This window comes from Hypomesus nipponensis, chromosome 19, assembly GCF_054491055.1.
Source record: "Hypomesus nipponensis isolate SF chromosome 19, ASM5449105v1, whole genome shotgun sequence".
NCBI lineage: Eukaryota > Metazoa > Chordata > Actinopteri > Osmeriformes > Osmeridae > Hypomesus > Hypomesus nipponensis.
The window spans coordinates 12,825,544-12,950,000 of record NC_140379.1 but is presented as its reverse complement, the minus strand read 5'-3'; the positions used below and the strand labels follow the sequence as shown (position 1 = coordinate 12,950,000).

Below are 124,457 nucleotides of genomic sequence, written 5' to 3'. Positions count from 1 at the left end.
AGGTCAGATGCAACAGCACCCTGCTGGCCCTCAGGTTCCACACTGTCACAGGGTGAAGCCAGTCCACAGCACTGGGCTGCCCTGCTCTCACTGTTTCCTACCCAACCACGAATAACATCTGGCGGATGCTAACTGATAGGCTGGCTTGTTTTTTAAGGTGCCTGTGCAGCCAACATCCTTGTTTTCAGTTAAACTGCCTGGTTCTACCTACCCAGAGCTGGTGGTGTAATTACTAGACGTTTTTTCTCCTGTGTTTACAAGGGAGTGATTTACAGCCCTGCAATAAAAGGCTTTGCCATGCACCTCTTCTCTCTCTTGCTCTCGCTCGCTCTCTCTTTCTCTCTGTGTCTGTCTCTCTTACTCTCTCCTTCCTCTTTACCGATCTCTCTTTCTCTGCTCTCCCTTTCTCCTTCCTCTTTCTGTGCCTCCTCTCTCCGCAGTTGTGTTTTGAATGTCGGCTTGGCAAGCGGCCAGCAGCCCCTCCTCCTCCTCCCTCCTCCTCCCTTGCACTGCAGCAGCTGAGCCACAGCCCAGAGCCTGCCGCTGGCCTCCATGTTGACTGTACAGTACTGACTTGTAAAGCTGAATGGGGTCCACGCCCTCATGTCACTGTTGACAGCAGAGAACAGGTTGGCTGCGGAGCCTCCTGACTGGGCGAACAGACTCTGCCGTGACCTTTTGTTCTCCGAACGGAGGCAGAGCGCTGGGTGGGCCATGTGCCATTCCCACTCCCAACACTTTGGGTCGGTGCAGTGGAGACCAGCCGACGTGGATCCTTTACGAAAGACAGCATGTGTTTAATCCTAACTTATGAGTCATTTCAAATCCATTACGCTTAAGACAAAAACCATGCCTAAACTGTGTGTCCGTTTCATATTTTTGGAAGTGAGAAATATTTGTGTGTGTAATTATCTCTGCTTTAACCCCTTTCAGTAGGGCTTAGGTGACAGGGTTCTAGTGCTAACAGGCAAATGCCAGTGACTCCACCTCTAACTTTACCAGAACTGGTAGAACATGTTGGCTTGGTAACCACCTGTGTTTCCATTGTAAAAAAAAAAAAAAGAAAATTACAGTACTTTGGCAAGCAGTGGTTCTTTGAGCCTTCAGAAGATGTTAAGCCTGCTTGAACGACATCACACCAACATGATGTCATGAGTGTAACAGTTCTCTGGATATGCATGGCCCTGAGAAAGGAAGGTCTCGCAGGCAGGCTGCTGCTTTCACAAGAGATCAATACCAGTTATTGGTTGGAATACTGTGTGTAATAGTCCTGCTGCTGCCTTTCAAACCGCACACTTTGAAGCCGTCTCCCCATCCCCTGGGAATGAGCTCTCCCTCTCTCTCCTGTCCCCATGAGACTGGCCCCAGCTCTCCCTCTCTCTCCTGCCCCCATGAGACTGGCCCCAGCTCTCCCTCTCTCTCCTGCCCCCATGAGACTGGCCCCAGCTCTCCCTCTCTCTCCTGTCCCCATGAGACTGGCCCCAGCTCTCCCTCTCTCTCCTGTCCCCATGAGACTGGCCCCAGCTCTCCCTCTCTCTCCTGCCCCCATGAGACTGGCCCCAGCTCTCCCTCTCTCTCCTGCCCCCATGAGACTGGCCCCAGCTCTCCCTCTCTCTCCTGCCCCCATGAGACTGGCCCCAGCTCTCCCTCTCTCTCCTGTCCCCATGAGACTGGCCCCAGCTCTCCCTCTCTCTCCTGCCCCCATGAGACTGGCCCCAGCTCTCCCTCTCTCTCCTGTCCCCATGAGACTGGCCCCAGCTCTCCCTCTCTCTCCTGCCCCCATGAGACTGGCCCCAGCTCTCCCTCTCTCTCCTGCCCCCATGAGACTGGCCCCAGCTCTCCCTCTCTCTCCTGCCCCCATGAGACTGGCCCCAGCTCTCCCTCTCTCTCCTGCCCCCATGAGACTGGCCCCAGCCACCTGGTTCTGCAGTCTGGCTATCATCAACTAGACACAGCAGCATGGAACTACCATCTGCCTTCACCTTCACAGTGCACCTGGATCCACATCGCTGAGTTACAGAGACACTCACCGTGGTTACATGGATTCGAATTACTGGCTTATTTGGACTGAAATAGAATTATCCCTTAGAATAACACCTTTGTTTGAATAATTGCGGTCCGACTGCGATCCGATCGACACCCCGAGATAACTTGATCTGAGTCGGTTGATAATTCGGACATCGCATGCTTGTAAACGGTGAATTGGACAATGAACTGGACTCTGCGTCTTTGCACATGCTTGAGATCCCGCAGCCCTCCCTCTCAGGTCTGACCTGGAAGTCGAAAAAGACGATAAGTTGTCGCTGCCGGGAGCCGGCCCGGCAGAAACAAACAACGCGAGCCAATAGCGCCAATAGCGCCGTTTGCATTCGCAGTACTCACAGTATTGTCATCATGCACGAAATGTAGAGGGACGTAGCTTCACCTTGCTCTCCGTTCGCCGTCTTTCTTGAAATGTTGTTGATGTTGTTGGTAGTGGTGAAGAGGTCAAGCGGAAAGGGCTGTATCACCACTAGTTGTAATGAAAACAGCGTCACGTCACATCTCGTCCTGGGATATGACATGCTTTTGGCCAATGATTTGGTTTATTCACTGCCATATATATTAGGATAATAGCAGTTGATTAGCATTATCCGACTAAAGCTAGATTCGAATTGATACCATCATGTAAACGTAGTCACACTGTCCCCCTGCTTCTGGGGCTTTCTCTGTGCACTTAAGAGGTCAGGAACCCTGGAAAGGTGTGCTGTCCTTCTGCTTGGGTTCTTCAGTGGTACGTGTTCATAGGTGGACTTCATTTGATGAGCCTAAGTGGCTGTATTCTAGACCAGGCAGGTGCCTGACAAGGGTTAGGGGTCTGCTCTGTTTCCTTTCTCCGTGTGGAGGATTGCTCGTAGTTTTGTCGTGGTCAGCTCTCATCCCAGCCGGTCTGTTCATCGCCTTTAGGAAAACTAAAGCTTTGCATTGTTAAAGTGATTTGGGTTGGTCTTGGTCCCTTAGCCTCAATCTTTGATGGTGTGTGTTGTTGCAGCTCTTGCTCAGAGAGCAGAGGAAGGCTGAATCCCTCTCCGCTCGGCAGTACCCCATCTGCCAGACCTGAGTCACTGAGCTGGATTTAGGTTATTTGTAGTGGTGGATTTATGGTATTTCATTTCATGCAGCAGTAAAGCAAATAGGAGGACACTGAGCTGACTACAAGGCCAGAACAGACCAGGGCTAGGGCAGACCAGGGCTAGGGCAGACCAGGGCTAGGGCAGACCAGGGCCAGGGCAGACCAAGACTAGGGCAGACCGGGGCCAGGACAGACCGGGGCCAGGACAGACCGGGGCCAGGACAGACCGGGGCCAGGACAGACCGGGGCCAGGACAGACCGGGGCCAGGACAGACCGGGGCCAGGACAGACCGGGGCCAGAGTAGAGTAAACAAATCATTGGAAGGAGATGAGGATTCTGGGAGCCTCTGAGGTCACATGGGTCATTCCAGCTATGCGTGATCTGACTCTGAGTTTATAGCTACCACCGTAAAACACCTCCAGAAATGTCTAGCATCCGCGTTTGACTGCAGGGATGTGCGCGTTGTGCAGGCTTATGAATGAGTTGCAACCTCTCATCTGAGACGACAGTAGCATAGCTCCGCATCACCCGACCAGCTGCTCCAAGCGCTCCCCCGGCTGCCCCCCTGTGTGTCCAGTTGACTTGACCCCTCACCCAGTTGAAGCAGACCCTTGTTCTGTATTTGACCTTGAGGGTCACACACCTAGGTGTGTCCCCAGTCCCCCCCCCCTGTGAGAGGACTGTGCTGGGCTGTGTTGTGAGCAAGGGGTTGCAGATAACTGGTGTTTGTGACGAGACTCGGGAGAGACGTGTCCTGCAGGGCCGTGCTAGGAGCCAGATGCTCTGCTGGTCTCTCTCCGGGGAGAGAGAGTGCAGGGGGAAGGGTTTACAGAGCCGGCCACATCTGCATCGCATTACCGCCGGGCGCCCAAATCCCTTTTAACCCCTTGAGCGCCGCCCTCGGCCGCGCACCACAGGCTTGTCAGGGCCAAGGTTTATGAGCGCGGGAGATGGATTGCAGATCCGGTGTATAGATAGCAGGAGCGCGTGTCAAGAGCGATGTGATGCATGCGTGTTTGCTTTGCAGGGGTGTTCGAGGGTACGTGATGAAAGCGCTCGGCCGGTGCGACACACTACCCCGGGCTTCTCCTGTGAGCGGATGGGGTCAGTGCTGTGGGACCCACAGGCATGGCAGAAATGCAAGGGAACGTTTCACAAAGCCTCTCACTGTTCTGGCCAACAGCTTATAAAACCAGATTGGTGATAAAGATTGATGCCCTTTTATTTTTAGCCTGTCATTTTTTTCTTTCTCATTTGGTCAAAATACAAAAATGAATAAATAGAATTCCTGTTCGCTGCTGTAGAGCTATATAAGGCTGTTTGACCCTGTCATTTCAATGTTAAGGAGTTCACGGTTGGGTTGTGTGTGTTTGGAGCAGACCTCCAGAACACGTCTCTCCTGGGACCTGTAGTTTCACTGGTGCCTGGCCGGAGGCTGTTGTCTGGTCCTGAGACCTGAGCACAGCCATGGATGAGTCCCCACAGAACACAGCTGGCCTGGGTCATGAGCTGGGGTCACTGCCTCTGTTCCAGTCCCACGCCCTCCTCCACCCCCACCCACCCATCACTGGCCAGCTCTTCCTCCACTGGCTTCTCTGGGGACGGCGGTCCAGAGGATGGGATCACACAGCCAGGCGCTCCTTTAGATGCAGCTGGGGGGGTTCTGATTCTTCAGTGTGTCTGGGGGGATTCTCCCTGTAGAATGGAGCTGGAATGGGATTGTGATTACAGAATGGAGCTTGGTGGGATTGTGGTTCTAGAATGGAGCTTGGTGGGATTGTGGTTTTAGAATGGAGCTTGGTGGGATTGTGGTTCTAGAATGGAGCTTGGTGGGATTGTGGTTCTAGAATGGAACTTGGTGGGATTGTGGTTCTAGAATGGAGCTTGGTGGGATTGTGGTTTTAGAATGGAGCTTGGTGGGATTGTGGTTCTAGAATGGAGCTTGGTGGGATTGTGGTTCTAGAATGGAGCTTGGTGGGATTGTGGTTCTAGAATGGAGCTTGGTGGGATTGTGATTACAGAATGGAGCTTGGTGGGATTGTGGTTCTAGAATGGAGCTTGGTGGGATTGTGGTTTTAGAATGGAGCTTGGTGGGATTGTGGTTCTAGAATGGAGCTTGGTGGGATTGTGGTTCTAGAATGGAACTTGGTGGGATTGTGGTTCTAGAATGGAGCTTGGTGGGATTGTGGTTTTAGAATGGAGCTTGGTGGGATTGTGGTTCTAGAATGGAGCTTGGTGGGATTGTGGTTCTAGAATGGAGCTTGGTGGGATTGTGGTTCTAGAATGGAGCTTGGTGGGATTGTGATTACAGAATGGAGCTTGGTGGGATTGTGGTTCTAGAATGGAGCTTGGTGGGATTGTGGTTTTAGAATGGAGCTTGGTGGGATTGTGGTTCTAGAATGGAGCTTGGTGGGATTGTGGTTCTAGAATGGAACTTGGTGGGATTGTGGTTCTAGAATGGAGCTTGGTGGGATTGTGGTTTTAGAATGGAGCTTGGTGGGATTGTGGTTCTAGAATGGAGCTTGGTGGGATTGTGGTTCTAGAATGGAGCTTGGTGGGATTGTGGTTCTAGAATGGAGCTTGGTGGGATTGTGGTTTTAGAATGGAGCTTGGTGGGATTGTGGTTCTAGAATGGAGCTTGGTGGGATTGTAGTTCTACTCTCGAGAATGGAGTTAGGTAGGATTGTGATTGTCTCAGATCAGATCCCAGGATGAGTGCCACAGCAGCAGCCTGCCCCACCATGCTAGAGCTAAATAAAGACGACAACAGCAGCTATCAGATGGATGGAACCACGCACTTCTGAGTGATATTCGGCTGCTTGAGTGGAGTGTAAATCTGTGTGTGTGTGTGCGTGCGTGTTGATTCTGTGTTTATCCTCCATGCTGCACCATTTGACCTCTAATCGTCTGGAGGCTATGTTTATAAAGCTGCCTTTACCATTTGCAGATATATTTTTTTATTCCTGTAATAAGTCCCTTTAATAGTGGGAATACGCAGAAAGTGGGATGAGAGGGAGGACTGTGTAGGGTAGAGGCACAGAGTGGGGAGGGTAGTGGGCTCTGGGATGACCCGAGAGTGAAGGGGAGGGTAGTGGGCTCTGGGATGACCCGAGAGTGAAGGGGAGGGTAGTGGGCTCTGGGATGACCCGAGAGTGAAGGGGAGGGTAGTGGGCTCTGGGATGACCCGAGAGTGAAGGGGAGGGTAGTGGGCTCTGGGATGACCCGAGAGTGAAGGGGAGGGTAGTGGGCTCTGGGATGACCCGAGAGTGAAGGGGAGGGTAGTGGGCTCTGGGATGACCCGAGACTGAAGGGGAGGGTAGTGGGCTCTGGGATGACCCGAGAGTGAAGGGGAGGGTAGTGGGCTCTGGGATGACCCGAGAGTAAAGGGGAGGGTAGTGGGCTCTGGGATGACCCGAGAGTAAAGGGGAGGGTAGTGGGCTCTGGGATGACCCGAGAGTGAAGGGGAGGGTAGTGGGCTCTGGGATGACCCGAGAGTGAAGGGGAGGGTAGTGGGCTCTGGGATGACCCGAGAGTGAAGGGGAGGGTAGTGGGCTCTGGGATGACCCGAGAGTGAAGGGGAGGGGCTGGCTGGCTGGTCCCCATATGGCCTGTGCTGCTAAGCCCTGGTACAGTACAGCGCAGGGGGAGAGACAAACGGCTTAACTTGGAAATGTGCAACGAAGCTGCTGTTATCTGGTGGTGGGGCGGGGGGGGGGGGGGGCCAGACCAGCCACACAGCTCTGTCTGTCTGGTGCCCTGCTGGACTCCTGCCCTGCTGTTTCCCACTGCGCGTGCGTGTGATTGCCGTAGTGATGACATCCAATCTGCGTCCGGCCATTAAGCGTGCATGCCACGGAACAAGAGGCTCAAACCGTCAGTAGCCGTCTCATAGGCCTGAGCTGCCCAGTCTGAGCAGGTCCCCGGTCCTGATGAGCCTTCTCTGCAGCCTTCTCCGCTCATCACCACGGCTGCCCTTCACCTGACACACGCACACCCAAGGAAGAGCTTTGGGGCTGACGTTTCGCTTTTTCGGACCAGTTGGGTGCGTTTTGGGTGTGTTTCACACTCCCACGGTGACCCCCGAGGTATCACCAGAGGTAGGTGTTGCAGTGGATGTAACGCCCGCCCTGCAGGCAGGTCGATAAGTGAGCCCAGCCTGGTGACATGACAGGTGTGGAGGTGTGGCCCTCCTTTTATTACCCCTGCTTCTCTCCCCCGACCGATGAGGAAGAGTCAAAGTGCAGGGCGTCCCCTGCAGGGGGAGGAGGGCGTCCCCTGCAGGGGGAGGAGGGCGTCCCCTGCAGGGGGAGGAGGGCGTCCCCTGCAGGGGGAGGAGGGCGTCCCTGCAGGGGGAGGAGGGCGTCCCTGCAGGGGGAGGAGGGCGTCCCCTGCAGGGGGAGGAGGGCGTCCCCTGCAGGGGGAGGAGGGCGTCCCCTGCAGGGGGAGGAGGGCGTCCCCTGCAGGGGGAGGAGGGCGTCCCTGCAGGGGGAGGAGGGCTCGGGTACTGGGGGTACTGTGGGATCACCACAGTGGACAGCTTTCTAACTGGGAAAGAATCTGGGTTTCATGGTTCACCGAGTCCAGCTGTCTTTGTGTGTGTGTGTGTGTGTGTGTGTGCGTGCGTGTGCGCGTGTGTGTGTGTGTTCAAGGTTAGAACCATCTGTACCTCAAGACTAAGTGACTGTTGTAGAGCTGTGTTGTCTTGGTTTGAAGGAAAATAATTTCCGCATTACAAAGAGAAAACATGCCACCAACAACATTTGGAGTTTTCAAGGTTCCTTCATGTGGAATCAAGATGGTGTTTGTGGGTTTCATTTGTATTTCAGTACTTGGACACATTCTGGCAGAATTATACTGTAGATCATTTTTTCCCTTGTCATTGTTGTGGGCTGAAGAAAGACTGCACTTGATCACAAGTTTTTTCATGTTTTGTATTGTGCCTGTTGCCAGACAAACCTATCTCTTCAGGGGGCTGTGATCAGATGGGAGTGGCTTCTGATTTCTTGTGCAATCTACTGCAGTGGTACCCCCCCCCCCCTTATAATTCAATCTTCTTTTTAGCAGTGTGCATCATCTCTCATCTCCTGTGGCCCCCAGTTAGAGAAGCACTGCTGTACAGTGCCTCATGTACTGTCTGTTTTCTCTTCACTCTCTCAGGGGGCAAGTTTGTCTGGATCATTTGTGTGTAGCAATTATGTATGATTTCTTCTGTCTCTTACTCTCCTGTACTGAACCCAGTACAGGGGGAGTAACCAACAAGCGTCTTGGGATGTCCTCCTCTAAATGTCTGTCTTGTCTCTCTCTGTATCTCTCTCTCTCTCTGTATCTCTCTCTCTCTCTGGTCTTTCTCTGTGTTTATCTCTGGTTTCTCTGTATCTCTCTCTCTCTCTCTCTCTCTCTCTGGTCTCTCTTTGTCTCTGAAGGGAGCAGCAGCCGTGGACTGAGGAGAAACGCCCTGGGTTTAGATTAATATCACAGCTCAACAGGTGACCTTTGACCTCTACAGTCGTTCTTCTCCTCTCTCTGTCACGTAGACCGACCTCTCCGGACCACTTTGTCACTCTGCTCTCTTCTGACTGTGATGCTCTGCCAGGACCCTCCTCATCCCGGCCATCTCTTGATCCCACCCCCCCCCCCACTCCCCCGCTTATTTCTTCTGTCAGAGGAGGCTCTCCCATAAACACGGGTTCACAGTCAGAACTCTACTGTGGTCTGAGTAGTTCTCTCCCCGTATATCTCTCTCTCTGCATCTCTCCGTTTCTCTCAGTCACTCCAAGAGTCGCTCACTCTTTTGTTCATGCAACACACTAATCAATAGTTTTTCCTCACTAACCCTTTAAGCTTTAGGACACCACAGTGCCCCGTGCTGCCACTAACACCGCCGGTGTGAATCCACAGCTTATTCACGCCTTCCTTTAACCAGTTCTCTCTTCCTCCTGACGCCACCGAACGCAGACACACGGGCCTCTGCCAATCAGCAGGGTTTGTGACACGAGTCGTCAAATGAGAAAACAGCGTCAGCTCCTGTCTCCAGGTCAGGGATGTCTGAGGGCAACAGGGAGGGGTGACTGAGCCACCGCTAGGAGAGGGACGTGTCCAGAGAGGCAGAGAGGCAGAACCACAGCCACTGGAGCCTCATGGAGAGCACTCGAGAAAGCCCTCAGGTGTAGCTAGTGAAAGGGAGGCACGGGAGTGCCAAGGTGTACGCACGCCCGCCTGTCCCAGCCGCTTCATCAATGAACAAATGAGTGCACGCGTGCACAAGGTTCTAATCGAGCGAGTGTGTGCCAGCGAAGGTGCGTTTCGCGATTGCATGAATGAGTCAACGAGTTTGTGTGTGTGTGTGTGTGTGTGTGTGTGTTCTTATCACCACGGCCTGAAGGAGAGTGAGGGTTCACAGGAGTGTGTAGGCAGAGCAGAACTCTGACCCGGATGACTCAGTCCCTCACTCAGTGCGGCAGGCAGTCTTGTGTTGGTGTCCAGCGTGTCATAGCACTAACATCCTGCTCCTCTGCCCCGTCTCTCCTCCTACACAGAACCAATTCAGACTCTGCGCTGCACACGAGCGCCATGAACCCCAACCCCCAGGATCCTTTTGGAATGAACCAGCAGATGGCCAGAGGGCCACCCCAGCGCAACGGTGAGAGCACACACACACACACACACACACACACATACAGGGAACCATGAAGTGTACTATGGCTCATGCTCAGATGAGAATAAGCCCCACCCTAGCCAAACGGGAAGATTTTCAACTGGTGCTCATTCACCTGGCTCACTCCCCTCCCTTCCTCACTCACTGTCGGGCTCACACACACACACACACACGCGCGCGCGCGCGCTGCAGCACACGGTGGTGTGTGGTGTTTGTGTTCCTCTCTGTAAGTCACTTATTAACAGAGAACACAGTCCATCTCTCCGGCTCTGCTTACTTTGCAAACACAAAATGGATGCCCAAGAGATGCTTGTCCGTGGCTGGTGCTGGGCTTTGTCTCTGACGAGAGGAATGTCCGTGTGTGTGTGTGTGTGTGTCGTGCGTCAGTTGCAATTTGAGGTGATTTTTGACATTTTTATGGCATGGAAAGCTGACGTGGCGTGGGCTCTCTCTGTAGAGCCCTGTGGTGGATTACTACTGCCTTTTGTTTAGCCAACAAGTTTAAACAGGATATTGGCCAAAGATCCGGTCCAAGCGTGAGTTTGAAATACAAACAGAATCTCTACACGCCGACGAGGTTGAGGAGGTTTGGTTTCTGCCAACCTGCCTGCACCGCACACGCATCTGTGCGTTTCTGTCAGGTGTGTGCAATTGCTCACTTCTCACAGTGTTTTGAGGCTTTTCCACTTTATTCATCATTGTAAGACAGGAAAGGGGGGGGGGTGTAAGAGAGAGAAGATGACTTGCAGCAAAGGTCGCGGGCTGGGATGGAACCCGGGCTGCTGTGGTAGGCTGAATGTAGTGTGCCATTTGACACCCCCTGCAACCACTCCCTTCTGATGTGTGTGTTCGTGAGACACTTGCTGGAATGAATGTCAGTAGGATTATGACCTTGTTATTACTTGGCTGGTGGCATTCACACTTGTATGGTGTATGAACACACAGCCCTGAGCTGCCTCACATGAAGTGGAAACAACCACAAGTAGAGACATGCTCCTGCTCCTCATCAGACACCTTCCCTGCTCTAGACCAGACACCTTCCCTGCTCTAGACCAGACACCTTCCCTGCTCTAGACCAGACACCTTCCCTGCTCTAGACCAGACACCTTCCCTGCTCTAGACCAGACACCTTCCCTGCTCTAGACCAGACACCTTCCCTGCTCTAGACCAGACACCTTCCCTGCTCTAGACCAGACACCTTCCCTGCTCTAGACCAGACACCTTCCCTGCTCTAGACCAGATTTCAGCCAGTAACACCAAACATTTTCCGAGCCACTCTTCTGGTTTCCGTCAGTAGCATCTGTGAGCAGTGATGGAGGTGGGGGTGGAGTCACCTGGCGGTGTGGTACATCGCTGGGCTGTTGCTGTCTCTGTGCTCTAGCAAGCTGAGAGCTGACCGCTGCTAACAAACACTACGCTGAGGAAGAGAGGGAAAGGAAATGGGGTTTGAAAGGGAGGAGTGAAGAGGGTCCATACACAGGCACACAGAGAGAAAAAGGCTTGAAGAAAGGAGAAAGATGTGCAGAGAGATATTTCTGTGTGACGCTGGAGAGAAGAAAGGGAATGAGAGGGAGATGGAATGAGACAAGGCACAGAGGGAAGAAGGAGTGCTGGTCTGGCGCCCAGCCTGCTCTTGGTAGGAGAGGAGGGGGAGGAGGAGGAGGAGGAGAAAGAGCTTCTGTCCTATTTCGGATCATAGAGACCCAGGAAAACAATGGTCCTCTTTCTAGTCTCACTGGGCCTTTGGTCACTCAGCCTAGCCCTGTGCTCTGCCCTGCCCCCCACTCCGGTCCTCTCTCTCTCTCTCTCTGTCTCTCTCTCTCTCTCTCTCTCTCTCTCTCTCTCTCTCTCTCTCTCTCTCTCTCTCTCTCTCTCTCTCTCTCTCTCTCTCTCTCTCTCTCTCTCTCTCTCTCTCTCTCTCTCTCTCTCTCTGTCTCTGTCTCTGTCTCTGTCTCTGTCTCTCTCTGTCTCTCTCTGTCTCTCTCTTGTTCTCTCTCTTGTTCTCTCTCTTGTTCTCTCTCTCTCTCTCTCTGATCCCTCCATCACTTCCTCTTGCTTTTTCAGTGTCTAGCAGCCTGTATGGACTGGGTGTGATTTGAGCCTGTGAGTCACATCGCTGATATACTAACAACCCAGACCCGGCTCTCTAGTCAGTGGAATTGATGCCCTACATACATACAGTACTGTGCATAAGTCTTGGGCACCCAAGATCTTTTACACAAATAATGTCTTATACTGTATTTCTTCAATGAAATGCTACAGTTTTTCTTGAATTGCATGCTTCGATGAGGGCGGTGTGTACACGAAGGCAGCTTTTATTATTAATATTTCATTCGTAATTAAGAACAACACAGGAATTGCGCAAAGCAGTTTATTAATTAGTAGGCGACATCTCTGGTGTCTCGTCGGTGAGTAGGCAGATGAGGATACTTATAGTGATGCAGAAAGTTTTGTTCCGTATTAGTTACCTATATTACCTATTTGTAGTAAAAATACATTAGAATTATAGTAAATCAAAATGTAATGTTGCTAAAAAAAAAATGTTTAAGTGTATCAGATTTGAATGCAACATTTAATCAAAGAAATGTATGTAATATAATTTTTTTATTTGTGCAGCAGTATAAAAGTGCAATTTTGCTAAACCTTTCATAAAAAAATGTATTTCATAATTTCTTAAAGCATTTTTCTTTAACTTTTGTAAACGTTTTATTGTGCCTAAGACTTTTGCACAGTACACACATACATACACACATACATACATACATACATACATACATGCATGCATGCAGGGCATGACATTGCCACCCGCCAAATGCGGGTAGAATTCGGCTGTGGCGGGTAAAGCAGTCACTCTTACGAGCCACTTTGGCAGGTGGAATTCGACATATCTCTTGCTATAAGATTTTTTATTGTAGTCTTCTCAAAACAAAAGAATAAACTCTTGCAGGGTTTTCAAGCCTCACGCATTGACCGTGAGACACGCAATACAACCAGCACGTATCGTTTCCCCCTGTGCTAAACAGTCTCGGCCACCGTACGTTCATTGCTAAGCAACATAGACGCACGAACACACGCGAAAGCTCCTGTCGTGGGGCTTTTGATCAAACTTGAGGACCCTGCTCAGTGCAAGCCAAGGATGTGGCGGCAGGCTACATAACAGGTGTAGGGAAACCCGGAGGGTTTTTTGTGTGTCAAAAAAGAAAAGATAAACTGGTGATGAAAGTGATATTAGAGACTAAAATTGTTGTTGTTTATAAATATTTAACTGGACAAACACTTTTTTTTTTGTTCATATATTTTTGATACATCTTTACACCCCGTTATATGCAATGAGCTACTCTTTTTGTCTTTGTCTTAATCGGTTGCATATTTTCATACAAACAGAGCTTTACACACTTACAATAGCTAAAGATTTGGCAACACGTCCATTTGATGTTGTATTGATTTTGGGTTACATTTGAAAGGATTGTAAATCTAGTTCTTCAAGTAAATTGTAGCGAACCGTATAGTCAACTTTAATCAAATAAAACTTGATTTCCCTACAACAAAATTGTGGCTAGTGAAATTGCTGAGTGGCTAGTAACTTTGGAAAACCACTATCCACAGTAGCTGGTGAGCAAAAATGTTAATGTCAATGGGGCACCTGGAGGGTTACATTTTGATTTATGGTCTTGTTTTTTTTATCCTCTCTATCCATCCCTCTGTTTGTCTCTCCTTCTGTCTCTCTCTCCTTCTGTCTCTCTGTCCTTCTGACTGTCTCTCTGTCCTTCTGTCTCTCTGTCCTTCTGTCTCTCTCTCCTTCTGTCTCTCTCTCCTCCTTCTGTCTCTCCATGTGACGGTGCCTGGAGAGCAGCCAGTGTCAACGAGGCTGAGGTGGATGGCTCTGGTGATGGTGAGTTGGTCACACCCTGCTTCCTCTCTTCTAACACACACACACACACACACTCGCCTGTGTCCCAGCTTCCCCCCCCCCCCCACTCAGACGAGCTGTATATTGATCTGGCTGTGTTGCAGTGTGACCATCGCCAAGCCTGTGTGTTCCTGTGTCCACAGTGTTCTCCTTCCCCTCCCTTTCGAACGAGGAGGGGCTCCTAGGAGTCAGCAAGCCCCTGCCCAAGCAGCTGTGGGAGGCCAAGAAGGTAAGCCCCGGCATGCCTCTGGTCTGAGACTGTCACTCTAGCTGGCTGCCACACAGGCCAGCCCCAGGGCACTCTGGGTAATCATGCTGATCATTACCTGTTCCAGGTCCAGTCTCTCTCCTCACGACCCAAATCCTGTGAAGTGCCTGGAATCAAGTAAGTCATTAAGATCGTCATGAAACACCATGAACATATCTACCCTACATAACCCCCCCACACGTAGTGTAATAGAAGATTAAAACAAAACAAATACGTGAGCAATGAAGGTTAGGGTGGTTTGATGCACTTTCTCATCACTCAGCTGCAGTTAGTGCCCTCCTGTTCTGTTGTCTGACAGTCCACTCGGGGAGCAGTGAATCAGGATCTGCCCAGGCCTCGTTCTGCTGACTCACACAGGGCGAACGACTGGCGTGTGAGGCTGCTATTGTTGCTGTCTGTTTGGATGCAGGAATAGGCCTGGCAGAGGGGCAGCCATATGAGGCACAATATTGTTCCGGGGTGTTTGTGGTCGGTGCCGACAGCAGTCTAGTCAGTACAGTGAGTCAGGACGACTCCACACCATGCCATCTTGCAGGGCTTCCTCCAAGCAGCCTCGCAGTGCCACAGCCCAGTCCCCTGGCTGTCTCTAACTCCCCTCTCTCCTTCCTGTCCCAGTATTTTTCCGTCCCCGGAGCAGAACGCTGGCCTGTCCCACTACCAGGGCTCGCTGAACACGGGGGGCTCTCTCCCGGACCTCAGCAACCTGCACTTCCCCTCCCCGCTGCCCACCCCCCTGGACCCCGAGGACGGGGGCGCCTACCCCAACCTGAGCGGGGGCAGCAGCACCGGCAACCTGCCCGCCGCCATGATGCACCTGGGTATAGGAAGCACCCAGGGTGGGTTGGGGAGGGGGGGGGGAGTCTTGTGTTTAGGTGTTATGTGAAGGTGTTATGTGTGTGTGTCATGTTTAGGTGAAGGTATTGTGCGTGTCTTGTGTTTAGTTGAAGGTGTTATGGGTGTGTGTCTTTTGTGTTTAGTTGAAAGTGTTATGAGTGTGTGTGTGTGTCTGGTGTTTAATTGTAGGTTTTGAATGAGTGTGTTTAGATCAAGGTTTGAGTGAAGTGTGTGTGTGTGTGTGTGTGTGTGTGTGTGTGTGTGTGTGTGTGTGTGTGTAGTGATCCCATGGGGCTCCCCTTGATGGTTTGTTCTCTCAGGTTGGGAGCTGTTGAAGCTGGTACTGTAGAGGCCTGCGCTGAGGCTGTGTGTCGTGGAGCAGCTCTGTGAAGCATGTGAACGTAGAGACATGCTCTGTCTCTGTCATCTGTCTCCCCGCCTCCTCCCTCTCCTCTCTATCTGATCACAGCTATGTCCGCTCTTTCTCTGCTTTTCCTCCTGTGTGTGTGTATGTGTGTGTGTTATACACTGTTTTATGCATCCTTACAGCCTGGCGGGAGAACCAAGACTCAGTTGAACTTTGGCCCTATTCTGAATTCAAACAAACAGCTAATTTATTTGCTGTCTGTTTTCTTGCTCTGTTCCCCCGCCCTTATTTTCCTCTGTCCTCGTTTCTCCTCTCTATCTCTTCATCTCTCTCTCTTTCTCCCTGTCTCCCTTTGTCTCACTAAAGTTGGGGAGTGAATAATTTAGTCCTAGTGTTTTGGGTGTGGATTGGACAGAGGGCTGGAAAACGGAACACATATCACATCCTGTCTGCCTTCTCTGCTGTTTCCCAGGCCTGTGCCTTAACACAGCCACGCTCTCCCCCTCCTCCAATCCAAGACAGATTAAGGGGGAACGACCGATCCTTTACTGGCATCAGTACCGCTCCGAGCTGTCCGGCTCACACCGTGTCTGCTTCTCTCTCCTCCTCCAGGCCTGTCCTCGTCTCTGAGCAACCCTTCCATCCAGGCCTCGCTCAGCAACTCCCAGCTGCACTCGTCCCTCAGCAACCCCTCCATCCACTCGTCGCTGCGCCTGGCGTCTCTCTCCAGCCCTCCCCCGGGGGCCATGAGCAGCTCGCCGCGGCGGCGCCCCGCCCCCATTAGCCCCCTCACCCTCTCGCCCGGGGCAGAGCAGCGCAGGGGCCTGGCCAAGCAGCTGTCCCCCACCATGTCCCCCTCGCTGTCGCCCATCACACAGGTACACACAGGAACGCACACACACACAGCTACGCACACACACAGGTACGAACACACACACACGGGTACAAACACACACGGGTACGCACACAGGTACACACACTCACATACACACACTGGAATACACTAACGCACGCACGCACACACACACACACAGGTATACAGACTTGCACACATACAGAGGTAGAGCACACACACAGACGGTATACACATAGGCGCACACATGTTTTGACACATGCTCCCCCCCATCCATCAGTGCTACACAGTGAGCTTTGTGATGTCCTGTCTCCTCCCCAGGGGGTAGCTCTGGACACCAGCAGCATGCCCATGGAGCCCCCCCCTCCCTATCCTCTCTACCAGCAGACCCAGCATACAGTGGGGCAGGGGGGGCAGCAGTGTCAACAACAACAACAACAACATCACCAACAACAACACCATCACCAACAACAACACCATCACCAACAGCAGCAGCAGCAGCCAGTTTCCCCTCTCCAGAACCTTCCCCTGGACTTCAACTCCAGCCCTGTGAGTGAGAGAGCAGTCTGTCTGTGGCTCCGTCCTAATGTCCTCTCACCTCCTCCTATCCCACCACCCTTTCTCTGTTACTGTGGGTCTAATGTGTGTGTGTGTGTGTGTGTGTATACATGTGTGTGGTGTGTGTGTGGTGTGGTGTGAGAGAGAGAGAGTCTGGCAGTCTGGGTGGTCAGATAAGAGGCAGTGATATTAATAGTCTCTCCAGGCTTGCTGTCTGAGCACCCCACTGATCTCTGTCTCTCTGGTGAATTCTCCTCTCATGTTCACCTGATTGATCCCTTGCACCAAGTGCTCCATGCCCCTTTCCACAACACATCCACTAAACCGAATGCTCTGCTCTTTGCTCAATGAATACAAAATTATTGGTAACGGAGACCAAAATCCAATGTTCAAAAGGAGATGGGAATTATATCAGGCCTTTGGCCCAATCCTCAGTCAGTGAGCTTGATTGGAGCCTGTCTGTTGTGTTTGTAGAATGACACTCAGGTCACAGGAGGAATTAGTTGGGGGAGGGTTTGGTAGGATGATGATATCAGAGTTCAAATTCATCCTGCGTGGAGCTGCTTGTGCACACGACATGCTCCTTACTGCCTGTGTCTTCTCCTTGGTCTCTCCCAGCACAACAACATGGCAGCGTTCTTCAACGACCCCTTCATGGACACCCAGTTCTCCAGTCGCCAGGCCAAGACCCTGTCCTACCAGGTAAGGCAGAGGGCTGGGGGCCGGGGCCGGGGGCCAAGGGCCGGGGGCCAAGGGCAGGGGGCCGGGGGCTGGGGCAGGGGGGGGGGGGGGAACCTGACGCTGCAGGCTCTCCCCTCTCCATGGTTTCTCAAAGAGCCCTCACTGTTGTGCTCGCACCTCAGCAAAGATCAGGCAGGTCACGTGGCTGTGGGACTTCACTGGTCCACAGGCACTTGTGTGGTCTTTGGATCAACGCCTCAGTCGACTAGTATGAATGCTGTTTGTGATACACAGAGAAGTGTAGATGTTGTTGCTGTGCAGAGGGTCATGGTGCCTTTGCCCTCCCCAGTTGGATCAGTATAACATGCTGGAGAACGCCATGAGCTCCATGGCAGGGGGCTCCTGTTTCGACCCCTCCTCCCTCTACTCACAGGCCGCTCTCATGGGCCTGGGCGGTTCCCACGGCAACCTGCAGGACCTGCAGATGAGGCCCAACATGTTGTATTCCAACTGTAGTGGAGGGGTGCCCAATATCATCCTCACAGGTAGGTTGGGGGGGGGGGGGGGGTAGTGGAAGGGGTACTGTTTAAATGTCTACTGTCGTATGTGCGTCAATGCAATTTTTAAATGGCTCATTTCTGCTGAATTCAATAGAGGTTGAATCCAATCAAAATGGATAAAAGGGTTTAGGTATAGTAGAAAAGAGCGCCATGCGCTGACCACGATCTGTCTCCCTCCAGACGACTCCAACCCCAGTCTGTCTAAGGACATCAGCAGCCTCCTCTCGGCCGTCCCAGAGTGCTTCGACTCCGAAGGCTTCCCATTGGAGGACGAGCTGCGTATCGAGCCCCTCAGCCTGGACGGACTGAGCATGCTCAGCGACCCTGACATGGTCCTGCCTGACCCATCTGTGGAGGACAGCTTCCGCAGTGATAGACTGTGAAAACAATCACACTCTCACACACACACACACACACACAAACATCAACAGCTAAGACCACACACACACACACACACATGTACAATTGTATACGTGTGTATACAATGCATGCATGCAGACAATCTGATCTTGGAGCCATTGCTGCGCTCGTCACCACTGCCACTGAGATGAGACTAATGTGAATACGTAGACACGCGCGTGCACACTTGCTTGCACGCTCGCGCCATGACAGAGGAACAGACATGTGAACAGACCCTGTTTACAAATAACATTGTGAACCTTTTCACACACCCCGTGTAATCCTTCACTGTAAGAGATGTCTGCAGCACACATCCTGTACATCTGCTTACTCCATACATACACACACACACACACACAGGCATACATCCCTTTCCTCCATGTGCAGCCTCTCCTCTGAGGCAGGCTTAGGAGCCTGGATCCTGCAGCAGTGCTGGTGTTGGAGCACGACAGCCCAGAGGGAGAGAGGTACACGTTCACACTTTGTCCATCTTCCTCTGCCACAGTCAAGCAGCTCTCCCTCTGATGACTGGGAGGGGCTGTCCCGCACAGAGAGGGGGGCTGTCCCACTCCGAGAGGGGGGCTGTCCCACTCAGAGAGGGGGGCTGTCCCGCACAGAGAGGGGGGCTGTCCCGCACAGAGAGGGGGGCTGTCCCGCTCAGAGAGGGGGGCTGTCCCGCACAGAGAGGGGGGCTGTCCCGCACAGAGAGGGGGGCTGTCCCGCACAGAGAGGGGGGCTGTCCCGCACAGAGAGGGGGGCTGTCCCGCACAGAGAGGGCTGCTCGGCCCAGGAGCTCTCTGGGTGGTTGTCTCTCTGTCAGAGGTGTTGCTCCCGGTGGGGGAGTGATGGGTGCTGTGAACCCCATAGAGGCTCCTTGTCCTCCAGCCAGTCTCCAGCGCTCTCTCGAGATATCTCTATCTCTCACGCGCGCGCGCGCCACACACACACACACACACGAAAACACACACCATGCTGTGTGTTCACAGCCACGTGCAGGCATGGCGAGCCCGGTCACCACGGCAACCGGCGACATGGCAACACCGTTGCCGTGGTTACGGCCCACGGCAACCCCTTTGCCATGCAGAGCGGCGTCTCGGGGAGAGTGTGTGTTGGCAGCACCAATGTTCCTCACCTTCTGAACCCCCAGCACCCCTCCTCCCCCGAGGACACAGAACCGTCACCAGCGTGAGGCCAGCACTGCTCTGATGCCATACTGTACTAGCAGGGCTGTGCCAGGCCAGCCAGCCTGCCTTGTCCCCAGTACTGATCCACGGTCAGGCCCCGGCCAGCCAGCCTGCCATGGCCACTGATGACCCACCAGGCATGGTAGACACGAAGACTGGGGTGGATCCGTCAGTCTGGACGAAGCATTGTCTTTTAACCTCTTTCCTTGCATACACAGGCCTAGTATATTTTTTTTACAAAGTTGTTTGCCACAGATAAATATATATATACACAGTATATAAAAATGCCTCATTAATTGCAGTCTGACTAGAATGTATTTTTCCAACGAGACTAAAAGGGCAAACTGTTTACAAAGAAAAGTTTTAATATGACAACGATACTTAATATTAGAGTACAAGTTTAAAAGCTTTTTGTTACAATACTAAAAGATATTGTAGCGACCAGATCTATTTTCTTGTCACAACATGAATAGATCCAGTTGCCCCTGTCTGCAGACAGCCGTAGACTGACCTCCAGAGACAGTCTGGGGGCACCTCTGGCTGTTAGCGGTGGCTATGAGGACCTCTTCCCTTTTGATACAGGGGAGTGGGGATGTGGAAGTGATGTGACAGCCTAAACCATTGGAAAGGAAAGGTTTGTTTTTAACTTGTTTATCTTTACGTGTATATCCATTATATAAGAAACTGTTTATTTGACCTTTTTTGTACTGACTTGTAATGCGCTCTTTCTACGTGTATAGTCTTGTTGGTTTTTAATGAGGGAACACTCTTGGCAATTGTGGATAGATTATTTTCGCACTTGACTGACTCACTACCCCCTCTTCCTCTCTCCATGCTGTCGTGAAGATCCCAGAAATGGTTGAATTGAGACCTCAAAGAATTGCTTTTATTTTGAACACTTCAAAGCAGTTACTGTGGACATCCGGTATAATATTGGCTTGTATGATATTTTTGCACTGAGCCCACCCCATTCTGTGGATTTAATATTGATTTGATAATATATATAGGTATATATTACAGTATAAATAAATAAATAAATATATTTTATGGAATATATTTTACCCTAAAACCCAAAGATCACTTTTTGAGAATGAATCAAGCCATAGTCAGGACAGACAGACTGATGTGAGGCTTTACATTGTCATCTTAGTCTGTGTACATCATGATAATATAGCTAAACATACACATACTTTAGGGAATATGGTTCATTGTTTCATAACCCAAAGGCCTCGATGTTTGTTTTTCCCTTATAACATCCTTCAGTCAGGGCTCTGCTGTTTAGTGCCCCCTAAGGGTCAGCTGATGCATTTTTACTTTAGGATGATGATGAGATGCCATAAGATTTTAAATAGATTGAAACTTTAAGTGCATTCTGGAGTAAACATAAATGAGATGGGGAGATCTCCTACCAGGGAAAGTAACAAACTTGCTCGTTTGGCTATGCACTTTTGTAATCTGTGAACAAGTGAATCATAGAGGCAGCCTGTTGAGCAGGCAACCAGCTAACATTATGCAATGATCATTTGTATTATCTAGATTGTTATTCCCTTTATTGAGATTTTTGTACAATATATTTCTAGAACTGAATTGATAAAACAAGACCAATATGTGTGCGATGTCCACAGTGAAGAGGCTGGAGATGAGCGGAGAAGATCAGTCATGTCTGAGTCCACTCATTTGTTTTCTCACTCACACACTGGTTCAGTCTTACTGCAGTGGAGACGTCCTCTACGTTGCATAGTTGTACTGCTGCATTGGGGGTTATCTTTGTTCCGTCTCACCCTTGTCAGGTGTCGTAGCAGCTACGTCATCAGAGTTGTGAACCTGGCGTGCTTGATGTGTTAAGTGTGCGTGACACTTATTTTTCTCTGGTGCTTGGGACACGTAACAGTTGCTCTGGATTCCAGCACTTTCTGTTCACACAAAAACACGTCTGAAGCCTTGGACCAGCTCTGCTACAGGTTCACTTTGAGTTTTTTAAATTTTATTTAAAAACATTTTTTTATTAATTTCAACTACAGTACTTATCAGTACATATCAGCTTTTTTACCTTGTACAAAGGTAGGTAGCTTATGTACTCTGTGTGCAGTGAGGAGAGACTGGGTAAAGCATGTCTAGGTCTGCTCATTCCAGTCCTGTTCTGGCCAGATAGTTTTCCAGACCCATAAACCTTGATTACTGCCTGAATGCATTTGATAATGTATCTGTTCTTCTGAACCCTGCCACCCTGCTTGTCTCCCAGCCTCTGGATGGGCTGACCTCTGCTGCCTTACTTCTGAGAATGTCCCTATGTGACCTCTGACCCCTTGTGACACACTAGTTATACTGTGAGTTTTTTCCCCCATTTGATCTTTCTCTGCTTTCGTTTTTACTTTTACTCTCTTGCTTGTTTTCAAGCTTGTAGGTTGGCTTTTTCCCCCCCGGATTTTAATACCAATGTTAGAGCTAATGTTATTGTTGTTGATGTTTATTGTTGTTGAAGGATTCTTTCTCTCTTTTTTTGGCTTTGTTCTGTGTTTTTTGTTTTGTTACCTTTTAAAGAAAATGTACAGTTCTATTATTTAAATAATGTTTCTTGTCCACTAGTGTTACTACTTTTTTTGTAATATGTCATTTTAAATCTTTTCGTTTTTTTCAAATATAAAATTTACTACACCACAAGGCTTTTTGGTTTGTGACGTATATATGTTATAGTGCTTACCTTTTGATTTAATATAAACAATAAAACCCTATACTGTGTATTAAGCTCCAGTTTACTGTTTTACTTCTCACTCATTGTGCTGTTGTCGGATCAGTTACTTGTTAAAGACTGGGAGTTTTTAAATCAGCAGATATCTGGGTTCATATGAACTGGAAAGACAAATGGTTGTGCTCCCTAAAATCACCAATAGGTGGAAGTAGTGGAGAATAAACAGGTCAAGATTCTGTACAGGATGGATTGGAGAACTGCAGGTACTGTTAATCATGATGGCGTTGCAATTTTAACAAGTCCTCAAAAAGATACAAATACACTATTGCTCTACTTCAGATGGCTGTAAAGTCTGGACTCTGATTGGGTAACAGGCAAGGCCAAGTAGATTCCACATGAAGAGGGGGATGGTTCTCTCAACAGCTTTCGGTACACCTTGATTTCAGGTAGAACCAGAACACATTTGGCCTGTTGTTACCTGTTGGAGATCTAGCACTCAAAAGTGTTCTTGTTTTCCAGTCCTAACTCTTATCACATCATGTAGCTTTTTTTAGAAAAAAGCATGATCAAAAAATATATCTTGTTTATTGGTTAAGCCGCAAATTTGAGTCAGATGGTGCTGATCACAGCCTCTTCTATACAGCCTCAGACAGAGACTGGTGCACCTGGAGTGTGCTGAGGGCCCTTCGACACTGTCACGTGAGACAAAGGACCTCAAACAATCTCCTTCTTTGGTTATCGTGGCCTTATCTCCCTGATGTTCTCTGTTTCTGTTTCATGTTTCTGTTTCACTCCTCCTCCCTCTTTTTCTCTCCCCTCTCTCCCTCCCTCTCTCTCCCCTCTCTCCCTCCCTCTCTCTCTCGCTCTCTCAGGCCATAAAAGCTGTTATCGTTAGGAGGTTTGACAGCTCTGTCCTGTCGGAGCCCTGCAGGATTAAAGTCTCCAGTTTGGCCTCACTGTAAATCCTGCCTTCTGTGTGTGTGGATGGGGCCATGGCTACTCTCCATGGATGCCCTGGGTCGTCGGATGGTGGTCAGGACACACTGCTGGGTAATCAGCCTTCTATTCTCCACGTAGGTCCAACCACCCATGACTACACCTTGGGAGTGGGCTATGGGACAGACCTTCACAAGCAAATATATAGCAGACACTGGAGTGTGTGTAGTAGGGCTCAATCCACAGTTGTCACACCCACACAGGACAGGGAGTACAAACAGACAGATGGATTGTGAAGCCTACTGGGCTACAGCCAAGTCCTCAAATCAGAACTCACTCAGTGGTGGGCAGATTTCTGCTGCGTGCACAAATACACACACACACACACACACACACGCAGTGATGAGAGGATGAGCAGCATTACAGCCCATCAGAGTGAAGTCTGGTGTGGGCCTGGGGTAGGAAAGAAGCCAGCTCAGCATTACTCTGTGGATGACGTTACTCAGTAAACTGTCTCCAGGGGTCAGATGGTGGGAAACTTTGAACAGTGTTTAATTGTTTGGTTAAAGTAATTAATGATCCCTAGTAAGTCACTGTGAGGCCAGGGGCTACATGCCTGCCGGTAGCAGTAAACCACCTCCAGACCTCCAGCACCACAGCCAGACAGTTCACGAATGTGGCTGGGGCAGTCAACAACAGAAGACTGGGGAAAGCTCCTGGTTGTGTAATATCAGGTATGGAAGAAAACGCATCCATCTTTATTAACAGTGTGACTTCAGTCTAGGTTCTGGAATATATACACATTTATCATTCAGCTGAGTAGAGAGAGAGAGAGAGCAACATCAGACAAGAAACAGCACTCAGGAATGATGGAAAGATCAAAGACGTGGTAACGCTCTGCTGCAAAGTCTCTGAGGCATGGAGGTCCTTTTCATAGTGAACACAGAGAACAGACTGGTAAACAGAAAAGCAGACCTATGAATTGCACAGGAAATGTCGAACACACACACACACATTAAGATAACAATGGATATTACGAAATAAGGTACTGGTAGGTTACTACTTGATCTACTGATTAGGATATGTGAATGGGTAAATCCTTTGATTTCTCCCACACAGGATGATTTGAAATCATCTGTTTGAAAGCAGAACCTGGATGTCCTCCTTCACAGTTCTTTCACATCCTCCCTTTCTCGTGTCCTTTCTCATTTGATCTCATTGATCTATTTTTATTTCATTTATTTCTCTCTCTGTTCATCTCCAGTGGACCACCCAACACTGTAAATAAAGGTGAAATCAAAATGAACAGTCCTCCCTTCCTCCCTTTCGTCTTCTTTATCCCTCTCTCTTGCCCTCCCTTCCTTCTTACCTCTGTGTTTCCGCTCGTTGCTCTGACCGCTCTGGGCTCGTTAACTCCCCCTGGGCCTCTGGGCCGTGCTGGGGAGCCAGGGTGGGCGAATTAAATAACAGTCTCCTGGGAACTTCCCGGGCCTTGAACTGCTGTTGCCTCTGTTTCCCCATGTCACCGGATGGGGGCCCAAAAAACACTTTCAGATTCCTCACTGACGAAGTACCTACACATTTCTTGTATAATCTACCTTTTAATACTTGTGATGACACACTAAATGCATGTTTTTTGACATTCACATTTTTCGAAACTTGCTTTGAGGCGTTCTCCTCCTCGCTCTCTGGTCCTCTCATCAGTGAATGTGGTCGTTTGTTGTGCACAGCAATTTCTGTCTCTCTGAGATTCCTCTGACTGTTTTTTTCCACGTTTTGCTGGTGTTTATGTGCTACAGTATATCCTGGTCTTCCTGTGCTGTATGTCATCCTACTTTGGGATGACACTGAGCAACAAACACACACACAAATCAGCAGCAGCACCAAACACAGCCAGGAGCAAGGCTTATGTCTGGACCAAGCTTCTCTGTCTATTTCCAGTGCTGAAATGATTCAACTGTCATTGGTACTACAGAACTGCAGATGTACAGACCAGATTACTGTTCCATCTATCAATGTATTAAAAGGTTGACAGTGTCGTACTGTAGTAAATTTATTATCTGCAGAAGTATTTGACCTTTGGGCTTCCTACTGTATGCACCAGAGAGGGTGAGTGTGGCTCAGGATGTCCTGACCTGGAATGAAAGACTCAAAACCTTAACTCCCTAGTCCATGTGTGCTGCTTGGTATGCTGTATAGCACTAAAAACAAACTCTCAAAGCAAAATGTTTTCTTTCAGAATGTGTATGTCACATGTTGGAATGTACTGTTCCTCAATATGGTTCATTTTTATGGTTAACTTTTTTACCGTGATTATCTCCGATTTTATAGACTATTTTCCTCCATGAGCTGCCAAGTTACTAATTGTTCCACTTATTTTCTTTTTGCTCTTTTTCAGGATTTGTTCACCCCCCCAATATCCAGTATTATTAACAACCAAAAACAAATACTTATTCAATATCATGCACACACTCACAAGTGCAGACTCATGGGACTGTTCTTGATCCTCTACTTGTCATCTCCCCAGTCAGCTGCTCTCTGTCTGAAATTAAATAAACAGTTAACACACCTGAAGCAAGCACATCAACAAAACAAAGCCCCTGGTTACCATACAGCGTCCTTGCTTGCAACCTGATTTAGCATGCTGGGATTGGCGTCACAAAACAACACAACTATGTTGTGGTGGGGGGTGACAGAAATAGCCATATCCCCCTCCACAACAGGATCAGCACTTAACAGATCAAAATACGTTCTATTCCCAGATCTGAAGGACTATCAACTTCTCATGTTTCCTGTTCTAGATATAAAATGTTATGAATGAAAGGTTTGATTTCACTTTAATGGCTTGGTGGTATTCTATAATCTATTATTGTTTTCAGGAGCTGATAAACTCTTGCCACAATTTTACAACAGTCACATCTGCTGACCAAAATTAGACATACTTGTTTACTCTCGTTATTTTCCATTGCTCTCCAAAAAACATCCACAAACATCACACCCAGTGGCCGGCGATGACATTCAGAGGCATGCTCTGGAGTTGACTCACCCTGCAGCTGTGTTTACTGGTCTTTAAGGTTTTTGTTCAGATGTCCAGAGAAGGCCTCTTACCTCTCTCCTCGTAACACACTACCGTCACATAAATCTTTCTCTTCCTCTCTTTGTCTTTCTCTTTCTCCCTCTCTCTCCTTTCTATCTTTGTGTCTCTCCATCTTTCTACATCTCCATTTCTCTGCATGTCTTTCCTTCTCCCTGTCTCTTTCTCTCACCCTCTGTTTCTCCTTCTTTTCCTTTCTATTTCCCTCTCTCTCTCTCTCTCTCTCTCTCTCTCTCTCTCTCTCTCTCTCTCTCTCTCTCTCTCTCTCTCTCTCTCTCTCCTTCTGTACTGACTCTCAGACTACTGTTCCACTCATGTAAACACTGGTCCTCAGCAGCATCTGTGCTGCATCAGTGTGTGATTATTTAACCTACAGTAATATCCCTAAATCTCCACGCTCCAAAACTAGGTGATGTGAGAGGGCCCAGGGAAGGAGGTGTTGCTTGTGTGACCTCCTGGTCAAACCAAACACTCTAAAGCAGTGTTCCGCAACACCCAGAACAGACACAGACCGAGGTTTCTCTCTTATTTATCCTGTCCTCTGCTCAGTCACAGAACACAGGGCTTTAGAAAGGAACACTTTCACGGTTCAATCTGTTGGGAACTGGCACTAGCAATCCTCTAGTCTCACGTCACAAGCAGCACAAATCCCTCATGGCCAAACATTTTCCTACCTCAAACTGCTGCTTCACAAAATCCATGACTTTGCCTGACCCTGCTTCATAGACGGCTCATCAGTGCTGATTGTTGCAGTGAGATACCAGAGATAGATATATATAAGGTGGATACCTTGGAGACCGTGAGGAGAACCATCTGTCCTCTTCCTCTGCAGCTGGTACAGATCCCACGGTGGTCACATTAATAAATAACCCCAAAGGAGTCTGTGTGACCAACCGTCACAGCGTGTTCATATTTTACCCAACAAACTATTCAGTACACAGAATGCTAAAACTCCGGGAAAACATCTTTGTTGTGGGCTTTTTAGACCTTCCTGACAGCAGTAAATCAAAGTCGTTGTTCCCTTTTTCTTGAGCTTCTTTATTTTACAAACCATATGCATGCCATCCATCAGGGGTTCACAGCTTGTGAAGGGCATGTATACAGAGTGTCTGTCTCTCAGCCCTTCCCAGCATTCACAGAGAGACCAATCAATCACACCTGTTACCGAGGCAACAGAGGTCATCGTCAAAGCAGATCAGGAAAAGCCCGAGGGTTCTTATTGAACACTGCCATGTTGGAAGACTGGTAGGCCTGTAGTGCCTGTTGTAGGGGGTCAGATGGCTGAGTGGTTAGGGAATCGGAATATTAATCCGAAGGTTGCTGGTTCGAATCCTAGCTGTGCCAAATGAAGTTGCGTGCTTGGGCAAGGCACTCCACCCTACTTGGAGGATGTTCCTGTACTTACTGTAAGTTGCTCTGGATAAGTGTCTGGTAAATGTAATGTCTTAGATTGTATTGGAAACCTTCACTTTTGTCTATTACTGTAACTCTGGGTGCAACGGTAAACCACTCTACAATTAGCTGGAATGGTGCTAGTTGCCCAAAGCCCCCTGGAGCCCCAAACACATACTGTGTCTTGATGTCCTGATGACATCTCGATGACAAGATCTTTGAATGGGCTTTTTCTCACGCGTCAAGTTCTCTCACATACACGTACACACATGGTGGATCAGTGCATCACACAGTTTGGGAGTGACTTGTGGGGCATTTCCATAGCTCACTCAACCTGATGCTTCATGTATCAATCTGACTCCAACACATACCCAGTGCACAACAAGTGTGCTATTGTAGGTTTAAAAAGGTCATTCTACGAGGTTGTTGGTGAACTCCATCTACTGCTCAGTGCATGATCAGCAGTTATAGTAGTTCATTAAAGAAATCAGTTTCCAGCCCGTCTCTGTTGAGGCTGCTTATAATCCGGTGATATATGCCTTCTTGCACTGAGACTAAAGATCTCTCATCAAACCCATTCTGCTTATCAAGTGTTACTATCCACCTTGGCAGATAGCCAAGCCTACGAAAGAGCTTCTGATAGCATGTGTTTGTGTGTGTGTGTGTGTGTGTGTGTGTGTGGGTGGGTGGGTGGGTGTGTGTGTGTGGGTGCGTGGCCCTTTGATGCTTACTCGTATGGGTTCTGTATCTGCTGAGCTATGAAAGAACATCACACAAACACACACTGTTGGTAGACAGGTGACCTTCTCACTCTTAAGGTAATGATTACTGTACTTTTTTACATCAACTGTCAGCTCTCTTTAAACACCTTGAAGATTAAACGCTGTGAAGAGAATAATGGAGGATTAGTAATGCAGTGGATCATCTCTCTGCAAGTTAAGACAAGTTGATAGAGGCAGTGGGCTACTTTACTAATCAGCACAGAGACATGACTCACTGAGGAAAGGTTGAGGGGGAGAGGCCTGTGCATCATTGATGTGTTATTAGGGGCTGTAGCCCCTTATTGTAATCCTTATTTTTCTTCTTGTTGTTCTTCTTCTCCACAGGGAGTCTGTGGCAGCCCAATGAACCATAAGTAGGGAAATGATGCAATTTGGCACACTCATAAATATGACCAAGAATATTATCTGGACCAGTCTCTAGGACCAACTCTAGTGCCACCACGAGTTATAATGTTTGAAGCATTTGTCTCAAAGAAAATACATTTAGTTTATCAGATTACCCTCCTCCTGCTGATCACAATCCATATCTTACATGAAGGCTTCACCCATTACAATAGTCACCATTTTGAAATGTACTGTGATCTTTCTGGACACTGCTCATCCATTTGGTATTATATCTGGACAAAATGTCAGCCTTCTGGTCACTGCCAATTCATTTTATATAGCATCTGCACAAAATGTCAGCCTTCTAGACAATTGGCATTAACTTGTTATTGCATCTGGACAAAGTGTCATCCTTCTGGACAGTGAAATATACATTTGAATTGACATAATTTAATAGCCTTATCAAAGAACTGAAGCATTCTCATCACCCACTGTTCACACTGTTCAACCAGAGTGACAAAGCTCCACCTCTATAAGGACTCCAGCCAATGGCTGACTAGATAGAGGCAACATTAAGCTACAGCACTTACATTTGACTATGGACACCATTCTCTCTGATACAAATATGATGATGCTCTGATGCATTTCTAATGTCAGGTGTAAGCCTACTGTTACAGCCTCCAAGTAATTCAAGGTTAAATCCCATAATTCAAGGTCATGTGCTGTGTTGGCAGTGCTGCCCTCTCTGCCTGCCTTGTGACAGGAGGTTTCGGGCAGATAGTTGTCTTTAGCTGAGTTCACAGTAAGGCCATGTTATTTCTTCATAATGTCTCCATCATGGAGACTTTCCATGCGTAATCCTGGAAAGGACAAACACTGTGAAAGCACTGTAGGAAATTGAAGATTATCTGCCTTTAATGCCAAGTCCGGTGAACGGGCACATTGTTTCCTGACAAATATACCATAGCCACGTACGCTTATCCTTCCTATCTCCAGTGAGACAACGTTAATGTTACAATCTTTTGTCTGACATACCACAAAGAGATGTAGCCTATCTGAAGAGGGTTAGGCAGGAGATGCCGAGGGGAGAAAGATACGCCCCCTCAAAGGGAGACCTGCTGAGTTCCCTAAAAAGCAGTGAATAAGTGTAGGCATTAAGGGAATTACAGAGATGTCCAGACTTGCATGTACACATGATGTTAATGTTTCTGAGGATAACCTACTGTCAGCCAGTACAGGAGTGCTGTAGGAAGAGAAGGAGGGGTGTGTGCGATAAGGCCCTAGAGACAAACATACCAGCACACCTATCGCCAGAGATCTTATTTCACTCTTGGTGTTCTTTACTCATCTCACTTTCTACCGAGGAATGTGCCCCAAATAAGTTATTTTTTGGGCTGTACTTTAATTGGAACACTGTTGTGAGCCCAGAAAAGTATGCTGTTGGCTTAACTGTGTTGACCATATCTGACACAATCGAACATTGAATTATATAGGCATATTTGTTTAATATCGCCCAAATGTCAATGGTTCTACAGTCGAGAGCGATAGAACTCTCGATTGGACGCGCTTAATTTAAAGGGGGCGTGTTCACAACGAATGATCGGAATGCAGCATAAACTGGTAAACTCAGGTGTAGCGTGTTCTGTGCGAAGGTAGGGATAAATAAGATCACTGCAAACACCTCTTAGTTGTCGTTATATTAGGCTGCCTGTTAAAGTTCACGATTGATGAGCGATACTCTTCTCATCTTATTTTACACGTTTTTCTGGAAATTATTTTGCCTTCATTTTTACGCTTGGGACTGCTGTGACATGAGGATTGGGAGAATAAAGTAATCACAGCTGTCAACTGCTTCTCTTGCTAAAGAAAACACAATTATCCGGGATTTAAGATAATTTAGTGTACATTGTTGTTTTTTCCTACGTTTTTCCGCGGCTTTGAACCTGAGCCTCCTCACAGCTGACCGTTTGGATTTAGCTCAAGTAATGCATGATGGCTTGCAAGATGTTTTCATCTGTGATGTATCTGTAAGGCAAATGTTCTCAGATATAGAACTCACCTGCGCCTCTCTTCACCCAGCCATATGAACCTGATTTGGCAAGGTTTCATTTTTAAATGGAAAGTTCTTGATGAAAGTCGGCTATAACGCAGCTTCTGCTTAAAGGTATGATTGAACAGTGGGGCACTCTGCTAAAGAAGACCTGCATGAAAATAAAGATTTTTTTCTCTCCTTGTGAAGTTTTCAACAAGAGATGTCCAATGAAAAGTGTGTAGAGGGTCTGCCCTTTGCTTGGATGGAGACCAGGGAGTAGAAGAGCATCTACTGTTTGGGACTATTTGGAGTAACGCACACAGATGTTCAGCGAAGGTTCGGAAGGGATAGTAACCACGAAGGTTCTATATTATGGATGTTTTTGAATTAGAATCTTTAGTTATGCAGCACACCGAGTCTATAATGTGCATTGGATTAGAGTTCACACTTTTCAGACCATAAAGAAACAATAATACCGCACCTGACATCGAAACAAATATAGTTAGCTCGTCTGACAAGGACCCATTATGTCAACTCTCTTTACCAGGTAAGCTACAATGTTTATATATGTACTTTGACACTGCTGTGAATAACATCAGTTATTCAGATACAAAGGTATCTTACTTTAATCAACGTTATATGTCCCTTATAGAAGATAAAATGTTCCACGTGTTTTACCTTGATTAAATTGACGCGATTTATTGACTTGGCAACTCTCACAAAGTGTCATGACCATAGAGCCTTGAGTGACTCTTTATGTCCTGTACTGAAGTGATATTAGGTCATAAACGCCAGACAGACTGGATTGCTGTATGTCACAAATGCTACTCCCAGGTCAATCTAGCTCTGAAATAATTATTAATGAAGTTTATTAATATGTCATCTATATGTTATTCTAACAATGTAAAATGCTATTGCACGATCATGTAAAGATGAATTAAAATTAGAAGTAGTCTGAAGGGTTTAAAAAATGTATCATCTAATGCACAGCAGAATCTGTGTGTCATGTCCAGATAATGGGAGGACTGCTGTGATAAACAGTGTGTGTATATGTGAGTGTTCCTGACAGGGTCTCGGCCAGGTCCTGTGTGGTAGTGTTATGAGGTCATTCTCCAACCATACCTCAGGGAGGCAGAGTGTAAACCCTGGCTGAGCATTCCTTACATCCTTCCTCACTGCCTTTATCTCCAAATGCCACAGACTATAAATACCCTGCTCATATTTATCTCATCACAGCCCCAGCATGAGAGTAGCCATGGATGAGGAGGGGGCTGGACTGTGCCTGGGTGCTCTGACTCTAACTCCATGTGAAGTTACCTACATGTATGCTGAAGGGTGGCAATAGCCAGACCTGCTTTCATCCACATCACGTAGAGAACACTCTGGAAAAACAAACAAACTCACCAACCAGAAACAGTGTGTCATCTGAAGTTATCTGATTTTGTGGTGCTGCTGCCTTTTGTCGAAACAATGTTATGGCTGGATGGAATTCGCTGTGGTGTCGCTGTTCTGTCTGTCAGTCTGCTGTCAGATTGGCTGGTCTGGATATGAGAACTAGAGAGAGTCAGACTCCAGGCAGCGTTTCTGTCTCATATCCCTCTAGAGGAAAACTCATTTGGGAATAGCCATCAAACAGACTGAAAGTGCTTACTGAAGAGTGAGCATATCCAGTACCTGAAGGAAGCCTCTAATTAAAGTAGCAGCTACAAAATGTCGTCACTCTCCCCGGAGGTGGAATTTCCATCCCCTGACAGTGGGCATGTTTATGCATGAGAAGGGCTGATTAATACTTAAATAAAGAAAGACTATGTTTTTAGCTGGTCGTGAATAGAGTAAAGAGACTGTTCATGTTACAGACTAGAGTGTGTCAAGGCACACTTAGATAAGAATGAAGAGCTCCGATTCTGGAATACAGACTGACCTATCTAAAGTAGCCGAACCTTTTGACCTAGTCAGGTGGGAAACAGTGTCATGGTTGTTTTTAAATGTTTCTCAGTGACCTGAAAGGGACATTGAAGCTGGTGACCACCCCTGCCTGTTCAGGGGTGAGTGCAGGCCATCTCCCCAAGAGGGAGTATGACCGTAGATGGCTGCACTGGCAGAAGAGCTGTCTCCATCAAAATGGTTGCTAAAAGATAATCTTATAATCCCTGAGGTATGACATGGTACCAGGTCTGTACTGGGAGCCCTAGATGAGGTGATGTTACGACTCAGTCAGGAGGTCCAGAAACAAGGAGACAAATGCCAGTTTCTCAACAACAAACAAACAAACAAGCATAAAAGAAGTGTGTTTTCAACACAGGAACCTCACCCTGTTGATCTCTCTCCAGGGCCATAGAGGTTCTGATCACTGCTGTCTCACTGGTGGCCAGCAGAGTTTGGGTTCAAAGGTAGTCACTAACAGCTGTTAAAGCTTGAGTCCACTCATTCTTCCTGATCTATATGCACCAGACCCTAGACCAGGTCTCTCAGTGGTGGGTCACAGCTAAGTCCTATTGGTCGGATGGCTAAGGAATGGGCCCTGGGTAGAAGCATTAGTTGTGCTCACTTGAAAGGTGAGAGGTCAATTGAGACGGATTTGAGATGCTCAAAGCTCCGGAACAGTAACTGCTGGCCCAGACAATGCAATGCCTCACCAACCAGAGACTCCACTGGTCTCCAAAGGTTGGCAGTCAGGTAGCGTGACAGGGGTTATGCTACATCCGCTTCTATGACATGTCACACTCAAAGCTCACAGTCTCACCTGAAATACATATTAGCAATGAAGCTGCCAATTGATGCCACAGGAAGCTAAGAGGGTGTTTAGAGCACGTGTTTGTTTGTAGGGACTAGAGAACAGCATGGGGTTTAAGAGAGCTTCAAAGCTTTGAGAAGTCAACCAGATAATGCCATTATGAGAAATAGGATGGGGTGAATGGAAGTATTTCTGCCTTTGGCCTTTGAACGGAGTTCATGACCCTTTAGTTAACTCCTGTGATTCTGGCAGACGGGTTGAAGGAACGGTTTCACCCAGGAGGGTTTAGACCCAGCATTGACTGTGTATGGATCTGCCGCAACATTGTTTACTCTCTTATTGTTGTATTCACAGTTTGTAATATTGTAGTAGTTTAGCCATGACTACCGTCAGTGCCAGGCTGAAACACACAAACAGGCGTTCTGCCTGACGGAATGTGCCTTTGAGACCATATGTTTTGAATGATGCTTGGAGGATAAAGGGCAGTTTAATCTTGATAAGTGCTCTAGCATGATATTCTGATGAATGTCCCACTGTTCACAACGTCAGTGTTAGTGAGATGGAGCGGGTGGTAGGAAGAGGGGATGTTTTTTCTGCACTCCAGGGCTAAAGTCAATTAAAATAAATAACTTCTCTCTTATTGATTAAAGACATTTACTTCTCCCTCCTTGCCCTTTGGCCAGTGTCTAATGTGCTGCCATAGTCTTAATGAGAGCTGTGTGTGTGTATGCATGTGTGTGTGTTGGGGGGGCGGGGGGGACCCCCATAACCCCCCGGCCTGTGATCAACATGGCCCTTTCAGACCTTTCACGTTAAGATCAATGGTTGAAAACAGACTGCCTATTCATCTTATTTAAATGAATTAAAAAGTACTCGACGGTGATGAAGAATGTGTTTTGTCCATCTCATTAAAGGAGTGACTAAATTCAGCTGAGTTCTGGGTTTTATAAGTATTAGCAATCTACAGACTGGAGAGAGAGTTTAACAAACACCTTGACATAAAGACGTCCAATTAAACACAGCGGTGCTAGCACAGTCTCTCAGAGGCATGTAGGTCAGAGGACAGTGTCTTTAGTGAATAGAGAAAAACAAAGATAAGATACAGCCAATAGGTGTTTGTTATGATAGGTAGGATATTACATCATAGAACTGTGACTGTTATCGGACACAGCAGTTTACGGTGGGAACACATGAATGGATAATAAGACAGAATATATGACCAGATGATGAGGTAATAGCTGATCTATTGATTATGATTAACATAAGCACATAGGAACTCCATTTTGTCCACAATGGTGAAACTCTAATGCTGTTTGGAATCGTGGCAAGTTCCCCACATTGTGTGACCCACTATATCCAGTTAAAGGGTTTATTTAGCTTTTGTCAGGATGTTTTCTGATCAGGGCCCAGTGCTGTTCCCAGGGCAGGTAGAGAGCTCTGGAGGGAGAGCCAGCCTAGGTGAGTGGGAGGGAGGTGTGTGTCGTTTCACTGACTATGGACCTCGGACTGAGCCAAACAGACCACGGCCACCTAGATGTTTAGGGGATCCTTTAAAACATCAACCTTCTGACAGAAAGTATCTTGTGTGTCTGATACACAAGCAGTGCCAGGAAGCATTTAGTGGGCTTTCCAAGAATTGAAGGCATTTCGGAGAAAACACACTCAAGTCTTTGGTGAGTCAATCGGTGTGTATGCGGACGTGCATATGTCTGTGTGTGTGTGTGTGTGTGTGTGTGTGTTAGAGAGACAGAGGGAGAGGGAGAGAGAGAGCAATCATTCTGGTGTTTAAGCATGTTGTGTGCATGTGTGTGGTCTCCGTGTATGCTGCTCGTCCTCACAGAGAAGACGGGCTGAGGTGACTGAGGACAGGAAGCTGTGCTGGTTCCAGAAAAAACAGAGTTGTGGCGACACTCATAAATGTGAAACACTGTTTGTTCACTGACACTCCCAGTCAACGGGTGACAGTGTGTTGCTGTGTAACTGTTGTAACATGTAGGCCTGGTGGTGAAAGGTCACAGCTACATACTGAGATGGATACTCACCTATTGTGTGTCTGAAAGAGGGGGGGGGGGGGGTGAACCCTGTCAAGCAGCGCGTCTCACTGGGAGTGTGGGAGTTAATAATGATTGTGAGGGTGTGGAAGTCTTAATGACTCTGGGAGACGGGGCATTCCTGACCTTGGATCCTGCCCACAGGGCTCCAGGAGCACGGCTGCTTATTTGTTGTTATTATCAGTGACCCTGCAACCTCAGAGCCACGGCTTTCTTTTAAGTGGGGCCCAAAAGGCCCTTCTCTCTCTCTCTCTCTCTCTCTCTCTCTCTCTCTCTCTCTCTCTCTCTCTCTCTCTCTCTCTCTCTCTCTCTCTCTCTCTGCCAGTTTCCTTGTCTCTTTCTGTACCTCACTCTCTCTCTTTATCTTTGTTTGAGATTCCATCTATAAGTGGCAGATGAGGGAGGGTGTGGAGGTTTAATTGGCTAACTGTGTTTATTTTCTTTTTGTCTCCAGGAGGCTATTTCTGTGCCAGACGCTGACCTTCATCTCCCTGCTGGTCTCTTCCGTCCGCCTGTCTACCCAACAGAGTGTATGACACTCTCTCTCCGCAACTCCCCCCTGTCACACAACATTCATACTAATACATCACACTAGTACAGCTATGGAGTGTAATACTGGCCATCCAGCCCGCACCAAGCCATCCAGCCTTCATCCAACTATACAGCCCTCTTACATCTATACTGCCCTCACCCAGCCATCCAGCCTTCATCCAACTATACAGCCCTCATACATCTATACTGCCCTCACCCAGCCATCCAGCCTTCATCCAATCATATCACCCTCATCCAACCCTGCAGCTCTCATACAGACATCCTGACCCACACAACCATACAACCCTCATCCAGCCATGAGTCTGACATACTGCTTGCCAAAGTTTTTTTTCCCACAGTAAAAAAAAAAAAAAAACTTTGACAGAGAACCTGATTAGCTTAATCTGTGCTGAGAAAATCCTTGCTCTCCAGTTTCACTGGGGAAAATCCACGTCATTTCGATGCTATACAAATCAAAGCACCCTGACCAGCATCAGATGTGAGCAGACCCGCTGGCCGCGGAGACTTGGAAGTGTGCTGATTGGTTTGTTTTTGTAGCGTGTTAGCGTGCTAATGTGATGTTGGCACAGTAAAGGTAGCTATGGTGCTACAGGCAGGTATCAGCTCTCCATCTCTGAACACTCTGATTGCAGCCCTCCTTCCTCCTCTGAGCACGGCAGCCATCTTTCATCGCCGTTTGTGTGGTTGTCAGAGAGAGCGCCTCAGGGGAAACCACCCGTTCCTGGAGACGGGGGGTGACCACCCCCCCTGCTTACACACACAGACTAAAATAGCCTCCTGTCCACAGTCAGTGACAGGAGAACCGGAGATACCTGCTGCACACCCCCTTCCTCACCTTCCTCAAATAAAGCCAGGTTTCTACCATTAGCATGACTAGAGTCTAACCCCTGTCCCCCCCCCCCCTCCCCCCAGTCTCAAGTTACCCTGTGTAGCGGACGGCTCAGACTGGTACTAAACCAACAATAGGCTCCTCAAAGTGACAGCGATCAGAACCTCAGGTGAATCCACTGGCTTGTTCACACCATCTGTTGGCTGCCCAGCCATGCCCAGCCATGTCCATCAACCAGCAGGCATCACCGTCATTCCTCAGACAGGGCTGGAGAGGGGGGAAGGAGGCAGGGAGGTGTGTACAGGAATGATCAAACGGAGCTCTCTGAGATTTGTTCATCAACTTGTTGGTTGTTTGTAGGTGATCCTTTCTGGCAGCCAAGCCAAGCAGATTACCCATAAGCCTCTCCATAAAAACTGGTGAGGAACGTTTCCCCCCTTAAAGTCTTTTGGGGGGTTCCAGGGGAACTCGAGGGCTGGAGCGTGGGCATTTTAAAGGTTAAGGTTGTTTTTGTTAATCTAGCAGGTCAGGCCTTCTCATCTCCAACTGTTATTGACTCTAACTTGGTTACCGCTACTGAGGGTAGCAGTAATGAGGGCAGCCCCAGGTCACCATGCCATGGAAAATGATGGAAAGCAGCCCTGCGGTTGTGTGTGTGCGTGTGTACATGTGATCCTGTGTATGTGGGTGTGTCTAGATACACACAGGTACAGTGATTCTACTCCTGACCCCTCACAGTGAGATGCCAGTGCTGTCAGTCCCAAAGTCAGAAAGGCGGGATTTCTTGGAACTGAGCAGTATGGAATCAGCCTCACTGTAGTGTTACAGTAGGAGAAAGTGTCAGGAATAATGACTAATGGTCAGATCGGACCACTTTGTTTAGAAGGTGAGTGCAAAGAACGCATGGACTCGCCTCCCGCATCTCTGGTGTGGATGTTAAGGGTTAGAAGCTGTGCTCCTGTATGAACGCTAAGTGGGAGCTCTGCCAGGTAAATCCACCTCAAGGCATGTGGAATGCTTTGGAATGTTTTTGAAAACCATTTTCTCAAAAAGTTTGTGTCATGTGTGGCCATGTTAACAGTGGTCACACAAGGTGCAGTCTCACCGACACACAAACTCTTGAAATAGATTCTCGTGATGGATCAGATTTCATCTCATACTGACAGAAAAAGCACTGTGTGTTTTCAATGTGTAGCTTACACATTGAAAACCCTAACAGGCACACACACACCTAACCGTCACACAGGCAAACACACACACACACACCAAACCCTAACCTCAGATGGCATCCATCCCAGCCAATTCAAACTAGCACACACATACACCCCCTCCCCATTCCTCATACTGACTCAACACACACAAACACACACACCTTCCCTGAGTACTCTCTCCTCCACGGGGGGTTGTGGTGTGTTGACAGCTGCTGTTCAGCAGGCCTGATCTTCCAGCACATTGAGGCTGCAGACTGAAGCTGCAGCATGATGGGAGAATGGGAGAGGGATGTTATCCACGCTGTAATCACAGTTAGACATGGGCACTGCTTCTTAGACATTTATCATTTGATACTTGGAATTAATCTACAGGGGTTTTTTTGTATTCATAAAAAATCGAAACATTCTTGAGAAGATGTATGCCTCCGGATGGTTCCATAAATGTTTGTTCTCCCGTGTCTCAGTCTTCTTGGTTGTCTGAGTGGGGTCCTTCCGGGGGTCCTCCGGCGGGGAGTCCGCTGCGTGCCCGTCGACAGCTGAGCTACAGGAATGAGTGGGCCTCCTGGACCGGCTGGTCTGTGTGCTCCCGCAGCTGTGGGGGCGGGGCCTCGGTACGCACGCGCACCTGCATCACCAGGTACTGACCAGGACCAATCCAAACGCACATCAGAATATTTCAGTTATTGCTATTGGTGTGCACCCATTGTCTTACTGTGATTTTCACATGCTCTTCATTCTCACTTCTTTATATTCATTTATCATACATTTCCTGTGTAATGGGTGGTCATTCTCATTTCATTTCCTAGAAACCCAGTGGGAGGCCCATGTCCTGGCGACCCCAGACAGTACAAGATCTGCAACACCAAGGTGATTTCATGTGTTAATCAAGGTGAACGTATGTGATCCGCATGATTTGACCGTGAGTTCTAGGTTTGTTCCACTGCAGCTGTAGAGGATTACATTGTCCTCATCTGTCATTGCAAATACTTCAGAACGAGAAGTGAAATGTACTTCAGGGCTTAAAAGGTGTGCTCAGGGCAAGAGGGACTGCATTTGAGCACGCAGGAGGAATTCTGTCAGGGTGTATCACTGAAACATTAACTGTTTCTCACCTGCTTATGTTACAGTCAGTCAGTCAGTCTGAACCCACCTCATTTCCTTTGAGGTGTGAACTTTGAGGTCACCTTACTTCAGACCGGTTAGGGTGTATTTATATATGTGTGTGTGTGTGTGTGTGCGTGTGTATACATGTGTGGATGTATGTCTGTGTGTGTCTATGCATACGTGTGTGTATACGTGTGTCGGTCTGTGTGTGTTTAAACATGTACACAGACACATGCTCATGAATACGCACTCACACTGTGAGTCACTACCGGGCATCTTGATCAAGTATAGACCAACTTGGTGGTAAGACTTGTTGAAGCAAGCCTTGTTCCAAAGATGTTTGTGATGTGGCAGGGCTGATTCCACCTTCTCACCTGTCTGTGTTGCTAACGGTCTGTGCAGGAGTGTGCTGTGGGCTCGGAGGACTTCAGAGAGATGCAGTGTGCTGCCTTCAACGGCAGACCTCACATGGCAGGAAGCTCCTACACATGGACCACCTTCCACGGAGGTCTGTGAGACACATGACATGGCATGACCCTCTGACCCCTGGCTGGCCCTGTGATGTGTGAGCGGATGAGTGTGTTGGACTAGGTTTTCCAATGGTGATGTCTGCTTGTTGTTTAGCCACACCTAGGTTAAGAGTTATCTCTATGAACTTTGACTTGTTCTAACCTATAGCCTCAGCACAACCCCCCCGCCCCCCCCCCCCCACACACAAACACACCACACCCTGGCCCAGCATGTTTCCTACCTCCACCCCTCCACCCAGACTCTCCCTTATACTGTATGTCCCTGTACTAATGATCCCCCCCGCTCCCCCAGGCTCTAACCCCTGTGAGCTGAGCTGCTTGGCTCGGGGACAGAACTTCTACTACAATTTTGGCCGCGTTCTGGACGGCACAGCCTGCGGCAAGGAGCCTGGCGCCGTGTGTGTCAACGGCCGCTGCTTGGTGAGTGACGACGCGCAGACAGCCCTCTGAGGACGGCTGTGTTTGGGAAGGCGATGCTGCGGTATGACACTGTCTGTCGTCTTCCAACTGTTCTCTTTCTTTTCACCATTTTGCCGTGCGCCTCTCCCTCGCTCCCTCTTTCTCTCCCTCTCTCCCTGTGTCTTGTTAGTGTTGTCGTCGTGTTGACCGCTCTGGCTGGTGTTCTCAGGAGCAGGGCTCGTGCTGCGAGTCAGAGCCAGAGGCCATACACCAGTGTAGACCGGAGCCTTCACATGATATTAAAACCCTCACTGGTTCACAGAGCTCACAGCTCCACTGCTAGCCCTGCGACCCTGGGGGGGGGGGCCCTGCTCACCCTTCCTTCCCCAGATACACTCACACACGTGCACACATGTACACACAGACACAAAAGCACACCACACGTACACAAAAACACACACCATACACACATACTTCCCCTACGCCTGGAGATTAGTTGTAGAACAGTTGCATTTCCAGTTGTTAGGGCTGCATTACGGCCCTCCAGAAAAATCCAAACGTGTTTACAGTATGTGTATACAGTATGCACTGTACCAAAGGATGAGCTCATGTGTAAGTTGAAGTGACTTAATTCATTGTGTGTGTACAAACGTTAGTGTGTGTGTTTGCGTATGTATACACCAGTGGATTTATGACCTGTTAGGACAGTGGTGGCCCTGCGCTGGCTGAGGTCAAAGGTGGGCGGGGCCTGACACGGGAAGCAGGTCCTGACGACAGCTGGACTGGAAGGCAGCATGACACAGATGTAGTCCAGACCTCAGCCCATACGGCTGGGTTAACGACAGCTTGTTTGGAACGCGGGGCCTCCCTGGGAGGGGCCACGCGGGTTACGGGGGACTGCATCCTGTTGTGGACACACAGATGTGAGGAGAGAGTGTTTGTGTGTGTGACTGAGTCCAGGGGAATGATTATAGCTCAGCTAGATTGCCAGGTTCAGCTGAGGAACCTCCCTCTTGATTGGCTTTGTGTGTAGTGATGGAGGTTGGAGGCGGACGCTGTAATCTGTCTACAACTGGGGTGGACCTCGCACAGCTCCACACACACACACACACACACATACACACACTCCTCACTCCTCACTCCTCAGCTCATCCATAGTCTCAGTGTGTGTGTGTGAGTCTGGTATAGTTGTTTACTCTCCAATCCTATCACTCCTCAGCTCTCTGTCCTGTCTTTGTTCCTCTGTGGTTTGGTCAAGTGAATACCTGCAGGGATACATTGTGTATGTGTGTGTATGTCTGCATTTGTGTGTGTATTCACTGACTGCTACACAAGGTGGATAGGGGCCAGTGATGCTGTGCAGCATCAGGGTGACATGCTCATAATGGGTGAGGTCAGATGTCAGAGCTGGCCTGTCCTCTATAGACAGGCAGACTGGGACCACCGCAGTCATCACCCCATTCAGACCCTGTCAGAGGAACATGCCTGGACACAGAGGGTTAGGAAGAAACCAAGGGGATCCCTGTGTGGCTGGAAGCTGCTGCGACAAACCCCTCTTTTACTATACCCTTTTATAGTTACCAAATGTGGTCATATCTAATGAAAGGGGCGAATGTATGTGCTATTATAGATGTTGACTGTGTTTTTAACACCGTGTGTGTGTTTAGAAGCCGGGCTGTGACCTGATCCTGGGCTCAGAGCAGCAGGAGGATGCCTGTATGGTGTGTGGAGGACAAAACACCACCTGCCTGCATCACAGGAGTGTATACCAGAACAACGGTCAGGAAGCAGGTAAACACACACACACACACAAACATTCCCAGAGATACACCATGTGTAATAGTTACCATGCCAGCCAGTTGTCAGGCCATTACATAGTTCGTAAATTATAGCAGTTTCAGGCCCATTTAAAGAAACAAGGAGAAATCTTGAACAGGCACTTCAATTTTAGGGTTTGTTCCACATGTGTAAGGCGGTCAATTATTCTGAGGATTATTAGCCTTCGATAAGAGAACATTAAACATTGTGACAGTTTTACTAAATGGCACTGGCAGCCGTCCATAAGAATCCAACTCCGGTACCATAGCCATAAATCCAGTCATGATGTGTTCCGTATGAGAGATGATGTGAAGGGGAGGTCAAGGCGGAGCTACGCCCATTGTGAGCAGGGGCGAAGCAAAGGCCACCAAGCTCACAGTCTGGCCCTCTGCCACATTGCATTCTCCATCTAAGTGGTTCCTGCAGGATAGTGACTCACAGAAAACCTACACGTAACCACAACAAGCGCCCACAAACAAACAGACACATACGCACATGAAAGGAGAGCACCCGGACACCTCTGGCATGTGACTGGGCTGGGTCTGCAGTTGTGGAACCAGTACCCTTGTTCAGATGGCATGGCGTGTGGGCCCCGGCAGAGCGGAGAGATAGAGAACCGACATGAAGACTGAGCCTGAGGGAGGAGAGGACAGGCTGATAATAGCAGCTTTGTTTGGGTGCTCGGGCAGGCTTGGGTGGAGAGTCCTGCTCCTGCAGCTGAGTCTCGCTAACAGGAGCCGACTGAAGGGCTGGGCCAGCACACAGAGCTGCTCCTCACAGGGTCAAAGGTCAAGGTTCCTTCTCACACTGTCTGGAAGTAGCTCCGGAGCAGCTCTATAACTCATGCTTTACTTGAGCTGGAATAAAGCTGAGGTTCATAACTTAACCTGTGGATGAACTTGAGCCGTTCATCCAGAGACTCAGTGATGGGCCTGCTGTCTGAGGGAGATGTGATGAATGGTGTCAATCTTGGGGTTTTCTTTTCACACTAACAGCAGGGGCACCTCAGAGCTGTCTGTGGGTCCTGGCAAGGCCCCCCAGTGAAATATCACTCCCTCCAAATAAGGGGATTTATGTTGGCTCTGATGAATCAGCCCTCTCCATTCTTCGAAGCTCTGCTTTTAAACTGCTCACTGCTCATTGATGCACAGTTTGAAGTTGTTTATGTAATTTTTTGACTTCATTAAATCAGGAGTTGTAATGGCTTTAAGGGCACATCCTGAGCAGACACCAGTATCAGTGTCTGTCCTCCCTGGCCTCAGTGTTAACAACATAAAGGTTTTTTTTTGTCTAGCCGGTCCATTTGGGTACAACGAAGTGGCCATGATTCCAGCAGGCGCCACTCACATCCGCGTCACCGACAACAGCAGGAACTACCTCGGTAAGAGACGTATCACAATCATACTCACACACGTACACACTCGAATGCACAGACACACGCACACACACACACATACTACAGCAACAGCTTTCTGCAGCTGCTTTTCCAGTTAACACCCAAGGGCATCTATTCTCACACTCATTTACAAGACCAAAATAACAGGTCCTGGGCCAGAGCTGCCTGTGATGCAGAAACAGAACCCTCATAAAGGCTTTATCGGGGCGCAGGGGCGGGGCGTGGGCCCAGGCAGCCAGGTGGGCTGACTTTATTCTAATGTGGAAAATATCTCCCATATATACTGGCTTCTCTAGAAAGACTGCTTGGGCGTCATGGTGCTGTGCTGTAGTCAACCTTTCATTGTGCTACGAGTCAAGTTAGTGATATGGTCATCAAACTTTGACCTGTGAGCAACAATGTAATATAGACAGACCTTGATTACAGATGGTCCCTTGTGCATGTCTCACTCAGTACACACACCCACACACAAGTCTAGTACCTCCTGTATTACCTCTGCACCCTCATCCCTCCCTCTCTCTCTGCCTCCCGTCTTTCCTTCCTTCCATTCTTCCTTCCTTCTTTCATGGCCTCCCACCATCTTCTCTCATCCCTTCTCCTCCTTTCCCAGCCCTCCAGAACGGCCAATCCCAGTTTGTGATCAACGGGAACTGGAAGATTAGTGTTCCAGGAGAGTACAGCGTGGCAGGGACTAAGCTGCTGTACCGGCGCTCCGCAGACACCTGGGAGAGCTTCGAGGTCCCTGGCCCCACCCTGGAGGACCTGCACGTCATGGTCAGAACCCCACAGCCCAGCCTGGTCGCAGCGTACTCCATCTGGAGTGTGGTCATAGTGTGGTCAGGGTTAGGTGGCAACCTGCTTGTCGGATTATTATGTCAGATAGGTTTAAGGGTGTTTAGTCGGCTACAGCTTTACTGCTGCTATTCTAGGATGTTTATACTGTACATTCCCAATCCATTAAAGCTGTTTAGTCTATTTGAATCATTCTAAAGGGTTTCCATATGGTTGCTTTGTCTTCAGGTGTTAGCAACAGACAGAAACCCAGGAATAGAGTACGAGTACTGGCTCCCTCCTGAGAGCTACGCCCTCTACCACGGGCGGAGGAGTCCGCTACGCCAGCCCCACCACACGGCCAGCTACACCCCCTGGGCCCCAGCCACCACCACCTCCACCCGGCCTCCTCCCGTCACCACACACCCTTACTGGGGTGAGATCTGCTCCTCTGCTCAACCATCACCTGTGCTTTTATATGATTTTCAAATTATTTAAATGTATGCAAATTATCTTTTTGAAAAATATTAGCAAGGGCGCTCTGTGTACATAAAAAACTAATAGGACAATAAAAACGTACATATAAATGATATACATATAGGATACTCAATGTTTTGAGTATCTTTTTTTTGAGCATACTAAAAATACTTTCTTAACTTTTCCAATCTGTTCTGGCCTACCTCTTACTTGACCCTTAGTTCTTCCTGGAGGCTGGCCTGTCAAGCCCCATCGAGATCCTCACCAACAACCTCACCTCCAGCCTCACCAACAACCTCACCTCCAGCCTCACCAACACCCTCACCTCCAGCCTCATCAACAGCCTCACCTCCGGCCTCACCAGCACCCTCACCTCCAGCCTCACCAACACCCTCACCTCCAGCCTCACCAACACCCTCACCTCCAGCCTCATCAACAGCCTCACCTCCAGCCTCCCCGCCAGCCCCGACTGGAGAGAGATGAGTCTCGGAGAAACCAGCTGCCTCAGTCCTCTCGTGGAGGTGAGTACTGGACTGAACTGTTCCACGTGTCACACCAACTATCCTCTACCTGTCTTCCCAACTCCACAATCTCTATAGCCATTTCTGATATATACTCTTCACCAACCCGGTTTTGCAGTACAATGTCTTTGCTTAATACATGTATTTCTGTCATCTAGAATTCTCCAATTGTTCTGTTCATCTTGCAGGCCATTGTGGGAAATGTAGGCAAGTACGGGGTCGAGGGGAGCGCCAGAGACAGTATTGCCAGAAAGACTTTGGTAAGTCTGACCTTCATACTATATGACCAACATGATCCAGAACAATGAACCCCTGACTAAATCTAAGTGTGTATTCCACCAATATCATCATGCTCTCTTCTCTCCAGTCTTCCGGGTCAAAGTCCTCACCAAGCTGCATCGAGGTGAGGAGACGCGCTACGATGTCCAGATCATCCACACCTACCGGAACCGCTTCCGTCTAGAGCACAGGGAGTTCCTGTGGGTTCCCAACGTATGTGACTGCCCCAACCTGGAGGAGGGCCGCCAGTACGTGCTGATGGTGCGTCGTCACATCAACTATGAGCACACTCTGGACCGCATCCTGCTGGAGGAGGACAGCTACTCGGTGCCCTATAAACCCAGAGAGGACTCTCTGCTGCGCCACCTCGAGGGCCGCTGTAGTAACAGAGGTTCCGGGTCCTCAGCGAGACATAGGACCTTAGCCTAGAGACATAGCTGTACACACACGCATTCACAGATTCAATTCCAGACTCATCTTAGACACTCTTGTGGTGATTTGGCAGATACGTTTGGGATATTGTTTGTGTGTGTCACTGTGAAACACCTTTTTTATCCGCCCGCCTCAGGAAGGCAAAAAGACTCAAAGTTGATGGAAAGCACTAGAAATTCCCAAATGGTGGATCCAGACAGTCTGGATGTGGTAGGGACTGCGCTTAGGTTAACAGACTGCCGTGTTAAGAAACCAGAAACTCTTTAAGAGTATGAAGCTCCCTAGCTTACCAAGATATAGCACTTTAGGTGGACAGTAATTCCCACCTTTAAACTTCAAATACCAAAGAGAAGAACATTGATCTAAATGGCCAAGAACATTTGTTTGTGTGTGTTTATTGTTTGCTTAAATTGTTGATAGACTAACCATCACTTTTGGCAACTCAAAGCCATAATATGTTCAAGTTTCAAAGAAATATTGTGTGTGCCTTTTACGTTTAAATCTCCACTCGCTTTTTATTACAAAGATAATTCAGAATATTTAAGTGTCAAATGATTAGCTAGAACTAATATTATTTGCTGTATATTTGTGTTTTTAAGCCTTTAAAATATTTTATTTTCATAATCTGTAATGCATTTTCCTGAACTGAGGTATTCATATTTAATAATGTGTCCCTTAGTCTGCTTTGTCATATAAACCTTTTACTATGGTATTATTTACTATGAAAATACAGTATTTTTTGGTGTGGCACTGAGTAGCTACAATTATAAGAATTATATTTTATTTCAATGGCTTTCGAATCATTTGTAGCTGAAATGTACATTAACCACTGTTTGTGTACCAGTTACATAATATTTATCACATTATGTGCTTTATTTTAATGTATCAGTTACATCTTACTTCAGCACTGTACAAATGTCACTTTATTTTCAGGGACCCTTTATAAATGGCCTGTAGATTCTAACTAATAATATACATTCTACAAACTATCAACTAACTAACTTTAACCAACTGTTACATGGTTGTAGTTAATAATTTGCTCAAAATATTTAATGTAAAAGTCGTACAATTATTGATCAGGACCCCTCACTAGAAAATGGGCACTGTTTTTTGTGTGACATTGGTAAACAGTTAAACAAATCACTCGACGCAAATCTGTATTTCTTTACAAAAATGTATTTACAAAAAAATTACATGACATCTGCTACCATGGTTACATGAACTGCATTCCAGAGAATCTAACTTTGCTCTGTACGTCAGAGTTCCACAGAGCACTGTGCCTAGACTGTGGAGGCTTTATGTCCCCGCTAGCTCGCCACATCAGGGCTGAAGCAGAGCGCTTCCCCTGCTCTCTGAGCCTCCCACCTCACACACTGGAAATATGGTCATTGTGGGGTTCACATTTTATTATGCATTTACTAAGATTTGTCTCTCAATTTAAGTTAAACTTTCACCAAGGCATGAGACGCAGAACTGGTATTCATTCATACAGTTAGTGTAAGATTTGTACTGGGGACAAATACATCCAAATGAGAGGGAGTTAGAAATGTACATGCTGTACCGTAACATTTTCACATAAATATATATGTAAACATATATGTAAACATTTCAAAAGGATTTGAATGCCTATTTCTACTGAGAATATTTAGTGCCAAATCTACTCCCGGTTTTAAAACCAGTCATTACAATACTAAATTACATCTTAATTTTGAAAACAAAAAATGCTGTCACTGTTCTCTACATCTCCAGTCTAACTAGTAATTATAACTACAGCTCACCCTTTTTTGTTCCCTTTGGCAATTTGTAGCGCATTTCCAAACCACAGTGAAGTCATCTGTAGTGGTACCTCTCCTGGTCTCAGGGCCTGTGAGCTGAGAGCCTCATCAGGCTGGTCACATGCTGTTTTTACAGGGTGACGGACCCTTAGAGCAGTGTTCTGACGGTTCAGTCCTTCCTCATTGCAGTATGAGTCTCTGACATGACTCCTGACCCCCTCGTGTAGGATGCACAGGGAGGGCATGGGGTTTCCCCTTGCTCCAGACGCACCCTCCCCGGCCCCTCTAAGCCGTCCTGCGGGAGGGGCGGGGGGGGGGGGGGAGGAGGAGGGAGGAGGTCAAAGTCGGGAGGTCAGACTGTGACGCTGACGTGGCGGGAGGACGCGGTGCGGCGTTTAATGCGTGAGCGGCGAGGTCTGGAGCGCGAGTCGGACTGGCAGCGGCAGACCGGGCCTAGCAGCAGCCAGAGGTACAGGACCACGCATGCCCAGCAGGACGACATCTTCACCCAGAACGTTGACCAGCTGCCGTGGGTGAACGTGGTCTCCAGGACGGCCGACTCATAGCTAGAGAAGGGAAGAGCGGTGACGAGCACGTCAGACTTAGCTGAGAGACTGCTAAAGACAGTTAAAAGTCTTCTACAGATTTGCTTTTATTTGCTTTTCTATTTCTTTCAAGTGTGAACTCTGAACCAACCAGGCCTGTATTCCTAGTGGTTGAGCATGGAGAAACTGACCTGAACCAGTTGGTCAGTGTCATCATGACGTAGAGCGAAGCCAGGAAGAAGACAAAGTGGAAGAAGAAGTAGCTATAGGCGACTCTCTGGCTCTCGTTGTGAATCACCTTCTGACAGCCTTTACTCTCATCATCGATCACACATTCCTCCTCTGTCGAACAAACAACAACAAGAGGAAATGTCCAGGTTGTCTACTATTTACTGCTGTTCTCCGGGGATCATAAAACAACTTCATACTGTCTAGGTAAGGAATCTACAGACACCCTTTTTTCTGCTGTTCAGGGTGATATTGTGATAATCCCAGGGAGAGCCCGGTCCACCCGGGGCCTTATTCCATGCTCTACTACTGACCTTCCTCCTCCTCGGGGCAGCAGAAGCAGCAGGTAGCTTTCTGGAACTCGTAACGGTAAACTTTGATCATCCAGAAGGGACCAAACACCTCTGCCAGGTAGGAGGCCTCGTTACTGAGAAACACAAGGCCCACACCGCTTTATTTCATTAAAACATTGTGTTGAAATAGATGCGAGGCGTCACATTGGGTTGAGCTTGTCTGATTTCCCCCAGACAGAGCTGTCCCTAAGGGGAGCTGCTCCACCACTCACCATGCAAACAGCACACAGCAGTACATGATGGCGGCGCCAATGATGGCCACAGCGTTGCCCTCTGTCTGGATGCCATCTTGGCCCACGTTGGGGTAGCACACGGTCATGTTCACCCCCTGGTACACCACTGGCACAGAGAAGACCAAGACCAGAGAGATAGAGGGGACACCGTTAGCATGGTCTTCTTTGACAGAAGAAGACAGAAAGGATCAAATTGCACACACGCACACACGCACACACGCACACACACACACACACACAAACACTCACATCTCCAGAGTCGTAGGAGAGCTTGCTGTGGATTCCAGAATGTATTCCAGTGTGTTGTGATAAACAGGGACACTGGGCTCAGTAAAAACACTGGCCAATTACAGGCCATAGACCTTACTGCACATGACACACACAAAAACAGTCTCTGTCACACACACATTTTCACACACACACACAAACACAAAAGCCAGTGGTGCACAGCAGAGAAATGACCTGTCCTGCTCCTAGTGTTGTGTGTTTTCAGTCCCACTCCAGACTAATTCATCCACTTAAAAAACATAGGGATTAGTCTCCTGGCGAGCCTGTGTGTGTGTGTGTGTGTGTGTGTGTGTGTGTGTGTGTGTGTGTGTGCGTGTGTGTGTGTGTGTATGTGAGAAAGAGAGAGAGAGAAAGTCTGTGTGTGTGTGTTGAGGTCATCCAGCACACAGGGCCTGCAGGTGAACACAACAAGCAGAGCTCAACAGAACAGTATTGAAGATGGATCACTCTGACGGACACACACACACACACATAGCCAGGAGGCTTCATGGAGGACATCCTTCTGACACACACACATACAATGAACCCATACAGTGTCACTCTCTTGGAGGAACAAATGCTTTGGGGGTTGATGTAAATAATAACCCTTAAGTGCTATGAAAATACAGTGTGTGGTTTTGTGAGCATGTGCATGTTGAAAAATGTTTTTATAGCAAGCTGAGAGTGCATTTTTCCTCAACAAGTTGCAGCATTTCTCTGTTGTGCCTGAGGTCACACATTCACACACCTCTGTTTGCACACACGCTAACTACCCTCTACTGTACATATGATCTACACAGGCTCTGCAGACATTCCAGGACGGAACTCCACATTCCAGAAATATGTCAATGTAAAGAACATTAAATCTTCTACCAAGAAATTTACTGCAGCAAAGCTACTGCACATTCTATAGATATGAGATTCTATCAAGATGATGTCATTCACTAGGATGTGTTTGCTTCCAGGCTCAGGAACTCCTCAAGGCAGACGCGACTGAGGCAGGACACCATGGATACAGGAAGGGCATTAGGACCAAGCAGAGAGGGGGAAGGTGGGGTGGGGGGGTAGTTGAGTGTCTGAGGAGACTCATAAATCTAGATCAGGAGGGAGGACATGCATGGGGGAGGGAGTCTCGAGGGCTCCCTTGGGGGTTTGGAGTGAGGGGAGAGGGGTGCAGGTGAACCGGAGACAGGCAGGAGAGCACAGTGTGGTTCTCTGGGACAGAGCCAGCGCTCACTACTCTGGAGGTAGGGAACGTGGAGGAAGGCCTGTCACACAGTAGATAACATCATTCCATATCCTGGGACATTAGAAGGTTTGGGAGGCCTCTCTGGGGTTTGACAGACAGACCAGCTCCCGTGACTGGCCCAGCTAAGCCCTGCCAGACAGGAGGGTCTGCTCAACAAGGTGAGGTGTGTAAGCACATGTAATGATACTGCCAAGCAGCTACACTGTCTCATTATGTTGTCATTGGAGCCATCAGGAATGTGATATTTCAACCACCGCCGCCGCCCTCACAGACGACATGTAGCAGCCTATCTCAGAGAGCTGGTCTGAGTGGGTATGTGTGCATGTAAGAGAGAGAGAGAGAGAGAGAGAGAGAGAGAGAGAGAGACAGAGAAAGGGGGAGGGCATCGTAGGGCAGGATGATGGAGTGTCCGGGTGGCGTCAACAGTGTCAAAGTGACAGAGTGGTGGTGCCACGAGTAGTTGATTTAATGGCATCGAGATGATCGTGCTGAACGAACGAAGGGACGAGGCTGGCGTGTGTGTGTGTGTGACTACCTTTCTCTGGCGGGCGGCTGGCCAGGGCTGAGAAGGTGAGGTACATGACGTAGCAGCTGATGATGGAGGCCTGCAGGAGGCCTGAGCGAGGCTGCTCTGCAGACACAGACAGCACACAGCTGGTCACATTCAAGTTACACAACTCCCAAAGAAGGAGCACTGACAGGTAATGACAAAGGTGCTTGTGAATATCATTTAAACGTAGTTCTGGCTGGTATCAAGAGTGTGGAGTGATAGCATGATGCTGTAATAATCATTATCTCTGTCAGAGCTGGCTCAAACCCACATATGTTTACTTAGGCTGGCAGAGTGTGTTTTATTCCCTACTAAGTATTAGATCATAGACACACATTGAGTACAGTCATGTTAGTGCGTGTGTGTGACTGTTTGTGTGTGATTAACTGCGTGTGTGTTTAAGCATGTGTCTCTGTGTGTAAGCCTGTGTGCGTCTGCCCTTGTGTGTGTCTCAGGGACTCACTCTGTTGCACGCAGGGTGTGACCGCGATGAAGGACATGATGCCACACAGGGCCAGGTTGGTCCAGAGCAGGACCTTGTTGAAGTGGCAGGCGATGGGGTGGGTGTAGTACTTGTACATGAAGGTGAAGGCCATGGTGGCAATGGTGTAGAAGAAGAGCGTGGCACACAACACCGCCAGGTACCAGCGCTTGTTCTCTGCTGCTCCTGTCAACCTGGGGCCAAACACATCACTTCTTATTAACAGGTAATCTGGACTGATCCGCTGTCACCGCACATCCTCCTCTGCATCTGAACCTGTCTTCCCTCTCTACCAAACAGAGGCTGTCTCTTCCCTCTCTACCAAACACAGCCTGTCTCTTCCCTCTCTACCAAACACAGCATGTCTCCCCTGGAACACTGGACAGCCCATGCCAAAGAGAATCTGATGGAGAGAGAAATGTTCAGCTATGAGAGACTGGTGCAGGCCTAGGAGGATTATACACACTGTGGTTGAATAAGATCACTTCCACTAGCAGCAAGGCCGTGTGGTTTTGTTGCTACGTCTCTGTCATGTCCAGGCTGGGTTTAGCTGTGACTGACGCCTCTAGCTGGGCAGGGAGAACGTTCAGCAGGAGGTACTGTTCAGAATAACATCTGGTAACAAGCTGGCTGTCAGAGGACGAGCACGAATGAATGAGTGAGAGAAAGAAAGAAAGCAAGAACGAAAGAGAACACTCATGACAAGGGTAAAGATGAGAGAGCGGGTGAAAGGATGAAAGAGAGATAAAGAGGGGTGAGTTTCAAATTGTGAAAGTAAGTGAGAGAGAAGAAGGGACAGAAAGATTGTGATAAAAGGGCAAGAATGAAAGAGATGAAGAGAAAGATAGATCAGGTGCGCAGAGGCATGGTTGTAGGGCCTCTCTGGGGCCAGATGTTCTAGTTAAAGCAGCTCTATAAGATTTACAGTACATGATCTTTCTAGAGACAGGCAGACTTGCGGAGAGAGATGGAACCAGAGATGCAGTCCTCCAGATGAAGGCTAGTCTAGTGGCGAGGGCTTGAACACATGCATGAATCCATCGCTTATCAGGAAATATCCATTTGACACAACTCCCTAATATATTGTCTACCCCCTCCAACACACACACATACACTCTACCCCTCATAATCACCTACACACATCCACTTTCACAGACCCCTTTCTCCCCCTCCTCACCAGTTCTTGTTCCAGGTGTGGGCGAACGCTGTGATGAGGATGAGTTGGATGAGGATGAAGGCAAATCCTCCCACCACACCGACGTAATGCCAGGCTGGGAGGAAGACAGACATAGGAATATAGACGCAGAATGAGACAAAGGGACAGGGACAAAAAGAGCCAGAGAGACAAAGAGAGAGAGAGAGAGAGAGAGAGAGAGAGAGAGAGAGAGAGAGAGAGAGAGAGAGAGAGAGAGAGAGAGAGAGAGAGAGAGAGAGAGAGAGAGAGAGAGAGAGAGAGAGGAAAAAAAGTCAGAGACATAAAGAGATAGACAGACAAGGAGCCCAAACATGCATCCATCATCCTTTCTCAGTGCATCAGACAGATTTAAACCATCCCGGATCAGAGAGCCCTTGTACCACAGCAGATTTACTGCTCCCCAAACAAACAAACTGAAAATTCCACCACAGACAGATTTATGCACCAGTTGAACTACTGAACAGGATGAGGCCGACAGCTGCCATCTTCGAGTGTACAGCGCCCCCTAGCAGCATTCCTAAAGAGGTGCACTGACTGCACAGAGCACGTTGTCAGATGAACTAACATGTAAAGCTTAATGTTAAACTAAAGAAAACATCCCAACATGACTCACCGTGCAGGAAGGACTCTGTGGGGATGAAGAAGGCAGCAGTGCACATCCCCAGAAGGGTGATGAACTTCAGAAACCAGAACCTGCATTTGGACACCAAGAATAATCGTGTTGACATGACAACCAGAACAGGCATGGTGGGTTGAGTGGACAGCCATGCTGCAGGCTTGGGGCACTTAGTGAACGGTGTGTGTAACCTCAGTTAGAGGTCAAGACTCGCTGGCTGGGCCTGGTAAGAGCCTTAAGGGCAGATTGATGACAGTGAAGACCGTCCCCCACAGCCTAATCCACGCTACGTCACACCGCTATAATCAACGCTAGAGCCACAGAACGTGTCTGAGGACAAAAAATGAGAGCAACCAGTGGCTAAGAGATGAGGGAATACACTGAACCCAAAATAGATGTGGTTTGGTGATTTCAAAAGGAGTTCTCTCGCTTTTGGACGGTCAATCCCACTCAATAAATGTGGGCTTCAGAGATAGCCCGCCTGGCTCACTGACCCATTATGTATGAGAGCTCTGAAGTCCTGGCTGGACTTGACGTCGATCAGGAACAGCGCCATCATCAGGTAGAAGCAGGCGGTGCCGAAGCAGACTCTGTAGACGGCAGAGTATCCCACCAGCATCTCACAGTGCCCTCCTCCATGGGCCTGGTCGCACACCATGTTGAAGAAAGGCACCTGACAGCCACAAACACACACTCCTCTGTTAGCCATGCCTACCCTTAGCATACGTGTGGGCGCTTATGATTGTTGTCAACAGGTGGAAACTTCTAGATCTTGCTGGGTATTTCTTTGGATCAAAAACAGGGTCCAGATTATCCTGGATGCGTGCATCCTGGCAACAGGGATTAACTTGAGATTTATTGAATGTGACTTTAATACAACAAACTGGAATCTTGTTGGAGCCTCATCAGTGGATTTAGACAATAAAGAGTGACAAGCCGATGGTGAGTCAGAGAGCACACAAAAACAACTGTGAATCCCTGCACGTTCCCCCACACAGAGCAGGGGCTCGGTTCATTAGAAGTTGATCAAACACAGCAACTGACGTGTCAAAACACACCTTTTCACCTCGCTCGAGTCTCTGCTGTGTGCATGGGACTGTGCGAGCATAGGTGACAGCCCTGGTGTCTCTCCTGTGTGTGTGTGTGTGTGTGTTTGTGTGTGCGTGTGTGCGCGTGTGTGCGCGTGTGTACGTGCGTGTGGGGGAATGTGTGTGAACCTGTGTGTCTATGCATGCTCTCCCATGTGTGGCCCTGTGTAAACATGTTTAGCGTGCCCTGACGAAGCACCAGGGACTCACATTCTCCCGGACGGCCTCGGACACGGTGCGAGACAGCATGAGGCAGGAGATGGCGCAGGCCATGACGTGGAAGAGCGTGTACATGACCCGCGTGCTCAGCGACGACTTGACGGGCGGGCAGAAGGAGCAGCACAGGGAGCAGGGGGCGGGGCCACAGCAGCAACAGACCTGAGGACAGGAGCACAGAGAAGCGATGCGACCCAGGTCTATGGTACTGAACAGCAGCCCTGGTGAAGGGCTGGACAGGGGAGGGCAAAACAGAATGTGTGCAGAACTTAGATAACAGGAAAAGGTCTGAGTAGCATGAGAGAAACATAGCTGTTATACCCCCCAAATCCCCCAGAAAGTAATGAAAGTGACGGCAGTGAAACAGGTGGCTGCTGGTCCTGTATCAGACAGCCTACATTTGGATGTTTGTCTGGTGCGGGGGTGTGTTATTAGGATGGTAGAGGAGGGTGAATGGCGATGGGGGAGGGAGCAAGGGGAGGGGGGGGATTAATCCTCCTGACCCTAACGCATCTGGCTGGTTCTGATTCAAATAAATCATGGTTACAGTGGACCTGGGCCAATCGCCTCTTATCCTGGGTTAAAAACATGGGAACGATGAACACCCAAGCTAAAGCCGGAGGACCAGAGGGTCTGAGAGAACAAGAAAACTCCACAGATTACACCAAACAGTCCCCCCTCTGTAGCACTCTGCTTTATCACTGCTCCTAGTCTGGTTCACTGGCACAATCGCACAAGAATTATTAGACCATGTGCAGATGATAATCCAGTGCCATACCCAGGAGAATCCCCCAGTCCTCATTGGTCCTCAAATATTCATTGGAAAGAGCTTTAAAAACATTTCAGAAAATCATTCGATTGAGCCAAAACACACCAGGCTTTAGTGGAAATAAGACTCACCTCACAATAAGTTCCCCCTGCCCCACAATAGTAAACATTGTGTACTAGTATTTGGAATTTGCTCTTCAAACATTATTCAAAGAATATGACAATACAGAATCATTCTGATTTGTGTCAACTGATCTGTGAGCAACACATACAGTAAGGGATCTGTGTGTTTTTCCTCTACTTTGGACAGTATGTCCTGCTAATGAGGAGCTGATGATTGAAGACTATGGACTGCATGTCTAGGTGAACACCCTGGACACCTCCAGGTGTGACACCCTTTAGAAACTGGACGTGGAGAGAAGAATGATCAGCTAAGATTGAACTCCAGTCTCAACAGGTGTCACTTATTCAATCCACACAGCCCCTCATACACCTTCAGTAGACATATGCATCTGTTTTCATTTACAACATTACAACAATTATTTAACAATAAAATACATGAACGCACAATAATAATACAAGTGTTACTGTAGTATATCATAACAAAATACACATGACAGAATGTTACCAAGGTGACTTAGACAGACTTCTCACAGCTACTCACAATAGGAGACACAACAGTCTTGATTTATACAGTCCTTTCATCACTAAAAGCTTATCAATGTGACTGTCCGAAACAAAGTTCCCTCAAACCTAAATCCTGGTTATCCAGTTCCCACAGTCTCACCTGGTAGGCCACCATGTTGAGGAAGTAGTTATAGACACCGTCCTGCTGCATCCCCTGACCGGTCGACATTATGAATCTTTTTCTGGTTTTGTCTGGTTCTCAAGTCTCTACGTTTGTCCAGAAGCTTCCAGAAAAGACAGTCTTTACTTGGTGTTAATGCCCCTTAAAGAGGGCATCCCCACCGTCTCCAGGGAAAACAATCTAACATCTAAAAACTTCCACTAACGCTAGTTAAAAAAAAAAAAAAACTGAAGCCTAACGGCAGAAAACAAAAGCTCTGAACAACCTAATGTCCCAGACCCAACGGCTTGGCCCGGTAAACTGTCCCTTCCACTCTTCTTTCGGCTGGATTACTTAGCGTAGCACTCATTCAACTAACTCCCTGCTGCGTGGAATCTCCCCACCAATCTCAATCCAACTGCTTCAATCCCAGTCGATAGGCTTTCGTTTCAATAAAACTGTTTTTGTTTTTTTTTGTCCATAACCTGTGTACTTTGGCTCTGCGTCTGTGCTGGGCGCTGCCAGGAGAATGGGAAAGAGTGGTGGTGAATGCCCAGTGGCCCTCCCCCTCCTCCCTCCCTCCTCCCTTGCTCTACCCGGTCAGATTATGGAGGGCCAGAGAGGGGGAGGACCGGGGAAGAGGAGGACAGGGGAGGAGGAGGGGGGACCGCGTGTCAGTCCCATCTGTCCCTCCCTTCCCCCAGGGTCCTCACTCTACTGCACCATTTAGAGCCCCTGGAATACACACACACACACACTCTCACCCCCCACCCACACCCCCCCCCCTCCCACCCACACACACACCCCCGTATGGCACGATGGGATTGGGTCACACTGCTAATCGTGTTAGTGAGAGTAATAGAATGACCAGAAAATACTCCTCCTTTTAAAATATTTGGGTTGAAGATGATGTTATCCACCCTTCGCTGATCAACACAGAGCCACTTGACGCACCTCAGCCAACGGTGGCTGTCCTTTATGGAACTAGGCCACATCTATAATCCTATCATTACAGTCCGACCTAGAAACATTCAAGTGGGTCGGACACAGGGACGTCCTGTGACTCAGGAAATTAGGAACTACATGTAAAAAATTACACGAGGACCTGGTCATATGATGGATAACAATTAGAAATTGATATTTTGTAAGATGTTGATTACTCTATGAACTTCAGCGACGAGTATAGAATTTGAAAAAATAAACAGATGCACGTGATCAAATTGTCAACTGTTTTCCATAGGGCCAATGTGTTTGCTGCATACAGGTAAATACCAAATCTGTCTGTTCAGTCTGGGGTTCATCTCCCCTGCGTCAAGCTCCAGCAGCAGCGCCGCACTGGGCAGGGAGTACACAACGATTGAGCCAGATTATATTTGGGTCAGTGTGGAGCGCGGTGCGTCAGGATAATCCCAGAGTTGCTCCATCCTCATCTCAGTTGAGGTGACCTTCAGTCCCACTCCGCTACACTCTGCCTAACCCAGACTGGTCTGCACATGGGATCCCCGCATCACCGTTCACAGCCCCCCCCCCCCCTTCCCACCGGCTTCACACCCAAACAAACAGTCCCTGTCTCCGGCCTTCAGTAGTCCCAAAGGAATCCCATCACCAGACAGTAAACAGTCTGACAGACAGAGAAAGCTTAGTAGAGACCCAAGAGGAGAATACAGAGGAAAGGTATAAGGTATAAAACAATTACATTCAGCATACATCCCTGCAATCTACTTACAGTTGTACTATACTGTACTAGGAAAACCATTACATTTGTGCCAAAGTCTGACATCTTATTATGGAATAATGATGACAGCACCCACTAGTGTTGTGCCAGCTTTAAGTGAAGGCCCCGGGTAACACAGGAAAGTCACCTGTGAAGTCATGGATAAGAGGCTTGAGTAACACTAACCCAGAGGAGGAGCTTCTTGCCCAGACTGTGGAGCCACTGATACCCAACCAAGCCTTTAGTGTAGCAACAGTTGTAGGATCACTGCCAAAAATAGCTAGAATCACCCAGTGATGATCACTCTCTACATACTTGCATCCATACGAATCCTAGATTGTCTCAGTCTCTTCATGAGTCAAACAGGCTCATGGGTTGGTGTCCAGCAACAGATGACAATCACGTGGGGTTGGACGTGGTTATTGTATATCGCTATATAAAATGTCAGGTCACACTGGGATATCAATAAGTGAGATCAGGCCTGGAATCAATGTGACACTCTGAAACTGATTTTCCATCCCAGTTAGTCGTCACGTAATCATAGTTGTATCCAACCCTGTCCTGCTACCGAAGGCCATCAATCAATACTGTGTGTCCATTTCAGTACTCAAGTGCCATTACAGTATGATATACTGCTAAAGAAGCTTGATTTATATTGAGATCATATATATATTATATATAATCTCAGTTAAAAAGGTTGTGTTAATATCTATTTTAGATTGAATGTGTATAAACTACCATGAGAAGCAGAAAATATCATCAACCAGCTCCCTGCTTCACAACAGTATTAAAGTTTCACCCTATATTTAAACTCCACCTTTAACTCCATGCCAAATTGAACTGCACAAGAGTCAGAATGACTGCTGTCATAACAGGAAGTGTTCCTTCCGTTTAAGACCTTTAATCTCCTGGTAGCGTAATCACTTTACGGTGAACTTTTCTAAACCAATTAGTCTGTCTAATAAACAGATCTTACTTGCAGCGGTCCAGCCCACCACTCTCCCTCGCCTCGTGAGACTCTACCCAGCATTCCTGGGGGCCCTCTTACTCACAGATTATTGTTGTGGCCTTGTGGGAGAGGAGCCACTGCCAAACCAGGCAGACAAAAGCAAATTAGAGGATGCAAATTGACGCTTGAGTGAAAGCATTCAATCTATGGTTTCAATAGGCTTGTGTGTTAACAGTTTGGATCAAGTCCAAGCACATGTTTACCAAAAAGACAGAGAAATAAACTCATTCAAGTTAAAAACAAATATTTGTTGGTTTGGTTTAATTGTTTGACCAATTCATTGCAACCCATTGCAGTCAGAAACTGAATGATGAGACTAAGAGGTTTGACAATGATCCAAAGATGCACAACACAGGGTAGGACATTCCCATGGCATGACTCACTCTTTGAGAGCATACAGGAGCAAATTCTATCTCTTATGCTTTCTAGAATTAAATTAAGACAATATTATGTCAAATATCCATACAGTTTATGTTTGGAATTTGTTCTAGAACAATTCCAGACATATATCAAAAGATTAGAAGATCATGATACCTTCATTTTAAAACCCAGAACACAATCTGAAGACTTTATTTCACCATTGAAATCCCCAGCACTCTGATCACGCTCTGAATGCTCCTGTTGTGTTTTGTTTATCCTCACCTGTGCCAGAAAACAGCGTCCCAACATCACTTCCTTCACAGGTGCAGGCACAGCTCCAGGTCCGCAGTTTCTCAACAATCAGTCACTCATACAGCAGGATAAAGAGGTTTGTATCAGGGTGGCATTGTCTTACAGGCCCCATGAAACAGCATTCCTTCGAAAGCTAACAACATACATGTCCTCCAGCCGGCATTGGTGATCCCTGTAGCCTTTGGCCTGGTCCACACAGAGGAGAGGTGAGTTCAGATGTGATCAGTGTAAGAAAGATTTCACTTGTCTTAAGCTGATTATGCTCAGGGGGCATTGCGTACAGCACACAAGTGTTTTTTGAGGGGGCAGGTGGTGAAAGGGGGCGGGGTTTGTGTGTGTGAGGGGGGGGGGTACTGAATGGATGCTATAGATACTGGATAATTGGAGTAATTAGTGACATTTAATATTTTATTATAATAATTGTTCAGATGGACCCAGCTTTAAATGGATACAGTCTTGGGGTCCTTGATCTCTTTGTAGGTCTACTGGTCATAACTGACCTGGGGAACAACTCCTGAGTAAATGGACGTCTTATTCTTATTGTTGGTCCCGACAAAAATAAACGATGCCAATTGGTGACCTTGTTTCCTTCCCTGGGCTTCTAACTGCTTCTAACTGCTTACAACTCTTAGTCTTCAACCCCAATGTGGAAAGACAGTGTCTGTGAGGGAACAACTTTGTGAAAAGGAAGATCTTCAAGAACCCAGACTTTCAGTAGAATGAATCTGAGTAACAACAGGCCCTTCTACAGTACACTGTCAACGTACAGTAGGCTACGTACAAGTGAAAGGGTTGCCAATTTAAATTAACCTGACAAGGACAGCAGAGGGAGCCATCAGGTCCGGAAGTCACTAGTGCTACCTAATCTTCTGTCCTCTGGTTGTGTTGCCGACTCTCGGCTACTATTCCGTTCTTTTCGTTCCGGCTATACAGACGCAAACATGGCAGCCGAGGGAGATGTCGATTTGGACCTGGAAGCCGAGGAGAATTGCACTGGAAAACCAGCAGAGAAGCCTAGAAAACATGATAGCGGGGCCGCTGATTTGGAGAGGGTCACCGACTATGCGGAAGAAAAGGAAATATCGAGCTCAGATTTAGAAACGGTGAGTCAGGCCAACCACGAGGGGCCACCGTCACACCTCTTGTTGCCAACAATGCTAGCTAGCTAGCCAACGGCTTTATCTTGCTAGCTGTTAAATAATCTGCAAATATACTTATCTAACTACGGTAACTAGATGGTAAACCAACTGCCTTTTAAGACAACAATCTTATATCAAACGTGAAACGATGAAACAACACAGATAATATATTGTAACTGATTATATGTATCTTGGCAGTAGTATCATGGTGGCTAACATTACATTTAGTTATTTAGCAGACGCTCTTATCCAGAGCGACTTACAGTAAGTACAGGGACATTCCCCCCGAGGCAAGTAGGGTGAAGTGCCTTGCCCAAGAACACAACGTCATTTGGCACGGCCGGGAATCGATCTGGCAACCTTCAGATTACTAGCCCAATTCCCTAACCGCTCAGCCATCTGACTCCCTAACTAAATGATGCGACTGTTTTCTAGGCAATGTCAGTAATTGGAGACAGGAGATCTCGAGAACAGAAAGCCAAACAAGAGAGGTTAGTTCCAATATGACATTACAATGCTATACCATTCACTACACTAGTGTCACGATAAAATGACTTGAAGCGTGTAATGTGTTTGTACTGTTTCTTTTTTTAGAGAAAAGGAGTTGGCCAAAGTCACCATCAAGAGAGAAGACGTAGAACTCATTGTATGTATAGCATTCTGTGATGATTTCCTGCTGTAACAGGACATTTCATAATTGACATGTTTGAATTGGTACCTACCATTGAATACTTCTGATTTGTGGGCTTGTGATTAAGATTCCCTTATTCTGTATTATAAAAAATCCTGGTTGTTTGCATGTCCATCCACAGATGGGAGAGATGGAGATTTCCAGGGGTGTGGCAGAGCGCAGTCTGAGAGAACACATGGGCAACGTGGTGGAAGCCTTAATTGCGCTGACAAACTGAACTGTCTGCTTGACTTGGATGTTTTCCTCAGAGATGCAGCTGTTATACACTGGACTGCTTCTTACGAGTATCCTGACTGGCAGTTGCATTCCCTGGCCCTGGTCTTAGCTTTGATCAATTGTCATTTTCTCAGTTTTTTTTTTATATACTGAAAAGGATGCTTAAAAGTCAGTTCATTTCTTGCAAGTATTTCATTACAATTGTTGAATAAAATCAATTGCCACAGTTCTTCCTCATTAATAAATAAAACAACAGATAGAAGTTAGTCTTTTATTCACAAAGAATAACCAACACACTGAATCACATACTGTACCAAGAGGACAAGAAGACCAGTTAGTGCAGGAATAAAAACAAACTAATTATGAATTGGAAAGATTCTTGCCACAACGGAAATGTACAAAGTTACATACAAAAATCAACCCACTGCTTTAAAACAGCCATCTATGGGTGTGTGGGATCCCTTAATACCAGTGTAAGAGAACATCAGGGGGAAAAATGGTGAATGAGCTTCACTGGATCAAGCATCAAATGCGTTTAGGCCAAAGCCCTGGTTTCAGATTTCAGTCCGTAATTGAAACTGCAGGATGTGCTTGTTATCGTCCCAAGGCTTAGGTCTTTCTCTTGTTAACTGTGGGCCGGTCAAACACATCTCTGACTCCAGCTGCCTTCTGCTTGAAGAACTTGCTGTTCTGGGCACTCTCCTGAGCCCAGGCTGAGTCAAACGACGTGGTGTCTTGGTCCACCAGATGAGTGTACTTAGTGCGACCAGAGCGACCAAAGTTCTTGACCTTAGACATGAAACACGCACGTTAGCCCAAATACATTGCTGATGATGCTGAGGAACAGATCCAAATGCCACTATCAGTGATGAAAAAACAATATAGTTTGAATAAGTTGAACTAACCTGCATGACTTTTGGCAAAATTGTTTTGTTGAAATGGTCCTCCAGAGTAGGAGCACTGAAGTCTCTTTTAAACACCTCTTGCTCGCCATCCTGTGTAAAAAGAAACCAATTTCACGCACAACAAGCTTATAGGACATGAGTGTCCATGTTTGCTATCCAACCATCTACTAAAGTGAGTGTGGTTATTGCTCACCATGAAGAAGGCTCCTCTGTGGTAGTACTTCTGCAGGAACTTGTATTTGCCTTTAGAGGCTTTGTTGGTGATGACTTTACCATTGTTGCGAAGCTCAGCCCTGCGTTCTTCCTCTGTGAGGCTGTGGAATCGCTCAATCTCTGACTTCTCTTTCTCCATCCTGGAAGAAGCATGGCAACACGGTTGTTGATTTGAACAGCAGAGCACTGCATTCGGCAAACTCAAGCCTGTGGAGCTACAGTTATTCAAATGCGACACAGGAAGCAAATATGCCACTACTTACGCTTCGCGGGCTTCTCTGTCTCTCTTGATGCGTTTCAGCTCTCTGACCTTCCACGCCTCATATTCCTCCTCCTCGTTCTCTCCGTCTGTGTCCAGCGCATCGAGGGCGGCCAGAGTTCGCCGGTTCTCCTCAAACTCCTTCTTGGCCTCCTCCTCCACAATCTTCAGGGTGTAGCGACGCCGCTCCTCCACCTGCTTCTTGGCCTCCGCCTCCAGCTCCTTCTGTTTCAGTTCCTCCGCCTCGCGCTCGGCCACAGTCACTCTGTCCTTCCTGCATCACACACACATACACACACAGGTTGATATGAACCTAGTCCAATAGTGCAGCATAACGAACACTTGTGTGGGTGTCAACCCAAGTTCCTTACTTGCGAATGAAGACAGGTTTTAGCCGTGGCTCTGCCTCATCCTCGCTGTCCGTGTACTCTTCATACTCGGACTCAGACTCGGGTTCATCCCCTGACTTTCCTTCCTCCTCTACCTCCATTATCTCCATATCTTCTATCTTTCGTTCCTGAGCTCTCTGGCGCATCATCGCTCGCCGTCTCTCTATTTCCTACGCAGAAGAAACAAGTCCATTAACTACAAAGAATACACTTTCATCCAGGATGACTAATGGGTAAGTATTAGAAACAGGATTAGCAAAAGTTATCAAATGTAACCCTTATTTATTACTAACCTCATCATCCACTTCTTCCTCTTCCTCCTCTTCTTCCTCACTGCTCTCCTCACGCTCTGGGTGCCAGGTTCCTTCATCTGAGTCCTCACTGCTTTCTGCTATCAGCTCAGGCTCAGCAATCTGTCTGTGTCTGGCCAGCCTGAGAGAGAGAGATGAGAATAATGGTATTATTTGCTTTTGAATTCTAGACCTGTAGTCAGCAACCTACCTGAGATGCTTTGACAAAATCAACAGAGGAAATCATAGATCTAAAAGCAAGATAGAATTGTATGATACCTCTCCTCCACATCTTCAGAGACGCGATTGAGCAGACGTTTGAGGCGAGGGTCGGAGACTTCCTCTTCCTCCATCTCCATCTCGGGCTCCGCATCTTTACCCTTCTTAACAAACTGGAAATCTTCTTCTTCCTCATCAGATGACTCCATTGGAGCATAATCTGGACGCTTACCGGACACATACCTCTTCACCTTAACCTTTTCCATAGAAATCTCACCTATGTCAGATATAAAAATGGTCACATGGTTAGTTGCTACACATAACTAACGTTGCCAAGAGATTGGCTGTCACATGAAATAGCTGGTCTCAGCACCACGAAATAAATGGTCCTAAAACTGACATGGTCCTAAGTAATCGACAGTATGCTTGCAGAGTAATTGAGCTGCCCAGCTAGCTGTTTACACGGTAACATTTCTAGCTATGTGTTGGCGCTAACGTTGTCACAGGCAGTGAGCTAACAATGTAGCTAGCAAGCTAGCTAATGTAATAAGCACTTAGTAATCGTACCTTTCTCATTTCGAATCGGCACGGCTCCAGCGGTGGACTGGATTGGCGGTAGCTTCATGTTGAGAGCGTCCCGTCCAGCCATGATTGCCCGTTTACAAAATCAGCCAAAGACGAAAATCAACTTTGTTACAACTGGCTAGATTGATAACAAAATAAATCCGTCCCAGAGCAAGACAGGAAATACACACCAGGTTTTGGAGGAAACAGGATGTAGGTTTATTCCCACCAGAAAAGTGGTTCTATTTTAATGGTTCCTTCTAAATGGCAACCTAACCCAATGATGACTGAACACAAATAAATAGACACACTACCTGTAGAAAATAACAATGAACCTTTATTTGTTATTGTGTGTTAATATCAGCACTGTGAACATCATTCTGTTATTTTCTTTATTTCTTGAAACATTGCATCATTGAACTAACGGTGCATCACAACCCCTTTCTTTTCAGATACATTTATTGTAATAATAGTAGGTATTGTAATAAAACAACCTAAAACATGCTCAAGATAGAAATATATGTCCTGCGGAGAGTTAATCGTTTAGATTGAAAATAACACCAAAAAATTAAGCTATACTACAAAACTGATTGCATTTGTGTTTCTCCACAACACCCCTCTTTCCTAAGAGCATTTCAGAGCCCAACACCCCTCTTCTTGAAGAGCTCTTCAAGTTTCCCTTCCAGAGTTGGGTTGGTGCCCTTCAGTCCTCTCACCACCTCGGCTGCCCACACAAAGTACTCCTGAATCCGCTCTGCTGTCCAGCCTATCAACAACAAAGGAGACAGAATGCTCAATACAGTATGACTGGAGAGAGTGAGTTATAGAGATGGAAAAAAAAACATAAAGAGAGAGAGAGAGAGAGAGAGAGAGAGAGAGAGAGAGAGAGAGACTACCTGTGGGTGTAGAGCGGTTTAGGTCTCTCAGGTTGTATAGTTTGTCAGCCAGTTTGACCAGTTTGGCCTGTTGGCTAGAGTGAGGCGCATGCTCCACCTGCTGACGCTTTCTCTCCTGCTTCGACAAGGTCTTGTTATCGGTCACTTCCTGGACAATCCTTGCCACAGTCTGCCCAAACGCTGCCTCAAGCTCTGCTATGCTGGTCTCTGTGTCCTCTACAGTGTCATGTAGTAACGCTGCCTGAAAAGATAATTAACGGCTGATAAATTATAAATGAAATACTACCTCCAGACCTTGCAATGCATAAATGTAATGTAATTATTGTAGTCTGTCTTAAGAAATTGACTTCATCCATTTGATATCTCAAATCGGTTTTCTATAATAAAAAACTCACTTGGAGAACTTCAATATCTGTGATTCCACCTTCATGACTTAGAATTCTTGCCACTCCTGTAAAAATAAATAATGTTATCACGATCTGGCCAGATTCATGTGAATGCAGGCATAATGATAAACCTCAAACCCACTCATACGCACCTATTGGGTGATTTATATAAGGTGTTGCCTCTGGATCTTTTCGTCGTTGATTACGATGTTTATCTGCTGCAAAGTTAACAGTCTCCAACAAAATAATCGAATCTGAACTCATTTTCATCTGATTGGAACACATGAAGAGGTCAACTTTTATGTGGATATTCAACCAATAAGTTATTTGATTTAACTCGGAATCCTCAACTGTGCACCTTTAATGTTGTCCGAAGTGAAACAAACAGCTTTGAAACATTCCATACGGAAGCAAGATAGAAAACCTTTGGAGCATTGGTCATAGTACTGTAATTTGCTACATTGTTTATTCATTATAGATTTTTTATGATGTTAATAATTATAGTTTTTAGTCGTTTGGGTTGTTTTCATATTAGTGTCAAGGTGTGTCGCAACAGTTTCAATATGGTGATCAGCTGAGCTGTCAGTGTTCTTATCTGTAATGTACAGTAGCTAACTGGCTAACACGGGTGTCTTATTTGATCATGTTAGCAAGTCTTTAATCCTAGTCACGCTCTTCATTCAAATATATTGTGTTCATTTTGCTTGTGTAATTTAGGATTCGTTTCAGCAATTTACTGCCCCAATAATATTTGCAGCTCGCAGAGCTAACGTTTTCTAACGTGTAGTACCTTTTAATTCCAGGGAGGGTGTTGGCTTTTTGATAAGGTGCCCCACTCCGTCCCCCATCTATGCCATGGCTCACAGCGCCAGGAGAGATGCCCCTGAACTCCCAGACTTTTCTATGCTCAAGATACTGGCCAGGGACCAACTGATCTACCTACTAGAACAGGTTGGCACTGTCAAATTTCATCCTGTTGACCACATCTAAGCTTGTAGTCTCCACACGCCAGTCATGCACTCACGGTTAAGGATGTCTCAAGCTGGTTACCATTTTCTTCACCATGATATCATTATCAGCACTACTGTCATAGTTTGCAATTTGGGTTTTCTCACAGCTTCCAGGGAAGAAGGACTTGTTTATTGAGGCAGATCTTATGAGTCCCCTTGATCGCATTGCTAATGTAACAACACTAAAGGTAAACCTGTTTACTGTGACCATGGGCCTATTAATTAAAATTCCAAATAAGTTTATTACACAGTTATGTAATGAAGTCATATTGGTGTCATCTTTCTGCTTATAGCAACATGAAGTAGACAAGCTTTACAAAGTGGAATACAAACAGATTGTCAGCACCTCGGATCAGTACGTATCACTTTGTAATGTCAAGCAATGGTCTGTTCCCTATGTTATTGAAACACAATGGTCTGCTCCCTAATGTTATTGTAACACAATGGTCTGATCTTGGCAGGATATGCTTCCTCATACGTCCAAGGATACAAACTGTGAAATGGATATGTGGTAAGGACACCTGTAACACAAACTAAACACGTTCACTGTCAGCTCCTTGTCATAAATTAGTGGATTCATTCATCTTATTCAATGAATGTACACATTTTCTCAGACGTGGTCAATGCAGACAAGGCAGTTGGAAAATTCAGAAGATACAAGATCATATTTTGCCCACAGAAGGTAATGCTTTTACCTTATGTGGGTCAGTAATATTAAATTTGTAAAAAAATAATTTTGACCCAAGTCTCTGTGTTTAGTTCTACTCATGTGAGGCACTGTTGGAGGAGCAGGGAATCTATGGTGGTGAGTATTTAGAGAATTCAGTTTATTTGTCCTAAGTGTGCATATTCTGACAGTAATATATATATATATTTAATCCCTTCCTTTTCAGATGTGACCATAGATGAATGGGCTTTCTACCTCTTACCACTAGACGATGACATCATCAGTCTGGAGCTTCCAGAATTCTTCAGAGACAACTTCCTAGTAAGGGCTGTATAGATGGCTGTTCTAATAGAATTTGAAACATTCAAGGTTTTGTTGACCAATTTTTTTTTTAATACAATATATTTGACTTACGATATAAACACACCTAACCTGTTCACTAATAGGATGGAGACCAGCGCTGGGTGAGGACAGCAGGCAGTACTCTGAACCTTCTCCACTCTCTCTATGGCCCCTTCTCCAAAGTCTATGGAATTGGGCGATGCTCCAAGGTAAAATTTAGCTCACAGTTTTAGGTGCCAGTTTTTAGTCCAACCAACTTGTTTATGAACGGAACATCCCTGTATTCTTCTGTCTTTCTCCTGATTCAGATGACCTATGAATCATGGAGGGAGCAGGTTAAAGAAGGCGAACAGAAAACTCACCAAGCAGAAATCGGAAATGTTTTTCTCATTGACAGAGGTAGATGTAGTAGCTGCTTAGCAGTAGTAGATCCTGTTCTACTAATTTCCCCTCATGATGTTTGTCATTCTCTTTGCAGATGTGGACTTTGTCACTCCTCTGTGCTCCCAAGTTGTATATGAAGGACTGGTGGATGACACATTCAGGATAAAATGTGGTAGGCAGTATGACTATTATTTAATCACTAAGCTTTTTCTATTGTGTAGTTTGGTATGTTAGTATATTCTCTTTGTTTTGTAGGCTGTGTTGAGTTTGGTCCTGAGGTAACGTCATCTGACAAGAGTATAAAAGTGATGCTGAACTCTCAAGACAAGGTTTGTTTTTTAGAGAATACTATTATTTGGTAGATTTTTTAGGTCAACATCTCACTCAACAATGTCTTGTGTGTCTCAGGTGTTCAGTGAAATCAGAAATGAGCATTTCTCCAACGTGTTTAGCTTTCTAAGTCAGAAGGCCAGAAACCTCCAGACAGCCTACGATGTAAGTGTGTTTTAAATGTTTAATGTACATCCAAATGGTATCTTTCTGTAGACTGATAGATCCTTTAGATGCCGTGCCTCTTCTGTTCTGTCTAACAGAAGCGCCAAGGGATGGACATAAAGCAGATGAAGACGTTTGTGTCGGAGGAGTTAAAAGGTTTAAAACAGGAACATCGACTCCTCAGCATGCGTGAGTTTGAGCCTTAGACCTTCACAGTTTTTTTCAATATAACCTGTATTACCTGATAGCTTTACCTGAGATGACCTATATTACCTTGTTGCATTACTGTCAGAAATATTAATCTATGAAGCATTGCACAGTCAGTCGGTGAACAAGTTTGTTTAAGAAAGTTTATTGCTTGCGGCCGGCCCACAAGGAGACAAAAACATCACACCCCATTGTGCTACAAGTTTGTCTGGTTCACAAGTCTTCTTCAAGTAAGACTATTTATTGGTGAGAAGTCTCCTCCACTGCATATCAGCTGTCGATATGATCGATCCCAGAGACAGAATGCGCGTGCATGTGGAAACTTACAGGGTTCTCTGACCCTAGGCTTGACCATATGATTCACTCAGCACAGATAAGGTTAACACATTTATCGCACCTCTAGCATACTAATGGTCAACCTCGATCAGTTTGTCTACATAAGCCTAGTGTCATCTATAAGTCATGTGGGGAGAGGGTTCTCTGCTGGCAAGGAATGCTGAACACAGAATCATTCTTATTACAGGATAATAGTTACATCTTCAATTTTTCCAACAGTTATCTAAGATGTGACTTATGTAAGTCAAGGGTTTTAAGGGTCACTGGAAGGTGATGGATATCATAAGAATATATTAAAGAATTATGTGATGTCTCCTTCAGATATTGGTGCCAGTGAATCAATGATGAAGAGGAAAACCAAGCAGGATTTTCAGGAGCTGCTAAAGACAGAGCACTGTAAGATTGCAAGAAAATACATAACATGTCTGACATGTCACATATAGACAGGCCATACAATTGCATTAGGTGCGCGGTCTCAGATGAATTACATAACATGGCTGTTTGTCCATTGCAGCCTTACTTGAAGGCTTTGAAATCCGTGAATGTATATCCTTCATAGAGGAGCACATCAATAGACAAGTGAGTATGTCAGTAATAAGATTCAACCATTTGACAATTTCTGAACAGATATATTTTGATTAGTCAAGTACTGAGTTTTGTGAGCTATTTTCTCAATCACTGTTTTCTTTGTCTATTCTTGGAGGTCTCCATGTTGGAAAGTCTGAGACTACTCTGCTTGCTGTCTCTCACAGAAAATGGTAAGTCCATGTATTCTGTACTATACTATACAAACTAATTCAGAATAAAACTGGTCTTTGGAAAATACATTATTCTAAACCAACTGCTTGTGTGATCCTACAGGGCTCCTTCCCAAAGATTACAGATCATTAAAAGCACAGTATTTACAGGTGGGTAGGTAGCTCCTAGTAGGTAGCTATAGTCTGAGGGTTTGACCGAATGTTTATTTTCTTCACATTTTGCTGCTGTCACATCTCATGTTTTATCTCCATCTATCTGATTCAGAGTTATGGTGTGGACCACCTTCTCACGTTTTCCAACCTGAAACAGATAGGATTACTGGTGGAACAGCAGCCCGGAGAGACCCTCACCGTCATGGAGAGCCGAGTAGGAAAACTGGTCAACGACAGAGCGGCCGGTGAGACAGGAAGTGTCTGTTGCCCTGGAAACAGTCACTCAGATTATTTCATGGTCACTAGCAGATTTTGGATCTTTTGTGTTTCCCACGTAAATGTGGACACCCACAGCACAGTTGTGTTACTTACAGTGCAGTATGGTCCCCTACAGCATAGTTACCTTACTGACTGACTGTTTTCCAGGAAAACTTACCGATGCCTTTTCATCCTTGGCAAGAAAGAGTCATTTCCGAGCCTTGAGCCGGAGGCTTAACCTGGTTAGTTGCCCAATTTTTATTTTATTTCTTCAACTTTCAAAACATGAATGGCCAAAAGGTAGGTTGACTGCATAGTCATATTAATTCTGTCTACTCTCCCATTGCATCTAAGGTCCCCAAATCAGATGAGGAGTATAATCTGAGCGTTCCTCGTGACATGGCCTATATCTTCAGTGGGGCTTATGTCCCGCTGAGCTGCAAACTCATTGAACAGGTAGGTTATTCCAGTATCAAATCATACATAGCCTGTTATCCACCTGTGTCTGCCTAATGTGATGATCAGACCCAGGAGCACATCTTCTTCATGCTGTGTCTCATGAACAGGTATTAGAGCGTGATGGCTGGACAGGGCTAGAAGAAGTCACCAGGATGCTGAATAGCCAGGAGTTTGCTGTCACAGGTGGGACATTTGGGTTTGAAATACAGATATATTATGCATTAAGTTCACATCATAGCAGTGGGGATTTACAGTTAGTAAACTGTATTGAGTATTCAGGTACTGCAACTACTTTCTTTCCAAGCTGGCAGCAATGGAGCAAAGACAGATGCCCAGCGTATCATCCTGGTCATGTTCCTGGGAGGCTGCACATTCTCTGAGATCTCAGCTCTGCGCTTCTTAGGCAAAGAGAAAGGTAAATAATAACTTTAATAATAACAAACACAAATTGTGATGTTCTACTACACTATCTATTTAATATATGCACATACTAATAAACCTTCTATTACCTTTTAGGTTTAAAATTTATTGTAGTTACAACCGCCATAACAAACAGTGCTAGACTGCTGGAGGCTTTGTTGGACAACCATGTATGAGTGGTCATTCCAAAGTGAACACGCTGCAGTTTGCCCTGGCAGGCAGCTGAAAAGGACACCACCCAGTTAACGACAAGGAGTCGACACTTTTCGTTTTCAAATGCTGACATTCCAGTGCATTCCTGTAAGAGATTGTAAATACTGCAATGCTGAACGATATTCTGGAGAAATGTAAAATAAACATATACTGTAATTTTTTAATTTGTTTGGTGCATTGTGCTTGTTTGATCGTTTGAATGAATAAAGGAGGGTTTTGAACACGCTGTTTATTTCGCGCCCGTTTCGATACGTTTGTTGCTCATCCGCACCGGTCCACCCCCCGATGCACCTTGTTGGAACGAGTTCTATACAGTTTCTATACATTCAAAATCGAATGAAACATTTGCGGTTGAAATTATACAACATATCTTGATCATGACAGATTAACACAACTATTACATTTCAAACAAATTCAAAAATAACTGTACTCACTTCCCACCCCGCACAACGGTCTGACCACTTATTTGGTCTAAACCAAAACATGCATACCCAATGACGGTCGCTGCCCATAGCCAATGAGAGTCAAGACTGCATTTTGATGCGTATTTTGAATGAGACAGAAACGGCTTCGAAGATCTAGTGCACTGAAGTTACTGTACAACAAGGGCTTTGAAAGTTGTTAAACTAGCTATACAAATATCACATGTTGGATGTATAAGTGTTACAGCTCTTCACAAGAACGAATCTAATAATACTGGAACTTCACGATGAGAAAGAGGTATTTTGAAATATCTGACTTGATGCAATCCACGGAATGTCAAATGCTAAGCAACTCAACACATTTTAGCAGCAATAGCTAGCATGCATGGTTGCCTGCCACTTGCTGTATGTCTTGCTATCTAAATGTTAGTTAGTTGCCTTACCTGATCAAACAAATGTCTTATTTACGTGTGGCAGAAATCTATCACAACAAGATCTTTTGTGGTATTCGTAAGCTCCTTCTACTAGTAGTACAGTAGTTTGCTAGACAGATTGTTTAACAGAGCTAGGCTGGCTACAGTAGTTTACTTCACCCAAACAGTCATCCAGTAGCAGGGTGATGAGACTAACCCCCTTTTCTCTTGTCCCAGTGAGGTGCTCGCAGCTGAGTCTGTGGCATGCCTGAATAAAGCTCTGTGCCACCTGAAGGACATCTGGGAGGAGATTGGTATTCCGGAGGACCAGAGACTGCAGAGAACTAATGTGGTCAAAAACCACATTCAAGTGAGTCATAAAGATTCTATCTAGTTAGGAATTGAACATGTCCTTCTGAACTGACCAAGACTGTACCTTCATGCTGCAAGTGGTGCACCTGTTCGCCCCATGCCGATAATACTAATCTGCATGCATATGCCGAGTTTATCAGAGTATCTGGCATTATATTATCTATCGAATTGTTCAGATGCTGATTCAATATACTGATGTCATAGGGGATGTTGGACATGATGATTGCTGAGGAGGAATCTCTGAAAAAAAGACTGATCAGCAGCCTTGAAACATGCCGGAAAGAGCTGGAAACACTCACCCTGGAACTGCAGTTTCCTCCATTTGAGGTAGGTTTTTTTAGTCAGTGAGACATATTGTGACAACTGTCTTGCGGAATACCATCCAATCCATTTGAAATGTGATGCATATGTATTTGACCTCTACTCCCCTGTGTTGCACACCTGCCCAGGAGGAGAAGGGTAACAGCATGCTCCAGCAGGAGAAAGACATCCGCACGCGAGTGGAGATCCTGGTGAAGGAGAGGAGTCAGAGGATGCAGCAGCTGAAAGCCCTGGTTGAGCAAGACCAGGACCTGTCTGATATCCTGTGCTCCCAGGCCTATGCCATCACCCCCAACTGCGTCCCCTCTATGGAGCAGCTGGACAGCTTCCGCCGGCACATCTCCAACCAGATGGCAGAGAAGGTGACTTGTCAATCCTTATGATCAACACACACGGTATGGATACTCTGTTTCCGAGTTCCGACTTGAGAGGATATGTTTGTTGGGTCTTTTGTCCTTTTCTTGTAATTGATATTGTTTATGCTGGCTGATGTATTCATCTGGAAGGGAAGATCATGATTGTGTCTGTGCTCAGGGGAGGAGGCGGGCAGAGTTTGTGGACGTCAAGAGGCAGATCATCCTGTGTATGGAGGACCTGGATCAACTCCCTGAGACGAGCTTCGAGAAGGACATTGTTTGTGAAGATGAGGACGCGTTCTGCCTGTCCAGAGAAAACATTACCTCACTCAAACTCCTCCTCTGCCAGGTCAGTCAGTTAGTATAGTCATGGACTTATTATATTTGCTTATCACTCATTTTATGCTGTTGAGATGACTGCTCTGCCATTGAGCTAACTGTAATTTGTGCTGTGTTGTGTGTTTAGCTGGAGGAGAGGAAGGCAGAGAACGAGGCTGTGTGTGAGAGTCATAGAGAGAAGATCCAGGAGCTTTGGTCCAGGCTGCAGGTCCCCCTGGAGGAAAGAGAGGCCTTCTCTGAACACATGGTTACCTCCAAGAAGAGGAATCTGGAAGCAGTCAGTGAAAACTCGACCTTGTGGTGTAGTTCATATTAGTGACAGATGATTTTTCCGAGGTCTGCGTCAAGCAGTCCAAACCCCACACGCGATGTGTTTGGAGTACGGGCACCCCAAAGTGTATTCTATAACCAGGAGAGATGTTTTCTTCTCTTGTCAGTTACAAGCGGAGGTCCAGCGCCTGGAGGAGATAAAGCTACGAAACATTGTTAGTGTCATTGAGGCCATGCGCTCGGAGATAGCCGTGCTCTGGGAGAAGTGCTTCTTCAGCACAGACCAGCGGCAGGCCTTTCTGGCATACTTCAGTGGTGAGTGGTACCTAAGAACTGTATTTTGAAGGGGTTCATTTTCAATGGTTTGCAGTGTTTCAAATGTGCTCTCTTTTCATCCCCCTAGAGGAGTTCACTGAGGAGCTGCTGAGCCTGCATGAGGCTGAAATCCTGCATTTGAAACGGCACTATGAGGAACACCAGGAGTTGTTTGAAGGAGTTCACCGCTGGGAGAACAGCTGGAGACTCTTCCTGGAGCTGGAGGTGAGCAGCACCATGACCCCACTGGGGCTTGCTTTAGCACAGACCAGGCCGCGTCAGCCCTGTCTTAGTTAACGTCAAGTCCCTTGCTCTTTCAATCCTGAAAGAAAAAAGCCACAGATCCCAGCAGATTCACCAACCGAGGAGGAAACCTCCTCAAGGAAGAGAAGCAGAGGTCAGAGTTGCACAAAAGCCTTCCGAAGGTAAGAGGATACAACAAAAATATTTATACCCTCTTCAACAACCAATTGCGTTTCTGTAATGATCGAAAGGCGTCCTTGTTCAATGTTAAAAGGTGTCGTCTGTCTATGTTTTGGTTTTTCAGCTTGAGAAAAAGCTGAAGGCCCAGATTGATGTTTGGGAGTTGGAGCAGGGCAGGGAGTTCCTGGTCCACGAACAGAAGTTCCTGCCGTTTGTGGAGGAGCAGTGGGAGCTGCACCGCATTGAGAAAGAAAGAGAGAAACTGGAGAGGGTGAGGAAGTAGCTCTGTTTGTGATCACAAGCTCTCTGGATTACACCTAAGATATGATCCATCACTGTACCCACATTTTCTACAGCATCTGAAGAAGAACAAACAGACCGAAGAGGATATGCTCTATGGGACATCTGTCCGAACTCCAACCAAACGGAGATTCCTTGGCACTGCTACCCCCGGTAAAACACGAAAGGTATCATAACCACTAATGTGAACTTTAAGCCTTTGTATTAATTGCATGGCCCTATTTCGAGAGGGAGTCAGATGGCTGAGCGGTTAGGGGATCGGGCTAGTAATCAGAAGGTCGCTAGTTCGATTCCCGGCCGTGCCAAATGACGTTGTGTCCTTGGGCAAGGCACTTCACCCTACTTGCCTTGGGGGAAATGTCCCTGTACTTACTGTAAGTCGCTCTGGATAAGAGCGTCTGTTAAATGACTAAATGTAAATGTAATGTAAATGTAATTTCATATTATGTGAATATAACAAGTGGACAAATAGTTAGCCTGAATGCTTGTTTGTCTCGTTAAACCATAACTAACAGTGCTAACAAATCAGATCAAGTTACTTTAGTTTCACTATTCTAATATGTTGGCTTGGCGATGGCCTCACAAACTGCTATGTTTCTTTCTCAGCTTAACGCTACCTCCAGCACCTCTAGTGCCAACTCTAACAGCACTATGCGCTCAGTCTATGGTGGGACTGTCTGCCACTCACCTATGTCCCGCCCCCCACTGTCAGCAAACAAGGTCTGTGCAGTGTGTATAAATTGTGCAGAATAGTGACTTATGATGGAAATATTTTGAAAAGATTCATACTAACCTCACCATCCACACACGTGCAATCAAATGTCCTTAGTTGGTCTTGGTTGTAAGTGATTCTTGTGGCTCATAGTTCTGTGTGTTTTCCCCAGGGCCCTGGAGCACGGACCCCAGGACGTAGCAGACCCCCTCACGGAGGCCTGCAGGAGCGTCAGAAGGAGAACATAGCCCAGGTGAATGTGTCTCCTTTGTGTGGAGGGCTGAGGACCCCTGCTAGTCCACAGCGTACCATCAGTATTCACTCTGTTGCCAGCACCTACTCAGAGTTTGCGGTAATTTGGATGTTTAATTTTTCCACCCTAATCCTTCACATTTTCCTTTGAATTCTCAGCAGCAACACACAGTCTAGTCAGAATGGGTGATAGTAATTGGAAAATAACAGTAATTTTGTTTTTATTTTAGACAGACTTAAGCAATCTTGAATGTATTCAGTCAAGGTTTGTTTGAACATACATTTCTCAAAGTTGTTCTCATCAGCAGTGTCTTAAACTAAACTAACTGTTGTGATTAACCACCTGCATTCATAGTCTGTAAGTGCATTCTTGTTAGCCAACATGCATACCATTAGGCAGGGCTGTGTGATGCTGTGGTATTGTTTTCCCCACCTTCAACCATCAATAACTCCTCCCCATCTAACAACTTTTCCCGTTTTTCCCTGATCCATTTTTATTTTCATTGATGTCATATTGTCACTCTTTGTATCGACATGGAAGTCTTTTTTCCAGTTTTGGACCGTTTGTGATCTGCCTTTGCTAATGTCAGTCTTACTCTTACCACAGAGAGATCTCTCCAAGGCCTCCAACACCAAGTGCAAGCCAGTTATCCTGAACTCCACCATTACTCACCTTTGATCTACTTGGACAATGACAGAATAACTAGAATTACATCACACTCCATTCTAGTCATGAACAACTGTTTCTGAGGGGAATCACTACCTTTTTGTTGGCGTTTGTCTGTTCTGATTTGTAAATGATAGTAGTAATATATGTATAATATATGTAGTAAGTGTTATGGACAAATATTGTAAGTAGGTCTATGTGTTATGAATTGTATCATATTTCAACTAACACTGTTTTAGCTTTTCAAGAATGTACTGAAACGCATGTGTATTTTATTCAGGTAAGATGTAGTATAAAACATTTCATCCTATATCTGGTCCTGCACTTAGTAGTAAAAGAAGAAGATCTAGGGGGAGCCAGTGTTCTTTCCTATATGCAAAATGGGCTTTCAATCCATGTGGGTATACTAAAACATGAAACACTGATCATGAATACTTTGCACAATCTATTTACTGTTGTATATTATAGTTTTTCACTCATGCTATATTCACCCTTTCATTAAGAGGCATTCATTTAACCGGTATCACGGCCATATTCATTTTTTAGTAGATGCTGTTACAAAATGATTCGTTTAAATGCTGACATAGGTTCATACCTACTGTTACAGTATGCTCTGGGAAATTGGGGGAAATTCATTTTTATTATATTGTTATGTAATGGATTAAATTAATCAAATGATGTTCGATTTCGCAGACCCGATGTTATTCAAATAAACATTTTGGTTTAATTTGGTATACCAAAGCTTGTTAGCGGTATTCAAATATAATCTATAATTTTAAAAAAATCAGTTGTGCTTCGTCTTTTTCCACCCGGATATGTTTAGATGGGAAGCAATTAGAGGGCGGACCGTTATCAGGAAATACGTTTTGTAGTCCCAAGGTTTCAACCACAGAGTAAGGTTTCAACATTGCGATATAGATTTTTATAGACACATGGTTTTAATGGATCACTTTGAAGAGGATTTAGTTGCAGCATTACGAGCAATAGTCAAGGATGGAAATTGGCAATGTGTAGGGGATACATTGAATTTTGAGCAAACATGTACAAAGTAAGTCATTTGCTAACATGCTTTATACTGGAAGCCCTGTCAGCTGTCTTGGTGACTACTGTGTGAATTCTTTGTTGTTTTAAGAAAACCTCTGACCTCTTTGTTGATGTAAACTTGTTAATATACATGTCGACCGTACTTCAGGCTGTATTCTGAAGATGGTGAACACATAGTACTTGTCCATACCGAAAATGATTCATTCTGGGCGATGGATTCCTCCTGCCCTCATGAAGGTAACAGGCTTACAATCATTCATAAGTTTGTCTTGGGTTTAATATATTATGTAAAATATTTTGAATAATCCCCCCCCAGACAATAAACGTACTCATGAGACGTCTAACTCTGGTGCTTTTATTAGGTGGCCCCCTGGACCTGGGTGATATAGAGGACCTTGGGGATGGAAAGCTAGCTCTGGTCTGCCCCTGGCACCACTTTGACTTCTGCCTGGAGACAGGGGTCTCCACTACTGGGCTGCAGGTAGGAAGAGTGATCTCAAGCAACAGCGTGATTTGGATATTTAAACATATTTTGTGTAACTTAGTATGACATCTGTATTTTATAGAACCAGGTGTATGATGTCAGAGTGGTGGAAGACAAGGTTTATGTGAACACACAGAATTCCCTGTCCCTGACTCCCATTCCAGTGGCAAAAACAGCCTCTATAGGTGCAGTATAGCACTGAGCCGTCTAAAAAATTAAACAAAACAATTTGCCAATACACTATGACTAATCTTTTTGTTGTTGTTGCTTCAGGCCAACTGTCACCAGAGAACAACAAGTTATCTCCCTCTGAGGACACGCTGTGTTTCTGGGCAACCAAGATTCTGTGTACTCCTGATCCCAAAGAGAAGGCAAGCAGATTAGTACCACACTATTTCCATCTCAGAATGAAAGACACATTGTCTGGGATGCAGGCATGTTCCTCAGTTGATGTATAAATGAGCCCTGTGCTTCTTCTCCAGGTTAGCCTGACACTGGAGGTGCAGGAGCGGTGGTGCTCAGGAGGGATAACGGAGGTGGGCCAGGCCACACCCCCAGCCCAGCCCAGCAGGAAGGACACCCTGACTGTGTTGCAGCCAGGGAAAATCAAACGTGGCAAAGGAGGCACACAGGTCCGTGTGTACGACACAAACCTCTTTGGCTAACCAGACAGATATGTCAAAGCACAACGTGACATTGTGCTGAATGCTTCCATCTTGTGTGTGGCCAGGCCAGCAGGATAGCTCTGCTCCATTCCCTGGCTAACATAGAGCAGTGGGCCATCGACCTGTCCTGGGATGTCATCGCCAGATTCTCCACAGTTCGACTGGACACTGGAGAGCCTCTGCCTCGACAGTTCTTCAGCGATTTTGTCAAAGTGGCTGGGGACGAGGCCAAGGTCAGTGTGACACAACGATTGGTCAGATCACGGACAGGCACAGTCGATAATAGAAAGATTGCTACCTACTGGTCATACAATCAGTATGTGATATATTTAACAGCATTATCACCTGTTGGAGACGAGGATCACAGAACTTGGGAGTTTCTTTGGAGCTTTGCCTGTACACAACGGTAGGTACGGTGAGCATTTCACTTCATGAATGTTACATCCAACTGAAGAACAGGGAGTTGGTTTAACCTTCACTTGTCTCTACAGGACTGTGGCAGTCAGCGACAGATACGTCACATGACCTTCTAGCGAGGCTTGCTATTGTGCACATGGTGCATGAGGCCAGGTAAACAAGCAGATTGACTTCAGAGGATTTTTCTCTCACTTAAAATCTGTGAAAGGAAGATAGAAGCCTGCAGTAATATCAGAATCATGTCTCAGTCACTCGCTCCCTCTGTCCTCTTCAGAGGGTTAGATGTCCACCCCCAGACTCTGTCCCGCTTTGCAAGCCAGGGTGACACAGGCTCTGTGGATGTGCTGGAGGTGATATACAAAGATGAGATCACTCATGTGGCAGCAGGACTGCGGTGGTTCACTTACATCTGTTCAGAGGAAGGCCGGGTACGATCCCAGAGACACAATACTTATTTCTAGCAGATGATAAAGGTTTACATTCTGCCGAATACTGTACATCTTAGTGGCCAAGCCTACTCTGGCCTTCTGTCCTGTATAGGATTGCTTGTCGATGTTCCATGACCTGGTAAAGCAGCACTTCAGAGGATACCTGAAACCTCCTTTTAACACAGAGGGCAGGAAGACAGCAGGAATGACTGAGGAGGTACAGCTAAACACCTATCCTACATTTGTCTGCTTCATTTAAGTTCTTGACCATGTTAAATCAAATATTTCTTCTTCAGTGGTATGTGCCACTTGTCAAGCCACCAGGTTGACAGACCTCACAACCAGCTTGCTGCGAGACACCAACTTTCCTGGGAAAATGCAAGACATCTCCAAGATAAAGCCGTCATCTACAGGATAGGTGCAATGTTACCAAGAAATGCTAAATCATCTGTAATATATCGTAATGAAGCAAAAGGATATAAGAAGTACTGTAAAAATGTGTTTATGCAAATAAAATTATTTATATATTTAAGTGCACGTTCCAATGCTTTGAGTCACACTCCTGTAATTTGTGAAGAATACCACTTTATTACATTCATGTTGATATTCAGTTGTCTTAAAACAGACAAAGAGAAATTCTTTGAAAAGAATAATATTAACTACATGAAATGAGATGCCATTGTACAATAGTTACTACATCATGAGCCTTAATGGACAGTAGTTACTACATCATGAGCCTTAATGGACAGTATGTTGTGTCGATGTGTTCTCTCTTATTGGCTGGAGCTCAGTTCTGTTCTTGTTGCTGAGAAACAGGCACTCCCGTGTCTGGTGAGAGGATCTCCTCTGAAAGCTCTGGTGGAGGTAACCATTGTAGAAGTCTGTTGCAGACAGTCTCTTCTTTAGTATCACTGCCTTGAAGCCCACCCAGCCATCCTACATCAGAGCCAAATGAACACTGTCATTCTCTTGGTATCATGTTGAAAGAGCCTTGCCGTGTAGCTGAATGTTTTAGAATGACAAGTCAGGTGTAACAAGAGAGCTACTGTACTACATACCTTACAACAGACAGCCAGTGTGTCTAATTCTTTCTGGTAGCTGATGCATCCTGGAACTGGCTTCCTTCCTCTCCCTGCGGTCAAAATGAATCCAGTCAGTGTTGGTTTTCAATCTTACAACCCAAAAATGGTCTGATCATAAAACTGGTTACCTGAAAGAGATATATTGCATGTGCCGACAAAGTCCAACAACTTGACGGTTTTCCCCATCCAAATGGTCCTCAACGGGATCTGATAGGAGAGTTGATGGAAATGTGTTACAACAGCAGCAAAATGGATGTTATCCTCCCCGGTATTACACATCAGATTAGTCTGTTCTTACTCGAGATCCAATAGCACGATACAGACGGTCAATTTGGGCACAGGTCTGCTCCTCCCACACCATCCAGCTCATAGACAAGTTGATTTTAGGTGCTGTGGGAATCATGACACAAAAGCTCTGAGACATGAATTGTGTTCGGTATGCTTACACATGCAGGGAGACATCAACATGCTTACCTAATGTTGCACCCTCTTTGTCTTGCTCCCTTTGGTGTAATATTCTCTCAGGAAGGTTCTTCAAAGTCTCCATCAACTGTTCTTACAAAAAAAAGAGACCTTGCTTTATATATATATATATAAGTCATTTAAGGGTTTGCATGACAGGTTGATACCAGGTCTTGCATGTGCTCCAGTGACAGTAGTGTGATCTCTCTCACCAGGCCAGCTCCCTGGGCAGCCAGGGCTGCTCCTAGCTGGTCAGCAGTGCAGTTCTCAGGGATCTGGTGGAATCCCTGGTGAAGAATGGGACCCACATCAAACCTGCAGCAAACATGTCATGAGTGAATTAGTGATCAGCTAATGTAATCATGTATCACCTCAACTGCCCTTCCTCCTTATGTGATGTCCATAGACCTGGCAGACAACGAATCCCCTGTAAAGGGAAGGTTCCCATGCTGTGGTGAGAGTTGGAGGACTGGGTCTATTTACCTTTTGGCTCGTATTTGCATGACAGTGACCCCCGTGAAGGTGTCCCCATGCAGGATAGTGTGGAACACCGGGGCTGGGCCTCGCCACCTGGGGAGCAGGCTGGGGTGGACATTCAGGATCCCACTAGAGAACACACAAGCACACGTCTAGGATGGGACACACATGCAACCATCAAGGATTGAGGTCTGGCTCAATGGGAAGATTTTTTTTCAGGGCAGGCACTCAGTGACCAACAGCATTTCTGGTGTGTCACTGACTGTACTGTACACATAAGTGTAGCTCACTATGGAAACTGGTTGATTAGTCTCTCCCGGAGTAGGCAGCCAAAGGACACGACCACTCCAACGTCAAACCGGCCCTGGAGATCTCCAAGAGGCCATGTGTGAACCGGGAGACTATTCTCCTCAGCAAACCTCTTCACTGGGACATCATTATCTAGTGTGACAACCTCAAGTGACTCCACAACTCCATCACTGGACTTTCTGTAAAATAAACAAATCCCATATTATATTGCACCATATTAGGCAGGGGCCAGGGAGGATTTCTGCATGGAGTTTCTGCTCATTCAAGCGGTCTGTGTTAGTCTTACCTGAACGTGGAGAGCAGTTTCAGGGATTCTACTGCAAAATCATCAGTGCCAAAGAACAATATTCTCCAAGGTGGTCCTGGTGTCGAATCCTTAAGGGTGCCAGCTGTCAGTGTCTGGTCAGGGATGGGTCCACCACATCTATGTTTGATATGGATTCTTCGATAACACAGTCGGACAGAAACATGTCTCTGTATGCAATAACTGCACATGTTATGGAGTATCTTCCAACCCATTTGTTTTGCACTGACAGTATTCCACATCTTCACCTACCTAAATGCAATAAACTTGATAATTGCATGAGCAGGAGTATCAATTGTCCAATATATTTGACTCGACTACAGGATTAATACAAATAATGAATCGCTTAGCTGTATTTGGAAAGTCAGGCTACACCTTCATCTGACGCTCCTTCTATGGGCGCCGCCATATTTTATCTATCGTGAATTGCCTTTCCGGTACCCTCGAAATAGATTCCGAATGGAAGCACGTATTTTAACACATGGTCCGCAAACCTTAAGTAGTACTTTGTCATACCTGCTGTCAGGCTGTCAGGGTCATTAAACCTCCATGGAACGCAAGTTTGACAGCCAGGTATGCTTATCCGCATAGTCTTCAACAAGTTGGGTAGGTCTTTAACCATTCATACATGGATCTTCTTTAAAGTTGATTAAATTGGTGACATCATTAGTTATCCTGGAGGGGTATCACAACAATGAAAACTTCTGTTTGTCATGGAAAGCCACCCTCAGGCATAGCCTACAACATAATCATTTATCAAAGGGCATTTTATAGTGGCATCAATATCATGCCATTTTCAAATCCTGTGATCTCTGTGTATGTCTTAAATGACACAAAGGTCGTTCACCTCACACTGTAAGCCACAGTTGTCGTAAAGAAATAAACACCTTTATTTTTTTCTTGTTTAAACAACCAAATATTACGACATTTGCTTATGTGCCAGGTGTTTGACCGATGAGTCACTGACTGTTTTTCTGTCATCCCCTTAAATGGCAGTTCCAAGGTTATAGCTAGGCTGACTAAACAGAAACTGGTCAAAGACCTTGTTAAATACAGGGCCAGCTCTCCTTACTCTCCCAAATCACACAGTCAAATCTTTAGTTAATATGTTGAGTTGAAGAAAATAGATAGAACATTTTCTGGCCTTCCACTGTGCAGATAATAGAAAGGAGCATTTAATGTGAACCATCTATTCAAAATTAAATTTGAGAGATTTCATGTTTTATGTATCTCACAATTGCTTCAAACTTTTTGACCCCTCAATTATTTTCAAATAATACCCTAGTTTACAGACACACTTAAACTTGAGTTAAAACTCATTGCTATCTTATTCCATTAAGTCTTACACATTTCTGAATCAAGAGACAATGAAACCTAATCCCCTCCCATTTGAACTTTGGAAAGCTTTCCTTCCCTGTGGTATATGTTGAACAGGTAGAATCATGCTCTGTGCAGCTTTGCTCCCATGCCAGGCAGTGAGAGAAGGAATTCTACGGAGGTAAGTGAAGTCTCCCTGGGACGCAAAACACTGTAGAGTCATAATTGTTATATAAAAGAAGAAAAGTCTGCGTATATATTAGTACATGGTTTTTGAAGCTTTGGGTCAAGAACATAATAGGACAACAACAGTTAGTCATCAAAATACATTTATCGTCTATTCTTCAAATGTCAATTTTTCTGTTTATTATTTATTTATTGCCAATGGTTCCACACCATTTCACAAGACCTTATAAGGATGATGCTGGTTGGCAGTGTTTGTAACACAGTAAAAAACTAAAACATTTAAGAAGATATCTCTACTTTCAAAGCAATGTTAAGTACAATTTCAACTGGTGCACAAATAAGGCAGTGCTTTGGATAAATGTTCCATCTGCAGGACTGGTGTACATTTTTCTGTTGTAACTAATTTGTTACCGACCACCCTCTGGTTTTAAGGAAACAGGGAAAGTAAACAGGGAAAGGAAGGGTCTAAAATAACCAAAGATGAATGTCTAATGTGAATCCAATTGTTAATCTATTGGAAAACATCTGATGATGAATTTGGAATGGGATTCTGTATTTCTTTTGGATTAAGTAATGTAACATGTTACACAAATGAATGTATATGATTTATGTTATTCCTTAATGCAGATTTAGCCAACCAGACATGATGTACAGTTGGATGGTACTCTGTCTTGTCCTTCCAGGTAATGTTAGCGCTCCTAACAATAGGTAATCTCCACCTAATCTTGAGTCATATGGTCATAAGACCATAGAAACTAGTAAAAGCCTGTTGGGTTTGTGCAATATCAAACATGTCCAAATACATTTTCAGGGACAAGCAGCTTCATGATCCACAACACAGTTCACAGCTTGTGCCTTGAAGACTCCAAAACTGGCTGGGTTCAGCTGAAGAAGTGCAGCCTTGACTCAGATCTTCAGCAGTGGGTGTGGAGGGACCCCAATATCCTGGAGAGTGTGGTCACATCCAGGTGCCTGTCGGGCTACCACGCGGATCCTGTCCAGACGGTGCCCTGTGAAGGGGGGGAGGAGGGAGGAGAGAGGGAGGGGAATGGACTCCAGTGGGATTGTGAGGGTAACAGACTGATGAGCCGGAACCTGTCTCTAGAGCTGTCCACAGATGGGAAACGCCTGACTCTGTCACCCCGGAGTAAACAGTCCAAGTGGAGGTCTCTGGATGAAGGGGACATCTGCCAGGAGAGGCTTAGTGAGTCCAGCACACAATCAGTGACACTCAATTACTGTGTGAACAGAAAACCTTGTATAAACTATGACAAAGCATAAAAATTAATGTGGAAGGTTGTCCACCATTTGTGTCCTCCATCTTGTTACAGCAGAGCTGCAACATGTGCATATGTTTGTATTGGCTCCCCACAGGATCCAAAAGGGCATCCTCCGATGACCAAGACGAGTTTGAGGTGAGGGAGGGGGGAGTGGAGATGAGAGCAGCCGCCATGACTGAGGAACAGAGAGAGTTTTTAAAATGGTTTTATCGCACGGAGGACCGTAAGTGATACTGCTGAGGTGTTCTGTGACCGTGGTGCTGGATGTTTTAACACAGAAAAACAGAACCTTTTATTGGTTCACTTCAGTATTTGGAAACACATTTATCAGGACTTTGGATACAGTTGTTCCCTTGTACTTGGTTAACTAGTTTGAGATAGGAGGGACAACTTAACAAGGTCACTACCCTACTTGACATACTACTAACTACGCATCCTCATGCCTTCCATCATAAAAGGTTGTGGTAATAAAAGGTTTTGCTCAAATTTACATGGCCATAAAGTTTTATTCCCAAGTCTTTAAAGAAGTTGTTAAGTGCACACTTGGAGCAAGTTCAAAAGCAGTCTTTGACGTCTCTGAAAGCTCCTGGGCGTACAGTCTGTCTTTGAATATTTATTCTACGGCTGGGTGATAAGATGTCTTTGTTCAGTAGTGTGTGTCTCTCATTTTCATAGCAACGCGATGGAAGTTGGCGATGCTGGCTCTGTCCTTTGGGGCTCTCCTCCTTGGTTGCCTACTCCTTGGCATGGGCTCCATGGCTAACAAGTAAGATATCTTAGAATCCTTGGTGGACTACATATACCCACATGGAACTCATCGACACACATCCAATTACCCAATTTTTGGTGACGGCTCCATGACGGCTCTCTCTCTCTACCACACAGAAACAGGAAGAAGATAGCCAAGTATAAGGCTGCAGCTGCTCTGGCTCAGAGGTCAGAGGGTGAAGAACTCCAGGTCTTCACTACAATCACAGAGGTCAATGCCACCCATAGCACCCCCACTCAGGTCAGGACACTGTCAGAGAGTGTGGTGCAGCAAATCCAACCGCAACAAGACAGCGGGGAAACAGACAGGCTTAAACCTGGGGAAATCATGGTGACCTGGAAGAACGGAGACGTCTCCAATCTGTACCCTGAACCTGCAGCAGAGCTGGAGGAGGAGGAAAGACAAGAGGTGGAGACAGAAGTGGTGGAGACACAAGTGGTGGAAACTGAGGAGGTGGAGAAGAAGGAGGAGGAGGTAGAGGTTGAGGTGGAAGAGGAGGAGGCAGAGGCAGCAGTGTTGATGGGGAAGAAAGAGGGCCAGTGATGGAATTATGGACGAGAGGAGGAAAAAGAAAAGCAAAACTGTACTGAGACCCATTAGGTAACTCCAGAGTAGATGACGACATTCTGGAAAGAGGGACGGTGATATTTAAAATGTTTAAAATGTACTCTAATAACAACATGATAACGACTAGGACAGTTTACTTGCTTGAAAATCCTTGAACTGTAAAATTGTATGCGAATTGTATTAAAACTTTAGTGGTGTATAATAAGCACTCAAAAAAGTGCTTCTGAAGAATACGTTTTAATTTGGTTTGTTTAAAATTTTATATATATGGTGTGTGTATTTATCACTGCTTGACAGCATCCCCTCATATCTGTTTTTACAAAACAGTTTTTACAAAACAGAAATAAAATATAAAGTGATCATGTCTGTCCCTTTCCTTTTAGTACTTCAGTAACATGCAGTACATGGACACACAAAAAAAGTGCAAAAGCATTTTCACAAAGATCTAAAAAAGTTTTGTGAAAGTTCAGTTTTGCATGTAGTTACCCTAATACACCATCAGAGGGCACCGTCATGTCAAAAATTCAAAGTGAAACTACAACGTGACATTTTAAAATTCATAGTTAGTGTCGGCCAGTAAGGCACATGGGAACATATCATCATTCATTATGACACAATCAGTCCAGTATAAAGAATTCTGTCTGAGAAGTATGTAGCATTGTTGCTGGTCTTGTTCACTGAAAGGTCACTGTAGCTTTGGTCCACGTCCAGTGACCCTGGCAATGACATCACTGATCAAGGTTGTATACTGTATAAATCCTATGTGTCCTGCAGTCTGCTCTGTATGTTCGTGCAATTGTTGCTTGTTTCGCATCCCAACTCGTGCCAATCCATCAACACCTTACATCATTCTCCTCTCCCTGAAGAGAAATGGTCATTCTGCTCCATCCATTAGAATATCTTGAACCCTTTGAGCAGGGTGAGTGTGGGAGCCCTGCGTTTGCTCTGGGCTCTGGAGGACTTCACTGTGACCAGCTTGGCGGTGGTGGGGGCTGGTAGCTCCGTGTAGCGGGGGCTGGCGAAAGAGGTGGCCGAGGAGAGGCTCACCAGGGGCTTGTCCTCGCTGATGTACAGAGGTCGTAACGGGGAGCTTCGCTCGCCCTCCCGCCTGGCCTCCTTCACTGCCTCGTGGAAGACCCTCTGCACCGAGAGGAAGTCCAGACAAGCAGACACCTCGAAGAACAAGCAGCCGAAACGAGACGCCAGGGCCGAGCCATCGGACTGACTCACCTGCCTGGTTAAGGAAAGGGAAAAGTGAGGAGTCAGGTGGGTGAGCACTTAGGGAATCGGGCTAGTAATCAGAAGGTTGCTGGTTCGATTTCCGGCCGTGCTAAATGACGTTGTGTCGTTGGGCAAGGCACTTCATCCTACTTGCCTCGGGGGACTGTCCCTGTACTCACTGTAAGTCACTCTGGATAAGAGCGTCTGCTAAATGTAAAAGGTTAGAGGATAAGATGCCAACTTTAAACAAAGCCAAGTTTAAACAATATCATACACTATCAAGAGAAATAATCAACCTCAAATCCTGCTATTCATCCCCTCTGCTTGACATCTTCCACTAAACATGAGTCTTCTGAATAAACAGCAGCAAAGACATATTAGTCCCAGCCTACTTCACGATTTGCAGAAATAAAGCATGCAACGGGGCCTGACGCATGCCCTCCACGAACCTCCCATTGTCTGCTTGTGATGTTGATGAGACTCTGCACTCCAGACCTCCTCACATCCCCTTTGTGGTGGTCCCTTCAAACAGTACTGAGAGCTCCAGGAGGCCCAACCCACCTGTATCTCTCCATATCCAGCTTGTTTCCCAGCAGGATGATGGGGGTGTCAAGCTGGAGGGCTTTAGTGTGCAGGGTGATGGTCTGCAGGTACTGCTGGCATCCCTCGAAGCTCAGTCTGTTGTCTATGCTGTAGACCACCAGGAAGGCGTTGGCCCAGGTGAGGTAGCGCTCACAGTTCACAGGACCATCCTACAGAGAGGTAGACAGCATGGCGGATCACTCAGCCTGGTCTGCAGCTGAGAGATCATGAGTGAGGCTGTGTGTAAAACGTGTTTGTTCAAACCTGGTCAGCAGTATCCATCACTTTTACCACCACTGGCTGTTGGTCTACAATCTCCTCAGTGGAATATGTATCCTCTAGGAAGTCAGACAAAAGAAAACACATTCTTCAGGAAATGTCCAGTCAGGAACTGAAACCAAGAGGATATGTCATCGTTGTTTTCATTATGAAGACTGAAAATTGTTACCGAGATTGGGGTCGTATTCACTGATGAAGCGCTTTGTGAGAAACTTCACAGTCAACGCTGCAAAGCAGAAAAACACATCCTGTTTAGATTCAGGCTTACATTACATGTCTGTCAAACTGTCTTTAAATCTGGGGTCTACACTTGGAGCATGAGAAACAACCCGACATAAACACTCCCATGATATTTGGTATCAGATTTCTGTAATAACAAACCACTCAAAACTGTAGAATACAAACACAATTATTGTCCAGCTTTGCCAAATAGGACTCAGCAAAACATTTATTTATCAATTATGTTATTATGTAATGTGAGAATATTACTTTTTTTTTATTTGTCCAATATTTTTTTTTTAATATTAACTTGCCAGAAAAGAACCTGAACAAACCTGATTTTCCAGAACCCATCACTCCGAGAACCACCACGTTACACTCAGGTTGACCCCGCTCAGGAACAGCGGCAAAATTGCAAGTCCTTGACTTCCCAAACATCATCCTTGTTAACGTAATTACAAGAACCTCCTCAATTTGGTCAAGGAAAGTACTAAAAAGTGTAAAACTTGTAGTAATCTATCGTTCATAATAATTATACAAATAGCTACCTCGATTGCAAATGTATCGACGAAATGTGTTCAGTTTATCAATGCATGTCTATGGTATCTTGGTTTTTCTAAATTGCAGGGGTCGTGAAACAACGAAGTCGTAATTCCGTGTCAAATTCATTTCAACTGATCAAAGTCCATATTGAAGAAAATATCCCCCCAAAAATACTTTCTTTAAAGACTCGTAAATGTCCGTGCTGCCTGTTCGTGCGAGAAGTTATATGCACGACCGAAGGAAGGACCAGGCGTGGACTTGAGAAATCGAGGAAAATTAGAAGAAGAATGTTTCTGCTTACGTACATGATTGACTGGGCACCTCCTTTTATGGAGACTGGCTTAAGGTCAACACACAATGGCCGGATTTTTCTGTGTGGGTTAATAATTGGATCAAAGCTAGTTAATATTTTTGCCCTTTGCAAGACGAGAGCAATTCTATACACATACAGTACCTGTGCAGTTATGTAAATAACTAAAGTTTTAACTTAATGAAACTCCCAATATGATGATAAAAAAAATACTGCAGTGATTTTAAACACTGGAGATGAGCTGGTCCTGATTGTGACCAGATGTAACCCCCGGACCACAAGTTGTTTACTGCATTGCCATAAGCCCACAATTTACCTGGTGGCCATACTCTTGATATCAATCTTCAGTGAGGTTCAGATATTTGATTATGTGAAGCTGGTTGATTACAGTAACTGTGGCAGGTCCGAATACGTCATAACACAAATAATTTGATAACTCAGTTTCACTGTACTTTGTTTAAGTACTTTAAATGCAAAAACCCTGCAAGTAGACTGGGCCCAAGAATTGCAGAGCACTGTCACACAATACCACGCAGTAGACAAGGACACCAAAATAGCATTGTCTTTTTAACAACCTCAGGGAACAATCTATTGTTGTAGTTGAACTTTTACAACTGCTGTCAAGGACAAGCCCGGGCATTTTCCACAGGCACAAAACTGTCAGCCATAGACAAAGAGCCATAAATCAGCAGCATAACTGAGATGTACCCCATTCACACAGCCTCAGCCGTGTCCCCTTTCATCAGCTCAACACTGTTCTCCCTCTGCCGGCTGAGTGTCATGATCATAATGTATTAGAACTGCCACACGTCCCCTGGCTATGTATAGACACGGCTATTCTTGTAGCTGTGAAGAGAAATACAAATACAGTGGGTAGCCAGTCAAGTACATCTGTTCCGGACAGTGACGGTTCAGTTGAGCTGCTTCTCCGCCCTGACTGGAAGGAATGCCTTGACTAAACGCTTCTCGTATGGACATGGGGTACTCCGGTTATTGTCGTTATTTCCTCTGTGTCATTTTTCCATTTGGCTTCTGGCGGGGATGAAAATCACTGGCGGCGTGATGATGGAGCCTAGCAGCTGTCTGGGCTCAGGGGCTGATGGTGAGGAGCCAGCCCCGGTCCAGCCTCCACAGCCTGTCGGGATGGACGTCCTCAAAGTGAGAGTAGATGAGACGGTTTTTGTGGTGGACAAAGCCCTCGTCACTCAACACTGTGAGTACTTCCGAGCCCTTTTCCAGTCAGGAATGCGTGAATGCCAGCAGGAGGAGATCCACCTGAGGGAGCTGGGGGCGGGGGGGTTTCTGATGGCCCTGCGCGTCCTGAGCGGGGAGAGGCCCATGCTCAGCGGAGACGAGATCGTCGAGGCCATCGAGTGTGCCTCTTTCCTCCAGGTGGACTCCCTCACGAAACACCTCATAAATATCCTTAACTCTGACAACTGTGTGCTCATGTACCACACGGCGGCTACCTACGGGCAGCGGCAGCTCTCCCACAGCGCCGCTCTGTTTATCAGAGACATGGACTCTGAACTGAGAGAAGAACTGGGCGCCTTGCCAAGAGAGCTGGTGGAATACATTGAGTCCCTCAGTCCTGGCAGATACATGGTGGTCTGCACCCATTCCCCTACCATCGAGCTGCTGCAGAACTCCCAGAGGACAGTCTGCTTCCTGGACGAAGAGGAGAGAGACTGGAAAGTCTTGACTCAGTTACCCGTGAATGCCAGCACAACCATGGCAGGGGTGACTGTCTTAGACAACAAACTGTACATCGTCGGAGGGGTGCATGACGTCAGCAAGAAAGTAGTAGACACCGGCTACTGCTACAGCCCGGAAAGTGACTCCTGGTCTCTGATCCCAAGCCCCCAACAGCCCCGCTACAACTTCACTCTGATTGGACATGAAGGCTACCTCTATGCCTTGGGGGGGAGTTTGAACGGAAAGCCATGGCATCTGTGGAGCGGTACAGGGTCTCTACAGGAACCTGGAGTTTTGCCTCCGACCTCCCCTGCCCTGTGGCCTCTGTGGTCTCAACCAAGGCCATGAGCAGGATCTTCATCAGCCTGTGGAAGTCTAAAGGTGCCACAGAGATCCAGGAGTATCTGCCTGAACAGGACCGGTGGGTGGTGGAAACCACTTTGGTCCGCCACCAGAGCTACGGTCACTGTATGGTAGCCCACAGGGACAATCTGTATGTGATGCGTAATGGGCCAGGCGAAGACTTCCTGCTGTGTGTGATGGACTGTTATAATCTCACTACTGGCCAGTGGACGGCCATGCCAGGCCAGTATGGGAATAGTAAAGGGGCTCTATTCACAGCCGTGGTCATAGGAGACTCTGTTTTCACCCTCAACCGCAAGGTGACCACAGAGTACTCCATAGAGGAACACAGGTGGAGAATGAAGAGGGAGATGACTGGCTTTGGGAGGATTGGATCCATGTACACATTCCTCCTGAGGATGCCAAATGCCCAGCACCGCATTTTAGGAAACTCTCACGCTTTGATTGATGGTCTAAGTTATGGGACCCGTATTAACCACACACCCAGGTCCTCTTTACAATGTTTGGACTAATTCCTTATCAATAGATTTCTTCATATGATGTCTCTACACCTATTAGGCGAAGAGACTTGTTTAAAGTGAATGTTGTCACCTTCATTTGCATTGGAAAGTACAGTACAACCAGTGAAGCTGTATCAAGTGTGATGATGCATACTGTATTTCAAATAACTCTTTCCATGGAAAATAAGCAATGGTTTGTAATGTTCTTAAATATTTTTCCTGTTTTCACAACAAACGGGCTCTTTATGGCCCTAAGGTCCCAGTGGTATCATTGCTAGGACTCAAGGTTACATGGGGCCAGAATGGATTTCACAGCAAGCCAACACTGCTGTAATGAGGGTATGTTTGCAGCTTTTAGAAAGATTTCCCTAGATGGACACGTTTTGAAATCTAATGGGATAACCTATGTAAGTAAGACATCATTCATTCGATAGATAACGCAAATACTTGGCCCCTGGCAAAAAAAGATTGGAAGTAAGTGGAAGAATGGTATGTTATGAAGCAATAAAATATAATTAAAATCACATGTCTTAAAGGTGAAGAATGTAATTAATGATGTTTTGTTCATTCCTTCACTAACATATTATATTATCATTAATTTTTTACGAGCAAAAAGAAACATATCTCAGAACCTTCCATGCATTCTGTGAGTGAAGTTTATTAATTGGAAAGTGATAAAAGAAATGCTGTCCTGGCCAAGCACATTGTCAAATACAAGCCCAGTCTATCATCAGAAGATACACATCTTTAATAGATGCCAGCGCTTCCCTTTGCTCTGCTCACATCTAAGACCCGCTGGGGCTTTGATAAGAACATAACAAAACTGGATTGTCACAGCCTGTAAAAGTGGGCACACATCACCAGAGAAGGCATGGCAAAAATGTGGATGTTCCTTCTTGAAATTAATCAAAGATGTACAGTATCATAAGGCCACAACAAGACAAATGAGCACATGGCTTAGTAATCCTTTTATTATCAAGTTTCCTTAATATTTGTTTTTCCAACATTATAAACTACCAGCATTCTTGATATTTAGTATATTCTTTACACCATTTAACATGGAATCAGTCAAATAAAAAAAGAATACATGAAGTGCAATCATGTTTAAAATTCTGATGTACTTCAGATCGCTGCAGGACACCTGCTGAATTGATGAGAAACTGTTGGATGTCATATGTTTCCATACAGCTGCTTCCAACACCAGTCCTTTAGGGATTCAGGATTAGTTTAGACTATACCGTATGTGTAAGTGCAATAACCTTCAATTTACCAAAGGAGATAAATATACAAACAAATAAAATAACTGAATACGTCTATATTTTACAAAGAAAATGTTGGATTACTGTATGGGAAACATCACAACCAAACATCTTAAAATGAAACAGTACTGAAGATGTGCTTTTCCTTGTTAAAGGCCACTGCTGTTGTGCACTATAGGGAATATTCACTTTGCAATTGAACAACGGCTCAATCTTCAGTGTGTTAATCGGTGCGTTAGTTTAGCCTTTATCAGGCCACACGCATCATGAGTTCCTCCAGAGCCCTTTCCCGATGGTTCTCGTGGACAAGCAGAACCTCCTTGATGGCGTTCTGCTGGAAGCCCATCTCGTTGAACTGGGTCAGCAGGTGAAGGAACTCCTCAGCCTGAGAGACAGGACAAAGAGGAAAGCCTGGTCTGATACCTTGAAGACGTCTTACTCTCTGGAATTCATCTTTTCTCCCAGTAGTCTTTATCCCCTGTGAGTAATCTTTAGTGTACAGTAAAATCTTAAAGCAGATTCCATTATGCTGCTCACAAAAGGTCTTTCACCTTGTGCTTGGCTCTCTGACATGTTTGTTTACCTTGGTCTCGCAGTTCTGGAACATCTCCAGGGCCTCCTCCACCTGGGCCTCGTCATAGCCCTGCTCACACAGCCGGTCACACGCCACCAGGTAGCTCAGGATCTGCAGGAGGCCACAGAGCACATCAGAAGGACGGCACAACACACTTTCTTTCTCTTTACACAAATTGCAGAGGGTAATACATGATCAATAGCCATAGATAGAAGTGACAACAATGTTATACTGTAAAATATATAACACAGTATGAATACAGATTAAAGTATATATCTAGCTGATGGAGGGATTTGAGGGGTTCACTCTGAGGTCAGGGAAAAATGATATGAGATCAGGTGTGACTTGAAAGTTAATATCTGTTAAAGCAATGTGACACCTGCCGCAACGTACAAACTGGGAACCAAAATAATTTCACCCTGATTCATTAGATAATGAGTTGAGCCCTTTTAATGTTGCTTTGGTTAAGCTAATTCACCAGCTGTCTTCTCTATGTATGCTGACTGGGAGGAAGGGAGTAATGGAGACTTAAGGAGGGAAAGAGACGAGTAAAAGAGACAAACCTTTAACCCAGCCTTAACAGAGTGGCCCATATTCCTAAACCATTAACAGTTTTGTCAAACTGATTAGATAGTTACAACCACTTGTTGACAATCCTCAATGAATATTTGAAAGCAGTGAAGTGAAGTTATTCACTTATATAGCCAGTAAACTCATCTAAAATGGCCTCTGAAGGACATGTAATGTCTCTCTCTCTCCACTCTTGCCCCTTCCTGCCCCTGCCCCCTCCCAACATACTGACGTGCTCATTCACATTGCCTAAGCACACAGATAATCTTTCTGGCCTTAACCCCCCCCCCCTCAAAAAGAACCCCCCCCCCCCCCCCCCCCCCGGTGGTCTGTGGCTCGCACTGGTCCTGGGGGAGCGCCTGTGTGACGCTGATGAGAAGCTCTACTAACACAGAGCAGGTTGTGGAAACTCTGAGAGACCGGGATCTATTATTACAATGCTGTATTTTTTTTTATCATTTTTTTCCCTATACGTAAACAGCGTCAGACCCTGGTGGCTGAAACCAGATGTTCTGTCATTAAATAGCTTGGCCAACACTGTGGTACCATTAGCTGGGAAAGGTGCTTCAAACATCGAAGCTTGCGGCCAGGAGGGAGAATTACATAAGTTAAATTAAAGGAGCATTCATTGGAGGGAAAAATGGCCCTGTAGCAAGTTACACAAACATAGGTCTTTTGGGTCTAAGCAATACATTCCTTTGATCACATTTCAAAACGTAATGTATTATTACGATATCAAGAATTAAGACTTCAGACTGAACCATCTTTGGAAAGAATAACAGATCCCAATCCAGGGGATAAGAGAGCCTGTGCACTCTTTGAACTGGTCTGCAGTCTGTTGTAGCACCAGAGGATTAGAGGTGGAGTATAAAGATCTGCCCTCTCCACTCCTGCAAGGGCCTCCTAAGCCCCTCGCAGACTACAGAGTGTGGCGAAAGAAGAAATCTAAGGCTGTGGTTCAACCACTAAGAGACCCATGCCGCTTCTCCTTATGTGTCAGATGTGTGAGAGACAGACCTGGTCTGGGCTCTGCTGACCCGCCTTCTGCAGGGCGATGATGGCTGTACGTAGAGGGTAGCCTCTCTCTGTGATCGCCTCCAACAGCTCCCTCTCCTCCGGGCTCAGGGCAGACAGCAGCTCCACTGAGGAGTCCAGCACCCCCGTATGGGAACACAGGGGCCTGAAGGCCCCCGAGGGAGGAGGGGGCAGGCAGGAGTCGGGGCTCAGAGACTGTGGGGAAACAGGAGACAGGGAGCGATTGATGGTGGCTGACGTGTATGTGTGTATACATGACAAACTGATGAAAAAGGGGAGATAATGCCAAAAGAGGTGTGCTGGGTAGTGAATATGTATGTATGTGTGTGTGTGTGTGTGTATGTGTGCGTTTGAGAGGGATGTTGGAACTGAAATGAGAGGATTGGGGTGCACAGAGAAATGGAAAGAATGACAGAACGAGGGTCATCCCCATGCTGAGCGAGGTTAACCCGGGAAATTCTGCCTCTCTTTGATCTTTGAGTTTGTCTGGAGTCTGAAATCCTGACTAGCAGCGTGTCTAGTGCATAGCATTGGAAACAGTTCAGGAGATTACATGGATTTCTACTCTGGGCAGATAAATAACCTTGAAAAGGTTGTATTGCTGAGAAATCCATTTTCAGATTACTTCCACTTGCTAATCCTGATGAACTTGTAATAACTTGGGAGGATTCCAAGCACAGACTTTACACTATCTATTATTAGGCTACACATCATTTGAGAAATGTAATTTGAAAAAACACCAGTCAGTTGGGATCCATTTCCTCTACCAATGGACGTAATGGTACATTAGCCTTTATAAACAATGACATGCCAAAAACAATGACTAACTCATATACAATAAACTGTAGATTGTTGTATATATATTTGTTAGGACTGTTTTAGATATACAGTAAATACTGTATTCAGAAATCTTAAAGTGAAAACAAGTTAAACAAATCTAGCTAGAGAGCTAGCTTTAACAAGCTACTAGGATACCTCTGGAACTTTGTGTGGTGATTTAAGTCCCTCTCTCATCTTTTCCAGGAGTGTGTAGAGCCACTTATAGTAAGGCCGTGCCCTCCCTACTGAGGACAAGCGTTCTGGGCTTTGAGCTTTAAACAGCCTGCCATGGGAAACAGACAGTGGGCCTCTCAGCTGCACATCCCAGTGCAGGAAGACCGTTCCTCTTCCTACCCTAAACAGTTCCCACCATTTCCCATAAGCAGAGGATCATAAACAATCATTCAAAACCAAAACATGACAAAGGATTCAGGAGTGGTTCAAGGGTTGACTTACCGGGTATGAGGGTTTGTGGTGAGTGATGGAGGGGATTCTGTCCAGGGTGTGTGCCCGGGAGTTAGGAGGTCTATGCAAGGACGAGGAGGGAATGTTGGTGTTGTAGCGGGAAGTCTCCAACACTGAGAGAGAGGACTGGCGAAGGTTTCTCCTGCGCTGCTGGGCCAGGCCACTCTGAGAGGCGGGCAGGTCGAGCAGGTTAGGTGAGCCGCCTTGTCTCTGGTCTGGTCGGATGGAACCTAAGCATGAACCTTCACCCAAGGATCCATTATCTGAGGAAGGCCGTTCTTCTTCTTCTGAGTGGCCCTCTCCTTCCTCCTCAGAGTCCGAGATGGCAAACTTCACCCTGGAGCGCAGGTGGGCTGGGTTGAGGCTGTGTGAGCGAGGCCGGGGGTTGGGTTCCCAGAAGTCGGAGCTGTGTCGACTGGCCAGACGGCTCTCTTGGGGGCTGCTGAACATCAGCCAGTAGGGGGGGCAGGAAGCCGGGACCTCAGAGGGGGAGTGGGGGACAGGGGAGCTGGGCTGACTGGGGTAGCCACCCTGCAAGCCTGTCAGCACCCAGTTCTCCAGGCTGTACTCATACTGTCACAGAAAAAGAAGGGCATGTCGGTGACTATTAAGGCCTAGCGTCAATATGCTTTCATGGTAATGTATCTCATCAAAGCTTCCTTCCATGCCTCCTTAAAGAGGGGTCTAGAATTTGGGCTAGTTGAAGCAGCAGAATAGAAACATGCCTTTCACTTGAATTTTCTGAAGTTACTGTGCAAGCTTTGTTCTAACCCTGAACGAGAACACAGAACAGACTAACCAATGTCAGGTGTTGTGCACTGAGACCTCTGTGATAAAAATAAATCTAACATGATTTGGGTAAAACTTGGCAGGGATTTGAAAATGACAAGGTTTTTATTTATGTGATAAAAACATTTACTGTATAGACTGTGAGCAATCAGTCAACAAAGTCACAATGGAATTAGGTTTTGTCAGTCTAGCAGGGAGGAGGTTGGAGGTGACAGAGTATCTTAATAATCCTAATTCATCTCAGACCATGGCAGGATACACTAAGTTTCCCATGACTTCAGGATAGTCTCTGACAGAAACTCCACAGACACTACAGACCACACACACTACAAACCATCATTACCTTCATGTCATTACCTGTTTCCGGGGGAAACATTTTTACTACTACAGTTAAGACACTGGAGTTGTTTAATATAACACTAGGAGAGGACCCCAACCACACACACACCTCTGTCTCCTGCAGTATGGTGAGGTAGTCAGGGACTGTGATCTCCGGGGCTGTGACCAGGTCCACCTCCTCCTTGGCCTCCTCCAGGGTCCCCAGTGGGATCTTGATAGGAACCTCATCCAGATTGCTCATTCTTTTGGTCACTGAAGAAGATGGAACAGCAGAAAGAGAAAGACAGAGAGAGAGGGGGGTGATAAGGTTAAATAAGGGCATAAATATTATAAATAATTATATTATGACAGCAAGGCATGGTCATATATGACTATTTAGGGCTATTTTCTGCCGACCGAGTGTGCCTAGTACAGTACATTACTCTTGTTAAGTTTGAGATTTGGCTGACTGGATGTAAAGGTAAAGCAAGCAGATCAATCCAAATCTCTGCTTGCTTCCCAGAAATACTGCGGTGTCACTCTTTCTCCTCTCTATTTTTGTTGATTCTGTTACACAATGTTGGTAGGAGCTGTCTACTAGTGGAAGATTAGGAAGGTATTATGACAGCACATGGCGGGCTCACAAACACCTCATGCTCCTCTTCTATTGGTTGAAGGGAAACATGCACATACATGTCAGAGACATTGAAACACAAACACACACTTCAGGGCTGGATCTACGAAACAGCAATACACAGAGATCTTAGATCCCTTCAAATCAAAATAGCTAAAAGACAGGATTTGTCACTTTAACTTGTATTAGTCCTTCAGGAAACAGCAGACAAATACACACTTCTGAGCTCAGTATGAGTGCCCAAATGTCAGCCCTGTAAGTCCTCAGGTAGACACAAGGTGAAGGACAACTGGTAAATAAACACAAGTAGGAAAGCTCATTGGTCCCCAGTCCCACCTGGCTTGCAGAGTTACACAGCTGACTAGACAGATGGTTACAGATTAATTACTTTGACGAACCATGCAGGGCAGATGCTAGCTAAGCTCATTAGCTTTACAAAGAAGAACAAAGGAAAGTTCTACAATTTACATACTGTGGCATATGCATGGTAAACTGTGGTATTTAAGAGAAAATACCCATATTAAAACCGTATACATGAAAATAAGGTAGGCCTACAAAGAGCGAGTTTAAAAACTATTCCAATTTTGACAAGTTGTCAGACCAATGAAAACATAACTCCTATATCCAAAACAAAAGATTGCTGTATGGTTGTACTCTGACCAACAAAGATTCATAACACACCCTAAAGTCGACATTACCCTCTGCCTCTGCATTGCTCAAAACACACCTGATGTCATCATCCCCATTTTAAATTCCCCATGTCTTTTTGGGGGCATTTTTGAATTTGCTTAATAATAAAAGAATCATATTGCAATTGTATAACACTTTCAAGTATTCTTAAAAGTAGATCAAAGCACACAATTAAATATCCACAGTAATCAGTAACAGTTTGAATGTCCTAATCAAAAGGTAGAAAACAGTATTAGCAAACTCTCCAACTGACAGCACAAATTCAAAACAGAGCACACAAGTCTCTCAAATGACACTATCTCAACAAACATGTGTACATACATGTCTTTTTCTTCAGAACACCTCCTTCTCTCTTCAGGTGAGGGCTGTGGTATGGGTGAAAGGCTTGTTGATACCTCTACACTTGTTGTTCAGATCAGTGCATGTGGCTAATGAGGCGGGGCGGGTCTTGCTGAACCACTAATCTCCTGACATAACACACTGACATGCCTTCTGACCAGGTTACCTGCTGCCACAGCACATGTCACACTAGACTAGGGTCATGACATACAGCCTCCCCCTTGGTCTAACCTTTGCACTTTTAATGTAACCTCTGTCTGAACAATATTATGTATGAAGACGGTTGTGTGCCAACCAGTACACTATTCATTTGTTTTCCACAAGCTTGTCTGACAATGGCAAGTGCTTAAAAATCTAAGACAGCTGGCTTTCCTAAACCCTCAGCTTGATCACAGTAAAAAAAAAAGAAGATATCAACTTCTCCAGAGTGGCAAGGTTTAGTGTTTCCCAGTATTCTGTCTGAGCAGGTCAACAGAGACATGCAGCCAGACTGTGATGTCATTAAGTACTTTCCTTCGTTAAGACTCCCATGTACGGTAAAAGCGGAATCAGTCATGGAAGTACTTTATTATTTGTACTTGATACACATTTGCATTGTAGCATTACACATATACAGAAACACTATACACATATACAAATACCCTATACCCAAATAAAAAAGTGAACAATACAAAAGGGATTAACAGTTAAAAGAAATAATAGCCGTCATGTCAACTCACACAAAACTGTGAAAATAAATACCTTACGGCACCTGTTTTGGCATCATAACAACACTAGAAATAAGGGGTAGATAATAAAAAAACAGCATTCTGCCTTTTGTCTTAATGACAAGCACATGGCTGGGTAATGACCAGTCCCTTTGTCAGCTCTCCCTGTGGCTGTATAGCATCAGTCAGGGAGGCTGTTTCTGTCCAGGGCTGTGGCCCACACCTCGTCTGATGGGGGCTCTGGGAGGACCCATGTCTGGGGCACTGCAGTACCATCAGGATAGTCCACAGGAACAAGGCACATATCCCACTCTCTCCTGGAGAAACCAACATAAAAAGGACCAGTTATAGATGGTATTTATTTTGTGATCATGTCAAATCCAAGTATGTAGATAGCATGGAGAAAACAGACCGTATCTGGATCAAAGCTGGTACTGAACGCTCAGCCTGGGTGTAGTATTCCCTGAAGGGCTGTAGGGGGTGCTCAGCAGGCATCTCATCTGAGGACAGAAAATAGTTCATGAGTCATAAGTCCTGTTTAACTCCATTAAGTCCCAATCCACGTAAGGAAAAGAAACAACAAAAGCTGTAGTATGGGATCACCACCTCCGAAGAGCATGACCTCCATCTCCCGCTTCTTCTTCACAAGTTTCTCCTGCTCCTTCTTCTGTCGTTTCTCCAGGTCTCTTTTGCGCTCCTCCTCCTGCTCTCCCTCCAGCATGACTCTCAGAGTGTTCTCCTCCGCAGCATACACGGCCGTCCTCTTCTTTATCAGCCCTCTGAGTCGCTCCACCTGTCCGTCAAACACCTCATCTGCCTCCTGCTCTGGGAAAATCCCTGACACACAAACACAGACAGGTTACTCACACAAACACAGCGGCGACTATTTACATTTACAACACATGGTCAATAATCAAAATGTCTTCTCTTCTCACCCTTCCGAGACGCTGCCTCCTTCCTGAGTTTGCGTAGTTTCTCCAAAGAACGGAGGATGTCCAGCATTCTCTTTACATCTGCCTGCTTCTTCCTCACTTCAGAGAGAACTGTGTCTGCTGCCAACTTCAGCTCCTGCTCCTGTTGCATTAAAAGAGCACAGAAAAGCAGCAGTTAGCCACTGCTTTGATTAAGACACTTACCAGCATCCATTGGCGTTAGCTTTTGTCACCACCTGCTGGTTAGAACACGAAGCTCCAAAAAGCACAATCCCCTAAAAACAAAACCCTTCATCGCCGAGTCAACCCACCCTCTTTTTCTCCTCCACTTCCTGTATGCGTTTCATCCTCCATTTGTCTATTGCTGCCTCTTTCTCAGCCATCTGTTCTTCTCTCATCTGTTTCTCTTCCAGGCTGACCAGTTTCCTTCGATGGCGTCTGGTTCTCCTCTTGCTGATGCAGGACAGCTTCTTTTTTAGACCTGCCACAAACTCAGGATCACTTAGCATCTTCAGTCTCTCTTGCAGGTCTTTTTTCACGTTCAACGCTTCTGTGTAGGAGTCTGCCCAAGCACTATCATTCTCCAAATTACCTTTCAATGTTTCACATGCAATGGACAGCTTTGAGACAAGCTCAACTGCTCCGTAGATAGCATCTCTTACGTGAGGGACAGATATGTTTAAATTTGATTTCTTTGGTTCTGGAGTTTGAATAGTTTGCTTTACTCTGTTCCTCAAAAAACGTTGGAGCCATTGTTCATCCTGCATCCTGTGCTGGGCTTCTTCATCCAGAGGCTGTGCAGTCATGGCCTTGCCTGGGAATTGGAGCTCTTTACCCCGGGGAGCCCCACAGGGGGATCTAAGGAGGGGTGTACGATCTTCAGAAAAACAGTGGTCTGGTTGGTCTACTCTACTGTTTGAGTGAAAGCCATATTGGCTGTCTAGTGAGCCTGTCCTGGGGTAGGTGGACTGTTGATCAAACGTCATTCGAATATTGGTACCTGCCAGGCCAGGTTGTGCATCACCTGCCCACGCTCTCCCAGGTCCACCCAGAGGGCTAGGGTTGGACTGTGAGGTTCCAATGTGTGGAGGTCTTTGAAGGTCGCTCATCATCGGGGAGAAGTGGCACGGTCCCGAATGACTGGGGAGGGCCGGTGGTGGTAAAGTGTGATCAAAGCCAAAGCCATGGGATACACTTGGAGGTCCGTAACCGTCAAATCTGGGCGGTGGCATTGGCATGGGGGGCCTATATCCGTATGGTTGACCACCATATCCTGGAGCGACGGGTGTCCATTCTTTACGAGGAGTTTGTTGTGGTGGAGGCATATATGGAGGTGGCCAGAACGTCCCAGACTGTGCAATTGGCATGTTCCTTTGCAACGGATCCCACGTTCTCTCACCACCTGGCTGTATTGGCAGCGGTGGTATGTAGGGTCCCGGTCCGAAGGTGTCACCGGCAGTATTGGACGATGGCTGGTGCATTTCGCCTGACGATAACTGAAATCTTGTTTTATCCATTCCTTATCTGTAATATGCTCTCTTAAGGTTTCTAACGTACTACTCAGAAATACGGCGAAGTATCTTAATACTGGTTACAGGTCTTGCAACACGTTGAATTTAGCTAGCTGGTATAGAAGCAACAACACTGTTGTTCCTAATGGAAGCCATGTTTACATTAACTTTCGTAGAGCATGGGGAAGCAATCTTAACAAGGAATCACATTTCCGGTTGATTTCAAATCAAATTTCAAAATAAAGGTAAACAAATAAACGGTACTTTTTCTTATTTCAACCATGTCTGACCCCAAAAGAGTCGGGAAATACAAAGGATACAGTTACAGCTATCAGTACTACTCATATAATCTACATGGCATAAGAGTTGTTTTAGCTTTCACTGATACTGGTTGTGGTCGAGGAGGGATCCTTCATTTAACGAGGATGCTCTTGTGTCACCTCAAATGGTGGTGAAATGGATTCAGGAAGGTGAGAATATTACTAGCTATGAGAATATGTAATAAGATGTGCTTAGGCCTAGTCTTATCATTGGTCAAAATTAATCCAGTTGATCAATTATTTCAACCAACAAGCCCAGTTGCTTAGTACTACATATAATATTAACCAAATAGCATATTAATGCTGTCACTTGCAATGCACCACCAAAGTTTTCTAGCACGTCCCATGCCATGCTCTTATTTTGAAAGCAAATCAGCAAAAGCGGAAACGTGGCCAGTAACACCGGATGCAGTTGTTTGTATATCCGTCAGAATGGGGTGCATTCCGATAGTCACAAACCGTTTCCTCTACTGGCGTCCTCTCCTGACACCCAAGAGCGGTGACAAATCTCCTTGTTTCTTTCAGTTTCGCAATTCATAGCTTTGGGAATGAAGTGTATTCCCATGCGCTTTGGTCAGTCTGGCTCAGTTCTCTTCACAATTAATTGCTGCCATTTTTTTTTACGGATCACTGAAATGACGACGAAAACTCATTTACACAATGATAATATATTTATTAAAGCCTTACATGTACCTCCTTTTGAAGTTAAAAATAATGTCAGGAAGACGTGTGCTGGCTTTTCAAGCCTGCTGTCAGTCACTGACTGTTAACCAAACCCTCAGAGGAATCCCAGTTGTTTTAACCGACACATCACAATCAAAACCTTACTGCCAACTCTTTTCTTTATAACGTGTAAAGATCCAGCTTTATTAGAAGAAACTAATACCAAAGGTAGGCCTTCTGTGTTGAGAAACTAACATATTTTCGCAAATAATTTCGAATACATATCATATTCTTCCATTAATTTTGAAATATAATGGCTAATACAGTTGTTGGTAGTTCAAAATGTTTCATAAAGAAACGCTGAAACAGAGCCACAGTTCTTACAATGTCAGTGTTACAAAAGCTGGTTTGGGTCTTTCAAGGCCAGATACAAATAGTCATTTATGGATGCCAACAGAACATAAAGTTCATACATGTTAGTCACAAATTCCAGTGTGGATATTTAAATTCCTTCACTAAGCAGCAAAACTGACCTTTTTTATTTGTTTGTTTAAAATCTTATTGTGTAAAGAATGCTGGTGTTAACCTGAAGAGTTAAAATGGTTAAATTATGTCAATGAGACCATAATACATGTAACATTAAACTTCTTGACTAGTTTAACTTTCCAAAACGTGTATCCAGTTGTCCACTGTACTAAAATGTTGTAAAAATGCATATTTTGTAATTGATATAGATATATTGCCATATTGTATTGTTCTCCAAGCACATTCAGACCATGTTGCTACTCAGAATATGTGGCACTAGGTATTAAAACCAGGCATGTTAACACCTACCTGCTAAAGATATCTTTAGCTCTTACTTTAGAAACTAAAAGTTTCTTCGGAAAGTATTTGGTTATTTTGGTCCTTAAATTTAATGTATTTAAGGAATCTCTTCTCACTGATCCAATCGTACATGCCATTATCAACATCACTGTTACATTTCAATTATTATGTTTGAGAATCAACTATATCTATAATCCATAGTTGGTTCCACGCACATTCATTTGCTCTGTTTCTTATCAAGCTAGAAGTTGAGGTCCCAGCATCAGTTGTTGGCAACATCTGCCTGCCGGGGCCAGTTGTCCTCCTCTATCCCAGAGTCGTACTCCTCCTCTGATGGGTCTTTTGTTGGTGCTCTGTGAAGACAAAGTTGCATGGTAATATAACAGGCTTCTTGGTGTGTGTGTGTGTGTGTTTGTATACAGTGCAGCTACATTGCTTACTTTCTTCATTGCCTTTGACATTATTATTATTAGATCTGGCTTTTTAACTTTTTTATAATATTTTGGATCCTAGAAATAATAATAATTTATTTATATAGCACATTTTATACAAGAATTGCAGTACTTACTTCATATATCTGGGTTCAGATTTCCCTTGGACTACATCTTGATTGAGCTCAACAGCCAAGATATCAGAATTTGGCACTTCAAACATGGGTTCCAACAGCAGTTTTTCCTGAATACCAACATACCAATAAAGCTTACTTCATAATGTTTTATAAAAATATTATTAAAAAGTAAAGTACTTCAAGTCACAATAAAAAGGCCATTCAAGTTGTTTTCCTCCTCCTCACCATGATGGAGCGTAGTCCACGAGCACCAGTCTTTCTCTCCAGGGCCATCCTGGCAATGGCTTTTAAGGCACCAGGAGTAACATTCAGTTCACACTGAAATGGAGTTCAAAGGTTATCAGTCAAAACAGTGTTAAGATAGCTAAAGAAAGCCCCCAAGCACCCCTTCCACCTGAACAGGGCCTGGTACTGCCTACCTTGTCCATGCTGAACAGGGCCTGGTACTGCGGCACCACAGCGTTGCGAGGCTCCGTCAGGATGCGCACCAGCGTCTCCTCGTCCAGGCTGTGCAGAGGCACCACGACCGGCAGACGCCCCACGAACTCTGGGATCATCCCAAAGTCGATGAGGTCCCTGGCTTCCACGTGCTTCAGCAGGCGGTCCTTCTCCTCCATCTCCAGCAACGCGTCCGTCTCTCCGCTGCTGTTGGCCTGGTCGGCTGCAGCCGCCGCCCGCCGGCCCTGCCCCATGTTGGACGGCGTGCCAAAGCCAAGGTACTGCACAGAGAGAGATGTTAATGTCATCTGTAGTTCTTCTTCAGAGGTCTTTGCCCCTTCTCCTCCGAGCTCAGTCATTTGGGAGCTTGGGAATCGCATGTTTTTTTTGTACGTTACTTTTTCATTCTTTCTCCTGCTGATAATCCGGTCCAGCCCATTGAAGGCACCAGAGGCTACAAACAGGATGTTTGTGGTGTCGACCTGCACAGTCTCTCCTCGCAGCTTCCTGGAGTTCTTCTCAGGCACATTGACTATGGTTCCCTCCAGGAGTTTAAGCAGGCCCTAGGATGGATGCAGATACATTTTCATCCAAAAAAGCTACATAACTCTGTAATTAATTCCATTAGACATTGATTAAACATTTCAAGACATTCAGTCAAAAATGGCATTGGGATTTTGGCAGTGCAATAACTCGGTGATATTGCGCAAGCCCAGCTGAGAGTGACAGAAGCCAATCTCAGATCTCAGACCAACCTGCTGCACTCCTTCCCCTCCCACATCCCTTAACTGGTGGATTCCGGGCACACTGCCAATTTTATCCACCTCGTCCAGAAAAACGATGCCTACAAAGGCAAAATGAGAGCCCAGAGCATTGGCTAATAGTTCACCTTACACATGCAGTACAGAAAAACATTGGTCAGAAGCACAGACAGTACCTTGCTGTGCTTTTTCTACGGAGTAGTTAGCATCTTGGAGGAGCTTTGCAACGACAGACTCTATGTCCTCTCCTACGTACCCGGCCTGGGTTAGGGTTGTACAGTCACAGATGGCAAAGGGCACATCTAGGCACTTAGCTAAAGTTTGAGCCAGAAGGGTTTTGCCTGAAACAAGAGATATCATGTTCACACAAATAGGTGGCGAATGTTTCTTTTCACTTAGAATATGCATTTACATGGTGAGTCATGACAATCTTTTTAATGTATTTTTACCATTAATGAATTAGACATGAACACAAGCAGTGATGTAATTAGTCATGCCATTGCTGTTGAGGTGCTACTTAATTATATTTGTTTCTTGTATGTTTTATGTTTACATATCTACTCACCTGACCCAGTGGGGCCCAACAGGACAATGTTGCTCTTTTCTAGTTTGATGTTGGTGTGGAGGGAGTCGAGGACCTCTCCCCCCTCTTCTCCTGTGCTGGCTGCTGATTGGCCTGCTGGACAGAGGCACCCAGAGCGTTGCCATGGGGATTTATCCCAGCGATCTGCAGCAGCTCTGTAAACAAGAGATAGAGTAAGCTTGGGATCTGAACACAGGGCAACACTACACAGGGCTGTCACCTAAACACCCTCATAACCAGCTGTCCTAAAAACATAATTGGATTCTGTTATTTAAATGTCCTCCAGTCCTTCTTACTTTTGTATTACTACATCATTAAGAAACCAACCAACATCTTTGTGACATTACTCAACACACTCTGATAACATAAAAACAAAAAAACACTTATCTTGAACTAGTTTTAAATCACATACATGACCAAATGTATGTGTTGCTGCCAAGGGTTATCTACAAATAAATGTTTCACCCAGATTCAGTGTACAGTTACTGTGTGGAGATAGCGTCTGTTTAGCAAGGTTACTGGGTCACAACAGGCCTATCAGTCAGCACATGGCTGGAAGAACATCGCCTTTCCCCAGGATTTTAGTCACATAAGTTCTCAGGGTTGTGTAACACTCAGAGCTGTCAAGTCAAATACACAGTATGCTTTAAAAATAGCTTGCTGATGTTTTGGAAGTAAGTAGTGGCTTTCCCCCACTCAATAGAGACACTTGTGAATGATGAGAGGAAGGGAAGAGGTGGGGTAAGCAGAGGATGTTGGCATTTGTACAACAAGCTATTTACTGATTGAAATGGGAAGGAATCTATAATGATATAATTAATTTTGACAGAGCGTTAATGCAGTAACTTGTTCTGCCATTTACAATGACCACTTACTTGTCAATCTGTATTCATCCTCTCGTCTTCTTATCTCTAGCTCTACAAAACAGGATGAAAGTTGTCATTTAACATTACAACTACTATTAGCTGCTCTCACGCAAGAGTGCCTGAATGAAGCCCTAGTCCTGGATGAGCAACACCAAAAGGTTTTGAAGCAATCGACTTTAACATATACCGAAGAGGCCTATGAGGTGACATCTTACCCTTTCATACTATACTCCTTGTACAAATGCCAAACCATCACAAAGAAGCGTAAAACCATAAACCCTTTTACAATGTACTAAGCCACATATTTTGCCATTTGAAAAACCTGAAAAGTTTGAGACACAAAGCATACAACATGTTTACCACTCCGTGTATGAGGATGGATTACAATATATATCTAGTGTATCTGTTACTGTAGTTGCCATCCCTGTGGTGGATAGACTTATTTACAAATAAACAAACTGTGTTACTGAACATACATTCAAAACCAATGTCAGAAATAGATAATGTCAGAGACCATGAGTGATACGCAGATTTAGACCAATTGTGTACCTCGAGGTGTGAGTGAGGCCTGTTTCTCTGTTTCCACCTGAGGCTTGGCACTAGCGGCAGGGAGGTTGTTGTAGATGCGCTTGTAGTGGTTGTAAACAGCCACCGCCAACACTTTCTTTGCATAGGACTGTCCAACAACATACTTATCGAGGTAAGCGTAGATCTAAGAGACAACGTGAGCAGACAATTCATAAAGTTGGACTTTGGTGTCACACCAACTTCCATGAACGAGCCAGACACTACCCCACATCTGCCCACAGCCTTAAACTAGAACATATTAGGACTGCAAAGATGAACCTTGTCTCACTTGCTTCATAAATGTGTTGAGGTGTGCTACTGCACCTTTTTGGGGGGAGGAGGGGGTTTCTGCTGAAAGGCTAGTTTAGCGGCTTCATTGGCTGATTCCTGCTCCTTATTCAGGCTCTTCTTAGAATCTGTCTCTGACAGCACCACAAAGAAATGATGGCATTTCTCACATTTCACAAAGCGGGTTGAAGCTGAAAAGAAAGAAAGGAGAAGATATTACTTCTCAATCTAATGTGGGTCTGCTGGTGATGATACAGACATACATATACTAGGGGGAGTTTGAAAACCATCGACCACACTGGGGTGCTGTCTAACTTCCAGGGGTACCGTGTAACTCCCGGGGTGCCGTCTAACAATCTATGCAAAATGTGTATACGTTGGTATTTTGCTCACACAATTTCTTCAGAAGTCGGTGAGGCTCCACCATGTGTTTGGAATCATTAAATTATTGAGTAATTTGCCTAGTCCCTATAACCAATCAGGTGTGTGAAGGTCCAAATAAGGGTTCTGTGAAAAGAAATAACTATGCAGAAATAAAGACAAGGCTGAGATGGAAATACACCAACGTAAAAAAGAAAACAAAAAAGATTTAAGGAGACGCTCACATCTAACACCCCCCACGGATAGCTACGTCTAGATTAGAAATTCCTGATAGTTGAATATACATTAAGTGAATTAATGATTACATGTCCTATAGGTGCACAGCCTCAGCCTTCAAGTCCAGCCAGCTGGGTTTGACATGGACAGAGCTGCGCCGTGTGCCTGACCCCCGGCAAGACTCCGCCCCATGGCACCACAATCTCCTCTGGCCTTATACTGCCCTACGTCGGCGGAGCATAACTAGGTGACCTATTTCTTGAACGTATCTTCAACAGCCAGACGTGCAAGTGATGGCAACAGCCTAGCTCTCTGTCACAAACTCACAGGAGCTGAATAATTATTCTGAATGTCACAGAAACCTGTGAAAAAGCTTTATACTCCCAGCTGAAGATATAAGAGCACATTTGATTATTAAACCTAGATCTAATATGTTCAGTTGCACTTTCAGTTCTACAAAAGTTCAGTATTTGGGCCTTCATGTGCTAGCATAGCTTCCACCAGGAGGGAGTAGTTATGTAAAGGGAGTATTTTTAGCATTACACAATATGCCTGAGACCAGTTGCCCACCACTTTTGACATGCCCTATAGATGTGTGATCACTGAGCAAAGACAGTTAACACTAGCTCTGCTTAAAGAGAGCAGGTCAGTAGAAAGTTGCTGAGGCCTGGACTACCATATTCCCTTACTAATACGCCTAACAGCTGCTGAGCATGTTATTTAGATCAATAATCTCCTACTGGGCTTACCAGGAGAAGGAAAAGCAAGGTTATATACAGTAGCACATTTATGGAAATTCCCTTCTTATTAAATACAGTGAGCATTTTCTATCACTGTGCACATTTTTCTTTATTGCAGCAATATTGTTCCCATGCTCCTGTTTAGAGTCCAAAACACACTAGCAGTCTGACAAAAAAAGCAGGGATCTGATGATGGGCCTCTGTTGGTTTTCTGGGAACACTTTATTGGTCAGTTGGAGGTGAATAGGACTCTGCATCAACCTAAACAATCCCCCATGGCTGTTAGTTTTAGAAGAACACTTCCAAAGTGGTTGAATATGTCTGGCTGGGCATTAACATCACCCAGATCCAGACAGACAGGCCCAGTGGACACATTTTAGTTCAGCAACATAAATACTTTTGTATTTAGTAAAGTTGATGTTTTGTTGTTTAGCTGTAATACCTTTGTGTATTGATATGTCAGATTAAATATCTCTTAATACAGAACCACAACCAAAGTACCTCCACCATGACACCAGTGAGCACCATGTTTTGTATATATATTTGTGGTAACTTCTGGCCAATGAGGTGGTTTTAGGCTAAACACGTATATAATAACAATCTTGGAATCAAGCACTTACACACAAAGGTTTCTACGTGCGTGCAGGCGTCTCCACATTTAGGACAGCGCAGCTGGCTGCCCCCCTTTCCCGAGCCTCCAGAACTGCCTCTCTTCATCTCACTGGCTGATTTCTACCATGACATTTAAAAGCATGAATAGGGATAACATTCTCAAACATTAAATGCAATGACTCTGCATGACAGACTAGGTTCAGGCTCATAAACTTCTTCTAGACTAATTTCTAAACAGCATTTTAATAAGACGGTGAGAATTCTGTTACGCAATAAATGTCAAACCACTTAGGGTTGTGATGGGCCAACACATACCAAGAAAACAAAACAAATGTACCTTCCCTCCATCTCCATCTTTTACATCTTTAGATGAAAAATATACAGATGTTTCGGAGAATGACCTGACCGGAGCTCTCCTTGTCAATCGCACACCAGGTGTTCCTGGTCTACTGATGGAGAACACCTGAGCTCTAGAGTAGGAGACACCTGCAGACATGTCACATGGTCATAAACACATCACGGCCAACAACAGCTCTTAAAATAGCTCTAACACTTCCAACAAATATACAATAAAATGAAATATACACTGTACTTGGAACATATCTACCAATATTACTAAGTAGGAAGAAAAATCCACAGTGCCCAAGCGATCAGGCTACACATTTAACCTGTGAGCATACCTTTTTGAGAGGTTATGAACAACCTCGCCGCTGATCTGCAAGTGCAGGACATGATCTTCTTTTTATTTGAGCAATGGAAGAAATGTTCTATTTTCAGAATTTGCGTTAGACTAGCTGTAGCTAGTAAATAGAACACAATGTTCCGACAGCATTCAGTGCTGCGCTCGAGCTCAATGTCACCGTTGCCGGTCCAAATCTGTAAGAGTGGAATTAGAATCACTAATTAGCTAACTACTTTTACTTAATAACACATGCTGTTTCACTGTTGTGAAACAAGTAGCTCGTAAACAGCCAGTTAGCTAACTAGCTAATGTGAATTACATGCTATTAGGCTAGAGTAAGAGAAGAACAATTTCAACTTAATTGGGGAAATTTTCCGATATTACTGTTGAACTTACTCAGGTTATCGCAAAAATGCTTGACTGCAAGAATCATAGAAAAAAGCAACGCAGTATTCATGAAATTGCAGCAGCAGCAGGAGCACACTTTGCTTCACTGTTATAAGTCTCACGTCATGCATCGACAAAACCCTGGTGTTATGACAGATACTGTGCTGTGTTTCGAGAAGCACTATTGCTGCGCAGGTTTGCGCATGTTGCCACTTTAAACCACATAAATGTGCGTATGATCTGGTATCTTCAATGCTTTTACAGTTTACACATACCTGCACAAAACATGTGCTTTAGTATGATTTAAACCATGTGACGAGATGATAAAACAAACGGAGATATAAAGTTGGACACGATTTGATGATCAAGTCATCTAAATTAAATTAACCAGTTGACCAATACAGCGAGATTACCATTCATTATTTATTTGCAAGGTTTAATCCCTTTTTAAGTGTGCAACTGATGATGTAGGCAAGTGATTAAATCAGTGGAAGCACAGAAAAGGAAAGCAGGCTATAGTATTGAAACGCACCAGCGCAAAGAAACACGGAAGTACATGCAAATAATGTCATATGACCAAATGGCTAGGTATAGAAGCGATGTAAAATGCCTCTAATCCATGGATAACAGTCAACGGATACATTGAATGCTATCCAAAGAGAAATCGGTAAAAAATTATTTTGCATTTAAGATCCTCTTCCTTGAGGGATTGGACCAAATGTGCTTTAACATTGTTTTTGACTTCATGACATTCTTGTTACGAGCTGGAGAGTGCGAGCTAGCTTGTTACCGCTACGTCGTCACGAGTGTTGCTTGTGCTGCGGCGTGCTCTCTGTCACAGAGACATCTATGGTCTGTCAGGCAGTTTTCTTGACAATCGTCGTTGATTTCAATTTGGTGTACTCATAAAAGTTTAACCTCAAAGGAAGTAGTAAAGTTAATACTGGTTGGCTTAAATAGGAAAGCTAGCTAGCTATAGTTAAGCTATTTGTTGTACAAGTTTATCGATATCATCATGCTTTTCTTTATAGCTAGTACAGTATCAGCTTGTCTTCTCAGAAATGGAGGAGATACGAGTATCCCCGGACTACAACTGGTTCCGAAGCACAGTGCCTCTGAAACGAGTGAGTTTTTAAAATTGTTATTACAGGCTCTTATTATGACATCTGTACAAAAGGATATAACATGGTGTAACTGCAAAGATCGTATGTTTTCTGACATAATTCAACCAACTGGGATTTCTTTTCAAAATGTTTGCGGTGATGTTACCACATACCGTCCCTTGCCATGGTCATTGTGTGTTCACTGCTTATTGAATTTGAATCACTAAGCCACAGTCAAAGAAACAGTCTAAATCAGTCCCCTGTTTCACTACAGATAATTGTGGATGATGATGACAGCAAGGTCTGGTCCTTGTACGATGCAGGACCAAAGAGCATTCGGTGTCCCATAATATTCCTTCCCCCTGTCAGTGGGACAGCAGAGGTGTTCTTCCAGCAGCTCCTAGCTCTCACAGGCTGGGGCTACAGAGTGATCTCGGTAAGATGAGAAAAGTTAGCCCTAGACTATCAACAGTGGCGTAGTCTTGTAGGAAGTAGTGGACTCGCTGTGAATTTACAAATAGTCTCTGCAGTCCCCCACCAATGTATCCGTCCTCATTTTACATTGTAGATGCAACAAATGTGTGTGAAATTTAGACTATACTGTTCAGTAACCGCCCATAGTTAAGGTATCAAACTCTTACGGATAATTTAGCAGTTGGTCAAAATATATGTATTTGTATATGCACAACCATGCATGTATGTGGTTCTGATGTTTGGAGTTGATTTACTCTTGTGTGCATGTGTCTGTATTACCATTTAGAAAACTAATAGTGAGACAGTTTTTACAATGAGTCGAACCTTGGTTTTTGAATTGAATGTTTAGGAAGTTCATGGCAGTGATTCTGTCCTGTGCTCTCTTTTTACATATTAGCTGCAATATCCTGTGTACTGGGATCTTTTGGAATTCTGTGATGGTTTTCGGAAATTGCTGGACCATTTGCAGTTGGATAAGGTTTATAACTTGTCATAAATGCTTTCAGTCAAACCTTCCCAATTACTATCTATGCTGTTATGTGTGGTTAAAAAGTGACGTGATCTACCATGGTCTCACTTCTGCTTCAGGTCCATCTGTTTGGTGCCTCATTGGGTGGATTCCTGGCTCAGAAGTTTGCTGAGTGCACGCACAAGTCCCCCAGAGTGCATTCCCTGGTCCTGTGTAATTCCTTCAGTGACACATCCATCTTTAATCAGACATGGACAGCCAACAGGTATGAGTCTCTGGCATCCGGGAGTGCCCATCACATGTCTTTGTATTTTCCATTTATCCACCATCCTTCACTGGAGAGTTTGTGAGGAACTGCTACAACCATCATGTTTTTTGGTCCCTTTATCCAGCTTTTGGTTGATGCCTGCCTTCATGTTGAAAAAGATTGTTCTTGGGAACTTCTCAAAAGGACCTGTTGACCCCAAAATGGCGGATGCTATTGACTTCATGGTGGACAGAGTAAGCTTTCCACTCCACGTCATCCCATACTCCCTCCTCTCTCTCTACTTCCTTTTTTCCCTAAACAGAAATAGTCATATCTCCTTTAAAGATCCTGTAAAGTGGAATTGAAAATTAGTTTAAAGGTCCTCACACCACAGAAGAATGTGTTGTTAATTACCCATCCGAATAAAAAAACACAGACAAGTATGTTAAATTAGGCTCTGAAAATGTGAGAAAAGCAGCAGTTTCTGCTTAAGACTGGGGGGGGGGGGGGGGGGGGGGGCGTGTTGCCTGTAGGAGCTGAATCTCCGCCCCCCCAAATGTATTGAATTTAGCAACAACAGCAACACTAGCTAAATCAATTGCAGATATCAGAACAGACCTACCTGCAGTCTCTGAGTGTTTAATGTATTAATTACTTTGTCTTTGCATCGTACCAGCTGAGTAACAGAATGCAACCGTCAGTGATCTAACGTAGATAGGTCGCTCTGACGTAGATAGGTCGCTGTGATGTAGAAGCGGTCGGGTTTTGTCCCCGCCTATACAAAACCTGAGCTTAAAATGGAAAATAATTGTTCAACGGTTTAAATCCACATTTCAGTGTGACAAAGTTTTCGCGCTTTGCGCATGCCTTCAGGAACTTATTTTGCATGTATATAATGTCCTGAGATGCAAATCATGGAATTTCCTTTACAGGATCTTTAAGGATTCAAGCAGTCTTTGAAGAAAACAGCTGCTGTCTTTGATGTAACTACAGTATATAACCAGGCAAATAGTCTGGGCTTTTTAAGGTTTCACGTGAATGTGATATCTTACTTAGTTCCCAGAACTGTTATGAATGTGTGTCCACATGCCAGGCGAAGGTTACATTTATTTGCTTGTAAATTGAATGACAAAGCTGTCTCTGTTCTGCTGTTTCTCTTTTCCCTGCCGTGTTTCCTGTGGGTGTACTGTAGCTGGAGAGCCTGAACCAGAGCGATCTAGCCTCTAGGCTCACACTCAACTGTCAGAACTCCTACGTAGAGCCGCACAAGATTAAGGACATCGCTGTGACCATTATGGATGTAAGAGGCAGTACTTTGAATATTGTTTTCATTCATGCAAATGCTAGCCAGTTATGTACATTTACATGTCTATTGTTTTTTAAGGTGTTTGACCAGAGCGCCCTCTCACTTGAGGCCAAGGAAGAGATGTACAAGTTGTATCCAAATGCTAGAAGAGCTCACCTCAAAACCGGTGGAAACTTCCCGTACCTGTGCAGGAGTGCAGAAGTCAACCTTTACATACAGGTGAAAACAGACGTTTAGGCTTTCTATTTTTCAATAGACAGATTGATCACAATGGAAATGTTACTGTATTCTGAGTCGTAGTTTTTTGTGTTCACTCCTAACTCTTGTCTTTATCCTGCTCTGAAGATACACTTGCGTCAGTTCCATGGGACCAGGTATGCGGCCATCAATCCCGCCATGATTAGCGCTGAGGAGCTGGAGGTACAAAAGAGTCACCTAACCAGTAGCAGGGACAGTGACGATGACCAATGACACTATGTTACATAGCAGTGTCTTGGTTCTTGATTGGGTGGACAAACAGAACTATGGGCACTTTTCCTCAACCAGCAAATCGGCAGATGTTTTACTGCTCATCAGACACCACTATTGGTCAGTGATATGCTGATCTCTTGTATTTTTTTCTACAATGTTGAATACAATCAATCAACAGGTTGAATTGAGGATATTTTTACTTTCCAGAAAATAAAAACAATATTTTAATAATCACTGTTACTGTAAATACAAATAGTTGTGCTTTAGTTGGAAAGAAACTTCATATGATGCCATATTATGAACCCTTTGCCTTATGTGATATACAGTTATTTTATTGCTGTTTCTAGATGTTGCACTTTTGAATTGTCTGAATGCTTTGTTTTCCTTGTTTGTTTATGGTTAACCATGCCAACTGTTGGTAAGAACTGAAGCACTGATTACTGAGTAACATCAATCATAAGATGTTATAAGAAATTGAATTAAAAACAGTACTACTTATAATGTGACAAGTATACATTTAATTTGCGGTTCAATTAAAGTCTTGAACAGATATGCCGTGTGTCATGCACATAAATCAATGTCGTAAAAGGAGAAATCCATGTGTTTTTTTGTTTTGTTTTTACAAATTGACAAATAAGATGTACACATTCTTCTAAATTCTTTACATTTGTAATTGTCGATTTCTAAAGGAAAGCGACAATAGAGCTATCAAATGCCATTATACCAGTGCATTTCAGTTGAGCATCAATGAGGTGGAAAACATTATATAAATGGTTCAAAACGGACTTTTCACAAGATATTGCATTTTATAGTAAGTCAGAATATGTTTTCACGATAAGCTATTGTGCTGCATAGAAGATCAGTTGGCATTTATCACATTTCAGTTCACATTAGTAAGTCCTATAGAGTAGTGGGCCACTGTATGGTATACTGTACACACACCACTTGTGTGAGTGTGACGCTAACTATGAAATAGAACTATGTCATTCTAAATGAGGTCCTATGTTCTTCATATTGGGAGATAAATATTTGCAAAATAAAAACATCCATATGCCTCACAGGCAAAATAAAATCAAACAGTTTTACGTGGTGTACGAGGAAATAGCCCTTGTGTATGGAAATATGAATATACAAAATCAAGTGTTCATCCAGACCTCATATAGCCACTCTTTTCATTTACACAGTTATTGCATGCATTTTACATTTGTATTTTAGTAAACATTGGACATGACATAATTTATGAGCACATTTTCCCAGTGTAGTTGGGATCTCCGTAGTGTTTAGTTCCTCCAATCATATGTGCAGAGCATCATACACTAATATAGTCAAGGGTGTACAGAGGTATTTGGAATATACCCACTTCTCTTTCCTGGACCCACCACAAATGATCCTCTATTAGAGTACACCTATTTCTGCAGTCAGCAACACACCACTGGAGTCACATAGCAGAACATTTTTTGGGGGAGCTGGTGTCTGCATTTGCCTTCTGTCTGATGCTTTCTGTTGGGTTAAAACAGACTAGGAATCACCAGCAGAAACACATTAACTAGACCAATAACCATCAATAACCAGTAATCAGACAGGACCATTGTAATTACACAATATGTACAAAGAAGGAGAACGTGTTACGATATGTGAGCAGCTGCTCCATGCCAACAGAGTTGTGAAATGTTTCTGTCATGTTTCTAACATGAGTTGTGTTGATGTAGGAGTCCCAGATGTAGGAATCTCCCTGATGCCAGAGGCCCCTCTGTACTTGCCTGCTAGGTCTGTCCTGGAGATGCCCACCAGGCCCTCATACAGGCCTTTGATTGGATTCTCCCCGGCAATCATCACTCCATGCAACCAGATCAACAGCATTCTATGGCCATGCTCCTTAAAGCTCTTTGTACCTGTGATTTGAAAAATATTTTGTGTTTATTTCAAGTGGCTGTAAAGCAAAACTTAAAATTTGTTTTAAGTTCATCACACCACAGAAGAATGTGTTGTTAACTACCCATCCAAATTAGACACTGACAAGTATGTTAAATTAGGCTTTGAAATTGTGAGAAAATCAGCAATCTTCTCTGCTTGATACTGGGGGGGTGTGTCGCCTGAAGGAGCTGAAGCTCCGCCCCCTCAAATTTATTGAATTTAGCAACAAAAGAAACAACTAGCTAAATCAATTGCAGATATCAGAACAGACCTACCTGCAGTATCTGAGTGTTTTATGTGTTAATTACTTTGTCTTTGCATCTTACCACCTGAATAACAGAATGCAGGTTATATAAACCTTCTGTGATCTGACGTAGATAGGTGCTGTGACGTAGATATGTTGGGTTTTGGCCTGCCTAAACAAAACCTGAGCTGAAAACGGGTGAGAAACTGTTCGACGGTCTAACTCCACATTTCAGTGCGACAAAGTTTTACACGTAAAACTTTCACACGTATATAATGTACTGAGAAGCAAATCATGGAATTTGCTTTACAGCACCTTTAACCTATATTTATTCAGGCAAAAAACAATGAATACATTTTTCAAATGACAGCATGAATACAGAGCAACATAGTCATGAAGCAAACAATAAACATCAACAATGGACCAAGAAATGTAAATAAATAGTGAAATAAATAAACTGATTGGGAAACAATGGTAGTGAAGGTCCTAAATGGAGGCGTTTACTACAGACCAGCTTACCTGTCCACTGCTGTTCTATGGCACGTATGTGTGCGTCGGTGAAGCCCCAGGACTGGGCCAGGATCTTCCACTCCCCATAGGTCAGGTGCTTTGTGGCCAGCCTCCACATGACAGAGCGGAGGTGCTGCGTCTCCTGCTGGTGGTCCTGCCTGAAGCTCAGTTGCTTCCCCTCCCAGGAGTCACCGCTGCTGACGTTTTCCTGCGAGGGAGGAAGACCGAGAGTTGACACTGCTAACTGCCTGACAGTCCAACTAAAGTGCACAGAAAGACTTGTTTTGGGGCTGGCGCCATGTCAGCCTAGTTTAGGGCTGAACTCACTTTCTCCCATTTGTAAAAGCGGTCTGCTTTGATGATCATGTCCACCAGGACAACGTGACCTCCTCGTGCTGCCACCTCCAGACACGTCTTCCCTTGCTGAGTGTGACATCACAGGAAGAAAGAACACGGGGTTTAATTAACTGGCATGAATAAACAATAATAACAATGAGGATGATAATAATATTAATGACAATCACATGCTATGGCTTCCCCGATTGATAGTCAAGTGAGATAACTAACGTACTGTATACGTGTCTGAAAAGTTTTTTTTTATCATGATACAGCAGCTTTAAGCGTTAGTAGTGTTCATTTGCCCTCAGGTTAAAGTGTAATGTTGTGTATCTTAACTTAACTGCCAGAGGTTATAAGTGGAGCTACAGTCTAAAAGTAAAACTATTAGCCACCAGTCGTCCACTTTCCGATCTGTTAGTGACATCATATCAGCAGTTTCTTTCAATCTTAAAGCCTGCTGTCAAACTCTTGTGTTTAGGGGTAGACCTGGGTTCTACTGGAAGAAATCCATGATATACACCATTATGTATACGTGACATGTTCCTGAGTAAGACTGGGTGGAGTACCTTGTCCCTGAGGTTAAGGTTGACCCCAACTATAAGGATCATCTCAGCAATGTCCTGGCGTCCGTGTTCTGCTGCGATGTGCAGGGCTGTCTGCTGCCTCTGTAAGGAGTCAGGTGAGAGAGGTCAGAGGCTATCTGAAGACTCAAAACGACGCAGTCAAGCTGCAGACCTAATCAGTGTTTAGTACAGATATGGGTCCTTTTAGGTCCTTCACCTTAAAGCTGAAACATAGTCAACACAAGGTGGGACGGTCTAAGACAAAACAAGTTTCACTTCCCATAACTGAATAAAGGGTGGTTTAGTTTCAAGTTTCATTGTCAGGTGCACAGAACAACACAAGGTCAGACTGGGCACTGAAATTCTGGGGACAAGACAATGCAAGCAACCTAGCATAACATAGTTCATTCATAGAATCATTTAAAACATATTTCCACTGAAGTATCACAGATAAACCAACACAAGGATTCTTGTGACAGATGACATTCTGTAATATCATTTATTAGTAGTGTAGTTAAACCACATACAGTCATTGTACAGTTAATATAACATAGGTTTTTCCTTTGCAGTGGAAACAAGACTTACATTGTCCACGATGTCCAGGTCACATTCTGCATCTATCAGTAGTTGAACAATCTCTGTGTGATTGTTGAGCACAGCTAGGTGCATAGGTGATATGTGTTGCTATGTAAAACAAAAACAATGTGATTAAAAACAAACATTGCCATAACATATGTTGATGTCATGGCATTTTACATGGACCAACAGTGTACATTTCCTGCAGTTAAACCTGCAGGAAAGGGCTCCCTCTGCTGGTCAAGCTGGTCATCATGACAATATGGACATACTTGGCAAGGCTTTGAGATACTTGGCGTCTTTAAATTCTCAAAATTAGAAATTGGTTCTGCTTTCCAAGGCTTTGGGAGTAAGCAGGGTTTACTGCCCCAGACACTGCAACTGATCCTCTAGCTTTACGATGGTGGATCATATCTAAAGACGTATGGATTTCCTGTGTTTTGTCTACAGGTCTTTGTGGTTCTTGCTCGCCTTTGGCTATCACGCAGACAGCCACCACCCCCCAGCTCATACAATACTGTCATGAACCACAGCTGGGTTACCATGAACACACAGCGGACAAAACTGCTTTCATGATCCTGAGCCTGCTGTAACATCAACAGTTAGGCTGGAACACTTGAGTTCTACCCAGGTAGTGGATAAGAGATGGTGATGATGAGCAGTCAGGCTAATAATGATACTGAACTCCTTCATGTCATAGTTGACAGGTCTTACCAAGCCACTTTGTTCTTTAATCACAGAGCAAAAGTAAAATTAGCAAAAAACGAATTGAACTAAACTTGCTTAACTACATGCTCTTATGGTTTCTTCCCTTTGGCACTTATTTTGGTTGTTCACAGTACGTGCTTCATGTTTTGGTTACTTGCAATGTTTTTGGGGCTATCTTGTTGTTATTATCAGTGACTTATGCACTTTGTAAAGCTCTCTCTTGGAAGTCGCTGTGGATAAAAGCGTCTGCTATATGAACAAATGTAAATGTAAATGAAGTTGACTTGAAGTACTTACATGGTCTACGGTGTCTGTGTTGACTCCAGCCTCCAGCAGCATTCTGGCCTCCCTGTCATGGCCATGCTGAGCCACATAGTGGAGAGCGTTCATGTTCTTCTGCAGGGAGACCACAACACCACCATGGGTCATGCTACAGGTTTACCTATCAGACCACATTTCTGACGGTGTCTTTAACAGGTGGACTCCAAGTTCTAGACACATCTCAACATTACCACAATTTGAAGTGCCACAGCAAAGTGTCTGCTTAATTATGTAAATGACAGATGTCAGTTTAAGATTTTTCAGGAATTTCCCCCCCAAAAATCTAAAAACAGGTTTTCCCTTTGTCATCATGGGTCATTGAGTGTAGTGTGATGTCATACACTTGACAATGCCATTTACAACACAATAACATTTGCTGAAAGGGAAGGGGTCCAAATACCTTCTGAAGTCATTGTATGTGTACAGAAACACTTACGTTTGTAAGTGAATTGACGTTGCAGCTGGACTCCAGCAGTAGTTGAACACATTCATAGTGACCTCCATCAGCAGATATGTGCAAAGCTGTCAGTCCATCCTGGAAATATAAGGTACATAGATATGAAGTCTTCTTTGTACGCCACGTGTGTGTGCACAGTACTCAGTGCTTTGGGTCAAAGATACAGAAAGCCTACTCACTATGTTTCTCTCGTCAATATCCACTCCAATCTCCATGATCTTCTGCAGCACCTCTGTATGTCCATGCTTGGCTGATAGATGCATGGCAGTATTCTCCTTCTGTTTCACATGAACGATAACAGATAACCATGATATCATGTCCCCTATAGTCACCTGTTCCACAAACAACATATTCATAAAGGTGAATGTGTGGATAAGGGTTTGTGTGTGCATGTGTGTGCTTGTATAGTGTATGTGAAAGCATGTATGTGCTTTTATTTCAAACAAATAGTGATTATAGTCCACACACACCCTGGTGTCCTGGAAAAGGGAGTCCTACCTTGTCCCTGAGGCTGTGTGTACAACCCATCCCTATGAGGAAGTCCACCACCTCCAGCTGGCCATGCTCGGCTGCCAGGTGAAACGCTGTCTTACCAGACTGGCAGAGTACAGAGATCCAGGGGTTATCAAACACACACATATACACACAGGCACACAAACACACAGAGCACAGAAGCATGAAGCATACAGCACTGTAAACCCTTGAGGCCTTTCTGTGTACTGAGGGAGGTGGCATTGAAAGAATCCATAAAGTCAACACCAAAGGTATTCTGTTGCCTAGCCAGGGAGCAGGATGGCTGTGGGAGGCAAGGCGCAGCAGCAGTCACCTTGTCCACTCTGTCAATCCTCACGTCCTCCAGGTCCTCCATGATGAACTCCAGTAATGAGATGTGACCTCGCTGAGCAGCACAGTGCAACATGCTAAGACCATTCTGTGGGATAGAGAGACACACACAAATAAACAGATGTACAAAACAGATTGGGAACCCCTAGAAAAGTATGTTACCATAGATTAGTAAACATGTCTTCTCTTCGCACACTTTCCTGACTGACAGTCACTGAAGCTGACCTCACCTTGTTTTCACAGTTGAGCTTGGCTCCACTGGCCACCAAGATCTGCAGGACCTTGAGATGACCAAACCAGGCTGCCAGCAACAGAGCATTCATGCCAAACTGTGGAGACACAAACTAGACTTAGATTATCATTACATCATAACATGTAATTGCATTGCTAGAAGCACATCATTTGTGAAAGTACCTATCCCACTAATATTGTTTGTCGAACTGTTTTTCTCCCCCAGACTTAACAGGTAATTACAGTGAGCTATCTGTTATTTACTGTAGTACCAAATCATAAGTATTGTCCCGATTGTGTTTGCATGTGTGTGTTTGTGTTTGTGTATGTGTTTTTCTGTGTCAATGCTGTGTTTGTATGTGCGTGTATGCATGCCTGTGCTGTGTGTATGTATTTATGTGTGTTTAGGTGTGTGTTTTAAGCGTGTCCGTGTGAGTGTGTGCGTTTGTCTGTACATACACTGTCCTCCTCGTCCACCTCTGTGTCATGGTCCAGTAACAGGCGCAGAGCCTGCTCATTTCCTGCACCAGCTGCCCAATGTAGAGCTTTACGGTCTATCTGAGGAGAGAGAGAGAGACATTGAAATAGAGAACTAGAGAGAAAGAGGGAGACCTATAATGATCCTGAGTTTCAGTACTATGGAATAATGCATCCAGTACTGCCAAGTCAAGAAAAACAACTGAATGGGCTCTGAACTGGGCTCACATCCTGTTTCCGGGACAACAAGTGTGTTTCCCTCCTCTGTCTGAGACTAAAGCCAGGACAGCTAGGAGCTGTCACTGATTCGAAGACCATTGGTTAACTCACTTCCAGACCTCCAAACCAGCAGAATGTTACAATATAGCTTTTAACAGTGTGTATGTGCATGTGCATGTGTGTGCGTGCAGTCTCACTTTGTTTTTGGCCTTGATGTCCACTCCTTTCTTCAGTAGTTCCTGCATTTTTTCGGTGTCATTCTTCTTAGCAGCATCATGGAACTCCTTCTCTGATCGGAGAACTGTAAACAAAGAGTCACAGTAGACATGGTCTAAACAGGGCACTGCTGGAATACCCATCAGTACTAGCAGCTTTTAATACTACCATCGATGAAATGGTAAATCCACTACTCAATGCATGTTTTAGATCTACATACTAATGTCCATCATGCACAAAACAGTCACCTTAACATTTAGAACGAGGAAAATGCTAAAAAAAAAAAAAATGTTGAACTTATTGCTCTCGAGTTGTTCAATTTTAAACCATTGAGGTGATACATGTGAAAATACATATAACCAGACCTAGATTAATTTGTTATATATGGTCAGGTAGGCGTTTAGTAGCCTTGTTATTTAATCAAACAGACGACCAACTGAATTTGCATTACCAGCAATGAGCATCCTAACTACGGTAATAATGCAAGCACAAGCGCACGGACTTACGGATATCATCTTCTGACACCAGGTCGTCTTCCATTCTATTTGTGGTTCAGAGAATCATAAAAAATTATTAGTTTGGTTAATCTAATATCGATAGAATTTTTCTGATCATGCCATTCCTGCTATTTCTACGCACTGGAAGACTTCCACTACAGCGTGCCACACACATCCGGGTACAAACGGGGATGGACCTAGCCCACATTCATAACAAAAACGGATCAGAGAAAGTCTGGGACAATTAATATCTTAATCAAATCCAAAGTCAATTGTCATTTTTTCAAGTATTGTTAATGTCATTGCTGTCCATCTGAGCCTAGGTAGACTAACAATAATATTTTGATAAAAGAAAAGTTCACAATAGCCTACAATATCCTCAGTAGGCTATTACGTAATTATAGTCGTCTAGATTCACGGCCTCTATCTGATTTTTTAGTTATTGCCTGGTGTGTGAAGACTTCTGAGCACATCCTCGGACCCCAAATCTCATTAAATAATATGTCTACCACTAGGGTGCGACATGTCCTCGCAAACTGGCAAATCGCTGATTGCGAAAGGGTTTTTATCAGACCCGAGTTTGTGATAGCTGACACATTTCCATCGCCTGCAACAGAATTAAGAGGGTTACAAAGCTTAAGAGAGTAGAAAATATCCAGAATGACAGAATTATTTTAGGATTATTGTGTTCCTCATCATTCAAATTCTAGTCATGCTA

General features: G+C 45.4%; 18 protein-coding genes and 1 long non-coding RNA gene across 35 annotated transcripts in view; 10 read left to right on the top strand and 9 right to left on the bottom strand.

Moving 5' to 3' along the window:
- The window catches only part of crtc3 (CREB regulated transcription coactivator 3), a 27,658-nt gene extending 8,818 nt beyond the window's left edge, over positions 1 to 18,840 (top strand). For 5 of the 7 annotated variants that reach the window (XM_084681679.1, XM_084681678.1, XM_084681676.1 and 2 more), the window contains 11 exons: positions 8,537 to 8,599; positions 9,650 to 9,753; positions 13,622 to 13,660; positions 13,822 to 13,907; positions 14,014 to 14,063; positions 14,562 to 14,782; positions 15,760 to 16,025; positions 16,322 to 16,549; positions 17,177 to 17,260; positions 17,589 to 17,784; positions 17,980 to 18,840. In XM_084681679.1, the coding sequence (XP_084537805.1) occupies positions 8,537 to 8,599; positions 9,650 to 9,753; positions 13,622 to 13,660; positions 13,822 to 13,907; positions 14,014 to 14,063; positions 14,562 to 14,782; positions 15,760 to 16,025; positions 16,322 to 16,549; positions 17,177 to 17,260; positions 17,589 to 17,784; positions 17,980 to 18,182 (1,540 nt within the window). In that variant the 3' untranslated portion in view covers positions 18,183 to 18,840. The remainder of the gene's footprint in view (positions 1 to 8,536; positions 8,600 to 9,649; positions 9,754 to 13,621; positions 13,661 to 13,821; positions 13,908 to 14,013; positions 14,064 to 14,561; positions 14,783 to 15,759; positions 16,026 to 16,321; positions 16,550 to 17,176; positions 17,261 to 17,588; positions 17,785 to 17,979) is intronic. The other 2 variants (XM_084681680.1, XM_084681681.1) reach the window with 2 other exon arrangements.
- A 20-nt stretch (positions 18,841 to 18,860) lies between these two features.
- On the top strand, positions 18,861 to 22,127 carry LOC146247115 (uncharacterized). The gene is made up of 2 exons (XR_014732213.1): positions 18,861 to 20,016; positions 20,229 to 22,127. It is a non-coding gene; the product is annotated as an uncharacterized LOC146247115 (long non-coding RNA).
- Positions 22,128 to 30,250: 8,123 nt separating this feature from the next.
- On the top strand, positions 30,251 to 46,878 carry adamtsl5 (ADAMTS like 5). The gene is made up of 13 exons (XM_084683057.1): positions 30,251 to 31,178; positions 35,871 to 35,946; positions 38,473 to 38,645; positions 38,815 to 38,875; positions 39,515 to 39,620; positions 39,935 to 40,062; positions 41,709 to 41,832; positions 43,154 to 43,240; positions 43,866 to 44,029; positions 44,276 to 44,462; positions 44,725 to 45,024; positions 45,213 to 45,284; positions 45,392 to 46,878. The coding sequence occupies exons 1-13, from the start codon at positions 31,159 to 31,161 to the stop codon at positions 45,730 to 45,732; spliced, it is 1,839 nt and encodes a 612-aa protein (XP_084539183.1). The 5' UTR covers positions 30,251 to 31,158; the 3' UTR covers positions 45,733 to 46,878.
- Positions 46,879 to 47,862: 984 nt separating this feature from the next.
- serinc4 (serine incorporator 4) lies at positions 47,863 to 56,155 on the bottom strand. Its single transcript, XM_084682667.1, has 11 exons — positions 56,087 to 56,155; positions 54,526 to 54,693; positions 53,722 to 53,900; positions 53,225 to 53,304; positions 52,594 to 52,687; positions 51,399 to 51,610; positions 50,921 to 51,016; positions 48,849 to 48,975; positions 48,598 to 48,710; positions 48,247 to 48,397; positions 47,863 to 48,076 (listed from the first exon to the last, which is right to left on the bottom strand). The coding sequence occupies exons 1-11, from the start codon at positions 56,153 to 56,155 to the stop codon at positions 47,863 to 47,865; spliced, it is 1,503 nt and encodes a 500-aa protein (XP_084538793.1).
- Positions 56,156 to 60,383: 4,228 nt separating this feature from the next.
- Positions 60,384 to 61,753, top strand: hypk (huntingtin interacting protein K). Its single transcript, XM_084682965.1, has 4 exons — positions 60,384 to 60,584; positions 61,056 to 61,111; positions 61,215 to 61,266; positions 61,433 to 61,753. Exons 1-4 carry the CDS (start codon positions 60,423 to 60,425, stop codon positions 61,526 to 61,528), a joined length of 366 nt encoding a protein of 121 aa, XP_084539091.1. The 5' UTR covers positions 60,384 to 60,422; the 3' UTR covers positions 61,529 to 61,753.
- Positions 61,754 to 61,784: 31 nt separating this feature from the next.
- On the bottom strand, positions 61,785 to 64,564 carry mfap1 (microfibril associated protein 1). Its single transcript, XM_084682964.1, has 8 exons — positions 64,370 to 64,564; positions 63,863 to 64,079; positions 63,587 to 63,725; positions 63,276 to 63,463; positions 62,909 to 63,178; positions 62,626 to 62,785; positions 62,433 to 62,522; positions 61,785 to 62,316 (listed from the first exon to the last, which is right to left on the bottom strand). Exons 1-8 carry the CDS (start codon positions 64,449 to 64,451, stop codon positions 62,137 to 62,139), a joined length of 1,326 nt encoding a protein of 441 aa, XP_084539090.1. The 5' UTR covers positions 64,452 to 64,564; the 3' UTR covers positions 61,785 to 62,136.
- Positions 64,565 to 64,685: 121 nt separating this feature from the next.
- hddc3 (HD domain containing 3) lies at positions 64,686 to 65,934 on the bottom strand. Its single transcript, XM_084682954.1, has 4 exons — positions 65,801 to 65,934; positions 65,658 to 65,713; positions 65,263 to 65,503; positions 64,686 to 65,132 (listed from the first exon to the last, which is right to left on the bottom strand). Exons 1-4 carry the CDS (start codon positions 65,931 to 65,933, stop codon positions 65,002 to 65,004), a joined length of 561 nt encoding a protein of 186 aa, XP_084539080.1. The 5' UTR covers position 65,934; the 3' UTR covers positions 64,686 to 65,001.
- A 55-nt stretch (positions 65,935 to 65,989) lies between these two features.
- vps33b (VPS33B late endosome and lysosome associated) lies at positions 65,990 to 71,576 on the top strand. Of its 7 annotated transcripts, none has more exons than XM_084682950.1 (24): positions 65,990 to 66,091; positions 66,452 to 66,599; positions 66,766 to 66,846; positions 66,952 to 67,013; positions 67,120 to 67,169; positions 67,273 to 67,340; positions 67,418 to 67,463; positions 67,552 to 67,646; positions 67,772 to 67,876; positions 67,976 to 68,066; positions 68,146 to 68,223; positions 68,307 to 68,380; positions 68,460 to 68,546; positions 68,645 to 68,735; positions 69,411 to 69,485; positions 69,604 to 69,668; positions 69,793 to 69,847; positions 69,951 to 69,997; positions 70,113 to 70,245; positions 70,427 to 70,500; positions 70,613 to 70,714; positions 70,825 to 70,900; positions 71,022 to 71,132; positions 71,234 to 71,576. In XM_084682950.1, exons 2-24 carry the CDS (start codon positions 66,504 to 66,506, stop codon positions 71,311 to 71,313), a joined length of 1,842 nt encoding a protein of 613 aa, XP_084539076.1. In that variant the 5' UTR covers positions 65,990 to 66,091; positions 66,452 to 66,503; the 3' UTR covers positions 71,314 to 71,576. The 7 variants fall into 7 exon arrangements, with proteins under 7 accessions (XP_084539076.1, XP_084539078.1, XP_084539074.1 ...); XM_084682952.1 differs by having other exon boundaries at positions 65,990 to 66,096; XM_084682948.1 differs by having other exon boundaries at positions 66,042 to 66,085; positions 70,158 to 70,245.
- A 310-nt stretch (positions 71,577 to 71,886) lies between these two features.
- Positions 71,887 to 77,254, top strand: prc1b (protein regulator of cytokinesis 1b). 2 transcript variants are annotated; one of them, XM_084681656.1, is made up of 14 exons: positions 71,887 to 72,070; positions 72,423 to 72,555; positions 72,762 to 72,884; positions 73,007 to 73,240; positions 73,413 to 73,583; positions 73,701 to 73,850; positions 74,011 to 74,158; positions 74,247 to 74,383; positions 74,488 to 74,583; positions 74,706 to 74,852; positions 74,938 to 75,048; positions 75,488 to 75,601; positions 75,766 to 75,846; positions 76,453 to 77,254. In XM_084681656.1, exons 1-14 carry the CDS (start codon positions 72,060 to 72,062, stop codon positions 76,522 to 76,524), a joined length of 1,728 nt encoding a protein of 575 aa, XP_084537782.1. In that variant the 5' UTR covers positions 71,887 to 72,059; the 3' UTR covers positions 76,525 to 77,254. The 2 variants fall into 2 exon arrangements, with proteins under 2 accessions (XP_084537782.1, XP_084537781.1); XM_084681655.1 differs by having other exon boundaries at positions 71,888 to 72,070; positions 75,766 to 75,945.
- Positions 77,255 to 77,358: 104 nt separating this feature from the next.
- LOC146247107 (uncharacterized) lies at positions 77,359 to 80,082 on the top strand. Its single transcript, XM_084681658.1, has 12 exons — positions 77,359 to 77,560; positions 77,705 to 77,793; positions 77,919 to 78,037; positions 78,123 to 78,225; positions 78,314 to 78,411; positions 78,523 to 78,672; positions 78,771 to 78,938; positions 79,042 to 79,111; positions 79,197 to 79,275; positions 79,397 to 79,550; positions 79,663 to 79,767; positions 79,847 to 80,082. Exons 1-12 carry the CDS (start codon positions 77,445 to 77,447, stop codon positions 79,877 to 79,879), a joined length of 1,284 nt encoding a protein of 427 aa, XP_084537784.1. The 5' UTR covers positions 77,359 to 77,444; the 3' UTR covers positions 79,880 to 80,082.
- Positions 80,083 to 80,118: 36 nt separating this feature from the next.
- mtfmt (mitochondrial methionyl-tRNA formyltransferase) lies at positions 80,119 to 82,624 on the bottom strand. The gene is made up of 9 exons (XM_084681659.1): positions 82,167 to 82,624; positions 81,862 to 82,059; positions 81,578 to 81,700; positions 81,307 to 81,409; positions 81,107 to 81,182; positions 80,931 to 81,022; positions 80,761 to 80,839; positions 80,609 to 80,682; positions 80,119 to 80,486 (listed from the first exon to the last, which is right to left on the bottom strand). Exons 1-9 carry the CDS (start codon positions 82,424 to 82,426, stop codon positions 80,289 to 80,291), a joined length of 1,203 nt encoding a protein of 400 aa, XP_084537785.1. The 5' UTR covers positions 82,427 to 82,624; the 3' UTR covers positions 80,119 to 80,288.
- Positions 82,625 to 83,611: 987 nt separating this feature from the next.
- LOC146247105 (uncharacterized) lies at positions 83,612 to 86,663 on the top strand. Its single transcript, XM_084681660.1, has 6 exons — positions 83,612 to 83,682; positions 84,315 to 84,370; positions 84,499 to 84,891; positions 85,062 to 85,190; positions 85,643 to 85,733; positions 85,853 to 86,663. Exons 1-6 carry the CDS (start codon positions 83,627 to 83,629, stop codon positions 86,277 to 86,279), a joined length of 1,152 nt encoding a protein of 383 aa, XP_084537786.1. The 5' UTR covers positions 83,612 to 83,626; the 3' UTR covers positions 86,280 to 86,663.
- rasl12 (RAS-like, family 12) lies at positions 86,525 to 89,478 on the bottom strand. 2 transcript variants are annotated; one of them, XM_084681662.1, is made up of 6 exons: positions 89,153 to 89,478; positions 88,940 to 89,046; positions 88,555 to 88,611; positions 88,371 to 88,444; positions 88,086 to 88,276; positions 86,525 to 87,537 (listed from the first exon to the last, which is right to left on the bottom strand). In XM_084681662.1, exons 2-6 carry the CDS (start codon positions 89,043 to 89,045, stop codon positions 87,195 to 87,197), a joined length of 771 nt encoding a protein of 256 aa, XP_084537788.1. In that variant the 5' UTR covers position 89,046; positions 89,153 to 89,478; the 3' UTR covers positions 86,525 to 87,194. The 2 variants fall into 2 exon arrangements, with proteins under 2 accessions (XP_084537788.1, XP_084537789.1); XM_084681663.1 differs by having other exon boundaries at positions 88,940 to 89,030; positions 89,153 to 89,475.
- Positions 89,479 to 90,361: 883 nt separating this feature from the next.
- On the top strand, positions 90,362 to 92,539 carry kbtbd13a (kelch repeat and BTB domain containing 13a). Its single transcript, XM_084681657.1, is given in 2 exon segments — positions 90,362 to 91,372; positions 91,375 to 92,539. Coding segments are annotated over 2 exon segments (1,527 nt in total). The 5' UTR covers positions 90,362 to 90,498; the 3' UTR covers positions 92,028 to 92,539.
- A 448-nt stretch (positions 92,540 to 92,987) lies between these two features.
- ubap1lb (ubiquitin associated protein 1-like b) lies at positions 92,988 to 99,753 on the bottom strand. Its single transcript, XM_084683041.1, has 6 exons — positions 99,490 to 99,753; positions 97,975 to 98,117; positions 96,729 to 97,310; positions 95,436 to 95,648; positions 93,858 to 93,959; positions 92,988 to 93,659 (listed from the first exon to the last, which is right to left on the bottom strand). Exons 2-6 carry the CDS (start codon positions 98,104 to 98,106, stop codon positions 93,525 to 93,527), a joined length of 1,164 nt encoding a protein of 387 aa, XP_084539167.1. The 5' UTR covers positions 98,107 to 98,117; positions 99,490 to 99,753; the 3' UTR covers positions 92,988 to 93,524.
- A 302-nt stretch (positions 99,754 to 100,055) lies between these two features.
- On the bottom strand, positions 100,056 to 102,832 carry pdcd7 (programmed cell death 7). Its single transcript, XM_084683040.1, has 5 exons — positions 101,458 to 102,832; positions 101,150 to 101,288; positions 100,821 to 101,051; positions 100,627 to 100,714; positions 100,056 to 100,531 (listed from the first exon to the last, which is right to left on the bottom strand). The coding sequence occupies exons 1-5, from the start codon at positions 102,661 to 102,663 to the stop codon at positions 100,396 to 100,398; spliced, it is 1,800 nt and encodes a 599-aa protein (XP_084539166.1). The 5' UTR covers positions 102,664 to 102,832; the 3' UTR covers positions 100,056 to 100,395.
- Positions 102,833 to 104,579: 1,747 nt separating this feature from the next.
- clpxa (caseinolytic mitochondrial matrix peptidase chaperone subunit Xa) lies at positions 104,580 to 111,356 on the bottom strand. The gene is given in 15 exon segments (XM_084682706.1): positions 104,580 to 104,818; positions 105,034 to 105,140; positions 105,259 to 105,351; positions 105,453 to 105,752; positions 105,870 to 106,034; positions 106,227 to 106,315; positions 106,409 to 106,573; positions 106,798 to 106,881; positions 106,884 to 106,970; positions 107,691 to 107,732; positions 108,231 to 108,393; positions 108,573 to 108,727; positions 110,494 to 110,605; positions 110,823 to 110,971; positions 111,166 to 111,356. Coding segments are annotated over 15 exon segments (1,854 nt in total). The 5' UTR covers positions 111,218 to 111,356; the 3' UTR covers positions 104,580 to 104,727.
- Positions 111,357 to 112,075: 719 nt separating this feature from the next.
- Positions 112,076 to 116,176, top strand: spg21 (SPG21 abhydrolase domain containing, maspardin). Of its 2 annotated transcripts, none has more exons than XM_084682798.1 (9): positions 112,076 to 112,221; positions 112,586 to 112,678; positions 112,932 to 113,093; positions 113,529 to 113,609; positions 113,720 to 113,865; positions 113,993 to 114,101; positions 115,040 to 115,147; positions 115,232 to 115,372; positions 115,499 to 116,176. In XM_084682798.1, exons 1-9 carry the CDS (start codon positions 112,201 to 112,203, stop codon positions 115,622 to 115,624), a joined length of 987 nt encoding a protein of 328 aa, XP_084538924.1. In that variant the 5' UTR covers positions 112,076 to 112,200; the 3' UTR covers positions 115,625 to 116,176. The 2 variants fall into 2 exon arrangements, with proteins under 2 accessions (XP_084538924.1, XP_084538926.1); XM_084682800.1 differs by having other exon boundaries at positions 112,099 to 112,221; positions 112,614 to 112,678.
- A 193-nt stretch (positions 116,177 to 116,369) lies between these two features.
- ankdd1a (ankyrin repeat and death domain containing 1A) lies at positions 116,370 to 124,120 on the bottom strand. 2 transcript variants are annotated; one of them, XM_084682797.1, is made up of 15 exons: positions 123,749 to 124,120; positions 123,224 to 123,327; positions 122,790 to 122,888; positions 122,330 to 122,428; positions 122,083 to 122,187; positions 121,755 to 121,853; positions 121,436 to 121,534; positions 121,236 to 121,334; positions 120,776 to 120,874; positions 119,780 to 119,878; positions 119,198 to 119,296; positions 118,620 to 118,715; positions 118,302 to 118,500; positions 117,385 to 117,516; positions 116,370 to 117,124 (listed from the first exon to the last, which is right to left on the bottom strand). In XM_084682797.1, the coding sequence occupies exons 1-15, from the start codon at positions 123,780 to 123,782 to the stop codon at positions 117,063 to 117,065; spliced, it is 1,524 nt and encodes a 507-aa protein (XP_084538923.1). In that variant the 5' UTR covers positions 123,783 to 124,120; the 3' UTR covers positions 116,370 to 117,062. The 2 variants fall into 2 exon arrangements, with proteins under 2 accessions (XP_084538923.1, XP_084538922.1); XM_084682796.1 differs by having other exon boundaries at positions 116,370 to 117,516.
- Between the last annotated feature and the right edge of the window lie 337 nt (positions 124,121 to 124,457).

Bases quoted from the DNA above. Each gene is read 5' to 3' on its own strand.
- hypk (XM_084682965.1), top strand. From the start codon at position 60,423: ATGGCAGCCGAGGGAGATGTCGATTTGGACCTGGAAGCCGAGGAGAAT. The intron at 61,112-61,214 runs GTTAGTTCCAAT...TTCTTTTTTTAG, and splicing joins CAGAAAGCCAAACAAGAGAG to AGAAAAGGAGTTGGCCAAAG. The intron at 61,267-61,432 runs GTATGTATAGCA...GTCCATCCACAG, and splicing joins GAGAAGACGTAGAACTCATT to ATGGGAGAGATGGAGATTTC.
- mtfmt (XM_084681659.1), bottom strand. From the start codon at position 82,426: ATGTGGAATACTGTCAGTGCAAAACAAATGGGTTGGAAGATACTCCAT. The intron at 81,410-81,577 runs GTAAATAGACCC...TGTTTGCTGCAG, and splicing joins ATGCAAATACGAGCCAAAAG to GTTTGATGTGGGTCCCATTC. The intron at 80,683-80,760 runs GTAACCAGTTTT...TTTTGACCGCAG, and splicing joins ATGCAATATATCTCTTTCAG to GGAGAGGAAGGAAGCCAGTT.
- spg21 (XM_084682798.1), top strand. From the start codon at position 112,201: ATGCTATCCAAAGAGAAATCG. The intron at 112,679-112,931 runs GTGAGTTTTTAA...GTTTCACTACAG, and splicing joins GCACAGTGCCTCTGAAACGA to ATAATTGTGGATGATGATGA. The intron at 114,102-115,039 runs GTAAGCTTTCCA...GGTGTACTGTAG, and splicing joins TTGACTTCATGGTGGACAGA to CTGGAGAGCCTGAACCAGAG.
- adamtsl5 (XM_084683057.1), top strand. From the start codon at position 31,159: ATGTCAACTCTCTTTACCAG. The intron at 35,947-38,472 runs GTATGACACTCT...CCCGTGTCTCAG, and splicing joins GCCTGTCTACCCAACAGAGT to TCTTCTTGGTTGTCTGAGTG. The intron at 44,030-44,275 runs GTCAGAACCCCA...CTTTGTCTTCAG, and splicing joins TGGAGGACCTGCACGTCATG to GTGTTAGCAACAGACAGAAA.
- vps33b (XM_084682949.1), top strand. The intron at 67,341-67,417 runs GTAATGCTTTTA...CTCTGTGTTTAG, and splicing joins TCATATTTTGCCCACAGAAG to TTCTACTCATGTGAGGCACT. The intron at 67,647-67,771 runs GTAAGGGCTGTA...GTTCACTAATAG, and splicing joins TCTTCAGAGACAACTTCCTA to GATGGAGACCAGCGCTGGGT.
- LOC146247105 (XM_084681660.1), top strand. From the start codon at position 83,627: ATGCTCTGTGCAGCTTTGCTCCCATGCCAGGCAGTGAGAGAAGGAATT. The intron at 84,371-84,498 runs GTAATGTTAGCG...ATACATTTTCAG, and splicing joins ACTCTGTCTTGTCCTTCCAG to GGACAAGCAGCTTCATGATC. The intron at 85,191-85,642 runs GTAAGTGATACT...TCATTTTCATAG, and splicing joins GTTTTATCGCACGGAGGACC to CAACGCGATGGAAGTTGGCG.
- prc1b (XM_084681655.1), top strand. The intron at 72,885-73,006 runs GTAGGTTTTTTT...ACACCTGCCCAG, and splicing joins TGCAGTTTCCTCCATTTGAG to GAGGAGAAGGGTAACAGCAT. The intron at 73,241-73,412 runs GTGACTTGTCAA...GTCTGTGCTCAG, and splicing joins CCAACCAGATGGCAGAGAAG to GGGAGGAGGCGGGCAGAGTT.
- serinc4 (XM_084682667.1), bottom strand. From the start codon at position 56,155: ATGTCGACCGGTCAGGGGATGCAGCAGGACGGTGTCTATAACTACTTC. The intron at 53,901-54,525 runs GTGAGTCCCTGG...TGTGGCTGTCAG, and splicing joins CCGAGGCCGTCCGGGAGAAT to GTGCCTTTCTTCAACATGGT. The intron at 52,688-53,224 runs GTGAGTCATGTT...TCTTCCTCCCAG, and splicing joins CACAGAGTCCTTCCTGCACG to CCTGGCATTACGTCGGTGTG.
- pdcd7 (XM_084683040.1), bottom strand. From the start codon at position 102,663: ATGGATAAAACAAGATTTCAGTTATCGTCAGGCGAAATGCACCAGCCA. The intron at 100,715-100,820 runs GTGGTGATCCCA...TTCTGTCCTCAG, and splicing joins GGAGGTCATGCTCTTCGGAG to ATGAGATGCCTGCTGAGCAC. The intron at 100,532-100,626 runs GTCTGTTTTCTC...TGGTTTCTCCAG, and splicing joins CCAGCTTTGATCCAGATACG to GAGAGAGTGGGATATGTGCC.
- mfap1 (XM_084682964.1), bottom strand. From the start codon at position 64,451: ATGGCTGGACGGGACGCTCTCAACATGAAGCTACCGCCAATCCAGTCC. The intron at 63,464-63,586 runs GTTAGTAATAAA...TCTTCTGCGTAG, and splicing joins AGGAAGAAGTGGATGATGAG to GAAATAGAGAGACGGCGAGC. The intron at 62,317-62,432 runs GTTAGTTCAACT...TTCATGTCTAAG, and splicing joins TTTTGCCAAAAGTCATGCAG to GTCAAGAACTTTGGTCGCTC.
- ubap1lb (XM_084683041.1), bottom strand. From the start codon at position 98,106: ATGAGCAATCTGGATGAGGTTCCTATCAAGATCCCACTGGGGACCCTG. The intron at 93,960-95,435 runs GTCTGTCTCTCA...GGCCTCCTGCAG, and splicing joins GTCAGCAGAGCCCAGACCAG to ATCCTGAGCTACCTGGTGGC. The intron at 93,660-93,857 runs GTAAACAAACAT...CCTGTCTCTCAG, and splicing joins TCCAGAACTGCGAGACCAAG to GCTGAGGAGTTCCTTCACCT.
- hddc3 (XM_084682954.1), bottom strand. From the start codon at position 65,933: ATGTGTTCCAATCAGATGAAAATGAGTTCAGATTCGATTATTTTGTTG. The intron at 65,504-65,657 runs GTGAGTTTTTTA...TTATCTTTTCAG, and splicing joins CAGATATTGAAGTTCTCCAA to GCAGCGTTACTACATGACAC. The intron at 65,133-65,262 runs GTAGTCTCTCTC...TGTTGTTGATAG, and splicing joins AAACCGCTCTACACCCACAG to GCTGGACAGCAGAGCGGATT.
- ankdd1a (XM_084682796.1), bottom strand. From the start codon at position 123,782: ATGGAAGACGACCTGGTGTCAGAAGATGATATCC. The intron at 122,429-122,789 runs GTATGTACAGAC...GTGTCTCCACAG, and splicing joins AGGTGGACGAGGAGGACAGT to TTTGGCATGAATGCTCTGTT. The intron at 117,517-118,301 runs GTAAGCTGGTCT...TTCAAATCACAG, and splicing joins CATAGAACAGCAGTGGACAG to GTACAAAGAGCTTTAAGGAG.
- rasl12 (XM_084681662.1), bottom strand. From the start codon at position 89,045: ATGATGTTTGGGAAGTCAAGGACTTGCAATTTTGCCGCTGTTCCTGAG. The intron at 88,612-88,939 runs GTTTGTTCAGGT...TCTGCTTTGCAG, and splicing joins GATGGGTTCTGGAAAATCAG to CGTTGACTGTGAAGTTTCTC. The intron at 88,277-88,370 runs GTTTGAACAAAC...ACCTCTCTGTAG, and splicing joins TGATGGATACTGCTGACCAG to GATGGTCCTGTGAACTGTGA.
- LOC146247107 (XM_084681658.1), top strand. From the start codon at position 77,445: ATGGTTTTAATGGATCACTTTGAAGAGGATTTAGTTGCAGCATTACGA. The intron at 78,939-79,041 runs GTCAGTGTGACA...TATATTTAACAG, and splicing joins TGGCTGGGGACGAGGCCAAG to CATTATCACCTGTTGGAGAC. The intron at 79,551-79,662 runs GTACGATCCCAG...TGTCCTGTATAG, and splicing joins TCTGTTCAGAGGAAGGCCGG to GATTGCTTGTCGATGTTCCA.